Below are 144179 nucleotides of genomic sequence, written 5' to 3'. Positions count from 1 at the left end.
CATACTTTTTCAACATTCTTCAGTTTTTATCTCATTTGACCTCCTACCATAACAAAAGTTTGGTGAATACTTCTGTGTTAGTTTGGGCTGCTGTAACAAGATACTATAGACTAGGAGGTTTAAACAACAATTTATTTCTCACAGCTCTAGAGCCTGGAAAGTCCACGATTAAGGTACTAGAAGATTCCGTATTTGGTGAGGGCCCTCTTCCTGGTTTGCAGACAGCTGTCTTCTTGCTGTACGTTCACACTGCAGAGAAAGGAAGCTGTGGTGTCTTTTTCTCTTCTTATAAGGGGACTCATTTTATCACTAGGCTCTACCCTCATGACCTCATCTAAACTTAATTACCTTTCAAAAGCCCCACTTAATACCATCTCATTCAGGGTTAGGGCTTCAACATATGAATCTAGGAAGGACACAAACATTCAGTCTACAAGGCTCTCCTGATTAAAGTGCTTTCTTTCTATATTTCTTTAATGTCATACATTCTCTCTCTCTCTCTTTTTTTTTTTTACCAAACTTTATGTTGAAATAATTTCAGACTTACAGAAAAGTTGCTAGTATAAAGAATTCCTAATTACCCTTCACTCAGATTCCCCATATGTTAACATTTTACCACATTTGCTATATCATTCTCTCTCTCCATATAGATATGTATGTGTGTGTATATATATACACATATATATGTATGTGTGTGTGTGTGTGTATATATATATATATATATATACACATATATATATCTCTGATATGATGCTTCTTTACTTCTCCCTACTTCAGTATGCATCTCCTAAACATAAGAATATTCTACTGGATAACCACATGGCAATTATCAAATAGGAAATTAACAATGACACAATTCTATCGTTTAATCTACAGAAAGAGGAACTGCAAGGCACCAAACAGGAAAAAAATACTGGCCAAAATCTATATCTGCAAAAGTGTTGCAATGAGAATATAAACAGAACTCTTATAATCCAATTATAAGAAAATAAATGCCCTCTTCCCCATTGGGCCACAGACTGGAACATCTCACAAAAGAAGATTGACAAATGGTCAGTAAGCACATAGGAATGTACTCAATATTTGAAATGGAGGTTAAAACCACAATGAGACACTACTGTATTCAGTAGAATACCTAATATTATAAAGACAACATAACAACCCCCAATATTGGCAACAATGTGGAGCAACTGAAACTCTCACACTTACATAACATTGTTCGACCACTTTGCAAAACTGTTTGAAAGTTTCTTATAAAGATAAAGATACATTTTCCCCATGACCCATAATTCCACTCGTCTTTAATTATCCCCCCAAATGAAAATATATACCTACAGAACGATTGTGCAAGAATATTCATAACATCTTTGTGTATAAAAGCAAATAATTAGAAACCACCCTAATGACCATGAGTAGAAGAGATGAACTGTGGTGTACTCATATAATGCAATAGTACAGTAAAAAGAGACAAACTACTGAAAAAACTATATCATGAATCTTATAGACATGATATTGAGAGCAAGATGCAAGAAACAATAGAATAAAAACTATACAATTCAATTTATAAAAGTTTAAAATCTGCAAACGTAATCTGTGGTGATAGAAACCAGAATAGTGTTTGCCACAGCAGAGAGTGTATTGATTGGAGAGGGGCATGAGAAAAGTTACTGGTAAGATGGAAGTGTTCCATATCTTGATTAGAATGTGCATTTTCCCGGTGCATATATTTGTTAAAGTTGATTGGTTTATATGCATTTCACTATGTCAATTTCACCTTAATAATAAATGTAAAACAAAAGTCGTTCATAGAGTACAACTACACTACAGGGATAATGCAGGAACCCAGGTCTAAAAGCAGTGGAACTGCTAATATCTCTAGACAGAAGGGAATGGGTGGAAGAAGAGATATTCAAAATTCACGAGAGGCAATACTTTTCACTAGGCCACTGAATTGACTTCAATTAGCGATACAAATAATTCTTGATGAATTTGCAAGGATGAAACAAGTAAAATAAATAACTGTAACTCAATTTTTCTCTATTCCTCTTATTTCCTGCCGGGGTTCTCCATTGTTTGAACCATTTGAATGACAGAGGGCATAAGGCTCTGTTGGTGTAATCCTTATAAGATCAGCTTCACAGAACATAGAATGGGGAAAAGAAGGGACATTTGATCATCAGGGGGAAATAAAAGGTATCTGGTATACATCTTGTTTTTATACCACTCTAAAGGGCACCATTTAATCATAATAATGGTGGCTTGGCCAAGGGATTGTACAAATTAAGAGAGGTCTGAGTGAGTTGATAATATATGAAAGAGAGTGATTGCAATGATTGATTATATAATTTAAGCTGTCTAGTAATGAAAATGAGGCTATGATGAGATGAGGGGCAGTGCAATTGTGGTAGAATCAGTGGGATATAGATCGTGATAGAATCAAAGGATTGCTTGAATTGGGGTACTAGAATGGATGTTTGCAAATGAAATTATGGAGGGATTTCAGTTAATGGTAGTGGAAGGTCAAGGGTATGTCTGTGGGAATCAGTGGCTAAGATGACATAGAACACAAAATGATTGTAAGAGGAAATCAAGGAACTAAGCAACTGGGGTAATGGAAGGAGTATCTGCATATATATTGAAATCATCAAGAATCATGGCAGCATAGAGAGAATGACAGAGAGCAGGAAGCTAAAAGCTCCAAAAGAATGAGGAGGAGTAAAGAGGAGAGGACCTGGGATGACTGCAAGGAGAAGTGGGTGGTGTAGTCTGTTAACCTGAGTCATCCTTGATACATTTCTCTCTCAGCCCCCAGAGTCTCAACCAATCATTAAGTCCTGTCAGTCTATTGCTTTTCTCAATATTAGCACCACTCTGGTCGCCAAGTAGGATTTTTAAAAAATCATGTTTCTGTGCTTCAGCACATTTGTCCTCTAATTGGTCTTCCACTAGCCACTTTTGCCAGTCTTTTGTGCGTGTGTGTGTGTGTGCTACAGCCCCAGTGAACTTTTCTCAATAAATCTGACAATGTCACACAAGCCCACTTCTTCTCTAGTCTAGCACTTAATTTTTTCAGTGGGTTTCCAGTGCTTTTAAAATTGAGACCAAAATGCTTCAGGCCTAAAAGAGCTGGGGTGATCTGGCCTCAGGTCTACCTTTCTGGTCTTATTTAGCAACATATTTCACCATAATCTCTATGTGCACGAGGCACACCAGCCCCGCTGCAGGGCCATTGCCCGTACTGCTTGCTGTGTCTGGAATGTGCTCTCCTCTACCCACTGTGTTTCACCAGGTTAAGTCATAGTCATCAGTTAAAAAGGAGTTCAAATGTCACCTGCCTGAGGAAACCATTCCCAGCATTTCCCAGACTGGGTCTATGTCAGCCCCTTTATATACGAAATAGTATGAGTCCTTCTTAAGGGAGTCACTCAAAAGACTACCTCCTGTGGGAGATATTCAAAATATATGTTGACTTCTTTTTTTAGGATTATGCTCAGCTGGTTGCTGGGACAGAAGGGACCAATTGACATGAATAAGACAGTATCCTTAAAGAGGAGTCTGGTTTAATGTGAAATAGGTTCCACTGGATTTAAAACGGCAGAGCACTATAGCATTAAGAAAAGCCCTGTGCCTTCAAGTAGCAGGACAGCGACACCATATGGTAGTGAAAAGCATCAGCAATAATGACCTTGTTTAGTCACCTTAATCTCTCGACTATCATTAGAATCACATGGAGAGTTTTGAAAAGATAACAATACTGGTAATGCTTGCACAGCTGTATAAATTAACTTTAACGTTATTGAATCTTACGCTTAGAGTGAATTTATAGTATGTAAATTACATCTCAACAAAGGGGTACGAATTTAAAAAATAATACTAATGCCCAGCCTTTGTCCAATTATATTGGAATCTCTGGGGTGCAGCTTGGACATTAACAGCTATTAAAAGCCCCTAGAAAAATTTAGCAATAACTAACAAAAGTATACATGCATTTACCTTTTGACCCATTAATCCTATTTCTAGGAAGTTATTCCGAAAGCACAGCTCCAGCAATACAACTAAATACATGTGCACACTGTTATTCACTGAAGCACTGTTTGTAAATGCAAGTTATGGAAAAACACCAGAATGTCCATACTTAGGGGGAATGGTTGAATAAACTATGGCACATCCACACCATAGAGAGTATTATGGTGTTGTAAAAATGAGTGAAGAATCTCTGGACTGATATTATACTGGTATCCAGAATAAATTTTTTTTTTTTTTTAAGACGGGTCTCGCTCTGTCGCCCAGGCTGGAGTGCAGTGGTGCGATCTCGGCTCACTGCAACCTCCGCCTCCTGTGTTCAAGCAATTCTCCTGCCTCAGCCTCCCGAGTAGCTGGGACTACAGGTGCGCACCGCCATGCCCAACTAATTTTTGTATTTTTAGTAGAGATGGGGTTTCACCATGTTGGCCAGGATGGTCTTGATCTCGTGACCTCGTGATCTGCCCGCCTTGGCCTCCCAAAGTGCTGGGGTTACAGGTGTAAGCCACTGCGCCTGGCCTAGGATATACTTTTAAGTGAAAAAAGTAAAGTGCACATATATCTATAGTATGGTACCATTAGATGAGAAAGAAAGAGATATAAGAAAATACACGTATATTTTCTCATCTGCACAAAAAGAAATATAGGAGGGTAAAAGTAGAAACTACTGTGATTGGTTATTTACAGAGATCAGTGGGAATGGGGTGGAAAGAATAGGGGAATGGGAATGGTTAGAAGGAATGAGGTGGGACATTTCTGCAAGTACATCTTCTGGAATGTTTCTAACTTCTTGAACCAAGTAGTGTTTCACATATTTAAAAAACTAATTTATATTAACCAGGATGTGTGGGAAACCAAAATAGAACACAAACAGTAACCAATGCATATAACGCAAAATTAATACCACAACCATAATAAATGGGATAAAAAAGAATGAATCTAAGTAATACTGAAAAACAGCCTTTTAAATATATTCTATAAGGGCAAAGATAAAAAAAACTGCACAAAAATATTGTACCCTTCTCAGGAAATTCATTTTTCACAGGAAAATGTGTTAGTAATTCTAAAACTATATGTATTCTAAGATTGAACAAATAAGTAAACAAATTGTGAATAATGAGAGCCAGTTTCTCCTTATCAGACAAAAGAGTTACAGATGAGGAAACGGGGAAGGTGAGAATTACCCCTATGGATTAGATTCACATATATCAGTTTGAACTACTGTTTCTGTATATACTGGTTCTGAATACACACACACACACACACACACACACACATTCACAGAGAGAGAGAGAGAAAGAGAGTGAGAGAGAGAGAAAGAGAGAGAGATAGTTACAGAAATACTTATAGATGTGCATGTATTTTTGTGTATATACGCTTGTCCCTAGGTATCCACAGGGAACTGGTTCCAGGGCACCCCACAGATGCTCAAGTCCCTTTTATAAAATGGCATAGTATTTGCACATAACCTATGCACATCTTGTATGCTTTAAATCATCTCTAGATATTACAATGCTTAATATAGTATAAATGCTATGAAATAATTGTACTATATTAATTTTTATCTTCTTTGAATTATTTTTGATCTGAGGCTGGAATCTGCAGATATAGAGCGCCAACTGTATATACATATATTTCTTAGCTCTGTTCACTTAGGACTAGAAGCAATGACACCCCAGCAGCAATGAGTATCCTAGTACTCAGAACTTGAATTCTAAGTACCATTTTTCAGTTAAATGGCTAATCTGAAGGCTGGGATGCAGAAAGTAAAAGATATGCCTGAACCTATCTATCTATCTATCTATCTATCTATCTACCTACCTACCTATCTATTTACTTTTGAGAGCGTCTCACTCTGTTGCCTAGGCTGGAGTGCAGTGGTGCCATCACTGCTTACTGTAACCTCAACCTCTTGGCCTCAAGCGATTCTCCTGCCTCAGTCTCCCAAGTAGCCCGAGTAGCTAGGACTACAAGTGCACCCAGCTAATTTTTTTTTTAAGAGATTGGGTCTCACTTTTTTGCCCAGGCTGGTCTCGAACTCCTGGGCTCAAGTGATTCTTCCCCCTCGGCCTCCCAAAGTGCTGGCATTACAGGCCTGAGACACTGCGCTTAGCCTTGAATCATCTTGTGATGCCAGAATGTGAATGCTCAAAAATGATGGGAGCATATTGAAAGGACTGGAAGCCAACCTAAAGGAGCTCTTGAAGGCTAAAACTGGGACAATATGGGCCAAAAAATAAATGAATTATAATCCATTGAATAAAATAAATATCTACTAATTCATACTGATGAAAACAAATAATCAAATAAATAAATAAATGAGGGAGAAAGGAGGTGTCTTCCTTACAGTAGAATTCCAAAGAGTAAATATAGAAGAAGTGGTGGAAATATAAAGTTGCCATTTGGTTAATGGCACAGTAATAATTGTTTTAAGGACAATTCAATTGGTGTTAAAACTAGTGTGCAAAAATATAATTAGAAATAAGATATTTACACAGTTTCAGACTATCTTCACTAGCTAATTACAAGGGGAAATATTATCTTTATTATGGAGAAACTTGGCAGACTAACTTAACTAAGCGATCAAAGTTAACATCATCAAAATGTGACACTTTGACAACATGGACTCCTGATATGATGCACTGAGAAGAGTATGGTATCATTTCTGGGGTATTCTTGCCAAAAATACATGAGTTTTATTTAATCATAAGGAAATATTAGACAAACAGATTGAAGAATATTCTATTAAACAGCTGACCATACTCTTCAAAAGTGTCAAGGTCATGAAAAAGAAAAGACTAAGAAACTGTCCCAGATTGCAGAAGACTGAGTAGACATGACAAATAAATGCAACTTGAGATCCTGGATGACATTCTGCATTGAGGGTGGAGAAAGGCCTAAAGAGAGCCAGGCTGGACTTTATGCAATTGGGACAACTAGTTGTTTGAATAATTAATTAGACATGGCTGAAAGAATAATCTGGGAGGTGGTGCTGAGCATAGAATTTAATAACTCCCTTGTAGAACATTGTACTTCTCCAGTGTAACTTTTCTCAAATGATAATGACATGTCCATATCTTTTACTAGAATGTAAGCTCCATGAACACAGAGAGTTGTCACATCTATCCGGTTCGTCACTCTGTCCAAGCGCTCAATGCCTTGCCAATAAACGTGGTTTAAAACATAACCTTAATCTGTGGCTGGTTAAGTTCATGCAAGCAACTTTGCCCCTCACCTCTGCTCTGGGTGGCTTTACTGGTTGGGTGACTCTTTTTACCTAAGAATGACTAAGGGGTTCATCCCTTTATTTAATGACTCCTTATCTTTCAGGCTCAATATAAGCCTCATCGTTTAGTCAAAAGTGTTAGGCTTTAGAGGCTAGATGGAATTCAAATTCCAGTTCCCTCACTGATCAGCCTACAGCTTAGTTTGGTCTTTCCTCCTCTCCAGGAATGGCTTCCTCAACAGTGAAGAAAGGCCTTTGAATTTTAGACCAGTGATTTTTAAGCTGTTTTTTTTTTAATTTGTTTTGTTGTTGTTATGATTATTGTGGGTGGATTGTTTGCTTACTTGCAGATCCGCTTTCTTTAAAGGAAGTCTTTATGTAGTATCCAGAGGTGTACATAAATAATACAGGTTAAAATGGCATTGTTTTCATCTGGTTGGAGGTGGGGGGAAGTGAGGGTAGGGAAGTGGTTTTGGGGGTGGTACAAAGCCTGTCCAACTACCCATCCCTTCCCCTAATGCCACCTCGCCCTGGGAGCCTTTGAGGTCCTAATGACAAACTTCTAGTCCATAGTTTGAAAAATCTAGAAGTTTGCTACAATTATTCTGCCACCTTCAGAAGCACTGTTCTCTCCTGTGAACTGTGGCATTTATCCTTGCTGTTTTCCATGTTACATTTACCATGCTACTATCTGGACTGGAAGGAATGGGATGTATCTTTTTAGACCCAAGCTCTAGTACAAAACCTTCACCCAATAGTTCGCTTACTGTGAAAGTTAATTACACACATTGATTTATTATTGTCATACTGAACTAAATAAGATTCAAGGGGTAAGGGAGAAAATGACTGGGGGCACATAACACCTACCCCAAGAATTGTCCGCATGCCCAGTTGCTGAAACAACCTGCTGAGACTCTTAAGATTAATTTTACCTACCACCGTCACTCACCAATCAGAGCTTGCCAGTCCCCCAAAACTTTGCTAGTGCCAATGAGTTTTCTTTCAAGATAACATAACATTTCTCTTTCCAATAAAACTTCCAACCTTCTCTTTGTTCTTCAGACATACTGAAGACCACCTGTGTGTGTGTGTATAACTCAAATTGCAATTCTGTGATTCCCAAATGAAACAGTGAGTTTAAAGATTCTTCTTTATATTTCATTTGACTTTGACATTGGCAAATGTTTCTTGATGATGACCACTGGTTCAAGGACCTCCAGCAACTTCCTGGAGGAGGTGGCCCGTAAGTCAGGCTTGGGGAGAAGTTGAATTAGTGGGCAGGAGGTCATTGTTCTTGATTAGTGAGGGTTATGCAGGGATGACAGACAGAGGAGGCCATGCAATGGGTAGCTCTTAAGAGTTGTTAGGGACACAGGGAGATAGAAGGTGTGGGAGTGAGGCATGGAGCCCAATAGTGGAGTAGCTCGGCTATGACCTAAGATGGCCTAAAGCCAGAAACAGAAACTATCATGGTATATCTTAAATTAATTCCATAGTGTAGCATCCTCGGCAAGCTATTCCAGGAAGGTAATTGGAACTGGCTAGTTTCCAGGTATCTTTAGCTCAAACAAAATGTGAGCAGCCTCTAAGGCAAAACTTTTGTGGACATTTCCAAGGGTGCATCCCACATTCCCTATTTTCAGCACAAGCCTGCACTGTATTTCGGATCCAGGTGAGAAGATGATGATTGCTCCAGTGCAGGAACACTGCACCAGGCAACTGCACTGGCTTGGCTAGAGGCACTAGCCAGCTGCTGACTGTTGGTGGGAGTATCCTGCCCTCTGCTGGATTTGGCGGGAAACATGAATTTGCATTGCCTGCTAAAGAATTGAGGCTGAAAGCTTTTAGAACTGAAAATAAATATCTGCTTGTGTGTTGATGAGGTTTAATTAACTTGGGAATGCATTCCTTAAATGACATCGGGATTCTCAGGTAATTTCCAGGTGTCAAGGAAAAAAAATCGTTTTATATCATATACAGACCTCCTGTTCAGTAAATTTGGGTGCATAATATAAAGTGCCAGCATTTTGTTCTGTAAAGAATAAAAGTTGCATCTATAATAATTCTTAAAGTGTTCACATAGTGTTGTAATTTGATGAAAGAATACCAAGAGTGCAGTTAGACCGTTGGGGTTTATATATTAATTCTGCAAGATACTGAATCTCTCTGAGACTCGGTCTCTCTATCTGTAAAAGGATGCCATACTCACCTTGAAGGGTTGCTGTGAGGATCAAGTGAACTAAGAATATTTACAGGAGCACTTTACTATGCCCACTAAAAGCATGTGGTTTTAAATATACATGCTATTCACAGGTTAAATTATTGATTTCCCTGTTATTTTGAGGAAAACTGAAAAACAGACATCAATGTTTCAAATCTCGATAATGACAGGACTCTTCCTAAAATACTGAAAGAGATCAGCAGCCCCTAATTTTTGCAAGAGCCTTTGAAGATGGGACAACTTTTTACTAAGTAGTATTTATCTCCAACTGCTGGTCATTCTGTTCTGTGCAATCAAGAGAAATGTCTCTATTTCTCACTTTCATAAAGAGAAAAATGGCAGAACCTAATTCTAAGGATAATGTTTTCCAGCAGCCATTCCCTTGGTTTCCTCTCCTCCTTTTCTCTTTTTGATCCTTCCCTATCCCTTTATTCTGTTCTCTTCCTATGTAAGTTGAAATCAGAAATAAGCAGTTTCAGCTGGCATTGTCATTGCTGTTGATGTTTAGCTGTTTCTCATCCTCCTGTAGAAGTTCCACAGGCATATAGTTTTCCCTTCAGTGCTATTATATTTGGAGTAGATAGAACATGGCCCAGGCTCTGAAGTTTTTTGCCATCTAAGGTGTGAGAAGCTGAGTAATAATGGTATTATTAATGTAGCACCTCCCTAATAAAAATAATAGATCTGTTTTCAACTTAATAATTTATTTAATTGATTTTATTCTCTTCATTAACAGCTCTGCTTAATAAAAAGATTTTTTAAAATCCAATTTGTGCAACCAGCTGAAGAGTAAACCCAAGTAATTGATCACCTTGCCAGCCTCAGTAAATGCTATATTGATGTGTTTTAGGAAATCCACGTTCAACAAAGATTTATACTAATTGCTGAAGATAAGAAGGAATAAGATGTGATCTCTATACATGATATATTTTGGGAAGAAATTGGCTAAGAAGATATCATGTGCTCTTGAAGAATGAAGTTTTTTAGGTAGAAAAGGTGGGTGTGCGTGTGTGTGTGTGTGTGTGTCTGTGTCTGTCTGTCTGTCTGTCTATTGAAGCTGGGTGGGGGCAGGCTTCAAGACAGAGGGTACCAGGTAAGCATCACATACTGTTATGAAAACCTATGCTGTGGCCAGAGTGATAAGGAGGATGAAGATGAGGCTGAGGCTGGAAAGGTACTTTGGGGCCAAAGGAAGGTGCTACTTAACTGCTAAGATGTGGAGCTTGAATTTCATGGGGTATGTGTGTTAACCAATGCATTTGAATGTTGGATCAATATTATACCTCCATCATATTCTGGTTCGTCAGAGAAGTATTTTTTAGGGAGGAATGTTGGGTTTTAAGTGGCATTATAATTCCCTACAACTTTAAAAATATATGTAAATTTCTGAGTGAGAACCACAACAGCCTCTATGTTCAGTCCAAACTAGGGTGGGTTAGTGACTCCCTGTGTAACCCAGGGTTCCAGGTTTTTGGGTATGCACTGTGAGGAAATCCCCACTTGTGTCTGTTGTATCTTGAGTTCTTATTTCAAAAATCTCTGGGAAGAAGCTCAGCCCTGGAAAAACTAAAACTGGCTGGATCCAGAGATGCCTGAGTTGGAGAGGAACTTTGGTCAACTCTCCTCATTAACCATAGTAACAAACCTTGCTCAGGGAGAAGTTTATTTGCCATTTTCTGTACATGCAATGTATGTAGAAGCATGATCAGCAGGCGACTGCACTGCCTTTATGCCACTTCCACATACAATGACTCAGCTAACCAGCCTAGTACAAGTCCTGCTTTTACTGTTGTTCCTGGAGGCACTGCTTTGGGGAACTATCCCAGATGTCCTCCTTCCTTGTTGCAAATAATAACATCTCCCTCTTAAATATTCCATGGTTGTGCTCATTGGACTGTCTCCTGCCTAGCAGTTTAACCCACCTGTTGTGTGGGTAACACCTGAACAGACTAGAATCCTTAGCTTGCATCTTTAAAAGACAACAGCTTGAGTCCCTTTCAATTCATCAAAAAGCCATGCATTTTTTAAAAGCAGCCACCAGCCTCTTTCGTCCAGTTAGTCTTAGACAACCATATACTCTAAAATATCTGGAGTCCATTGCCTAAAGAATAATTTAGAAACGGCATCAACCACTTTCTATATCTGACCTGCCATTTTGTCACATCAAATAAAAGGGAGATCATAAAAAGACCCATAGATAAAGGCTCTCTGCATCACCAAACATGCTTGCTCATCTAATTAATGATTTAAAAAATACAGATTATTTATATAAACTATTCGGCACCATATTACTGATCTTAACTCCCCTTATTCACTATAGCAATTCCACAAACTTGAAAGAGACAAAGATTGCACACACTAAAGCTTGTTTATGGCACCTTAAAAGACAGCACTTTGAATTGCTATTCCCCAGTTCCTAAAGTGGTAATGAGATTTATAGGTAACTTTAAAAGTTTTTCTTTTGTGTGTTTGCTTAGGACTTAGCACATTATAGGCATTCTGAAGAATGGAGCACATTGCACATTCCATTAAACAATTTGGGCAAAAATAAAGTGTAAATAAACATAATACGTAGTGTAGCCAAGTGCTTAGGGCCCCTGACTGGGTCGGCAAAAGAGCATGGAGTAGTGTGAGAGCCCACAGGAGCTCCTCCACCTCCAGTGCCCAGCACATAGTAGGCATTCAATAAATAGCTGAGGAATAATGAAACAATGAATGCATTCTTTTTTTTCTAGTCACTTTGCTTGCAGTGGTTATCTTAAGGGTGTAATAAAGTAATAATTGCTTCGTGACTATGTGGGCTCATAAGTTAATGTTTGCAAAGTGCTTTGAACTTCTTGGGAAAAGGGATGGTGTTTTTGTTGGCACTGTGTATTGTTTGCAGTGGCACACAAATTCCTCCTCCTCCTCTTCCTCCAGCTGCCAGCACTGTGCCCTCCCCCAGCTCTGTGCAGGGCCAATATCTCCCACAGGGCAGCCTCATGGCCTTTACTGCCTCTCTCCAGCCAGCTCCAGCACTACAGGACAGGTAGGGACAAAGCAAACATGGGAAAGATTTCTTTAAGGCCACCGAGGAGAAATGAAACTTGGGTCGATACTAATGATTCCTACAGGGATTGGTGTTTAGAGGGTTGCAGATTCTTGGCCACCCGTGGAAGTAGCTATTGGACAGACACACTCATCCGTGAGGACACATCAAGCTAGATCCTGAAGGGGAGATAGAAGTGTCATATAGGCAAACGGGGGTATGTGTGGAAGCAGCTGTTTTTTCAGTTTTATGTGGCCCATATACATAATACAAAACCTTGGCTAGTAACTGGCAACAAAATGTTACATAGTTCTGTTAGTAGGAACCCATAAGACAAGCCAGATTTATGAGTACAATTTTCCACTGCTATGATTTCTTTCCTCATTATTTTCTTTATATTTGATGATGGCAAATAACGGAGTTCTGTCTCACATATGGTTAGCCAAGACTGCAATAGTTTCCAATGCATTTGTTACTATTTTTTAAATTGCCATCATTGTTAGGAACTTCATAATTAAACAACTCACATGTGATTTGGAAAGCAAAAGCTATGTTTTCTGTTAAGAATGGATGTCCTTTGTGAACAAATTCAAGCAAAAGAGTTTTTTTTCTTTTGTGTTACACCAGGTTAACTTTCAACTGATCACACATGATAAATATCTCAAAATAAAACAGGGAGAGGCAGTTACAGGTTCAGAATAACTAGAATGACTATGGGAGGCGGATCTTGCCTTAAAGGCAAGAACACCTTCAGTTCTCCACAAGTTGGAAGTGACTTGTTTTCTAGACCACATCATGAGCTTTTCTGTGTGTGTGGAAGGTTTTTCATGTTAATTGCTGTACATGTGGCAAATTTACTCTCTCTACAAATTATTTCTAGAGATTGGAATTAAATGTCATGTGGAAAAAAGCCAACATGGCATTCTGTTAAGAAGATAGACAACCTAAGTGATGTCTATCCTGCTTCAAAGAAAAAACTCAGGTAAGTCTGACTTTAGTTGAACCACATGAAGTTAACCAAGAGCAAGGCTTAGGTTTTGTTTTTAAAAAAATATATAGAAGGAAAACTCCTTCCAACTAAAATACATTCATTATTTACCTGAAAACAAAAGTAGGTGGAGCTGAATTTGTAGTTAGATTATAGTAAGTAGCATTTGAAACTCTGAAAGCTTAGAGTCCACATAAAAGCCACAAGTACAACATTTATTTGGGAGTAACTCCAGATGAGAAATGGTTTCTTTTGTCACTTGATTCAGTATAAGATGAATTTTTTATTTGTACAGAGCTTGAGAATCACATAGGCATCGCTGAATTTTTCTTTTTTTTCCAATCTCTATTTGTGAGTATTTGATACTAGACAGTTTGTCCATGTCCTGAAATAAATGGATGAGAACTCATTTCAGGGAAGATAAGGTGAGCAGTCTGAATTAGGGGGAGGCTGTATTTCCTTTTCATTATGTTAATGACCTGTTGCATTTCAGGAGGCTGTACATTCATTTAGAGCAGAGTAGACGAAACCTCCTATGCTCTGGCTTGGGAACCAGGAGGAATCACTGACTGAGATTTGCCAACCAGACCTCTATGGTAAGTTTGAATTTGAAATGTGTGGGTTGATTTTCATTATTCATTATTTCTTTTGATCTTGGGGAGGGGAAGAAATTAACAAATTTTAATGCAGTGTTATATATTCAAATAAATATCATATTGAGGAAATTATTGCTGGAAATTTTTTATTCAAGTGTTTAATGAGTAAGCTGACTGACTCGTCATCCAAGTATTTTGGACTTCTTGTTGATACTAGGTTTCGCCTATTTTTTCTTATATGATCAGTGGATTTGCTATGGGGATATCTTATGTCAAGGCAGATGTCGAGTTTATGACATTTAGACATCTATTTTTGATAATGGAAGGGTTCAATAAATACAAGAGTGTGACATCAACACAAGGAGAAGGAAAGAGACAAGAGATTGGTCTAGGAAGTTGAAGGTTCTTATTAAGAAAAAAGAAAGGAGGGAGATGGTGAAAAGCCAATTTTACATTGGTTAAGCACTAGAACTCAAACATGATATTCTAATGATGAAGACAGGTTGAGTGGGCTCATGGGAGTGTGTGTGTGAAACAGAAAGAGAGGGAGGGAGGAAGGGAGGGGCAGAGAGAAAAACAGAGAGAGAGAGAGAGAGAGAGAGAATTGATTATTTTCTTATCTGTATCCACTCTAGCCTTTCTCAGGACAGGAACCCTGTCCTTTCACCTCTGTATTATCTGCAAAGAATAGATAATCAACAAACAGTTTGATTGAATAGGGTATCTCTTTTTGTGGCTGCTACAGAAAAGATCAGCAAACTAGTTGCTTTTATGTGCTTTCTGTGACATAGGGCTCAGAGCTCAGCCAGAGGCAGCTGAAACTTCATCAAATAAATAGCCAAAAGGTGAGCTTTGAGTGTTTCCCAAAGTATTCTGTCAAATTCAGATCATATCAGAGTTACGTTTTAGGGCTAGACCACCAGGAGTCAGGGCGTTGTCTCTGGGAAGACTTTGTTCAGTACACTTTAGGTGTCCTGTAAGAAAGACACAGGGCAGAAGATCTCAACTTTTAAGCACGTAACCCCCCCGGACAGTATTCAAGCACTGGTTCCTGGGTCTCGCTTCTTGTGATCTGATTCAGTAAGTATGAGATGGGGGGATGTGTGTCCCTGGGAACCTATATTTTGTAAAGGATGCTGGTGTTGAAGGATCTCAATTTTGAGAAACATTTCTGGGGTTTCTCTAGCTTGTTTATCTCATTAAAGGCTTATGAGCGCAGAACACATCAGGAACCTGGCTCTGAGACAGACTCAGGGCAGCTGGGATGAAAGGCACTGCCTGTGTCTCAGGGACTTGTGTTTGAACACACTGTGGCGTTGGAAAAGGCACCTTTCTCTTTCCAAGGTTCAAGTATTTTCTTTTTGAAAGAGGAGAACAGTATTGTCTACCTCGTGGGATTTGAAGAAATCGTGCATGCAAAGTGGGTTAGCAGAGTGACTGACACGTAATGAATTAGTAATTGTTAGCTCTTGCAGTGGGAAGAGAAGAGGGATGCCAGTAACAGGCCCTCTGTGGCCAGGAAAAATGGTTTGGGGCAGACAGACCCAAGGCATCACAATAGAGGAGGCTAGCTGTGGGATCTTGAGCATGCAGGGCCAGTGTCTAAAGGTAAATTCTAGACCTAACGATGAATAAACATGAGGATAGGAGACACACTTTCTCACTCTAACAAGTTTTTTCCAAGAGTGGTAATGAGCAACCCAGATGGCACAGCTAATTGGAATCATAATTGATCCCACAATGGTATTTAAGTCAATAGTTTAATTGATTTTCCTCAGGACAACCATTATGAGAACTTCTAAAGAGAACAAAGTGAAATGCATCAAATACTGTGACTGGTTCATATTTGCTACCCCCGGGCGGGTGTGGTGGCTCACGCCTGTAATCCCAGCACTTTAGGAGGCCCAGGCAGGCAGATCACCTGAGGTCAGGAGTTCAAGACCAGCCTGGCTAACATGGCAAAACCTCACTTCCACTAAAAATACAAAAAATTAGCCAGGTGTGGTGGCGCGCGCCTGTAATCTCAGCTACTTGGGAGGCGGAGGAAGGAGAATCGCTTGAACCTGGGAGGTGGATGTTGCATTGAGCTGAGACAGCGCCATTGCACTCCAGCTTGGGCAACAAGAGCAAAACTCTGTCTCAAACAACAACAACAACAACAACAACAACAACAACAACAACAACAAAACATATTTGCTACATGCTGTGCGTGGAAGGAAGAATGAATAAAGAGAATAATGGTCAAAGAGGGGAGGGGATACAGGGATCACAAATCAAACAGACTGTCATGAGTCAAATACTTGTCTGGTCATTCAGTGCAATGTTAGGTGGTATTGAACCAGATGGTGAGGCCAAGTACTCCCCCGAAATAAAGTACCAAGAGCAGAGGAACCAATACTGGTATCTTAGGTGCCTTCCTTAAATGGCAAAGATGAAATTTGGTGGCACATAAATGTATGATATGATAGAGACAGCCAGCAAACAAACAGATGGGGCATACGAAGGATGAATGGAGATGAGGTATGATCAGATGTCTCTGAGCATATCATGTAGCCTCCTTTGGCCTAAATGTTCCCTCTGAGTGCCCTTCCAGTCCTGATAAAATGTTATAAGGCATATAGCATGGGAGAAAACCCATCACTTTATGTTTTTCTTACCTGCAGAGTAGTCCGTAAACTAGGGCACCTAAGTTATTGTGAAATGCTAGCTACTTTGAGGAATTTTGTTTACCCTGAATTATGATTTTTTTCCATAAGCCAAAATTTCCACTTAAATATATTTTTACCAGTACCGTTATGACTCTGGATGTAACTGATATCTTTTCAGTAAATAATCACCCTAATAGGTGGTAATTACGAATAAATGATGAAAAAAATGCTAACAACAGTAGCCACTGTTTTTCAAGTGCCTATCATCTGCTAGGTCGTATTTCATCATTAATCCTTTCAGTAACCCTGTTAGAAGGCATTATTGTGGCCATTTCCCATGTGGATTCTCAGAGGTCACAGAGGTAGTAAATACATCAGGACTTTTTTTAGATGGAATAATTTTTTATTACAACACCAATTTATTCCAAGTTAATATTACAGAATGTTAAAAAGTAATGGAATGACAATAAAATTAGGAATCCAAATAATCTGGATTTGACTTTTCATGTAGTGTTTATACTGAGGGATCTAGTAAAAGTCATTATTTATGCCTCAATTAATTTTATTAGTGAAAATAAGATGATGACACTTACTTCATAGTTATGTTTCAGAATAGAATACAATATTTTTGAAAAGATTTTAAAATCTGCTGGGTGATGGCTTTATAGCATCTTTATGCCATGCTATGGGTTCCTATTCCTAATATATTCCTTCCTCTGCCTCTTTGCCCAATATATAAAGTTTCAACCTCTCTAGTTAGCAATATTTTCCTGTCTTGCAAAGCCTAGCTCAAATTCTTCCTGCTCAATTAATATTTCTTGATGACATTAGACATCGTCATGGCTTTTAAAAATTATCTAAACCATACTATCACGTTATTGTACTAGTCTATCATATATGTCCATATAATCTATTTATTGTTTCCATCTTCTCAGATGAGAAAATAATGCCCATGAAAAGTGTCATTGATATGGGGTAAAATGTGTGATATAATATGTTGAAAAAATACAATTTCAAAATTGTTTGAAGAAAATACTTTCAATTATGTTAAAATACAGTTCTGTGCTAGCCTTTCCAGTAATTTATGGCTTCAATCGAATTCATGACAAAACATCAGATAAAACCAAATTGAGGGCCATTCATCAGAATACTTGACTGAATCCAGGTCTTTCTTATTCGTAGCCCATGTTACTACTACTATAATGCGCTGTAAATCGGCTATACTGAGTGCCATCATTATTAATCTTGTATAGTTTGCTCTTTGATTTGAAGTCTCCTAATTATTATTAAAAATACAATATGGAGTGTATGTTTAGTGTCCTACTCCTTAATTTCTCACTTGTGATCACTTTAATGAAGTACTTCTCTTCCTAATGGTAATATCATATTATTTTGTTTACTTTTAGTAATGAGTTTGCTGAATATTCTGAATTTCCCTGGGGCATATATATGAAAGTAACTTTTTTTTTCAATTAAGCTGTGTCAAATTTCTCTTTTACTTGGGCAGATCCCATGATCTTTTGGTTAGGCTTCTATAAAAAAAAACAAAACCATAACAATTCAGTGTTAGAAAAGCTTCAATCTCAATCTAATTTAGAGCTATTGCCTCCAACATCACAGATCAGATATAAGGTGTCGGGAATAGAAGACGTGGGTGTGGTCTGCCTTCGGGATACTATCTCCCCTTCCCTCTTCTAGGGTTCCGCAGTTTGTGGTGATTTGGGAAAGAAAAGAAAGGACAAGTCTCTCACATTTAATAGTGCAGCTGAAGTTTGTCCTCTGTAAAATTTTGACTGTTTATCTGGTTAATGTGGACTGGGAGGCAGAGGTCTATATCTGGGAGTTTTCAGAAGCCCCTTAGGGACCTCACCACTGCACAGTCATTGATATCTCATACATGGAACACTCCCCAGCTCCTGCTGCTGAGGTGTGCTTTCAATGGCCAATCCTTGTGGGTAGAATTTGTCAAGATAACACAAACCTAGCTACTTCCCCCAAGTTCACATGGCCTATGGAGATACACATGTGGGTTGCCCCAGAGCTGTGCTCTCTCCCTTTTCTAAGTCACTTTTTTTCCCCTCAGTTCAGGTAGGTACAGTGGCTTGATTGGCAAGGCCACTGCAGGTGCAGATGTCAAAGCTAGAAATGTAATTCTGGCCTTCTCTTCCTATAGGCACTCCTTCCAGGCTTTAAGAGTGGTTCTCATGGCAGCCCCGAACTTGGTTCAGTGGTGAGAGGCATGTCTTGGTGGAGTAGATAGAAAACTGAAGCATTACTCCCTTCCCACCCCTACCAAGGCCACCTTACACCTCTAATCATTTCCTTCTTCTCTGTTCCCACCTCAGTCTTCCTTTCAGACTTGACTGGAGAGGGAGAAGGTCCAGTTTGGGGTGATGATTTAGAGCAGCAGAGCCTTTACCTGGTTGTGTCTTCGTAAGCCTTAAAGAAGGTGGTTAGCTCCAGTTGTTCTCAGTTCTCCAACTTCTCTATTTTAATATTGTGGCCTTAACTGCCAATTTTGGGATAACAGAAAAACTTGTACTCAGTAGCCTGTTACATTTGTGCACTTTGGGGAACAAAAATTGATATAAAATTGAAAACTTCTCATCTGCAACTGAAGCTGCCAAGAGAATGAAAAGGCAAGTCACAGACAGGGATACAATAATTACAAAAGATGCATCTGATAAAGGACTGTTATCCACAATATGCACAGAAATTGTAAAACTCAACAATAAGAACACAAACAACCTGATTAATAAGCGCGCAAAATATTTGAACACACTTCACCAAAGAAGAACGAAAGATGGCAAATAAGCATATGAAAAGATACACAACATCATATCTCATTAGGAAATGCAAATTATTAAATGCCTAAGGTAGTCTTCTTTGGGTTAAATCTGCTTGGTGTTCTATAATCTTTTTTGGATTTGGATATTCATATCTTCCTCTAGGTTTGGGAAATTCTCTGTTATCCCTTTGAATGAACTTTCTACCTCTGTCTTTCTCTACCTCCTCTTTAAGGCCAGTAACTCTTAGATTTGCCCTTTTAAGGCTATTTTCTAGATCTTGTAGGCATGCTTCATTGTTTTTCATTCTTTTTTCTTTTGTCTCCTTTCACTGTGTATTTACAAATAGCATGTCTTCAAGTTCACTAATTCTTTCTTCTGCTTGGCCAATTCTGTTATTAAAAGACAGATGCATTTTTTAGTATGCCAATTGCATTTTTCAGTTCCGGATTTTCTGTTTGATTCTTTTAAATTATTTCAACCTCTTTGTTAAATTTATCTGATAGAATTCTGAATTCCTTTTCTGTGTTCTCTTGAATTTCTTTGAGTTTCCTCAAAATAGCTATTTTAAATTTTCTGTCTGAAAGGTCACATATCTCTGTTTCTCCAAGACTGGTCCCTGGTGCCTTATTAGGTTCATTTAATGAGGTCATGTTTTCCTGGGTCGTCTCAATATTTGTAGATGTTCATCTGTGTCTGGGTATTTATCGTAGTCTTTGCAGTCTGGTGTTTGTACTGGTCCTTCTTGGGAAGGCTTTCCAGATATTTGATAGGACTTGGATGTTGTGATCTAAGCTGTATCTGCTTCAAGAGGTACCTCAAGCTCAGTAACACTGTGGTTATTGCATACTTGTAGAGGTACTGCCTTGATGGTCTTAGACAAGATCTGGGAAAATTTTTTGTATTATCAGACAGGGACTCTTTTTCTCTTCCCTTAGTTTCTCTTAAACAAATGGAGCCTCTCTTTCTATTCTGAGCCACCCAAAGCTGGGGGTGGAGTGATACAAGCTCCCTTGTGGCAATCACCACTATGACTGTTCTCAGTCAGACCTGAAGCCAGCACAGTACTGGATTTCACCCAAGGCCTGATGCAACCACTCCCTGGCTACTGCCTATGTTCTCTGCAATCAGCAAGTGGCAAAGACAGCCAGGCCCGTGTCCTTTCCTTCAGGGCAGCAAGTTCCCCCAGGCTCCAGGCAGGTCCAGAGGTGCCACCCAGGAGCCTGGGATTAGAGTCAAAACCCTTAGAAGTCTATTATACTGCAGCTGAGCTGGCATTCAAACTACAAGCTACAGTCCATCTCACTCTTCTCTCACCTTTTCAAAGGCAGAGGAGCCTCACCTCTTGGCCACCGTCACCACAGGCCTACAGGGAGTACTACCAGACTACCACCAATGTTCCCTTAAGGCACAAAGTCTCTTCAGTCAGCTTGTGGTGAATGCTGCCTGGGTTGGGACTCACCCTTTAGGGCAGCGTGCTCCCTTCAGGCCCAGGGCAGGTCCAGAAATGCCATCCAAGAGCCAAGTCCTGGAACTGAGGACCCCAAGAGGCCTGCTTTGTGCTTTACACCCCTGTGGCCAAGGTGCATGGCAAAGTCCCCTTTGCTTTTCCTTTCACTTTTTTCAAGCAGAAGTCTCACCCATAGCCATCATGGCTGGGAATGTGCTGAGTCCCCCAAAGCCAGCAAGTTTCAGAGTCTCCCCCAAGACCCTCAATGTAGTACCTGCATATTGCTGCTGGTTTTTCAGGACCTAAGGGCTCTTCACTTAGCAGGTGATGAATGCTGCCAGGAAAGCGTCCTTTCTTTCAAAGCAATGGGTTCCCTTCTGGCCCAGGGTATGTCTGGAAATGTCATCTAGGATCTAGGGCCTGCGAAGGGGGCCTCATGACTCCAATTGGTGTCCTATCCCGCTGTGGCTGAGCTGGTATCTAAGATGCAAGACAAATTCATCCTCACTCTTTCCTCTCCTCTCCTCAAGTGGAAGGAAAAGGTCTCTTGTGGAGCTGTGAGCTATGCAGCCTGGGGTTAGGGAAGTGTTAATAGCAGCCCTGCCTTAGGTGCTGCAGTGTCTCAGTAGGTCACATGTCCCTCCAGTCAACTGTCTCTGAGCCCAGTTTAGCCCTAGGACTCACCGAGGAATTGTAGTCCTTGTGACCTAGAATGCCTTTCGAGTTTATTTAGAGCCCCAGAGCACTTTAGACCATGGTGGTGAGGCTTGTGGGAACTCAAGTTCTTACCACTGGGATTGATGAGAACTTAGCTGATGCTCCTTCCTTGGGTGGGTGATCAGCTAAGTTTGGACTGGTTTTCCTTTCTGTTATAACAACAGCACTGAGTTTAATGCCTCACAATTGCTGCACTCTCCCTCCCCCAGTTCATGGACAAGCTTTCTGTACCATACCACTGCTGCTGGGGTGGGGAGGTGGAGGGGAAGGGTTATGTCTTTTTTTCTACTTTTTCAGTGCCCCTTTCAGCAATACAAAGTTAAAACCAAGTACTACGAGTGCTCACCTGATTATGGGTTCTTATGAAGATGGTTTTTTTGTGGGTAGATAGTTGTTAAATTGGAGTCCTTGGGGTTTGGGAGGGGAGCGATTGGTAGAGTCTTCTATTCTTGATCTACCTACCAGGAAATGTAAATTAAAGTGACAGGATACTACTATAGGCCTATGGGAGTGGCAAAAATCCAAAACACTGACAACACCAAATGCTGATGAGAATGTAGAGCAACAGGAACCCTCATTCATTGTTGGTGGAAATGCAAAATGGTACAGCTGCTTTGGAAGACAGCTTTGCAGTTTAATGTAAAACTAAACATACTCATACCATAGAATCCAGGAATTGGTCTGCTTGGTATTCTCCCAAATAAGTTGAAAATTTAAGCCCACACAAAAACCTATACATGGATGTTTATAGCAGCTTTTTTCATAATTGCCAAAACTTAGAAGCAACTAAGACGTCCTTCAATAGGTAAACAGATAAAGAGACTGTGGTATATTTATATGATGGAATATTATTCAATATTAAAAAGAAATGAGCTATCAAGTCACGAAAAGACATGGAAGAACTTTAAATGTATATTAGTAAGTGAGAAAAGCCAATGTGGAAATGTTACATACTGTATGATTCCCATTATACGACATTCTGGTGAAAACAAACTGTAGAGACAGTAAAAAGCTCAGGGATTAGGTGGGAGGAAGCAATAAATAAGTGGAGCACAAGGCCGGGCGTGGTGGCTCACTCCTGTAGTCCCAGCACTTTGGGAGGCCGACGCGGGCAGATCACGAGGTCAGGAGATCGAGACCATTCTGGCTAACATGGTGAAACCACATCTCTACTAAAAATACAAAAAATTAGCCAGGTGTGGTGGTGGGCGCCTGTAGTCTGGGAGGCTGAGGCAGAAGAATGGCGTGAACCCAGGAGGTGGAGCTTGCAGTGAGCCCAGATCGTGCCACTGCACTCCAGTTCGGGCGACAGAGCAAGACTCCGTCTCAAAAAAAAAAAAAAAAAAAAAGGGGGGGGAGCACACAGGATACTTAGGGCAATGAAACTATTCTGTATGATATCACAATGCTGGATGTATCATTATACATTTGTCAAAACCCATAGAATATACAACACCATGAGTGAACCTAATGTAAACATGGGTTACATTTGGGTAAAAGTGATTGCTTGTATTTGGGTAAAAATGATTGGCTATATAGGTTCATTAAATATCTTCATATCAGTATCATGAAGGAAGTAATATTGGTATGCCCATTTCACAGGTAAGGAAAATGAGTCATAGAGGGGCTGTAACAAATGTCTCACTCTGGTGCCTAATGCTGATAGTGGGGGAGGCTGTGCAAATGTGGAGGCAGGGGATATATGAGAACTCTCTGCACTTTCCACTTAATTTTGTTATGAACCTACAACTGCTCTAAAAATAAAATATATTGAAGATTAATTGATAATAAAAATATTAGAGTCACAGGTAACCAAAGCAGAGAAATTGGCTTTCTAAATAGATGACAGATTTCCTCACCTTTGCATGGGACAGAATAAATTTTTTTAACTTTTATTTGAGGTTTGGGGTACGTGTAAAGATTTGTCACATAGGTAAACACATGTCACAGGGTCTTGTACATATTGTTTCATCACCCAGGTATTAAGCCCTGTACATGTTTTGTTTTATGACTCCATCCCTTGGACAGAAAATGTCTAGTGCATCGTAGATGCAGTTGAGCCTTCTACCTTCTCTCTGCATTTTATTTTCATAGCTACTGATATGGAGCAGCTATTTCATAGCTACTAGGGAGCAGCAAAGGTGGATGAGAAGAGACTGCCTCTTCCTGGAAGGCTTACCCTTGATAGTGAATCTACTTCCAATGTTGCAGAGAACTATGTGTCACTGTTATTGTTCTGAATGATGCAACTCTATGGAGACTCTTTATTACCTAGAAAAACAGCAGTCTCTGAAAGTTGAGATTCTGTTTTCTTAGAATACTGTTTTTGGTGTTCACAGCTTTAGTTAGTCATGAAACCAGGTTATGAGAAATAGGAGCTGGCAAGTTGGACATGGCATAGCTGTAAGAAATGTCTTCAGCAAACTGATATTTGCCTACAATGTTATTCTTTCACATTTAGCTACATACATTCATTCTGTGCCTTGGTTTCTCAGACTTTTCTCTGTAACACGAGAGATTTTGCACAACTAACTCATTTAATCTTCATTGCAACCTCATGAGGAAAGTTAATATTGGTATGCCAATTCCACAGATGAAGAAACTGAGTCACAGAGAGGCCATAACTGGCCTACTGTGAGATAGCTAGTAAGGGGTAGAGTTGAGATCTGAGTAAAAGCATCCTTGCTTCACAGTAGGGTTCTTAATCACTCTACTGGGTTGCAAAAAGCCACAATAATAAAAACAACATGAAACTGGTTAAAAATTAGAACTATTTATGTAACAAAAATAAATAGATTGGAGGTAGAAACTAGGGTATAGTTTCATTATAAAATTATCGAACCCAACAAGGGTTGCTATTTGGAGAAATTGGTTATTTGGATTGAAAAGTCCAGTTTAGGCAATCCCCCCTTAAAGATAATTACCCATTTTATTCCAAGTGGATTAAAGAGTTAAATATAAAGAGTTAAACCAAAATAACTTGGAAGAAATATAGATGAATATTTATCTTATCTCTGGATAGAAAATGATTTTCTAAACATAAAAGCAATTAAGAAAATCACAGAGGAAAGACTGATGAATGAAATGAAATATTTCTGTATATCATAAACAAAATGAAGACAAATAACCAACACATGTAAGAAACTGTGATTTTCATATACATTTGAAGAAAATAACAAAAGAGAAAGCGGAGGTGCTTAAAATATGAGCAAAGTATGAAAAATACTCTTTTTTTGTAAAATATGAAGGGCAAATTTTTAAAAATGGAAAATAAAGCAAAATTAGTAAGCATTTTCCACAGAGCACATTTTATCAAAGACTTTTAACTGGTAATAATTAAAGCTATTGGGAGTTCTGCAAGATCAGTAACTTCATGTACAATCTTTCTGCCAATAATTTAGCAATATCCATCAAGAGACTTAAAAATAGTTATATTTTTCAGACCCCTATTTTTTTAACTTTTAGTTCTGAGGGTACATATGAAGGTTCATTTACATAGATAAACACGTGTCATGGGGGTTTGTTGTACATATTATTTCATCACCCAGGTTTTAAGCCCAGTACTCAATAGTTATCTTGTGTGCTCCTCTCCCTCCTCCCCGTCTCCACCCTCAACTAGACCTAAGTGTCTGTTGTTTCCTTCTTTGCGTTCATAAGTTCTTATCATTTAAAAATGGGAACATGCAGTTTTTGGTTTTCTGTTCCTGCATTAGTTTGCTAAGGATAATAGCCTCTAGCTCCATTCATGTTCCCACAAAAGACGTGATCTTATTCTTTTTTCATGGTTGCATAGTATTCCATGGTGTATATGGACCACATTGCCTTTATCCAGTCTGTCATTGATGTCGTTTGGCCTGATTCCATGTCTTTGCTATCATTAATAGTGCTGCAATGAACATTCGCATACATGTGTCTTTATGGTAGAATGATTTATAGTCATCTGAGTATATACCCAGTAATGGGATTGCCGGGTTGAATGGTGGTTCTGCTTTTAGCTCTTTGAGGAATTGCCATACTGCTTTCCACAATGGTTGAACTAATTTACACTCCCACCAACAGTGTATTAGTGTTCTCTTTTCTCTGCAAACTGGCCAGCATCTGTTACTTTTTTGAATTTTTAACAACAGCCATTCTGACTGGTGCGAGATGGTACCTCATCATGGTTTTGATTTGCATTTTTCCAGTGATCAGTGATATTAAGCTTTTTTTCATATCCTTGTTGGCCACATATATCTCTTCTTTTGAGAAGTGTCTGTTCATGTCCTTTGCCTACTTTTCAATGGGGTTTAAACCACTATTTTTTAATGTAAGGATTTATACTAATAGTTATATGGACAAAGATTTATGTTCAAATTTGATCACATTATTATTTCTAACAGTGAACTATCAGAAATAACAATATTTAATAAAATTAGATTACTATCAAACTAGAAAATTATGGTTCTGCTATAGTATGGACTGTCATATCACTATTAAAATCATGTTGTGATTAGTTATTAGTGATAAAAGAAAATTATAGCGGGTAGTGTTAGTGTTTAAGTGTAACAAAATAGTGTTTTAAGATATACTATTTAAGTGTAATAAGAGAGTATACATAGTTATTTATGCATAATTATCTCATCTGGTTAAAATCAATAATAAAAAAGGACTAGGGAGGTTAAGACAAATGTTCATGATGATTTTTGGTGGTAGTGGGATCCTCTCTACTTTACAAATTATCTACAACAGAGAGATAATCATGGGAAAAATGTATTTAAATAAGGAAAAGAAACAAATACAAAAGGAATTACCGAGACAAATAAAAAAGGGCAGATCATTAGAAATGGTGAGAGGCTCACGGATATGACTACAAATCTGAAGTGAAGGCAGAGTTGGAATGGAGTTTAGAGCAAATAGAAATATTGGAGTAATTCGTGCTCATGGCCAGCTCCTTCAAAGCACTGAAGTGTATAGAACGGCTACAAGGAAAGACCTGAGCTTCTCTGTCTTGTGATGAAAGTGAGTTTTGTTTTTCTAAAACAAACCAGTTCTCTGCCCAAATTTACATTTTTATAGATGCCACATATATTTTCAACCTCTAAAATATTTTGGTTAAGATGTTTTCAAAATAATAAATCTTCAAAATCAGTCTCTATTTTCTCCTTATTTTGTTTAAGTCCATGACCTTTCCAATTTATGCAATATTTTAATTTTGGGGGAGGGGGGCAGCAAAAGTAGATGTAATTTGTCTATTAGCTATTACTTTGATTTTTATAGTCTAAATATGTGGAAGTTTCCAACTTTCTTATCTTTATTGCAGTTAGACTTTCTAAAATGCCTTAGAGGAGTTTGAAGGTCTCATTATTTTCTTCAAACACTTTATTTCCCAGGAAGGTAGATATTTGTATCTCTTGCCTGTAGAATCTGCTCTATGGTTAGGAGAATTTATGTCCCTATTTTTTAGTTCTCACTTGGATTTTTTGATACTGAAAAAAGCCTCCTGAACTCAGGCCTTTACATACTTGTTCTCAGCATAATGGATGCCTGGTCCACACACTCATGTTCATTTCTTCAGTTTCTCCCTCCCTCTTCAAATTACCCTGGGGCCTTGATCGTGTCTTCTCTTGCTATAGCCTGTCTACCACTACCTAATCTCATATTCCAGCAGTGAGTGATCACTTATGTAGGCCGAGAGGAAAAAAATGTTGTTTTCCTGAATTTCTTTTTAGGAAATAGCAGTATATTTTTGTTAAAACATAAACATAATTGCTTATGCCCAATAAACTTTTACAGAAATAAAATATACTTAAAACTGTGTTTTCCATTGAATTGTCACTACAACATTTCTTTCCTCTAGAACATTTCTTTGCATTTAGTCTTAGTAAGATTGCATTGGGTTCTCCATCAGTCCAAGGTATGAGATGCTGGTTGTTGGATCTGCAAAGCATGACTGAGTCCCAGGGCATTAATCATCATGGCATATGCATTATTTTGCTGCTGTGCTCTGCTGAGCCAAGGAGATGATGCATATGTATTCACACTCCTCCACTCTCACTTTCTTCTTCCATCTATACTTTCTCTCTGAAGGCAGTTTTGGCTGCCACCAAGTACTGTACCCCAAATGCCACATTTTCAAATGCAAATGCCTGTTTACAGGAACATCTTGTCCCTTGGCCCAGTTCATCTCTCTGTGGTACATACCTACCGGTAGTACAGCTATAACTTTGGCTGCTGCTTTGTAAGTATAAAGTCACAACCAGAATTGTAACATGCAAATTTAAAACTGGAATGTCTACAAGTAGGCTCAAATACCTTTGGAGTCACTAAGTTTGTTTAGAGGCATGGAGCTATATTAGCCTGGGACTTGACTTCATGTCCCATAAACCCCTCTGTTCCCTCTTGGAATCTGTTGCCATTAACCTGTGATGTATGTACTCTGCCACCATTACCTCTAGCTCTAGCACTCATCCATTCATATGGCAAATATAGAGAGAGCACCAACCATTGCCAGGCACTCTGCTAGGTGCTAGACATGCACAGTGGAAAACAGGAAAGAGCCTGTACCATGTGAGAGCTTACGATCTAGTGGAAATTCAGACAAGAGAGCTAATTAAAATATGCAGTGTTAAGAAAAATCCTCTGTGCTGTAATGGAACCCAGTCCACAGGAAGGACACTCAGATCACCCTTTAAAAGTAGTGATGAAGGAAAGTTTCCCAGAGAAGTAATCCAGAACCCAAAAAAGCAAGGCTTAAAGCTGTGGGTCTCATGCTTCCAGGTCTCCCCCAAAGGATACACTGGGATTCCAGGAGTGCCAGGGTGACAAAGCAGTCAATCATCCAAACCGAGCTTGGACAGGCTATGGCAAGCAATGGGGACATACAAATCTTTAATCTCTGTTTGCTGTTGGTGATGATGGCATCACTGAAATTTTTGAGGTGTATTCTCAGGGTTATTTAACACACATTAAAAAGAAAAATGTATTAAAACTGATTTTTTTTCATGAAGAAAAATCTTGAAGATGTTTCCCTGGATTGAAGAACTCTTCTGGGGTCTGACCACAGGTCTAACTTCTCTGGAGGTTGATTTGAGACCCACTGGAGTGACCTCTGAGAATGGACCCCACTAGTGAATAGCCTCATTAGAGAGGATGTGGGTGGAGAAGGCTGAAGTGATGCTGCCATTTCTCCAGGATGCCTTCTGTAGATTCATCTCTGCTCTCCTGGGAAGCAGACTTCACTGACTCAATTTTTTTTTTTTTTTATATTTTAAATTTTAAGTTAGGGTCTCACTCTGTCACCCAAGCTGTAGTGCAGTAGTGCAAACTTGGCTCCCTGCAGCCTTGACCTCCCAGGCTCAAGCGATCCTCCCTCCTCAGCCTCCTGTGTAGCTGAGACCACAGGCACCCGCCACCATGCCCAGCTAATTTTTTTTTTTTTTTTTTTTTTTAGTTTTTGTAGAGATGGGGTTCTGCCATGTTGCCCAGGCTGGTCTCAAACTCCTGGGCTCAAGTGATCTTCCCACCTTGGCCTCCCAAAGTGCTGGGATTACAAGTGTGAGCCACTGTGCTGGCCTTCAAACTTCTTGAACTTTAGCATTCTCATCTTGCCACAATTGTTCTTCAGAGCTTGATTGGTCAGTGATATGCTGGGTCTCAGCTTGTTTCCCCCTTCTCATCATTGTTCTAATATCATTCCAGATATCTTTATTAATGTTACTGCTACTTCTAACTACTACTACTATTACAACGACTACTACTAAGGGTTTTGTTTTGTTTGTTTTTTTGTTTTTTGTTGTGTTTTTTTTTCTTTTTTTTTTTTGAGATGGATTCTCACTCTGTCACCTAGGTTGGGGTGCAGTGGTGCGATCTTGGCTCATTGCAACCTCCACCTTCTGGGTTCAAGCCATTCTCCCACCTCAGCCTCCCAAGTAGCTGGGAATACAGGTGCACACCACCATGGCTGTCTACTTTTTGTATTTTTAGTAGAGACAGGGTTTCACTATACTGGCCAGGCTGTTCTCGAGCTCTTGACCTCGTGATCCACTGGCCTCGGCCTCCCAAAGTGCTGGAATTACAGGTGTGAGCCACTGTGCCCAGCCAGGATTTTTTTTTTTGAGTGACTATATAGTAGCCAATGTCCTAGGCATTTTTTTTCACATCTTCAGAACAACCCTGCAAAAATAAATATTATTATCTTCATTTTGTGGTTTAGGTGACTGAGGTTCAGAGAGTTTAAGAAACTTCAGTTTATTGAATAGTATTCTCAGCATACGGAACAAATATAAAACTTAATATACCATTGTTAACACCAGAATTCCACTGAGCACAAACAGTGCTCAGTACCCTTGATGCAGGAAACCTGTGCTGCCGTGCTTCCTGTTACGGGGACCACTGGCAGCAATTTGACTGGAACAGCCAGATGGGCCCTGTGGCTTTGACGGTTATTGCAGGTTTCAAGGCAAGAAAAGGGTCTTCTTGAGGGCAAACAGGCCCATTGGAGGGAAGCAAGGGTGTCAGACTCCAGAGTCAGCAAGCAGCAGGGAGGCCTGACCACTCCATCCAAGGGCAGAAGAGTCACTAGGTGCTGACTTTCTGTTTTGTTTCATTTTTGTTTGTACTGACTGCTGGATGTCAGTCATTATGGGCTTAGGGGTGTTAATTCTTGGCAAAAAATGATCTGAAATTCTGTAGTTGAAACCACCCTTCTTGGGGACAGGGAGAGAAATGCTTGGATTATCAAATCAAAATTAACATCAGCAACCCCTTTTTTTTACCCTGCCAATACAACGACCCTTTGGTATGCTGTAGAAGCTTTATTATTTGAAAAAAAAATTATAACAAAAAAGTTTACTTATGTTTTTTTCTCTTTGCTGCAAAATTAGAATTGCTTATTCTAGCTTTCCAGATGTTTAGATCCTGAATAAGCAGGGTTTTCGTGTACTAATAAGCTTCCATTGTGTGGGCAGATACCATTACTGAAGGAAAGTTAGAGACCTCTGAAGTTCTCCACTGCATCCCAGGCTGTAGACACTAAGTTAAATTGACGAGCATACATGGCCCATACAAATGAGCAGGAAATAATGCATAAAAATAGAAGTTTAAATTTTTACCCTCTACCCTAGGTAAGAGGCTGTGAACTGGTGTGTGTGCTTTGGCAGATAGGTAAGAAAGTGTGGAATTCCTTACCTAGAGGGAATGAAGTTAGAGTAGGTGTCCCGTTGTTTCTCATCAGAGCATTGAAGAGATGGTTTCAGTGGTGGAGTAAGAGACGGACCCTGGGAGGCTAAGAATAGAAGCTGTGGTTAGCCCCAGACTATGGGCTAATGGGGCTGTATTTCTTGTTGTTTTGAAGTAATGTGAACCTCAGTGGCCTTTCTGTTGAAGCAGTCTGTGTGCTAATTACTTGTGATAAAAGGGTGCTTACAAGATATCAACAAGAGTCCTTGGCTTGTTATCTGAAGATGGTTTCCTTTTCCAAAATGAGGGGGAAATGGTCTGGAAGACCTGGAGCTGACTATGTTTTATCAACATGAGTTGACTGTGTAAATCCTATGTACAGCTTGTTTGCTGGTGATTTAAACCAGCGTTTAAAAGTCCCAGATAACGGTTGTCACAGAATTCTTGTAGGTGATTTTTTTCCTCTTTCAAGAACTTCATATAGAGTTAATTAGGAACTCTTCATGCCCTTATACAATTCAATTTAACGTATCAATAAGAACTTCAAGTATGCAATTTGTATAGCCCACTCTTCATATTCATTAAAATTCACATACACATTTGTTCATATTCACTGCACAGTGATGGAATCAGAGAGATTTTGTTATTTAGTCACTCTCTTGGTTTATTTAATCTCACCGAGTTTATGCCAAAAGGGATTTAAAGTGGCTAAATTAATAAAATTCAACAAAGTATTCCTGACCACACAGCATTTCTCTATTTTTTGGAAGGTTTTTCCTTCTAAAAAATTGTGGAGGTAAAGAGTTTTCTTATATTTTGAGTAGGTGAAATCATCCTCAAGTTGAAGAAAAGAAAACAAAAATTTTTTCCTGAAATGCCAGAAATTTGCATGGGGCAAAACACCTGGTTCGTAAGAAAAAAAAAAATCAAGCCCAGACTTCCTTACCAAGCTGAAACAATATTTCATGTTTCTAAGATACTTGGGTGAGTTAAACCAAACAGGAAGCAGCAACAGAAGTCCCTGAATCAGAGAGGAACTGATCATTACTCATTTGACTTTGCAAGCAGAATGATGACGCCATTACCCTGAAATCTAAAAAACTTAAAATAACTCCTTGTCAATTATGAAAATACTTATGGTTATGGTCTTCTGTCACGTAATCTCATGGGCAATTTCAACTTCTCCCTATCCCTTAGACTACTCCAACCCTTCATACTTCTAGAACTAGATCATGTTTTTGCAAACTTTTTAGAACGTGGAACACTTTGGGGGAGAAGAAGGCTGAATCACCCCACTCGATCTTTTAAGTGACTTAGCCCACCCTAAATAACTTGAATGCGAAACCTACACAGGAAAACAAATGAAAAAATTGGTAATTCTTTTACATAATTGAGATAATGTCTAGTTTCTTAAAATACAGGGAGAAGCTAAACATTAGATGTCAAACTATCGTAAACACAATTTCCTTGGCCACCTATGGACGACAGTCATCTGTAATACACAGACAACTTGTCACGCCCAGTGAACACCCTGAAGAAGGAGAAGCAGAATGGGGAAGTGGGATGGAGGTTTTAATTTCATGGTCTTTTGTGTTTTGGAAAATGTAAGTCAATGTGGCATTTGCAGAAGTTATCACATTGTTATCAGAGCCAAATTACACCTTCCCTTGCCATTGTATCTAAAATGCTGGCTCCTTTTTATTCTTTGATATAAGGAGAACAAAAGGTATTTCTCCTTAAAGTAACAGTCGAATTTTGCCACTTGGGGCCCTGTGTTCATATGCCATGCCAGTGCTCAGCAGCTCCAGGTTTCTTAGATATTTTTATTAATTTTTATTGAGTGCTTACTATTGTGTCAGGTAGTCCTACAGAACTTTAATTTCCACAAAAATCCTATGAGGTTGGCACTATTTTTTACATAGATGTGAAACTGAGACACAGAGATAAAATGCAGCTTTTCCCAACAACTTGGTTGCCTACTGTTCTCAAGGGGTATCTAACGTGTAGTACTCATGGGGTGCCTATAGGACTTGTTTAGCCTTTTTTCTCTTATTTTACCATTATTTTGAAACTTTAAACTGTTTTTGAAGTTATGAAGTAAGTACGTGTATAAAACCAGGATTAGAACATACGAAGAGACAAATAAAAAGAAGTCTTCCTTCCCTAACAACCCAGGACTACTCCACAGAGGTAACTATTTTTAATTTTATGTATTAGAAATTTTCTATGCCTAAACTAGATATGCATATGCATACACATTCATTTTTATGTATGGATCAATTAAGGTACATGTGTCGTACCTTGACATGGTTGAGGCATCTGTGAACATGCTTGTCTCCCTGAATTCACTGTAAATTCTGAAGTCATACTATGTGTACCATTCTGGTTATCTGCTGTTAAGTAACAAATGATCCCAACACTCAGTGGCTGAAATTAACATTTATTTTGCCCACAGACCTGCAGTTTGAACAGGTCTTTGCTGGAAAACCTCATCTTTGGTACACTCGAGATCAGCTGGGGTGGTGCAGGGATTAAGGGCTGGAATCGTATGAAGGCTCAGTTGCTCACATGTGTGGTGTTTGATGCTGGCTTTCAGTTAAGTCCACAGGTGACCCTGCGGCTAGAACACCTTCATGTGGTCTTTCCATGGAGCTGCTTGGCTTTCTCAGAGTATGGTGGCTGGGTTCCCATCAGACGCCCATCAGAGCAGGGCCTGAACAACTGGTATCATTGATGTTGGCCCTCTGACGTTGAAACTAGGCCTGAGAACACATCTGAGCAAGCATAGCAAAGTAGGCTGTGCATATGAGAGATGTGGAGACAGGGTGGAAGGTCATACTCATGGATTTGTTTTGGAACTCATCCTGGTTATGTCTTATTTTGTCTTTCTTATTCCTCTGTATTCTCCTCTATAATGTCCTTCTTACTGTCACACTCAGTTTCCAAGTCAGCTCTCAGCCTCCTCCATTCCCTGGATATTGATACACGTGTTCTCTCCTGGCATTACATCACTTTAACTGATAGCCTGGAATCAGCCCAACCTGGCCCCTGGCAATACATCAATTCCCAGCATCACACACATGCATTCCCTTGTAGGTCTTCCCTCATGGCGGTCTTCATTTGGCCATTCAAGCTCCAAGGGTTCTACTCTCCTTCCGAGTTTGGCTCCAATAGTGTTAGAGTAAACAATAGGTAATAATGTGTTTACAAGGGCTTAGAATCAGAGACACTATTGAAGAAGACCTTCTTCTGCTCATCTTTAAGTGTATTTGAAAAACAATTATCAGAGGGCCAAGGCCAATATTGTTAGCTAAATATTTCCGGCTACTTATAGGAGATGTCTGCCATGCTACCTACACTATTTTCTTCACTCAAGTGGGTATCCATAGCATTGACTAACTCCATTTTCCTTTTAATATAGTTTATGATTATTTTTATAGCTTAGACTATTCTAAACCATTCCTTTGAACAGATCCTTAAAGGCTCACCTCCAGCTGCCTCACCATTGCCATCCAAGCACTTCTCCTACTCATAAGATTCAGTGGTAGAGTATGACTTCATGGTAACCACGGGGGGGTTGCCCGATAGAGGAAGATGAAGCAATTGAAACGAATTTCGTGACAGCCTTTTGATGTTCAGGCCAGATTCCCTGAGGGGACATTGGTCTGAAGAGATGGTCAGACCTTCCATTTTCTAGTTGAGCTCAAGATGAGTATTTTGCTTCGCTTTCAGAATGATTGTTTTTGGAAAGCTATGAAATGTTGTTATTTATTAACCTTCCATTGCCCATGGCTTCTGTAGTGTGAAATAAAGAAAAAATTAGATTTCCCAATGTGGCAAGGTTTTCATGAGTTAATTTTTGGGCCTCAGAAGTTGAACACTGTTTGGAAGAGCTTGGCTGTAGTGGTAGTAATGAAATTGGGTCACATAACAGAGCAAAATTCTTAGGTTCCCTGCCATCACTGCTTGTGATAGCATCATCCTCCCTGGTACCCAGGATGGTTCAGAGTTGCAAGTCCCTCTCCCATTGCTCCTTATGCCTAGGATTCACAACTTGCTTATCCTTCTGCAGTGTTTCTTTCTTCTACTCTGTCCATTTCTTATCCACGGACACTGCTCTAGCACAAACTTTTTTTTTTTTAGACAGTTTCCCTCTGTCTCCCAGCCTGGAGTACAATAGCACAATCTCGGCTCACTGCAACTTCTGCCTCCCAGGTTCAAGGGATTCTCCTGACTCAGCCTCCGAAGTAGCTGGGATTACAGGCATGTACCACCGCACCCGGCTAATTTTTGTATTTTTAGTAGAGTCGGGGTTTCGCCATGTTGGTCAGGCTGGTCTCCGACTCCTCACCTCAAATGATGCACCGGCCTTGCCCCTCAAAGTGCTGGGATTACAAGCGTAAGCCATCCTGCCTGGCCTCTAGTACAAGCTTTAATTGACTATTTTTAAGATGGTGGCACTAATTGAACTGGTCTTTAGCTTTCTTCCTTCCAATTATCTTATAAGCCACTGTCTTATCAATTTTCCTAAAATCCCCATTTAGTAACATATGCCTTTACTCAGAAAGATTGGCGATTCCTTTTTGATAACTGAATCAAGTTCAGTGTATTCATTACACCAGTGAGGTGCTCGGTAGTTCTGTCTTACGCAGCTGCCCACGTTCCTGCCATACCAGCTTTGTTGCCAATCTCTGATAGCTCTCCCAGTTTTCTCCTCTTGATGACTCTCCTTATCTTCTCATTCACATGTGAAATGCTGGTTCTTCCCTGGTACCATTTCTGACTTGAAATTGTGCTGATTCTCTAAATTTGTCTTTCACCTTCAAAGGCAACCTCGGCTCCCTTCTGAAGAGGAGATGAATTTCTCTGTTGTGTCCTTTGAATGGCTTTGTGCTGTTTTCTGTCTTGTACTCTGTAGAGGTGGGCATGTTGAGTTATTTTGCTAGACTCAAGGCTCGTGCAGGGCAGAAGCTAGGCTTTGCTCACTTCAGCATCACGTTCTCCCACACTTAGAGCCAGACATGTTGTAGGCCTTTGCTAAATGCTGTTGATTTGAACAGAATATTCGCAGATTCTCTCCAGGAAATGGTTGAGTTTAATCTAGACCATCAACTCAAGTTTTTGTGCCTATAAAATGTGTAAAGCAAATATGATAAGAAAGTAGGTATGATTAATTTGATGTCAAGTTACTCTGATCATATTTCCTAAATCAAGACATCAAAACGTGATTTCATAAAGGATGTTTAAAACCTATAATTGACAGAGGACAATAGGACAGTTTCCTCCAAATTGGATATATTAAATTTGATTCCTTTTATATGTTAGCACATAACAACTAATGACTCTTATAGCTGCAAAAATATATAGTAATGCCAATGGTTGTTTACTCAATATGCTGTCATGGGAAGATTTTAAATATTTTGGTATATGTATCTTTTTAGTTTTTTAAAGAAAGCATACTTACATTTGCCTTTATAAAAACTTGTATAAATGTAAGGGGTACAAGTGCAGTTTTGTTACATGGTATATATATCTTATGCCTTTATTTTCCTCATCTCTTTTTAGAAGTGAGCTCTATCACATGGTACGTTTATGAGAAGAGGAACCAGCAATGTTTCCTTCCATCTTCAACTATACTAACAAGATCCATCTGATGTGTAAGCTAGTCTGGGAATTAGGGGCACAGAAAATTGCATATTAAAGTCATACAACGTTGTTTTTTAAGAAAAGCTCTTTCTGTGATTTGTTGCTCCAAATCTTTCTTCTCTTGTATTAAAAACTATAATGTTGAGAAATGATTCTCTTTGCACCTGGTAACAATATTTTAGTAAGCCTCTTTTCAGTTTTGAATAGTTTGTCATTTTTCCATGAGTACCTTCAGGTCATACATACTTGGCTTTTCAATTTTTTTTTGGAATGCTATTGTAATGGGCCTGCTGTTCAGTCCCACCACACACTTAGCTACTTCTTTTGGGTGCTTGGGTACAGATTTTCCTTTGAAGCCAGTGGGAGCTACATGCACAGATGAAACGTGTGGCAGGAAGGGGACATTTCCCACCTTCTCCTCTCTTGGGCCCTTTCATCTCTGTGTGATAATGTTTTCCACTCCTCTGTAGATAAGAATCTTTTTGTAAATTTCCTATATTTAACACCAAGACTAAATGCTGTTAAGCAACATCAGTCATTCTCACCACATCCACTGAGATTAAAAGTGAGTCAGACAATTAGGTTACTCTGGCAGGAACTGTGGCCCCACAAACTGATGATTTTTGATAGTGTCTTCCAGCATGTTCTCTACTGCAAATGCTAGGATTCAGGCTAGGGCAATTTCCATTTTGCCTCCCCCTTTAAAAAAAAAGAGAGAGAGAATAAGATATATATTTTAATCTATTCTGGATACTTTCTCTGCTTTTTTAGGGCCAGATGGATGCTCAATGATACCGCTCAGTTCTTACGTGTGGTCACTGGATTTCATCTAACCCTCTTCCCCAGAGGTCTTGCTTAACACTGAAAAACTAAAAACTTAAGAAGAAGACTATCTTCCCCACCCGCCCCCACACACACACAAAATGGAATCTTGCTCTGTCACCCAGGCCGGAGTGCAGTGGTGCGATCTTGGCTCACTGCAGCCTCCGCCTCCCGGGTTGAAGCAATTCTTCTGCCTCAGCCTCCCAAGTAGCTGGGATTACAGGCATGCACCACCACGCCCAGCTAAATTTTGTATTTTTAGTAGAGACAGGGTTTTGCCATGTTGGCCAGGCTGGTCTTGACCTCGTGATCGGCCTGCCCCGGCCTCCCAAAGTGCTGGGATTACAGGTGTGAGCCACCGTGTCTGGCCCAGAAGAAGACTATCTACAAATTCCCTTGACAATCCATAGCAATAATGAATGGTCTTTCCTTTCAGGAAAGTGCCACCTTAAGTGATTGCTTGAAGAGAAATAACCAGTTGGTTCTTCTCTGAGGGTCTGAAGAGTGCCAGGTCTGCCATGTCCTGCACTCCTTTAGATCATCAGAAGACTTCACAGGCCAGTCCTCGTGCTGACCTGACCATTCCAGACCCTGTAACTGAGGTCTTCGCTTCTTCTTGGTTTCTTTCTCAGAATTATCTTCCAGATCTCTACAACCTAGGAAAGGCTAAAACTGGGGCTTTCTTTACCCTAAAATTATTTCCCACATTTAAGTTTCTCCTACACGAAGTAAACTCAGTGGAGGAAGCTTGCTTTTCACCAACCAGCTCCACTCCAGCTCTTTCAGTTCTGAAATTTAAGGATCTGGAAGGGACAGTCCAGAGATGTTTTAACAAAAGGAAACTAAACTTTTGACTAAAGGACATTATTTGCTTTTAACTAAAGGAAATTCTTAATTTTAACTAAACGAAATTCTTAGTGTTCCAACATGTGTGTTTTCATATATGCTTGGGGTTGAACATTGAGGGCAAGTGAAAAATGTTCTTTAAATATTCAGATATAAACTACATTTACTATTAAACTAATCTAAAGGACTCGCCTGCACCACCAAGAGTAATTTTCTTTTAGAATAAACAAAACAAAATTTTGTTTGGAATAAATTGCCAACCAGTAATTTACGTTTACTAACTTATTTAGGATAATTTTCCACGTGTTCTTCAGCAAACTGAATACTCTGTTACTAGGTAAGTTTCCTTATCTGTAAAATTAAGCAGAGGAAGTAGATTGTCCCAAAGATGTTTTTAACTATAATCATATTTTTTGATTTTGTGATCCTAGAAAAACTTCAGTGTTTATCCTAGATAAACTTCAGTATTTTCAGTGTGGATAGAAAGGTGATTAGAAGGGACAGCTGGGCAGAAAGACATAAAGTACAGAGTTCAAAGTAATTTGGGAGTCAAATTGGATCCTCTGTCTTCCTCTGAGGAAGTGTTTGAATGACTCAGGAAGAGCCTCCAACCTTCTCCCCTCCTGCTACTTTTTCTTCTTTCTCTTCTTCTTTGTCCTCTTGTTTTCCTCTTTGTTCCCCTTATGCTCCTCTATTTTCTTCATTCTTTCCTTTTTTTTTTTTTGAGGCAGGATCTCGCTCTTTCACCCGGGCTGGAGTGCAGTGGCATAATCACGGCTGTCTGCAGCCTCAACCCCTGGGCTCAAGCAATCCTCCCATCTCAGCCTCCTGAGTAGCTGGGACTAAAGGCACAAGCCACCACACCTGGCTAATTTTTAATATTGTGTAGAGATGGGGTCTCAATATGTTGCCCTGGCTGGTCTTGAACTCCTGGAGGCAAGTGATCCTCCTGTCTCAGCCTCCCAAAGTGCTGGGATTACAGGTGTGAGCCACTGTGCCCAGTCAATGCAATGGATTTTTACTGGTTTGATATACGTATTTTATTTTTCAATGAAAGTCCAGTTACCATGATTAAGCCTATATTCTATCTGCTTTGCTACCCCATCCCACACAACTAAGCACCAAAGTTGTCTTAGATTTATTTGATTTCAAAGAACAGGAAAAAGGAAATCAGTAGTTCATTTAGTGATGTTTTCCCTTGGACATTTTCCATGTACCTGAAGAATGATTTTTCCATGTATGTGAAGAGTGATGACCTATTTTTTTTGTTGTTGCTTACCTAGAATTATGTTTTAATATTGATTTTTTTTTGTCAGAGAAGATTTCAAGCAATTTGGAAAAGGTTTTAAAGTCATTCAGTCTTTAGAAAATTTGTCCTGTCAATACTATGAAATACATCTCTATATATTCATTTTTGAATTGATGGACAGATGACAGGAAGTAGGCAGCAGGATTCAGTATTAAACAATTCTTGTGTTAGGCTTCAGAAAGCTTAGCAATCTGATCTGTAGTACGTGAAAATAAGCTGGAAAAGAGCAAAAACAGATATATGCATGAGAATTTGGTCTCAAGTCAGAAAATAGCAAACAAGTACTTCTATTAGAATTTTTTTTTAAAAGTAAAGCTAGAAAGTGGGAATGTTTGATACCATTATGAACAAATGAGCTAATTATTTTATGTTTTATTGAAAAGTTATCTGTTGCCTTATGCCATGTTGAAAATTTTAGAGATTAGTTGAAAGGGAATAAGAATGATTAAAAGTTTGGAAGGCTGAATTTATGAGGAAAAATTTTAAAAAGGCAAAGTTCTAATCATGATCTTCCAGTAAAAGGTAGTGTGGTTTGGTGGGAAGGGCAACAGTTTGGGAAACAGAAGATCAGTGCCTGACCGCAGCTACTCCCAATGGCCCCCTGTGTCAAATTGTCCATATTTGTCAAATGAGGGCACTGTATTGCGTGATTTTTTAAAAGTCCTCCCAGCTCAAACTTTATAATGGCCTTTCCTCTACCAAGAATATAAAACAAAAAGAAATATGCAGAGTGTATTGAGTTAGCCTTGTTAAGGGGGAAGAAAAAAAGATACAGCATTTTTAAAGCTAGGGATGAAACACTCATAGAATTTAGGAAATTTTATTCCATTTATAATCTTGGCATTTGGGTTCAGTGCTTATCTTCTTTTCTTTCCCTTCGCAAAGCCCATTGTGTCTTGCTTATTCTTGGCAGTGTTCAAACACAAGCTCTAGGAAAGAAAAAAAAGAATAAAAATAGAAAAATTAATGCAAGTACAATTTCTTCTGGGGAGTCCACTGGTTTCCTCTCAGCTTGCCCTACTTTTTCTCAAACCTGGCTTGCATACCAATGTGTTGTGTTTCTCTGCAAATCTTGTTAGAGTTTTTGCACAACAACAACAAAAGTTTAAAAAAAGAACGAGAATTACAAAACTAAATCAAACTGACAGGCTACCAGTACTTAAAAGCAGAATAAGAGCAAATTCCCCTCTGCACCCAAGTCCTTCAGGAACTCATGGAAATAAGTAAATAATTAACTACTTTTACTTGAAGTATGATAAAGAGGGCCTCTGGGTTTGTTGAGCAAGCACTAGATGATCTTCAGTGTCCTATGTGGTCCAAAGTTTCCATAACATGATTTCTGCCCTCAGGGAAATCACATTTCAAAAGTGGGGAAAAGGGAAGTTTAGACTAAGCTAGCATGGCTCATTTGAAAAATGACAAAAGCTATTTTACCTCTGAGTGTGTCTCTAAACACCTCTGGCATTCCATACAAATACAATTATTTTCTCCCCTGGGGAGTTCACTGGTTTAGGTGGGTTTTTGTTTTCTAGTTGCTTGGGAGAGTGAGTCATGTTTCAAAAGCTAAACCATTAAGCAAAGAATAGCAAGCCATAAGCAAAGGACACAGTGTAGAGTGAAAAATCTATAATGGTCTATGCGCTTATGAACTATTTTGTATTTAAGAGAAGTTTTACTTTTTGAAAAATTCAAAGGCATAAATATAATATTATCAGTTTTCAGTAGTTGGAAAACAAATCAAAGTTAATTGTAATGAACACTTATTGATCGTGGAATCCTTGCACTTTAGAAAGGATTTCCAAGGCATCAATTATTTAAAAAAAAAAATCTCTAAAATCCAGCTAATAAACTGACTCGCTAATCCAGGGAAAGAGGGGCATCAATACTTGGCAAAAAAAAAAAAAAAAAAAAAAAAAATCACTCTGCTTGTTCTGGGTATAAGGCTTTGGGTCTGTTTTCCAGGGTGAAGAGAGAAGGAAACATTCCCTATGTGATTATGCATTTGTGTGTATTGTATACAGAATTTTTTTGTGAGGTGTTATAAATCAGACAAAAGAGAAAACGCATTTTACCCAGAAATAGCAATTACTTAGGGGGATAAAATACAGCAGCATAAGAAAGACTAGGAACTATTAACAATCTGCTTATCACCGAATAAAAGTGTTGTCCTACACACTGATTGTGGAGTTGAATATCATATCATAGATAGAAGTGACAGATCCATACAATCTGGCTTTTCCTTCATTCAGTTTCTTAACTTGTGGCTAGAAGCCAGTGATATATTTTGCTGTCTTTGTTCCTCCCTCCACACGTGCTCTGGTGAGCAGCTGTTATGTTTTCCTTTCCTTGCTTAGCCATGATCAGTGTACTTTTTTGAGGTCCTAGTAAGAATTTTAATCAGTCCTGGCCAGTAATTACTCTCTTTCCAGATGTAAATCTCTTACGCATACTTCATTTTTATTCTTCTCCAGTGTTACGAAGAAGGGTGAAATTCTGTTACAGAGCTTGTTGTACCATTAGCAGGAAGGGCATAAGTTGCTTCCCTCAGTCCTCCTGTGAAATGGGTGAGGGCGTCGTTTTCTGATACTGCTAATCTAAAACAGAGGTATTTTGGTGATTGCATATGCTTTGGTTTTTCTCCTTCCCTGAACCCAAGAATGTTCAGTGTTTTATTATTTCCACATTGTGCAGGTTCTACCTAGTTTAAAGAAGACAAATTTTTCAGGAACAATAGCTGTTGTATCTCTCAATGCATTCTCAACATGCCCAACATACATCTACAAAACTTTTGAGTGTTTCACCCAGTGAGGGTATGAAATAGTTTAGAATAAGATTTTTAATTTTGGCCATTTTTATCAGCTTTGACTTTCTCCATATTATCTCAGAAACCATTATGTGACATTCAATTAACTGAATTATCTGCTCCAAATATTTTATTTATTTGACTTATATTTATGCAATTTTTACATATCATAGATATATGTAAAATGAGGTTCTTGTCCTAATAGAAGAATGCCTTGCAAACAAATAACTGCGGTATATGCTGATGTGTCAAGATCTATGTGAGTAGGGCAAAAACTAAATCTTATAGGAGTCCAGAAGTGGTAACGAGACATTTCTGGTTGCTTCCATCAGGGAATACTTCAAAGATTAGGTGGCATTTAAACTCAGCTCCTAAGTGAAAAAAATTTTAACAAAGATGGGGTGGAGTATATATTGGTCAAAGGATCCAAAATTTCAGTTACACAGGAGGAATAAGTTCAATAGACCTATTGTACAACACAATGACTATAGTTAATGGCAATGCATTATATACTTGAAAACTGTCAAAATGGTAGATATTAAGTATTCTCACCACAGAATAATATGTGTGATAATGCATGTTAGTTTGATTTAGCTATTCCGCAATGTATATATATTTTAAAACATCATGCTGTACACCATACATATATACAATTTTTATTTGTCAATTTAAAAAATCAAAATCAAGGGGGTAAAAAATAGAAATGGGGAGAATGGGGAGGGGTTTTAGAAAGAGAGCTGTTTAAACAAAGATACAGAGATATGATAATGCTAGATGAATTATCAGGAGGAAGGCTATCATATCTTGCAGCAGGAAGCCAATATATTTAGACTAAAAGCTAAGACTGAAAAATTAGGTACAAATTAGATTGTAGACGATTTTGAATGCAAGGCTAAGAAGTTTAAATCTAAATCAACAGTTATGGGAACTTGGCACTATTAGATAGGAATAGTTTGTTTGGGAAGACCATTTACGGGAGACCAGTTGCCATCTATTGTGTTGTGTTGAGGACTGAACTTTGGGCCTCAACTAGGAAGCTGCTGGTGGTCATGGAAAAGAAGAGAGAGATATCAGACATTCCAGAGGCAGAAGTAACAAAATGAGAAGTCTAACTGAAAAGAAAAAGAGAAGTCTGAGACAAATGAGATGGGAGCTGTGTTCCCTACAGGATTGTCCTGGTGAATCTTGTTCTTTCTCTACTTCAATGTGTGCATATCTTGGAGCATGGAGTGGGCTGTGCAAAGCACACTCTTCATTCTGAATGCTCATCTTCCCCAACTTTACATTTCTGAAATTAGGATACGTCTTACCATCTATGGATGTGTTTAATATGGAAATTTTTCTTGAAAGGCAGTTAGTAAATCAACAGTACATATTTTAATTGATGGTACCTTATCATCAAAGAAATAAAGTGTACATTATTGCTGTGTTTGGGTTTTGCTTTCAAAACAAAGTTATTGTTTTGGGTTTTGTTTTTCAAACAAAATTATTCTATAGTCTTACAATTAAGCCAAACAGCCTAGAATGCATAAATTACATTTAAATATTAAAGACACAGTAAATATTATCCAACAAACACCTACATTGCCCAAAGTAAAGAATCACTGCAAAAATAAGTCTACTGTCAGAGCTTTGGGCAGATTATGAATGTATTCATCAAATGTTTACTGATGAGCTCTTATGAAAAAGCCACTCTTCTAGGTGCTAGAGGGACAGAAAATAAATGAGAAAAGAATTCTGTCTTGGAGGTGGAGCTCCCAAGAAGAAAAAACAGGTATACATAATTTTAACAAGGCAAAATGTGATTTATCATAAGAGAGATCCCCAAGTTGTGCTTTGGATTATTTGAAGAGGGGATGCTCATGTTTGCTTGGGAATATCAGATGAGACTTCAGGGAAGATGTGGCATTTAAGTTGGGCTAGGAGAGTGGGGAGAATTTCTGTAGCTAGAGGTCAGAACCTGGAAAGGACCATGTTTCTTCAGGGAACACAGCAGTCCAGAGTAGTTGGAGTGTAAACCATAAGCAATAACAGTGATAACTGTAGGAAGCATTTGCTGAGAAATTACTATGTACCAGGCACTGTTGTGTTTTACTTTGTGATATGCAGTGTTATTGGTCCCATTTTACAGATGAGGACACAGAAGCACAGTTAAATAACTTGTGCAAGGGGCTAAGAGCCCAAGCATCGCCAGTAGGCTTTACTTCTTTCGTAAGCACGACGCATGTAAGAGCACGCACACAGTGATGTTCAGCTATGAAAGAATGCTGAACACAGGTCAGGGGAGGTGTTGCAAACTTATGTTAAAGAGTTTGGAGTTTATTCTATAGCCAAAGTGACAGCATTATTTAGATTTGGAACACTATGTCACTATCATCATGGTGTGTATAGTAGAATTGAACCATAATGGTCTTTAGTAATATGGTACCAGGGAAGTGTAGAATTGAACCATAATGGTCTTCAGCAATATAGTACCAGGGAAGTGTAAATTGTGTGTCAAATTCTAGCATCTTTCAGGGGACATTTAAACTCCTAAATTTTCATAAGACTTTGCATTCTCAAAGACCTTTTCTATTGCCTATGTCATTTATTTTGATTCTCATAATGATGTGACATTTTTTCCTGTATTGGTTATAAGGGGAAATGTACCCCAAACTGGCACTGATTTTCTCAAAGCTCTATGGCTGACAGGTGGTGGAGCCAGGGAAAGAAACAAGGTATCTGGAGCCTGGATAATTGCTACTGTCTTCTGCTTAGTCCTTGGCACTTTCTTCTTTTTACTGGTTTTGTCTCAACAATCCCCCTTTTTACAATCAGAGGTGTAAATGAGCATGTGTATAAGAACTGATAGGTTTGCTTGACACTGCAAGTCAGTTCTCCTAAGCAGAAGATAGTATTCTTACCAAGCAAGAGAAGTGGACCATTCTCTGGCTGACATTAGCAGAAGCAGGAGGTCAGGTGTTTGCCCTGTAGCTTCTGTACATTTCTGTTGATGAGTAGGGAGCAGTCCTAGCTGGCTACCTCTGGAAACTCAGTGTCTGGCTAACACGGTGAAACCCCAAAATTTATTTTCTTACAGTTCCAAAGGTTAGAAGTTAGAAATGGAGGTGTCACCAGGGCATGCTCCCTCTGAGACTCTGCACAGAAGCCTTGATTCCCTCTTCTCTGCTTCTTGTGGTGGCTGTCAATTCTTGGTGCTTTTTGACTTGCAGCTACAAAGTTTACAATCCCAAATCTGCCTCTATCATCACATGGGGTTCTTCCTGTGTGTCCATCTTCACATGGCATTTTAATCTTCTTATAGGACACCAGTCATATTGGATTAGGGCCTACCCTAATGACTTCACCTTAAAAAGACCCCATTTCTAAATGAGGTTACTCTTACAGGTACCAAAGGTAAGGATGTCAACATATCTTTTTAGGGGGACACAATTCAGTCCATAAAAGATAGAACCAATAATTGACAATCTTCCTTTTATTAAGGTTAGCTATATACTTGTCATATCACTTTCTCAAGATTGTAAACTTCTTAGGCATATGAGCTGAGCTCTAATAGAAGAAATACTTTGATCCTCTTTGGTAAATCCATAGTATTGTTAGAATTATTGTTTTAATTGTAATCACACAAAACCTTTTTTGTCAGTCTCTATCTTTCCTACTTGATTTTTTTCCCCATGAGGGCAGGGATCTGGCTCATTTTTACATTCTCACAGGGTTAGCACAATTAACAGGAGACAGTATTGCAGAGTGGCTAACCTTCTCATGTTTGGAAAATGATGATATGGTTTCTAATTCTGGCTGTTCTGGGTCTTAGCTGTTAACCTTAGGCAAGTATGTTGGCTTCAGAATCCTCATCTGAAAAGAATGATAAATATCATACTCTTCTTACGGTTTGTATGAAATTAGAAACATTTTGCATATTGCCTGTTATTATAATTATATACTCAGTAAGTGCTTGCAGAATTGAATTCAAGGAGGCCAAGCAGTCTAGTCATAGTTCTGCCATTAAATTACTCTATTCCTTTGGGCAAGACTGCCATCTTTTCTGAGCCTTCATTTGTTTACCTGCAAACTAAGGGAGTAGATGAGATGACTCTAAGATCCCTTCCAGTCTGTAAATTCAGCTAGTGTCTTCTTAGGACTTCAATAATACATATACACACTTATATATACATATATGTATATACATATACATATATACACATACATATACAGAAATAAATAAATATATGAGATATATATATATGCAGTCAGTCCTCTGTATCCATGGGTTCCACATCTGTGAATTCAATCAACAATGGATTGAAAATATTAGAAAATAAAAATGGATGGTTGTAGCTGTATTGAACATGTACAGACTTTATTTTCTTGTTATTACTTCCTAAACAATACAACTATTTGCATAGCATTTACATTGTATTAGGTATTATGAGTAATCTAGAGAGGATCTGAAGTATATGGGAGGATATGCATAGATTATATACAAGTACTACATTATTTTATATAAGGGACTTGAGCATGTGTGGATTTTGGTATCTGCAGGGATCTTGGAACCAATCCCCTACAGATATCAAGGGATGACTGGAGATATACAGATGCAGAGAGAGAGAGAGAGAGAGAAAGAAAGAGAAATATATATATGTATTTGATATATATAGCAAACCAATATATACTCGATTCTATTCTTTACTGAGGAGTCTAACAAATAGTATGGATTTATTAGAGGGCTATATTGTTATTGGTTTCTCTCCTGTGCTTACTACCCTGAACTGTATATATTTGACTTATGTCAATTAAATAAAATTTGAGAAATGTTTATGGCTGCCTATTATAAGTCAGGCTCTGTGCTAGGTTATGGGCACCCAAAAATGACTGGTATACTATTCCCTGTGTTACATTTGAATCTCAAAACAATTGAGATTTCATATCTTTTCTTACAAATTGTAAACAGTCAGGAAAAGAAATAAAATAGAGGATTCTGGTTTTCTAAGAAGTTACCTTACTGCTCTTCTGTAGTTCCTTCTGCTGCACACACACACACACACACACACACACACACACACACACACACATAACTTTCTAGACTCTGAAAACAAAAGTGGAGAAGGTGAGGAACATTCCAACTGTTGCTTTCTGTTGGCCTTTCTCTGCCGATCCACTTACCATTCTCAAAGACAAGTCCCCTATAGGGAGCAGAGCGAATCCAGGCAGCTCCAGAAGGTAAGCAGAGTGGAGGAGTGTCTATTTGGGGAACACTAAGGTGAAAGTTCTCCCTAGAGCTCGTCCATCCACATCTGGATGTGACTTATCACCTTTATTCAATGGGTTGAGTTGGGACCTCCCTAGTCGGTAATATTTGAACTGGGATTTGCAGAGAGAGAGAGAGAAGACAAATGAAACAGGCCAAGGGGAGCAGTGTTTTGGGCAGAAGAAGCAGTGAGTGCAAAAGCCCTCAGGAGGAACTGCTTCCTGCTGGAGGAACAGAAGGAAGGCCAGCGTGACCAGGGTGATATGAAGTTGTAGGATCTGCTAGAACATGCAGGACCTTGAAGGATAGGGTAAGGAGTCTGGATTTTATTTGAAGCCCTGGGGAAAATCACCTAGATTTCATGCTGGTGTTTTGTTGTTCCAAGTATTACACAAAATTCCAGTCCCCAAACAGGTTTCTTGCTTTCTAAGAAGTTACTTTCTACAGCCCTGAAGCCCTTGCCGATTCTGTGGGGCTGCCTGTCCACGCCCATTGGGCACGAGTTAAGATTAAGTAAAAGCCAAGCCCTGAGTGTGACGCAGGATGCTAAGTAAGGGAAGAGGAAGGAACTCTGTCACTTGTTTACCTTGAATTTTGACAGAAGATTTGGATTTCGAAATGGAACTGTGTGTGTGGTAGAGAAGGGTGGGGGTAATAAGTGAATTAGACACTAGAAAACTGCCACTTTAGAAACAGTGGATTTCAAAAGAACACACCAATGCCCTTTACCATCACAAAAATTAATGGCTACTCTCTGCTACTACATTATTTTGTGGAGACTTCAGTAGATCTTTTTGAGGAGGAAAAAAAAGACAAAGAAATATGAAAGAATTGCCTAAAAGAATGAAAACAAAATCACATTAAGCAAAATAAAATCTTAGCCTGTAAACCAACACCAAACAGCCATTGGATAAACCAATAATTCTCATTGGCAAGCATAAACAGAGGTACGAGGACCTTTAAAACCATAAGACATTATGAACTAAATGTGATTTGCTTTTTAAAATTCTTTGTGAATTGTTGATATTTTTAAAGTTGACCAAATAATATATGAATGTGTACTTACTATAAAAGATTCAAGCCATATATGGCATACACTTTGAACTTTCCTACCCATCTTCTCCCACAATGGTTCAAGAAGTAACCACTATTCTATTAACAGGCTGGTATATATCTTACTAGTCTTTTTTTTAATGTCTGTACATGTTAGTGTACATATATGTATGTGAACTTTAAGAAAAAAGTATAAATGAGATCACACCATACCTATTATTCTACCGTTTTCTCCACTTTGTCTTAAAACTCTTTATCAGCATATGAATGTTTATTGTATACTTTTCAATAGGTGCACAGTATTCCATTGAATTAAATTACCATAAATTATTTAACCAGTTCCCTATTAATGTAAATTTAAAACTCCGGTTTTTTGCAATCACAAACAATGCCACAAGAATCATTCTTGAATTGTTTTTTGCACATATGGAAGTATTTCCATAGGGTCAATTCTCTCTCTTTTTTTTTTTTCTTGAGACAGGGTCTTGCTCCATCACCCAGGCTGGAGTGCAGTGGCTCCACCATGGCTCACTGCAACCTCTGCCTCCTGGGTCCAAACCATTCTCCAGCCTCAGCCTCCCGAGTAGCTGGGATTACAGGCACCTGCCACCACGCCTGGCTAACTTTTGTATTTTTAGTGGAAATGGGGTTTCACCATGTTGGCAAAGCTGGTCTTGAACTCGTGACCTCAGGTGATCCACCCAACTCGGCCTCCCAAAGTGCTGGGATTACAGGCGTGAGGCCCTGCACCCTGCCCTAAGGGTCAATTCTTAAAAGAAGATTCACTACCATTAACTGTCAAAAGTGTAACACATTACATGTTGTACATTTAAAATTTTGATACTGTCAAATTACCCCACTGTTATTATGTCTTTATTGATTTGTATTCCTACCAGAAGTGTTTAAGTGCTCACTTACTTGCAATTTTGCCAATACTGGATTTCACTAACCTTTATTATTTTTGTTTATTTGGTGAGCAAAAAGTAGTATCTATTTCAGTTTTTGCTTTCCTGATTACTAATTAGGGTGAGTTCCTTTAATAAATCTTTTGACAATTTGTATTTCACCTGTAAATTATCTGTTCCTAGCCTTTGCTATTTAAAAATACTTTGTTGAGAAGTATAATTTTAAGAACTCTATTACAACCATTGAGCAATTTTCTGTCACAAATAATTTCTTGCTATCTTTCACTTAGCTTTCACCTATGAACATTATAGCTTTCATTGAACAGAAGTTTTTCATCTTTACATTGCTAATGCTTTCTGGGCTCTTATGTATTGTTAGGAAAAGCATTCCCAACCTAATTATATTAAATATTCTATATTTTCTGCTATTCTTTTATAGATTTTAAATTATTTTTACTTTTCTAACTCCTTAAGCTGCCTGGAAATTACTATTATATTATCATAAAAAGCTAAGATTTAATTTTTTTCAAATGGGTTCCAGTCTTATTTATTGGAAGATATATTCTTTTCCTAATGCATTGAAATAACTTCTTGGAAATATAAATTTCTACATATGCATGTGTATGTTTGGGGCGTCTCTATTCTTTGGTAATATTGTATTTATAGACATTCTTTTTATTGACCTTTCCTGTTTGACAATACAGTTCTAACCCATATAATATTAAAGATAGATTTCCCAATGCCCATCCTTACCTCCATCTCTTACCTCTTTTATTTTCAGATTTTTCTTGGCTAGTCTTGTGCACTTTCTCTTTCAGATGAGTGTGAGAACGTGTGTCAAACTTTATAAACAAACAAGCAAGCAAACACACAAAACCTACAGAGATTTTGACTTGCAGTGAACTATTTTAGAACATTTGGGGATAATAAACGTATTTACAAGATGGGCTCTTCTCATATGAGAACATGGCATACCTTTCCTTAGTCTGGACTCTAGAATTTTCTTCATAACATCTTAAGAATGCTTGCTAAATTCATTTCTGTTTTATGACTTTTTGGCTATTTTGATGTGTCTTTCTCCCATTCTTATAAGTTCTTTTGTAATAAGATAATATTATAGTATAATATATTAACAAATATATAACATAACTGTTATTGTATAAGAAGCTTGTTTCTTTATATTTGTATGTTGTCTTTTGAATGCTATACTTCAGAAAAATTCTCACCAGGTTTTTGTTCTTCATGAATTGTCCTGGATAATCTAGTTATGAAGCCATATAATCAACAAACTTGACAGTTTCATTGTGTTTCTTTATAAATTCAATATCTTTTGTTTGTGATATACTGTAAAATTGTGAAGAGTGATGATGGTTATGGTCATCGTGGTCTGCCTTTTTACAATAATGAAAACATTTACATTTCAATATTAAGGTTAATGTTGGGTGGGTATTTCTGGTAGATACTCTTCATTATGGTAAGGTATTTTTCCTTCTATCCCCAGCTTACTTGGAATTTTTAAAAGCAAAAATCAATCTTAATAGCTGTGACATCTATTACATTGAATTTAATTTCTTTTTAATGCAGAAATTTAGTGATTTTATTTTATTGCCTAAGGTCATGCTCTTTGCCTCAAATAGATTTGAATGAACTCATTTCAGTAAATTATTCCTGCCAGGCGCGGTGGCTCACACCTGTAATCCCAGCACTTTGGGAGGCCGAGGCGGGTGGATTACAAGGTCAGGAGATCGAGACCATCCTGGCTAACAAGGTGAAATCCCGTCTCTACTAAAAATACAAAAAAATTAGCTGGGCGTGGTGGCGGGCGCCTGTAGTCCCAGCTACTCGGGAGGCTGAGGCAGGAGAATGGCGTGAACCTGGGAGGCGGAGCTTGCAGTGAGCCGAGATCGCACCATTGCCCTCCAGCCTCGGCGACAGAGCAAGACTCCGTCTCAAATAAATAAATAAATAAAATAAAATAAAATAAATTATTCCTATATTCAAATAGAAACAGCCCTCTTCACTGAAGCCAATTTCTATTGGGTGTGGTGAATACAATTCATTTATTTCATGGTTGTTATGGCAGCAAGATAAAGATATATATGCATCAGGTTAAAAATAAAACTAAATGAAAATTATCTATCCATTTCTCTATATAGACAGGTAGATCTCTATATGCCTCTATATCTTGATCTTGACGTTTATACTTGATTGGACATATTCTTAAATATTTTATTAATCAAGTAACTTTAAAATAAAAATAGCTACTTTTTAAAAAATACAATAGTCCTCAAAGAAGGAAAATACTCCGGGTAATAAGTGGTCAACCAATTATATATTTCTCTTAAAGCTTTAATCTTTCTTGGAAAGACATCTTCATATTATAGAACAATTCCCTTAGTACAAAAATGTTGTTCATTCCGGTTGAGTTAAACCCTCTCTACCTTTGTCTTAATGGGTTAATGAACAAAAGTTTGTTTTGAATGAATTTTAAACAAATCCAGAATTAGGGTTCCTTTAACTATTGGTTATCCTGGTTACTTTGTGTTTCTTTTTAAAGGGATTTTTGCTGTTAGGGCTTTATCTCTCCAAAAAGGTGACAGTCTGTAGAAATTGGGGAACTCATTAGAGGGCTGACGCTTTTTTTTTTTTTTTTACAGAGGGATTCAATAGTCTACTGTTCTTCACACTCTATGTGAAGAGTCTTTTCTGTTTTCTATAAGCCTGTATTTTCATTCAGTTTTATTTTTTAACCCGATTAAATTATGTGGTATGAATGGGAACACAATGTAAAGCAAAGCAATTACAACTACAATGGTTGATGTCAGGGCTGAAAGTCTCAGAATCCCCCTCTCATACCTTTCTCTTTTTCTTCTTCTTCCCTTATTTCCCAGGACATTCAAAGGATCTCCTTACATTTTCATGAGTACAGTTTTAAAATCATTGCATAGACTACCTCTTAAGACTCAAAACAACCCGCATTCACAGAGCATTTTGTATAGATATATGGATAAGTCCACAGGAGAAGCTGCCTTTTAAAACCTATGCACATCCTGACTGCTTCCAAGTGGCCCCAATACTACTGTGTACCTTCAGCATGGACCCTTCAACATGAAGCCATCTCTGCCATATGCCCAACATGCTCAAAGTACTCCCCCTAAACCTGAAATAGATAAAGTTGCAAAAGGAATATTTAAAAGTGCAGTTAATGATGTTTCTAGGTGATAAGTGCACCAAATGAATGTGTCTACTTTTATATCTAAAAGAGTGTTGAAATTATCTTACTGAGTTATTTCATGAAACACTGATCTAGATAATCTATTTAAAGCCCCAATTGAATTTAGTGGCTTAATCCCTTGAATGATATTGCAATCTACCCATAGCTTCATGATTTGATTGAATTAAACTTGAATAAATCAGAAAATTGTTTCCTTGCACTTGTATTAAAAACATAGTAGATTTGATGTATTGCTAGCTATTATTTATATTAGGTTTAAAGTTTTTCTTTGTGTTGTTTTAAATATGCATGTCACAACTCTAAGCCAATATTTGGCTTATATCACACTAGGATTTCTAATATAGGGTCTTTATGACCTTTGTTTCTGTTATTTTCCTTTCCTGAGCTGCCTTTTTCAGGGCTTGTCCTAGTTACAAATTTTTAGTTTATCCTTTTCTGAAGAAGGCTATTACTCTCTGGGGAGTAGTGTTCATAATTCCAGTGATCCACACTGAGTTGGATGAGGACATCTGTCTACCCAGCTCCATCACTCAAATAAGGTGATACATAGGACAGAGCAGTTTTCACATTTAGTGGATCCTCATATATGAGAGTAACTTTACTAAATCAAATTTACCTTATATAAATTCAAAGGCACAATATTCAAATATTGTCTATGTGACTTTAACACATCTCCTACATCATTCCAGAGACCCACATAAAAACTTCCCTTCCAAATGAAGGCAAAAGGCCAAAATAAAACAAATTAGCAAACCAAACCACAACAAAACAAAATCCTGTGATGTTCCAGGAAGCCAGATAAAATCTTCTTGTGCAAATAAAGGCAAATAGCAAAAATAAAACAAACAAAAAACTCAACAACTATCTTAAGATCAGAAAGGCATAGAGGAAGTCTCATTTTTTAAGCAACCAGTTACTCTTCTTCTGTGTCTTACAATAATCCAGAAATTTCACACATTGGCTCTGATAGTGGTTTTCAAACACATCTTGATATTCGATGGTAAGGAATTCACATGTATTGTGTAGCCTTTAGACTTCTTCAGGGTGAGCAAGGGCATCCTTGCTGCACATAGAGGCACTTAGTAATGAATAGGGCTATTCATATAGAATTCATGTTATATCCTTTTTTAGCTTTTCCTTTTGAAGGCTTGTTACTTAAAGCAAAATTCAGTAGATATAGCTAACTTTATACCATGTGCTATTCATGGGCTATTCTGTCTATTTTTTCCTGCAAATTTTTGTTTTAGATATGTGAACACTAAAGTTTAGAGAGTGTATTAGTCAGTTCAAGCCACCATAACCAATACCATAGCATAACAAATACCATAGACTGGGTGGCTTTAAACAATAGAAATTTATTTTCTCACAGTTTTAGATGCTGGGAAGTCCAAGATTGAGGTGCTGGCAGATTCAGTTCCTGGTGAGGGCTCTCTTCCTGGCTTGCAGGAGGCTGCCTTCTTGCTGTGTCCTCATATGGTGGAGAGAGAGTCCTCTGCTACCTCTTCCTATGAGGGCACTAATCTTATCAGATCTGAGCCTTACCCTTATGACTTCGTTTAACCTTAAATGATTCATTAACCTCCTTATAGGCCCTATCTCTAAATACAGACACATTGAAGCTCAGGGCTTTAATGTATGAATTTTTGGGGGATACAACTCAGTCCATAGCCTTTAAAGCAGCAGAGCTAGGACTTGAATCTAAGTAGTGTGACACTGGAACCCTGTTGTCAACCCTCTTACAGCTGCCTAAGATTTTCATGGATGATTGTAAGGTTGGCTCAGTTTGTCTTGCAAACCTTTCCACCTTTCTTTCTCTGTTCCGTGCTTTAGGTATATTCCTCTCACCTGACTCTACCAAATCTCCATGTTGTAGGCCCTCAGTGTTCATCTCATTTGTACTAAAGATTAATTCCTTCCAAGGGTATTTGCATATTTATGAACAAAATGTTCCAAATAAGAGCTTTGCCCCACATAACAAATATTAGCTTTTAGAGCATAAGGCAGATGAGACGTATTTTTAAGAGACTCTGTCCTCATCTCTCAGATCACCCCTTAGTGAAAATTGTAGCACTTTGGAATATGGGCTTGTAGTACATACATTTCCTACCAAATTAATTTTTTTCCTTATTAATACCACAGAACACTATTGTTTAATCATTTTGTTTAATACCTACCTTTCTCTTTTTATTAACATTTATTGAACAATTTTTGTATGTAGGACATAAAGTATACATTTAAAGATAAAAGATGTTCCTTGCTTTCAAGGAAATTGGACATTAGCAGAGAAACAGATTTGTATACAATTAACTATTGCCCTAACTAGAATATATTAAGTCTCAAAAGAAGAATCTAAAAAAAATGATATGACATTTCAGAGAATGAAATCAGGCAATATAAAATAATTTTTATTTTATTTTATTTTTTTGTGAACAGTGAGATACTCCTGAAATCTTTTGAGTACCTAGGTAGCTTGATCCAATTCATTTCCAGAATCACCTCTCTAAAATAAACGGGAGGCTGAAGGGGAAGAGAGTCTGGTCTATTATAATTTTCCTAAGGTAAATCCTAAAAGAAAAGAGACGTTCTAAACAGTAGAACACCTTTGTAAGTCAAGGATTTGTTGTTTGGAAGTCACATTCCCCTTAAAAGATTACTGTTTCTCCACCCTTTATCACAAGGGACACTTTTGATCATGATATTAGTGACTGGCATGACACAGGCACTGACAGAACAGGGAAATGACCAATAAAAATAGACTAGGTCAAAAATTTGTAATTAACAGGTGTGACCACATTGATATGGGCTGGCTGGATGTCAGAGGTACTTTTGACCCTATCCAGGTATCCCATTATTTGAAAAATTTTACTTGTTAACACATTTCATAAGTAATAAGTATTTTCCAGTTTCTTAATTGAATGATGATCTATGATTTACATCAGCTTAAGGTCAGTATTACAATGAATTGGTACAATTTTAGTAGTCATTTATAAAAATGGGTGAGTCAGTTGGCCTGAGTGGGTGGCCTTATATTAAGCAAATGTATAATTTCCATTTGGCATTTTAAAATATTAAGAATAAAAATTAAAAATATTTACCTAACTTTATCAGATTCCTAGGGTACAGTGGACTGCTGTCGTCCATTAGTAGTGTTGATTTAATTTATGTGCCTCTTAGCCTGAAAATGTTTTTAAAATCAATCTCTCTCTCTGTCTTCCTAATACACACACACACACACACACACACACACACACACACGCACACCCCACATATACCTGTATACATATCTGTACATATCTATAAATATAGATTTTATGTGAATATCTTTATAATTGGTGTATTCTTTAGTTGCCAAGGTATTTACCACTCCCTTTTGCCTTACACATTTATGTTACTTACCTGGCTTCTGAAAACGTATGTGTTTTTAATTCCTGATTTAGACCGTTATATGTTTGTGGTGATATCACTTTGTCCATGTCAAAATTCAATTCCAGTATAATGAGTCATGCTGTGATAGAGTTTTTAAAATCTATAATTGGCTTCAACTTTTGAAGCACTATTAATTCAGATTTTACTATTTATATTTGGCAATTTCTACTTGAGTTGAATTCATCTTCACTTCCAGTACACACACATTTCATTTTAGTTCAAAGATTTGCTAACTCTTTCAAATGCTAGTATTGGTCTTCAGAGATTTTAAAAAGCACATTTGAGTTTTTGTGCCATATAAAACTTCTCTTTTTGACTTTTGTTTCGATTCTTCCTTTTACTTGCCTCCCCTACTCCTCCACTGAAACCAGTTCTCTCAAAACTACCTGCCCCCAACCTCAGTCAAAGGAAAAAAAAAAAAAGCATCTGATCTTGAGTACTTGGTGATGGTGCCCTTGACCCATATGCACATGCAGGGACCAACAGGCAATGTTCTTGGTGCCACCTTGGTTTGCCTGTTACCTTCCTGCCCACTCCTTTCCTCCCCTGGGACCACTTGCTGATGCTGCCGCAAAGTCTCGTCTAAGAAATGGCAACATTGTGCCCTAAATGTGCTGGCTTTCCCTTCCCATTGTACTTTGTAAAGATCATGGGTAATTTTTGTAAGGACAAAGTAGTAAAAGGACAACCAGAAGAATACTGAATGGTTACAACCTCAGTGGCAGATATAATGTCTTTTTGATGAACATTAATGATCTAGGGTATACTTCAGGGAAAGTACAGTATTACAAGGACTTCGAGAGAGAACATTATGACCGGCACCTGTAATTCTTGCCCATATTCACAAGAACTGAATGTCCTCGTGTGCTGACTTCTGCATTGCATTGCTAATGTTAAGTAAGAGAATGGATGGGAAACAAATGGTAGCACTTGGGGACATTTTTCTTTCTTCTCTAAAGAAAAAAATGGCAAATGGTGGTGTGAATGCAACTTGCCACAGAACATAAAAGCGTAAGAATTCTGGCTGTTTGAGGTGAAAAAATAAGTTGATTTTTCTTTAAATTGTAAAAATTAGCTCCAGGTTCTCTCAGGAGCTTAAAGAAAAAAAGCTTTGAGAAATGGGAGTGAATAGCAAGATAGGGTTTGTGTAACAAGTTCCTCAAACCACAGAGGTCACATGGGCTCTTTCTGCTTTGCTACTTTTGATTACTTGTCAGAGTTGTACTTTTAGCTTCCCCCATCCTGCAAGGCCACTCAACCATGTGCTAGCTGGAGTGATCTTTATTCACAATGTCTTTACAAAGGCTCCTGCAACACAGCAGCAATGGCAATTTGGCGGACTTCTGCGCTGGGCCAGCGTATAGCTCTTACTCCACACTCACAGGCAGCCTTACAATGGACGATAATAGAAGGATTCAAATGCTAGCAGACACGGTGGCTACTCTGCCTCGGGGACGAAAGCAGGTATGATTGCTATTTTGTACCCTTTAGAGTGTTCACATTCTCTTGAGGGCAGAGTGATATGTTTGTCTGACTTCATACTAATGGTGATATTTTAGAGGCTTTGGAATTACTGGCTGATTATTATGAGTGAAGGAGGTGAGATGCTCAGGGAGCTAGGTGAACCAGTCCAAAGATTTGAGACCACAATCAAACTTTTTTTTCAAGGGAAAAATTAAGATTGTTTTTCTTATTTGAAGAAGTGCTCAGGTAAAATAAACATCATTAAGCATTAAAAACTTGAAGATGGTTTATACAGATACAACCAGTATGAGAATTAATGCTCTTTTCCCCATTGTGTCTCCACTGATTCTTTCCCTTCCATCCTTACTTGCAGTCCTTGATGGTCATTTCAGTTCATAATCAAATAAGAAATACTTTTTCTGAGGACAAATTTTGTTGACTAATTATCTTCAGCTCTGGGTTGCTGGCACATACCTCAGGCTATTGGAAAGTAAGATTTTTTTTTTTTGGATAGATGAGTGCCAGATTGAATATCAGCTCACCACTTAGTGTCTGTGGGATCTTGAGCAAGCCACTTGCCTCTCTAAGCTTCAGTTTTGTTTTTTCTAAAATGGAGTTAATAATAGAACCACCCTTATTGGGTTCTTATGTCGGTTAAATAAGGAACTGTGCAGTGCCTAACACAGTGACTGGCATTCAGTGTGTGTTTATTAAATGCTAGATTATGCCATTTTAATATTTTTATTGCAAAGTTTGTCTCTAGGGATGAAAACTCATTTGGAAAAATCTATGTCTAACTGAATTTATTTTGATTTTTTCGTTCTTCAATTTCTAACATGTAAAAATTTTTTTTTTAACCATAATACCTCCTCAGGATTTTTTTTAAACAACTTGCTCTAAATCCCCAGGTACATATTTGAATTTCGATGTAGCATTTCTACAGAAAATATTTAGAATTGCCCTAGAGCAAGAATTTTTGCGCTTAAGTCTTGCATGTACAATCATGTGCTTCTCTTAAGCCTTCTAAATTCAGGATTAGAGAGGTATGGCATAGTGGGAGAGACATGATCTTTTTTCAGTGATGTATATAGCTGATTCCTTGGTATTTTTCAGAGTGAAGATAAGGGCACAATTTTCCATGATTTGGATTATTGATTGTTCTCAATCTAAAGTGCTTTTATGATACAAAGTTTAATGTAATGATGAACATTTTATCAATCTACAACCTGTCTGAAGATAAAGCAACATGAGAAATGCTGACATCTTTTTTCAGTTTTCAGATATAAAGCAGTCAGATTTTCTTTATATTTGCCATGACACTATCACACCAACTATGGTTCACTTGATTAGGCTATGATTTTTTTTTTTTTTTGCTGGAGACTGTGGGTACTTTTTCAATCAGGGTGGGAACTTTCCACCCTCTATGTCCTCCATACCTGCAACCTTACTCATTTGATCTACTCTCTAGCCCATGCAATTCAATGCAACACATGGTTTCTGAGCACCTACAAGGAGACAGACATCATGCTAAGTGTAGGAGGTAAAAAGACGAGAAGGGAATGTTTCCTACCCATATACTGTTTACAATTCAGTAAGCAGAAAGAATGGGTTTTCTGCAAAGTAAAACAACATGAATACTCTCATTGAAGTGAAACATCTGTAAATATAGCCTTGGAAATAGATATTCGAGACATTGAAGGGTATTCCAGATATTGAAGGGTATTCCAGAGCAAGGGAGAAATTGAAGCTGAGGCATAGATCCTTGTGCCTGGAGGACTTTTTTGTGTAACAACACAATATTAAGTGTGTCAGGAGAACCTGGTTAGTGTGTAGGAGGTGAGAGGAGATCTCAGCGCTGGGCTGCTTTACAGAACACTTGGACAACTTCCCCTGAAAAAGCCGGCACGAGGGCCACTGAACGTGTTTGAGAAGTAGAGGATTTCAGGAACCTTATTGTAGAAATGTAGTGGATTAGTGAGTAGAGACTAGTGGTGAGGGAGGAACTTTTGCAGTAGTTGGAGAAAGAGGAAATGGGGGAACAGAAAGGAGACTGAAAGGCTTTAATATGAAAGGGACTGAAGACAGAGGAGTCACATCTGGTTTTAAGCCAGAGTGAAGATAGCGTGAACTGAAAGAAGGCAATCAGTAGGAGAGGCTGATTATCAGAGGAGGATAAAGAGAGGGATTTTGGCATATGAAATACACGTGTGTGTGTGTGTGTGTATGTGCATATGTACATGTACACATAGGCACACAGGCATACACACATCCCCATACTAATTAATTTATGCAGATGTTCTCATCTTTTCTAGGTCTTCTCATTCCCCTTCTCTCAAATTCTTTCATGTGGTAGACTTTCCATATTCAAACAGCTTTTTCTTACTGTTGTGAGAATTGCTTTAAAAAATAGCAAAACAAAACTTCTTGTACATGATAGTTCTGATTCCGTACAATTATCATCAATGAGACTTGATGCAAGTTTATCCCAACATTTCACAATCTTCCAAATGGATGTTCATTTCCTTTAACTGGTTTTTAGAGAATAATCACCCATTTGGCACTGACTAAATTGCAGGCAACAAGATCCTTGTGAGGCAATCACATGAGCAGGTGTTTCTCTGCCTACTGTTATTTTCAACACTTTCAGGGCTGACGTCAACAGCTCATACTTCTTGTTGTTGTTGGCTTTGGTTTCTGCAAAGCTATATCTGGTTAGCTTGTAGTTTCAAATTAGTCTTCAGAATCTATTGGGTGTTTACATTCAGAATTATTTAAAAATAGATTTCTCTGTGTGCATATTATCTCACTACCTGTACTGATAGGAAGTGTCAGACACCCCAGTATGGCTTCTACTTGTGAACATAGTTTTAGGGCAAAAGAAAAAAAATCTTTGCAATGGAAAGCTTGGTAGGAAGGAGACAGGAGGAATTAAGGACAGTCTTTATCAATGATGTCAAAGAAGTAGTGATTGTCTTACCACCCACTCTCATAACTGTAGTACGTTGCTTTTGGAAAGCAGTTTTTACAGAATGCTATAGTGAGAACCAGGGACCTGACAAACAAGTCCACAAACTTCAGTGGTACCACAGACTGACTCTCTTTTCCTAATTTTCTTTTAGTTATCACATTATTGCTAAATAGGCAACTTCTGGCAGGCTGATTTCATCTATAAGTTCAGATAGGGAATGTGTGCTCTGCTCTGGGATGTGTACACTGCTGGGCTGGGCTCTGCCCTGCAGGAGCTTTCACGGTGTGTCCGGCAGCACACCCATCAGGTGCCGTAACTCCCAATTGTCCTGAACTACACCAGAGGATTTTAATCACCTCATGACAATTTTAGGTAGAAAACTGTGCTAATTTCACTACAAAAGACTTTGAAAATTATTCTTTAATCTGTATTGTGGCATGCATGGTCAATATCCAATAATTTTTCTTGAAGAGTCGGTGAGCCCACAATCAGACCTTACTTGGAAATGGCGGTATTGTATTTCGGTTTCTCCGGGCACTTAACGTCAGGAAATTAAGTTCAGCTCCATTATTTTGTTGCATCTTTGAATAGTCTGTGGAGCGTTGATATCCTAATGCTCCTTATTTAAAAGTGGGTGGGAGTTGCATGGAAGAATTGGGGAGTGAGGCAGGGGACTGGAAAGGGAGCAGAGCACATAATTTTGGGGCCTTTGAAACAAGTAACAGTGACAAAAAACCTCACTCTCGAATCAGTAACCTCTCCCCAGCACCCTCCCCAACACTTTCAGGAGATGAGTATATAGAGTGGGGACCAGGAGGAAGTAACCTCTGTAACCCAGAAGTGGCTAAAGTGTTGAACTTTGAGCTTCTCTAAGGAGAGCTGGCTATCTGGCTGAGCTGCCAGTTACTCCTGTCTTTCAGAAATTGACAGCTGAAGTATTTGGTCTTGGTTTCCCACTGAAGAGGAATGTGTGGAATCACTGCAGAGCAGAAGAAATTAAATTTTGAATATTAATGCCTGATCTTTTAAGTCATCTGACTAAAAACAGAAGAGTGATCGTAAGCCCAACCCTAGGTATCAGTGTATTATGGCTAGCAAGGAGTTAAGAAGCTTTGTCTATTCAGCAGTCATAATTGAATGTGTAGTTTGCAAGCCTGCCAAATTGCTAAACCTAGATTTCTCATATTAGATAATGTGTAATAAAAGACAGCTGTTGCCAGCATATGCTGTGAATTGCACACCAGTTCCTCATTCATGATTTTTGGTGCCATCACTACAACCCTTAGAAAAGGCTCTGACTGGAGGGCTGTCTGGGGAACGTAGACCCCACTGGTCAGATCCTTGAATAAGGCTGCTCGCCCTAGGGAAAGGGGGGCAGGAAAGACTTTTTTTTTTTTTCAAAGTGCAAAACCCTTGATAAGACCTTAGACACACTTCATTTCACTTTAGGCAGGTAGTTTGGTGTGTGAGCTAGTTTCGAACCCTGGGAACATTCCTTTCCACGTTGCCTGAGTCTGACAGCCCAGATCAAAAACAAGTAGGCTTTGTGTCAAGACGTGGCACGTGTCAGAGAATTTGACGGTACTTAATTTATTTAAATTGTTTTTTGTTTAAGTGTTAGGTGCTTGAAACAGCCTCTTAGCTAATACCGAATGGAAACTAATTTGTAATTTGACTTAATCTGACTTTTGGTGTTGCTGATAACCCAAATTAGTCAGTCCACAGGAACTGAAAATCTGCTATGCTTCTCATGTTGTGCTAGACAAATATTTTCATCTTTAACTAGTCAATTAGCTAGATAGAAAGGTTAGAAGTAGAGTGGTGGGGGAAATATCTATAGAGGCTTCAGGTCTGTCCTGTGGTTTAAAAGATTTTACATTTGAATCTATCTAGAATGACTTTTGATTCAAAAGACCGATTGGATGAAATCTTGAAGTTCCTAATAGATGCACTGATTTCTGGCATACTAAAAGGGTATTTAAAATTGACAAGGCTCAAAATTTTACTAATAATTTATTAATTCTTGCCACCATTCATCCACTTAGCAGCTATGTACTAAGGCACTACTATCTTTGTTTTCTGTTAGTACTTTTTTTGCATTTCTTGTTTCGGATTGAATTTTTTTTTTTGTTCTTGTCTGTTTTCTTTCATTTAAAATTTTTTGATTTTTAAAATTTGTATTTATTCAGTTGATATATAATCATACATACTCATGGTATACATAGTGATGTTTTGATACATGGAATGTACAGTGATCAGATCAGAGTAATTAACATATCCATCACCTCCCTCACACAATGATCATTTCTTCGTTTTGGGACTGTTGAATATCCTCCTTCTAACTATTTGAAACTAGTACATGATATACTATTGTTAACTATAGTTAGCCTACAGTATAGAGCACTAGAACTTATTCTTCCTATCTAGCTGTAATTTTTTATCCTTTAACAAATGTGTCCCTATCCATTTCTTCCCCCAACCCTTCCCAGCCTCTAGTATCCTCTGTTCTACTTTTTACTTCTATGAGATCAACTTTTTTTAGCTTCCACATATGAGTGAGAACATGTGGTGTTTAACTTTCTATTCCTGGCTTATCTCACTTAACATAATGTCTTCCAGTTCAATCCATGTTGCTGTGAATGACAGGATTTCATTCTTTTTTATGGCTGAATTGTATTCCATGGTGTATATATGCCACATTTTCTTTATCCATTCATCTGTTGTTGGACACCTAGGCTGATGCCATCTCTTGGCTATTGTGAATAGTGCTGTAATAAACATGGGAGTGCAGATGTCTCTTCGATATAATGATTTCCTTTCCTTTGGATGAATTCCCAGTAGTGGGATTGCGGGATCATATGGTAGTTCTATTTGTAGTTGTTTGAGGGACCTCCATACTGTTCTCCATAGTGGCTGTACTAATTTACATTCCCACTAACAGTGTATGAAAGTTCCTTTTTCTCCTTATCCTCACCAGCATTTATTATTTATTGTCATTTTGATAATAGCTATCCTAACTGGTGTGAGATGATACCTCATTGTGGTTTTAATTTCCATTACCCCAATGATGAGTGATATTGAGCATTTTTTCATATATTTGTTAGCCATTTGTATGTCTTCTTTTTCTTTCTTTCTTTTTTCTTTTTTTTTTTTGAGATGGAGTCTCACTCTGTCGCCAGGCTGGAGTGCAATGGCATGATCTCAGCTCACTGCAACCTCCGCCGCCCAGGTTGAAGCGATTCTTCCAACTCAGCTTCCCTAGTATCTGGGATTACAGGCATCTGCCATCATGCCTGGCTAATTTTTGTATTTTTGTAGAGACGGGGTTTCACCATGTTGGCCAGGCTGGTCTTGAACTCCTGAGCTCAGTTGATCCACCCTCCTTGGCTTCCCAAAGTGCTGGGATTACAGGTGTGAGCCACCATACCCAGTCTTGTGTGGCTTCCTTTGAGGAACATCTGTTCAGATCATTTGCCCATTTTTAAATTTTTTTTTTTCTGTTGAGGTATTTTAGTTCATTATATATTCTGGATATATAAATGAGTAGTTTGCAAATATTTCCTTCCATTCCACAGGTAGTCTTTTCACTCTGTTGATTGTTTGCTGTGCAGAATCTTTTTAGTTTAATATAACCCCATTAGTTTATTTTTGCTTTTGTTGCCTGTTTTTTGAAGGTCTTATTCATAAAATTTTTTCCCAATCCAATATGCTGAAGCATTTCCCCTATGTTTTATTCCAGTAGTTTTATTGTCTCAGGTTTTACATGAAGGTTTTGATCCATTTACTTATTCTCAGTTGATTTCTGTATAGAGTGAGAGGTATGGTCTAGTTTCTTTCTTCTGCATATGGATATACAGTTGTCTGTTTTCTTTCATTTTTAAAGCTTGCTACATATTTAAGATTTTTAAATTTTACTTTATGTATTTTAGTGATTATCCTTGAGTTTTTCCTATGATATTGAATTTAATAAAGGACAATGTTGAAGACTATCTTTACATATTTCTCCTGAACGTGAATATTTAATGTGGCTCTTCAACCACGTCAGTTGCTTCCATTTTCGTTTAGTAGTCTATTTATTTTTATCTATTTCTCTATTTTTAAGTTTCCATTCTATTCCAGGCCCTGTGCTGGGCATTGGGGCAGAAAGTAAAACAAATAACATTCCCCAAGAGGTCCAAATCACACAGATGATTATGTACAGATGTGAAGTATTTGATCCAGTATGCATTTCATATAAATACATACATATATGTATACATATATATATAGCTCTCTCTATATGGATATATGAATAATATGATGAATACTGATAGCAAGAGTAATACTTTAAAAATATAAGCCCTTATTTATAGAGGTATAAGAAACTTTTATAAAAAGAATAAAAAAGCCCTAGTTATCATTATGTAATTTGGCTTAAGGGCGGAAAACAAGCAGCTGAAGATAATAAAAATAGATTAAGAAAATATGAGTACAATATAAGGGAGAGACTGAGAATGCTTGGAAATATCAAGTTTGTGGCTCTTTTCTGCAAGGAAGCCCACTAACATAGATGAATAGTCCTTATCCTTGGTAACGGTACATACGAGGTACAAAATCAGGTTACAACAAACCATACCAATCCTTGTAGGCATTCCACAGTTCGTGCTTATAAATTGAAAAGAGATACTTTTTAGCAAGACTAGAGAATCTTTTTGGGTCTGAGCAATTTATTTCAGTCTCCATTGCGATATAAGTGAGTTGAAGCCCAGAACTAACAAAAGAGGAAAATATAATTAATTTACAGCAAATTGGTAAGAAGAGACCACCTCTCCATTACGTTAAGTTTATGGACTGGTGGCTGAATTCTTAACACTGGTCCATTCCAGGAAATTTGTGAAAATGCTGGCATTTAGTACCTGGTAATTCAAAATTCCTACAGTTATGTAGGCTTCACTCCTAATGAATGTCTTAATAAGCATTTCATTTGTGTAACTTGTCACATAAGCATTAATATCTCCTACATATTTTCCCCCTTCTAGTTTTCGTCCTTTACTTATTTTATTTTGCTTTGTCTGGACTGACTATGCATTGATCTCTTGATATTTTATGTGTTCATTTATATATGACAACCATTTCAGGTTGACAATTAAAAACCATGGGTTAGCTAGTAGCTTATGTTTTGGGCCCTTGAAGCAACATTTGAGAATAGGGCTAATAAACATTTCCTGAACAAAGAAACAAACCAACCAAAAAAACACAAAAACCTTCTGCAATTTTCCTAAAAAATAAGTTGTCACCTTTTGTTGATGCTGCTTCTGTTTACAGTGGTAGAATGTGTCCTGAAAGCTTATGTTTATATGATCTTTTCCAAAAGTGCAGAGGAATGAAGGTGATATTATTTATACCATTGACACTATTCTGAGGTTTCTTTCCTTTCTTGGCTGGAAATTTCACGTTAGTCTTCCAAAACTATTACAAAAATAAATCATAAGCAGAAATGAGGTTTTGAGTTCCTGGTTTTACCTGAATTGTGTGTGTGAGTTGGTTGTTTAGAGATTATTTTATCCTACTAAAAACAGTAACGTATTGAATTATTATAGTAAACACAGTCATTTCATCATCATCTCCAAAAACTATAAAGTATTTGGGTTTCATATGCCATTCTAAGTATGCTATTTTTCTTTGGATTTCAGTGTGATTACAAATTGCTATGGTTAATCTTTCAGAGGCTGTTTTAAATACAGACCAGAGAGGAAGTTCTCTTTGGAAGCTTTGGAGTTTTGCCACATTATTTTAACTCTTTTGCCACATTATATTACTGTCTAAACCTCTTTCAATCTTTTAATTGGAATGCCTAGAATCCTGTCTCCCTACTCTCCTCTGCTATCACTAGAGAATGTAGAGAATGGAAATGGCTGCCTTTATGCAACAATTTCCCAGGAGCTGAGCCAAAGAAGGTGGTAAAGAACAGGTTTTGTGTGTGTGTGTGTGTGTGTGTGTGTGTGTGTGTATGTGTGTATGTGTGTGTGTGAGAGAGAGAGAGAGATTTAGAACATTTTACAGTGTATCTTGAAGACCCTGGGATAACTATATGCTTTTTGTGTTTTTCAGCTTGCTTTGACCAGATCAAGTTCTTTAAGTGACTTTTCCTGGTCTCAAAGGTAAAGAGATTGAATTATTTTTTGTCTCTCCCAAAATATTTAGGAACATAGCTCTCCAGACTGTTTTTTCCTCTCTCTCCCTCTCTCTCTCTCTCTCTCTACGCACACACACAGACGCACACATACAGACACACACACAGAATCTTACATACTACAATTTACATAAATGTCAGTTATTTTTAATTGTGACAGTTATTTTTAATGATAGATCTGTGCCAAATGTGATACTTTAATTTTCACGCAGTTTCTTTTTTAAACATTTTTATTACAGAAAGCTTGTTACTGTGGAGAAGCAGGATAATGAAACATTTGGATTTGAAATTCAGGTGGGCAGTTTTCACATTTTCTAGACTTCCAAGGAAGAAAGTGGCATTGGTAGTGTCATGTTATGTGCAAAGAAAAAATGAAGTTAGGATTAGAGAATGATGGAGCCTATGACTTTTATTCAGTGTGTGGCTGTTTGGGGGTAGTTTTTCAGTGTGTTGAGTACTATTAAGGAAAGAAAACATTGAAGATGATAACAAAACCTCTGCGATATGCTCAGCAGTTTGTGCTTAGTTGCTTCAGTCTTCCCTTAAGTCCCAGACTGATCAGAAATGGTTGGTATCAGCTAGGTCTTAGATAAGAGAGTGAAATACATTTTACAGATGTGTACTTGATATATTTGCATGTGTTTTGTATAATCATATTGTTATACTGTGTATCAGATTTTAAGTATTTACTTTGGCATTCAAGAGACACTCGAAAGACTATACATGTGTGTATATAGAATGCATATATGCATGGATAGCTCCTGGTATGTTTTGCTACTAGAGTTCATATTGTACATAATGAGCAATCTGTAGCTTTTTTTCCTAATGACAATGCTTTATAATTGTTATTTGAAACACTTGAGAACATTTGGCTCTACTTGCAGATTGCCTCATGCTGTAGGAAATTTTTAAGTCTTTGTAAGTTTCAGCATAATTGCCTAAGAATTTCATTGCTTATTAGCTGTCTGCTTTTTCATAAACACATTTGTAAAATGGGTGAGGTAGGTCAAATGAAGTCTAACCCAATTAAGTGCAACAGTAGTAGCTTAAGCATTTCTGTTTTTTCTTTCCATAGTACGTTTGCATGTCTTTTGGATGTGTTTTGCATAATCATATTCTTACACTCTATATCAGATTTTAGATCTTAGCTTTACTGCTGCTTTCAGAAAACTTTGGTGTGATATCAGCCCCACAATTGGAAAGTCAGTGTTTATTTTAAGATTAGGAACAGGAAACTGCTAAGAAAAACATGTTTTATGAGTAAAGAAACAAAATGGAACTTTAGCTGCAATGAAGACAGAGAAGGCACTTTGAAAAGAGGATCACTTCTACTTTCCTAACTCTTGTACTTTTAAATTTGGAGAAATCTGTAATTCACCACAGTAATTGGTGAAATCTATAGGTTTTAGAAGCATAGTACTCCCGCTTACTCCCCGGTCATATGAACTACTCCCTATTCTGTTGTAGAGACACTGCTTTTTGTCACTGCTTCTTTTTAAAGGAGAATTATCCTCAAGGATGTGCAGCAGTGGCTACTGAAAACTGGATAAATGACTACTCACCTTTCTTTATTTTTCTTATACTGCCATAATAATGTCACTACTTTCTTAAGTTTTTCTCCCATACCATAAACACTTATTCTCCATGGAGCAAGAGTCAAAACTATGTCAGGCCACAACACCACTGAACTTTTGTAGATCAACATGAACTAATGGCACCTCTAAATGGCAGCATGTAGGTGTTATCTCAGTGATGCAGGAACCCACACTCCTGTAAATTCCCTCTGGTATATGCTCTCCATTGTCAAATACACACCATAATCTATTCCCTAGTACTCATCAGATTTGCAGCAGTTAACAAATAGGAGACATGCTTCTGGGAACTTTTTGAAAATCAGATAGAACCTCATGTACCCATATTGTGCATGCAGTGTGAGTACATGTTTGGGATGTGGCCTACTAGAGGAATGACACTTTGGAAGAGACCAGATCCATGGTTCTCCATGGGAGCTAGTTTTATGCTGCTTATCAGAATCGTGCAGCCCGATAGGCATGCAGACTTTGGACTCATGCACACCTGAATTCATATCCTCCTAATGCCTTATGGGGTCCTTAGGAGTTTTAAATGAAACAATACATGCAATGTACCTAGTGATGTGCCTTACCAATAGAAGATCCACAAATGACTGGTGTTAGAATGAATGTCACTGGGCATGAGAAAGGACAATGAGATCTTCGTGTCTCTAAGAAATGCAGGTGATCATTGTGTCACTGATCCCTTAATGGGAGCTAGAAGACTGGGTAAGAGAAAAAAGCATCCAATTAATACTTTCTGTAGCTTTGGGGTTTCTGTTTTTTTCTATTTCTAACTACCATATTTTACACCCAATGTGAACATATATGGAGGAGCCAGCTACATAAATCAACATGTTTCCACTGCACTGTACTCACTTTGATCTCTGGGAATGGAGGGTAGGGTCTCACTGCTAATGAGAATTGTTAGAACAGTGGTTTCCCAAAGGAGTGTCAGTTATATATTTTATTCATGTACCACATGAACTAGATCAGTCTTTCATCTCCAGAAGGGTCTAGGCTATACTGAGAAGACCCCTGGCAGGAAAGCTGTCAATGAAGTTTCTGACATAGATGGGAACATAGTGCATGATCTTTTAAAGTCCCTTCTACCTTTAAGATATGGGGATTCTAAGTGCCTTATAGATTAGATAGAAGTCCTTTAGAGGTGAACAGACCCAAGTTTCTAGAAGTTGCTTGCACGTGGCTGACTTGTGGTGCCTCAGGGATTATTGAATAAGAAAGAATGAACATCAGACATCAATTTTTTCACACGGAAGTACTACTTTAATGTAGCTTAATTTTAGGAATCAGATGTTTAAAAGATGTACTCTACTCAGAACACTGATTTTGCTTCTAAGTGGAACTAGACTTCATAATTTAAATGTGTGAAAAAAAGAAAATTATATTTGTTATAGGTCATTGGGACACTATATCTAGCAAACATTTATTCAGTGTTTTGGTATAATTAAAAATAAAAAAACCCACCACCACCAAACTACTTGTGCCTAATTGAGGCAAGGGTTGAAGCTTAACTTTTTCTAATTTAGTTGGGTGACTAATGAACCGGTGAGGATTCAGGACAGGCATACCAGAGGGTGCTCAGAAATGAAGGTAATTGAGTCAATTATAGTACTTTTGAATAAATGCAGGGCAGATTGTCATTATGTGCAGAACTCTGATTTAAAATAATCATTGTTGGCATGTCTCCTTGCTGCATGTGTACAATTTCATACTCCTATAATGAGTGTTTTAGCTTGGGAGAACCACTTAGGGATTTTTCTCATTGCACTTGGCCATCGTTGTTTTATCCCATTGGGAAATGAGAAACTCAATTTTTAAAAATAAATCGTGACAGCATCAGGTGATAGATATCTTGGGCTTGAAAATATAAAATCTTGAGCCACTCTCATTTCACTTTCTTTCTCATGACAGATGTCTTTATGAATGGAGTTGGCTACAGATTGTCTGGTAGAATTGCAAAATTGATACCTTGATTTAGTTTATAGTGGAAATCCTTTGTCCTTTGAACTTACCTATTATACTGCTTAATGATAATTGACATCATTTTAAATTTTGGCAAATAGATGTTGAGGTTGTTAAATAGTAACTATATATCATCTTAATTTTTACAGTCTTACAGGCCCCAGAATCAGAATGCCTGCTCCTCGGAAATGTTCACTTTGATATGCAAAATACAGGAGGACAGCCCAGCTCACTGTGCTGGCCTGCAAGCTGGTAACTTAAATTTTTGCTCATGTTAGGAATCATTTAAATGGAAAGAAAATAAAATGTTTTGAGAGTGAAGGTCAGGGTGTATTTGTTGCTTTGAGTTTTCTTGGCTCCTTTATGTTTTTAAGACTTGGAGCTGCTTGTTTCATTTGCATGTCAGGAGGGATTATTTAACTAACCAACATAACACTCATTTTTCTTGGCATCTCCCAGGTGATGTCCTTGCAAATATCAATGGTGTGAGCACAGAAGGTTTTACCTACAAACAAGTCGTTGACCTGATCAGATCGTCCGGAAACCTGCTAACGTAACTATCTGTCTAGTTCCCATGGGGCTTCAAAATGTTATGTTTTCTCATAATGCCTGATGAGTGAATAAATAGGCCTTTTGTTCAGCATTACAAGACGGAGTGAGGCAGTGCACCGGAGCTTTAGAGTGGGGTACAAACATTATCAGTTCCTTTTGTTTCTCAAGATTCCTCACACTTGAACATACTGTCAACATCTGAAGTCAGAGGACATCAATAGCCCAAACGTCTGTGTGGGAAGGATGGCCTTTAAAAATGTATTTTTTTAATGTCAAATTCAATTAAACTGGCACACATTCTCTTTAAACTGGGAAGAACTGATCCAATTTTCATGGTTGATATAATCCTGTAGCTAAAACAAATCAAAGGTCAGAAGGGCTGAGTTTTTCGTCTTATGTGACAAGCCACCTATTTTTCTCTTCTAGTGTTCCATTTGGAAGGAAGAATAGTCTGTTCAACCCTCCCCACCCTGAAACACACATACTCACACCACATGTTCCAAATATTCCAAACTTCTTTTTTTTTTTTTTTTTTTTTTTGAGATGGAGTCTCGCTCTGTCGCCCTGGATGGAGTGCAGTGGCGCGATCTTGGCTCACTGCAAGCTCTGTCTCCCAGGTTCACGCCATTCTCCTGCCTCAGCCTCCCTAGTAGCTGGGACTACAGGCGCCCGCCACCATGCCCGGCTAATTTTTTGTATTTTTAGTAGAGACGGGGTTTCATCGTGTTAGCCAGGATGGTCTCAATCTCCTGACCTCATGATCCACCCGCCTCCACCTCCCAAAGTGCTGGGATTACAGGCGTGAGCCACCGCGCCTGGCCCCAAACTTCTTGATAGAACACTGGCTTTCCCAATTAGAGGTTTGACTGATTTTTCTACCATAACAATACTAGCACCTAATAAAATCTTATTAGGATAGTTAAATGATGAAATTCGCTCATTCATTAAAATCATATTTATTGAGCAAATATTATGTTTCCAGCTCTGTGATAGGCTCAGGAGAGACGAAGATAAAGACTCTCTTAGTACGTTAATAGTTATGGAAGGAAATGGCTCAGAAAAGCCTGAAATTTAAGTAATGTGTATATTTCAGTTATTGATAACTACTATGAGAAAAGTGCAAAACAGCAATGGCCTGTCATGCTAGGTAAGAAGGCTGCTAGTTTGGCTTAGATGTGTAAAGTGGTCTTTTCTAGGGAGGCGATATTTGAGTTGAGATCTAAATGAAGAGAAGGATGGTCAAATGAACTCCTCGTAAGAGCACTTCAGGCAAAGAGAGAGGTCTCTGAGTGCTCACAATGGGCTTGGCATGTACAAGGGAAAGAGAAAAAGACAGTATAATTGGTATTTGATGGATTAGAGAGAGTATAATAAGAAATGAAGCCAGAGAGTTGGCCTGGGGGCAGACCATGGATCTCTTTGGACATGCCAACAAGTTTGGGTTTTATTCTGATTGAGGTGGGTCATATATTGTCTCATTTATTCTTCACAGCCACCCATGAGGTTAATTTTATTCATATTTCTAGATGAAGTGCCTGAAGCCTAGAGGGGGCTTAGTTAAGGTCACGTAACTGGTAAGTGATAGGGCTGGGGTTTGACCACCTGCTCTGGATGCCAGGATCTGTCCTTTTCAGCTACAGCTGCTCCTTGGAAGCTGCCAGTAGAAAATCTGCTGGATGCTCTTCAGTGATTCTGGTCTAAAACTTCAAAGGATGCTTTGGGTGTTTGTGAGAGCAGATTTGAAAGACGGTGGTGGTAACAAATTGATCCAACTCTATAGGTCCTGTGAGTTCAGGGTAAAGGATGAGGTGCTCTTGCTCTAGAGAACCCTGGATCCAAAGGAGAGGAACCGTGCAGAGTCTGAGGGGAACTGCTAGTAGTTAGAGTCAGAAAGCATGTTCCACATGGGTGAAGAGGGTAGACCACAGGTAAATAGGGGTTGTAGATGGAGGTAACTGTTGGAAATCCGGGAAAATGGGAGACAGTCTGTACAAACACTGAGGAAAATGGCCAAATCAATGGTTGCAGTTTTGCCCATACACATCTATTGCTTCAGCAGGTCAAACTGACATTCAATCCCAATGAAACAGATTCATATGGATTCCCACTATTTCTCAGAGAGTCAAGATCACCTTAAGGAGAAAACAGACAGTATATAGCTTGCTACCACCTGATTATTCCTGGCATGATGCTATTAGAAGTAGAAGAAGACTGATCTCCACATTTAATGCTTTTACCATGCCTTGAAAAATTCCTTGCATCTTTATAGAGAGGTACAGCTTAATTACAAGAAGGAACTTGAACCAACACTTTAAAAATTGGTGTGTGATTCACAAATGAAATTTTTAAATCATATTCAGATTGACGGTTTAGTAGTCAAAATAAAAGCCTTTAACTTGAACACACAGAACAAATCAAATCACTCAGAATAGAACAAGTATTTTATTTTTAGAAATGTGTGTGGTGTGGGAAGAACAGAACACTGGTAAGTTGATAATTCTAGGATTAGAGTTTGTAAACTGAATGTTTTGAGATAAAGAATCATATGAAGGTTATTATCTCATAGTAGTTGTACTTCTGTTTCTTCTAGTACCAAAATTATAAGGCGATTTACAGAGGTAAAGCCTCCTAGAATCCTATGGAGGAAAGGATTTCTCCCTCTTTCAAGAAGTAGCATGTTAATTCCATGGTTGTGAAAGCCCCTAGTGCCTATTATTTCTGTTGTTGTGCCCCTTGTGTTCAGCATGGTTTCTAGAATCTGGTACATAGTAGATGCCCAATAAATATTTACCAAATGAGTGAGGTCGTTCAGCCCATCCCCACAAGAACAGATTCTAGTAGAGAGCAGCCATCATTGTCACATAGTGACTTCTATAAAATAAGCTATAGTTTACAAATTAACTAGGATCCTTTCTTTTAGCCACCTTCTCAAGGGGAGTTTTTCCCCATTTTCTTTCTCTGTTATCAGAAGATTTGGCTTTGGTCCAGCTACTCGAAGTGCCATGAGAACTGTAACATTTATATTTCGTTTTTAGTATAGTATGTGCTCAAAGTGTAGTACTCTGTAGTATGGTACTTATTTAAATGAATCACTCATGTTACTCACTCCCCACCTTCCTCTTTTTTTTTTTTTCTTAAAACAGGATAGAGACTCTTAATGGAACAATGATTCTGAAAAGAACGGAGCTTGAAGCAAAGCTGCAGGTTTTAAAGGTAATTTAATTTAATGCAGTGAGGCACATTTTTCATCCTTGAATGTGTGAGTGGTAAAATAAAGATCTATTTGAGGAACTGAGATAGCCCTTGAAAAAGAAATGTCGTGATGAATCTAAACTGCTGAATTATCAAGAGCCGCACAATTACCTTTGGAGGAATATCAAATTCTGCAAACCAGTGTAAATCACTTTCTTTCTTCCTCCTTCTGTGTGTCTGTGAGGCTCAGAAAGGCAACAGGAAGGCACGCCACTTGAAGAACTCTTCATTAGTGCACCTGTGATCTCTATTGATTTACATTTTGTTTGGAATTAAAACGAAAAAGGTCATTATTTTCCCAAGTGTGTTGGAGGGCCTGGGTTTTTCACTTTTTCTGGGTCCTCTTTTGGTGTCCTTCTCTTCTGCCTCATCCTTAAAACAAAAACCTTATCCGTCTAATCCTGTGACTGTCCTTGAATCTGCTTTCATTGGCAAATACACTAGCAAATTCAAAGGAGGAAGAAATTAGCGTCCAAGAGATAGTAAATAATGCAGGAGGTCCAGTGAAAATTCCCTGGGATGGTTTTTTGAGGCTTTTAAAAATCTCAGTTTTCTGGGCTGATGAGGGTCTCCTAAGCCATGAAGTCCAGACCCTCACTCATGCATCTGAGTCATAGTTCTAAAGACCTCTCTGTTTGTCTCAGTGACCTCTGCATCCCAATCTCCCCCTTGCAGAGCAACCAGGTAGCCAATCTGAGCAGAGATTGTAGTTTACTATAAGCAGGTTGCTTACTTCAGCTTTATTTAGAAATAGCTGCCATTTGTTAGTTTTCTTCATGAAATATGAGCTTATTAATTATTGAGCCCAAGAGAGTGGATTTTATTTTGTATCTTTTTCTTCCTCCACATCCAACTCATCAACAAGTCTTGCTTTCTTTGTCAACATTGGTTTGGATACTCTTGCCACTGTGCTTATCTCTGTGCTTTGTTAAATCAATTTATAAAATCCCTTGAAAAAACCTCTGCTCAAATTTTGATAGGAATTGAATTGTATTTATGAAATAAATGAGAGCAATTAAAATCTTTATGGCTTTCACTTTTCTCACTTTGAATTCAGGATCTCAATCTTTTTATTCAGATCTTTTATGGACTTAAAAAATATTTTGTAATTATCTTCCTATATTTTTACATATCATTTATTATATTCATTCTTGTTTACTTCCTCATTGTTCTTGCTATATTAATCTTTTAAATTTTCAGCCACTCATTGCTAATGATTTTGTTTAAATTTTAAAAATCCAGTTTTGTTGAACTCCCTTTATTCTAATAATAATTTTTATAGATTTCCTTATATTTTCTATATAGATTTCTTATCATTTGCAGATAATAAAATTTTTTGCCCCTTTAGCTCAATTATTGAAACTAATTTATTTTTCCTCTCCTATAGCATTGGCTAGGATCATCAATATACTGTAAATAATGGTAATCTTATGGTTGACTTTAAAGAAAACATTTCTAACATTTTTGTTGCTACATTTTTATGAGGGGTAAACAGTGGTTCATATTGTACTTGAATTTAAAGTTAATTTGTTTTTGCAAAAGAAAGATAATCTTAGTGAACATCTTTTTTAAAAAGTTTAACTTTTTCACCTTTTCTTAGAAAAAAGAAATATTGAAAACAAGAATGAAAAATAGGGCTATATTCTATGGAATAAAGTACTAACTTGCACAAATCATTATTTGATGCCTTGAAGCAATTTCTATTCTTTGCATGTTTTTGCCTTAAGTTTTAATGTACATACTTACCAATGTGTGAATTTTTCAGTATCTCCATCCTCTTCCAGAACATCACGAGCACCATACAATGTTTAAAATGCCCATTGAAGACCCTATATTCCTTATTATACTTACTTTAGAGAATTTGTATCAATTTTTTAAAAGCACAAAATACAGATTTTTGTTCTATAGCTGGTAGTGAAGAAATACACCAACTTGTTCGTTTTGATATGTTTGCTGTTGTTTGTTGCATTGTACTCCTTACCTCTAGGTTTACTTTCTTTCTTGCTATAGTCCTTCCTTCTGTGGGGATAAGTAGATTTTTGTGGAAAAATGTTTTTATTTCACTGCTACTATTGGAAGAGAGTTTTGATAGGTAATTGAATTATTCTAAGTAGGTGTTTAGCTCCCTTAGCACTTTGAATATATTACTCCTTTAATATTTTTGTTTATGAGAGAGCTCCTAATTATTTTTGGCAGGTAATCTATATTTTCTGCTAAAGCTTTTTAACATTTTTCCTTTTTCCTTTAAGTCCTTAATTCATCCAGAATAAATTTTTATATATATTATGAGGTATGGGGAAAATTCCAATTTAATTTTTTTCCATATGAATAACCAGTTCTTCCAGTACCATTTATTTTGTAGTCCCCCTTTCCCCTTCAACTGACTTGCAGTAAAACCTCTATTTTTAAGCAAGTTCCACATATGCATGGATTTGCTTATAGGCTTTCTAATATGATCCGTGGGTCAATTTGTTTATCCCAAACTGTTTATAATGAATCTTGATATCACATTGGGCACAGTTATTCTTGGTCCTTTGATCATCTATATAAATTATAAAATCAGATTATATGTAAATAAATGTTGGTGTTTTGATTGACTTCAAATTTTATTTATCTATTTTTGGAGACAGGGTCTCGCTCTATTGCCCTTGCTGGAGTGCAGCAACGTGATCATAGCTTACTATAGTCTCAAACTCTGGGCTCAAGCAGTTCTCCTATCTCAGCCTCCTGAATTCCTGGGATTACAGGCCTGAGCCACCATTCCTGGCTCTGATTGCACATTATATATATATATATATATATCAATTTGAGGAAACAACATCATATGGTATTCTGTTTTTTTATTGATAGATGATCTTACCATTTTTTGTTGTTTTCTTTAAAGTCTTTCTAATAAAGTTATAATTTTATGCATATAGGTCTTATACATCTTCTGTTAGACTTAGTCCTCTGTACCTTATGTTTTTTGTTCTTATTATCGTTTCTTTACGAAAACGAATGCTTTGATTGACGTTAATAGACATGTGAAATAAATTTTTCTGTGCTGTGACTATATTCAAACACTTTGCTAAATTATAGAATAGTAATATCTATTCTAATAACTCTAATGAATTATCTGTAGATTATTTTGGATTTACTGTAGAGATAATAACTATCTGTTATGAATGAGTTTTGGTTCTTTTTCTTACTTTACTTCACAGCTTAGGCGCTACCATACAACAATGAATAGAAATTATGGTTGTAGGCATCCTTGTTTTATTCTTGATTTTAAAGGAAATTCTTCCTAATTTCTTTTCCACTAGGAATGAGCTATCTTTCAGATTAAGGAGACTCCCTTCTATACGAAGTTTGCTGGTAGTGTTTATAGTGCTTGTCCATTAAACTTTATCAAATACTTTTTTATGCATCTGTTAAGCTGGTCTTCTCATTTATTCATTTGAAAAAATTCTGTCAATATGTGAATGAAATTTAAATATATTCTAATATAAAGCTACCATTTCATTTCTATGATAAACCCAACCTGGCTTATTCTTGAAATTTATAATTTGTAAATGTAATTACAGGTTCGATTTGCTAATATTGTATTTAGGATTTTGAAAGAGTTTCATTTTTCAGGTAGACTGGCCTGTAATTTTATTTTCTTAGATTATCTTTTTAAGTTTTGGTATCAAGTTTACTAGACTCTTAGCATGACCTGGGGACTGTTTTCCTCTTCTTATTTTCTGGCAGAATTTTAATAATACCATCTGAATCATTTTGTTTTAGGATTCTTTTTTGATGGGAATACTGTTAATGTACTGTTTCAATTACTTTATTAGTTGTGAGACTACTCAGGATTTCTGGTTTTTTTAAAGACAGTTTTAGCGACTTATGTTTTTGTTAACAAAGTTTTTAAATTTATTAACTGAGTTGACAGTAAAATATTATTCTGATGTTTTAAATTTTTGTCAAAAATTGTTTGAGTGTGCCCCCATTTTTTTCTTGCAGTTTGTACCACTTTTTATGCTTCTTTTTTTTTCTTGATAACTCTTTCTCTACGGGATTTTCTATTTTTGGATCTTCTAGAAAACCAGTATTTGTGGCCATCTTTAATCCTTTTTCGGGTTGCTTTAAGATATTCTTTTGTCCTTATTGATCTATGGTTTTACTACAATGCAATTAGTTCTGGATTCATTTCTAAATTTATACTATGTAGATCTTATAGTGCTCTTTCTGTTTAAAGACTTTCTTTAGCTTTGGAAAACTATCAACTCAATCTTTTTGGAATATACCTTCTACACCACTCTTGTATTATCTTCTGGAATTCATGTTAGGCATAGTTTCTTGATTTATCTTTCATGCTTCCTAATGACTATTTCATAGGTCTTTATTTATATTTTTGTGTTATATTCTTTCTGAATTCTTTAGTAACATCTCCAGAAATGTTATTGCTAGCTGTTCTGTACAGAATGTGTTCTTTCTATTGAGTTATAAAAATTACTTTCTTATTATCTTGTAGTTCTTTTTCATGTCTATCTGTTCTTGTTTTGTCATTTCAAATTTCTTGTTCTTATAAACATTGATCTCTCAGAGGATTATATCTCTCAGAGGATTATAAAAATTCTTATTTTAAAGTCTTTTTTGGACACTTTTCTTTCTTTTTTTTTTTTTTTTTGAGACAGAGTTTCGCCCTTGTCACCCAGGCTGGAGTGCAGTGGCATGATCTCGGCTCACTGCAACCTCCACCTCCCGGGTTCAAGGGATTCTCCTGCCTCAGCTTCCTGAGTAGCTGGGATTACAGGTGCCTGCCACCATGCCTGGCTAATTTTTTGTATTTTTAGTAGAGAGGATTTTCACCATGTTGGGCAGGCTGGTCGCGAACTCCTGCCCTCAGGTGATCTGCTCGCTTAGGCCTCCCAAAGTGCTGGGATTACAGGTGTGAGTCACCGCACCTGGCCTTGAACACTTTTCTATTTTCATTTTGTTTAGAGAGAATCTATGCACAAATTATCAATTTTATTATCTTTTTTATCATTAAACATCTGTGTTTGGAGGTTTAGATTGCCTACTTCTCTTGCATGGCATATAGCCTCTCCCTTCAGCACAATGTGATAATTGGATGCTTGCCTCCACTTGGCACTTCAAGGCTATCAATCCAGAGCCAGGTCTGGGGGCTTCCGTGCCTTTCCTGAAGACTCAGTGAGCTGTTTGGCTCAGGTCATGAGGCTGTGTTTAGGTATTCCTGCCTTTCAACATACAAGCTCTACATGAGCCATAGCCAGCAGCATCAGCTTTTCTCAGCCCCCTTTCCCAGTGATGGAGCTTCAGCCAATGTTTTTTTCTTAAGCAGAAAACCTGTCTCAGACCTGTGTTTCAGATAGGTGTATTTAAACCATATATTGCCATAGAATTTATTTCTGCTTCTCCATATCCAGAAGACTTTAAGTTTCATTCTGTTTTCTATCTTGCATGTCTGTCCTGTTTCTAATCTTGAAATTATGAGATTCCGTTTAACTCTTGAGCCAAAAATGTCTTGGTCTGACCCATAGCCAAGGTCAGGCTGGTTTCCCCTCCAAACAGTGACATTTATTTTGTGCATCCTGTGTAAGTGAGCTTTCTTTCCCTCAAAGACTCTTCATTGCGCCAGGGGCTCTTCTTTAGAAACAGTGGTCCTTTCTGATCCACATTTTCAGGGATTCCCTTTCTTCTGACCTATGATTCAAATGTTCAACATGAAAACAGCACATCCAGTGGGCTAGCTGGGAAAGCTAGTTTGTAATCTACTTCTGCTATTTACTGGGTTTATATTGCTTGGGAAATATTTTGTTACATTGAATATTCATTTTCGAATCTGTAACTTTTTAGGGAAGTTATGAAAATTAAGTATCATGTTATCAGTTAAAACACAATTGAAGTACTAAAGTGCCATGGAAATGTTCAGCTGTATGTCTCCTGTAGATTGAAAGCATTGGAAACTTCTTTGGAAGCAATGTGTGATAGCTGAGAGTTGTTTTAGGAAGCCATTATTTTCACGTATTCATTCAACCATTATTTACTGAGCAGCTGCTATGTAGCTGGCACTGAACTAGGCACAGTGAGGTGATGCTGCCCAGTGGGGTTAGATCTCACTTGTGCTTTAGTTCTCATCTAATGAGAGCTCAGATATGTCTAAATAAACAATTGTGATGTCAGTAACACAGGCAGAAACAGACCCAAAGGAAAATAGGGAAGCTTGGTTACAGTTGAAAAACCCTTAGTCACTTTGACACATCTGCTCTTTACACTGGTATTTTCTTGGTTTAAGTGACGACATACTGAAATGACTGGGTCAAATCAACAAATCAGATATTGCAAAACCAGTATTTTTCCAAAAATTGACTGTATATATAAAGTCAGCCAGTGCTGACTTCGTATTTTTAGATAGTAAGTGCAGAAATATAACTTCCTCTTCTTTCTGTCTCTAGTTTTTACTGTTGACCTATCCCTATGCTCCTCAACTGGACGCTAGTCTCTTGTAGGAAATAAATCTCTTTAAGAAAGATGAAAGAGGTTGGTATGTATGCCAGGCACTTGCTAGCCTTATACTCCCTACGTCCCTAATTTTGACCTTCATATAACCACAGATTTACACAGTTAAAAGCTGGGAATAAGGCAGCATAGCAGTCCTTTTTTTTTTTTGGTGGCAGGGTCTTACCCTATTGCCCATGCTGGAGTGCAGTAGCATGATCATAGCTCACTGTAGCCTCAACCTCCCAGGCTTAAGTGATCCTTCTACATCAGCCTCTTTTTTAAAAAAATTATTTATTTATTTTTGAGACAAAGTTTTGCTGTTGTTGCCCGGGGTGGAGTACAATTGTGCCATCTCAGCTCACCACAACCTCTGCCTCCCAGGTTCAAGCGATTATCCTGCCTCAGCCTCCCGAGTACCTGAGATTACAGATGCCTGCCATCACACCCAGCTAATTTTTGTATTTTTAGTAGAGATGGGGTTTCGCCATGTTGGCCAGTCTGGTCTTGAACTCCTGACCTCAGGCGATCCACCTGCTTCAGCCTCCCAAAGTATTGGGATTACAGGCGTGAGCCACTGTGCCCAGCCTCCTCAGCCTCTTAAGAACTGGTGTGCACCACCATACCCAGCTAATTAGAAAAAAAAAATTGTAGAGATAAGGTCTCACTATGTTGCCCAGGCTTGTTTCAAACTCCTGGTCTCAAGCAATCCTCCCACTTCATCCTCCTAAAGTGCTGAGATTACAGGTATAAGCCACTGCCCTCAGCCCTCAAAGCAGTATTAAAGCTAGTCTAGACTATATTATGGTACAGAAAGAACAAGAAGTTGATTGAGTCAAGCATTTGATTGATTTATTGCTCGATTTTATATTGGCAACCATAAGAGTTGCTGTTAAATGTTAATAGTATCAAAGTTTGGAAAATTCTGCCCAGTTATTGTTCAATCTTTGAAGACTGAGGAACAAGCCATGTTCCTCTTAAGCATTTAATGATGTTCTTGCAATTTTATTATTTTCTTTCCTTTAATCCTTCTCCAAATATACATTTTTTTCCTCTTCCTTTTTAGCCTTCATCTACTCCTTGCAGATTGCTTTGTGGCAAGGATTGCTTGTTTCAACTAGGCTGTCTTTCCTTTGGCCTAAGAGTCCACAGGCAAACCTGAGCTGTGCCCACTTGCTAGGCTTGCTATAGGGACCTGAATTTGCAAAGGAAGGGGAGCAGTAGAGAATAAATAATGGGAGACGGTGAGCCTATGGCTATGTCTTTTCAGATGCCTTCTGCCTGGTTTGTTTTAGATTGCCATTGCCTCAGTCCCCTCTGTGGGATAGGCCAGGACTTGTGTGCTGTCTTGACCCATGTGGCAGCTACTTAATTCCCACTGTGGGTCTCAGCTCTCGTGTGCTGGGGCAGCCAAGAAGGGAGGCAGTTAAGAAGTTAGGGTGCTTAGCAGTGTTCTAAGTTTAGCCCACTAAGGAAGCATTTCAGATAGTTCTGTTCTCCTTTTTTGTGTGGAAAATAAATAGCTGTCCAAGCCAGGCATGGTGCCTCACGCCTATAATCCCTTTGGGAAGCTGAGGTAGGCAGATCACGAGGTCAGGAGTTCGAGATCAGCCTGGCCAGCATGGTGAAACCCCGTCCCTACTAAAAAGACAAAAATTTGGCCGGGCATGGTGGGGCGTGCCTGTAATCCCAGCTACTTGGGAGGCTGAGGCAGAAGAATTGCTTGAACCCGGGAGGTGGAGGTCTTTGGGCTTGTATGTTGATGATGATATTTGTAGAGCATTAACTAAGTTCTAGTCACTGTTCTAAAAATTTTACATCTATGCACTCATCTAATCCTCATAACATTTCTGGGGTTTAGGCTCTATTACTGTCTTCATCCTACAGATGTGGGAATCCTAGAGTATAAATCCTTGCTTAAACAGCAAGTACATTTTCACAAACCCAAATAATCTTTTTAAAATAATTGTTTAAATAAAAATATATTTTATTGTTTTTCTTGTTTTTTAAAAGAAAGCTTGTTGGTACTACTAGATTATTTTTTGAGGGCATAGTATTCTCAATATCCTCCTTTTATACAGCAAAAATATTTTAAATGGATGAGATGGAATGGTAGTACTAGAAAGAAAGGTAAAAAATGTAATGACAAATCTCAACACCTAGAATTAAATTGCTAGCTTCACTGGGGTTTCCTAATAATAAAAACTTTTTTTTTTTTTTAAATCTCACAGCAAACCTTGAAACAAAAATGGGTGGAGTACAGATCTCTGCAGTTACAGGAACATCGTCTGCTTCATGGTAAATGCAATTTCCTGTTCAGAAACCACACTAACATTACTTCTTTCAGTATTTCTGCCTCAAAGTTGGTTTAAGATTATCATCATTATAAGAAAAATTTGTCTAGTGCTGGTCAAAGAAATGGGTCTGTGTTTCTTTGGCATGAGCTTTGGAATGGCTGTATTTGGAGGAGGGGTAAGGCAAGTCAGATCCACTACTGCGTATCATGACGCAGATGCACATGCACACAGATGCACATGCTCAAAAACAGGCATCTGGAGATTTTAGAAAATCATTGGGGAAGATTGCCTAACTTTCCTTCTACTTCAGTGAATGAATTACATTTCTGAATACAATCACGGCTAAGGGGTTGTATAGTTTTTAGAAGCTATTAAAGCTGGAATGGTTGCACACTTATTGGGTAGAGCTCCTGTCTTTTGTTTAAATTGCATAAGTTGCATTTATGCAGAGAAATTCTTTTTCATGGCCCCCAAGACAAAGACATAAATGCGTAAGATGAATACAACAGTAAATGCATAGCTCTTGCCATTGAGTGCATTTTTAAGGGAAGGGTTGAGTTTAAAATGTGTTAATTCGCTATTTGTTGTATGATAGATGTAACCAAAGGAATGAACTTTTGTGTACAAATAATTCACTGAAACCACTACGTGGGTGTGAAATATAGCTTATCTCTTCTTTAAATAGCACCAAGCTTAAGTCTGTAACCTAGAATATCTGTTAAAAGTGATAATCAATTTGTTTACCAAAAAAGATAACAATTTAATCCTTAACTAGTCACTAATTTATGGCTTAGAGTTCTGGTATGAACTTCTGTTTTTTTTTTTTTAAATTGAAGTGTTTGAAACTTATGTACAAGTTACTTCTCTTTTTTATGTCTTCATTTAATATTTTTAAAAAATTCATAATAGTTCTTTTGGGTAGTGAAGTTTGTTAGAGAGGCAGAAATATTTAATACAAAAACTTCTTTATGGCCTTGTAAATTCAGCCACCTCCTTGCTTTCTTTAGACATGAGGGCTTTTTAGCCTCATTTCCACTTCTGGAGCATCCTGAATGGCCCAGTGAATATAAATTCTTGCTGTTCTATAGAAACAGCCTTGTATAGACAACATTGTTAGGTCAGGATCCTCATAAAGTCATTGTTGTACATATTTTTTGAGCAATTGAAGGAGTTCTGCTTTTTCTAGATGTATAGTAAACATCCAGGGCATGTGATTCTATAAGGCAATTGCTCTCCAATCAAAAGAAATTCATCACTTATTGCAAGATGAAATGAAGTAGGTTGTATTAGCAAAAAGGAAAGCATTATGACTAGTCACCATGGGGCTGGCTGTACTCAACCTTGCAAATCATCTGAAAAAAACAGTTTCTTTTTATATTGTCAACCGAGGACAAAAGACAGCAGCAGTGAAGATAATCAGTACAAAATAAAACCATTTTAGAGTGTACCGTATTCTATTATTTTTTCTGAAGCATAGTGACTTACTGATTATGTTTTTCCAAGGCTGGTATTACAAGTTCTCTCTCTCTCTCTCTCTCACACACACACACACACATACACAAGATACCAACCAACTCAGTTAGTGTGGAAGCAGGGAGGGTCATATTGGTATGTGATTAACATTAGAGTTTGAAGAGCCAGATGTACGTTGTTAAGGATCAATGAAAAAAATTTAGCCAAGCAGATAAAATTCAATTTCTTCAAATAAATGATTACTTACTTGAGGACAAGGATGATTTCTGGGTACAGTATCATTCCAGAGAATTTAAGTATTCCAAAACGAAACTGGGAATATTGAGGTTGGAAGATACATTTGATTTCACAAATCCTTTCTCTAAGAAACACTTTTGAATTACCTGTTCCATAACTGTTTTCTATTTACTTCAAATGGTTTTATAATAATTTTAGAATTATTTTTAAAAGACAGTACCTAAGAATCAGAGAAACTAAGTGGAGAAAATCATGATAGTATTTCCCCAAGTGTATTCTATGGAACCCCATTTCTGTGAGAATTTTAATAAAAGGTTTCAGGGTTATTTAAATTTAAGAAATGATCATTTTGGAGGTTCAGATGCCACACTGGTAGACTGTCAGTTGGGCTGAACTGTTCTCATATGAAACATCTTGTTTAAATTTATTCTAATATTATAATTTTTGTGACCATGGAACCTTGGTCTATGAACAATAGTTCAGGAAACCCTACTATAAGGTTTATCAAATGGTCTCATAAACAGTTACTTATTCAAGCACACCAAAGCTCAGTGAAAAGTATTTTTCACCCTTACTCTTTCTCGTGTCATTCAAAGAGAAGTTTTGATGTAGTGTATTTATTTGTAGGGAGTAATGAACAGATCCATTTCACAGTAGACTTTGTGCTCTAGGTGATGCAGCTAATTGCCCCAGTTTGGAAAACATGGACTTGGATGAATTGTCTTTGTTTGGACCCCTGCCTGGGCCAGGCCCAGCCCTTGTGGACCGGAATCGATTATCCAGTGAGAGCAGCTGTAAGAGCTGGCTGAGCTCCATGACGATGGACAGTGAAGATGGCTACCAGACGTGTGTGTCTGAGGACTCCAGCAGGGGTGCCTTCAGTCGGCAGACGAGCACAGATGATGAGTGCTTTATCCCCAAGGAGGGGGATGATTTTCTGAGGAGGTCATCTTCAAGGAGGAACCGGAGCATCAGTAACACCAGCAGCGGATCCATGTCTCCCCTGTGGGAGGGCAACTTATCAAGCATGTTTGGGACCCTGCCCCGGAAGAGCAGAAAGGGAAGTGTCCGAAAGCAACTCTTGAAATTTATCCCTGGCCTTCATCGTGCTGTGGAAGAGGAAGAAAGTCGCTTTTGACGGATTGTGGTGTCCTTTCAAATTAGCTTATTTCACGAATATCTCTAGACTCACCCGGATCCCAGCTTGGTGGGAAAGTGCAGAAGAATTGCAAAACTGACATCCCATTTCACAGCAATAGTGACCTTTATTTAAATTGTTGTGTTATATTTTTTGCTTCTTAAATCATTTTTCAACCTAAACAGCCAATTTCTAAGCAGACAGGAAAACTAAATAATAAGTTAATTAATATAACAAAGATGCAGGTGCCTGCTCATTCCAGTAATGTCTTTGAAAGCAAAACTAATATTTATTTTCTAGATTATCCCTGTGAATAATTGAGAACTTTTTGGAGTCAAGTATGAATAAAGGTGTGGCAGAATATAATAATCTGGACTATTTTCTATAGGATAATTGCTGGGTTATAAAATCTTAGGTTTGCTTATGCCCAGTAGCTCCTGGGGAGGCTTAATAATAGGCAATTTTGAATTTGTTCAAACCTGTAATGGCTTGTAAACAAAGATGACCATCAGCTGTTTCTCACATCTATAGTGACAATAAAGCGGGAAGTATAAGATTTAATAGGAGGGGTTAAGGTTCATGAGAACCATGGAAAGATGTGGTCTGAGATGGGTGCTGCAAAGATCATAATAAAGTCATTTTTATAGACAGTCTAAACAAAATGGGTGGGGATGTCATGTTTTTTGCCCAATTCAACTTTTGTTCTGCCTGAACATTAATGGCAAGTCTAGAACTCTCCGAATCCTACAGCTTTGTAATTTTTTTTCTACAAATGTCTAACATCCAAAACTGAAGGTTGGGAAAAGGACTTTCCTCCTGTAGTTTTTTTCATATTACTTCTCACTTTATATCATATATTCTAAATAGCTATCGCCTCAGCAGTCTTTTGCCTATTGGTTATGTTAGTATCACATTACTTCTAGCCTTTCAATTACTCCATGTTTTATTTAATATCCATTAAAGTCTATGAATTCTCTGTTCTGGTGGCACAGCTATTCATAACCTATATTCTAGAGTAGACAATCTGGACTATGTAATAAATAGTCTGCTGATTTTAAGTTCTCTCTCTCTCTCTCTCTCTCTCTCTGTGCGTGTGTGTGTGTGTTTGGGAGAAATAGAAACACTTCACTTTAAGTAGAGCTGCTAAATTTAATTAAACTTCTGGTTAAGAAATGAGTTATTTTGAGATAAAAGAGGGTAGGGTAAGGAAGCATCTAAGATAAGAAAGAAATGATAAAGTATGAAAAGATTTCTAGTTGGGACTTGCCTTCTATTAACTCTTTGAACTGAGAAACATCCAGTGGCCTGTGCATGACAGTCACTCATATGAAAGGCAGGGTGTCACACCTTTCACAGAAATGATAGCAATACTGTCTACCATTTACTGAGTACCTAGTTGGCTAAAGACACTTTACGTATGATCCCCACAATTACTATATAGTAGGTGTTAGGCATACAGATAACAAGTCAGGAATTTGGAAATGTTCTCAGGGTCACAAGGCTAGTCAGTGGCAGGGCTAAAATTGGAAGCCAGTTCTTCCTTGCTCTAGTCTATTCCAGATATCTTTTACTCTTTTGGTTCTGTTTAGTGATCATCACAGTACTTTTTATTCCACCCAACAGGAATACTTAAAATGTACAATTATAGATGCTGCACAGATAAGTGCATTTCTTTGGGTAAATAGGAAAACAAACATTTCTCTGTTCCTCATACACAAGTTTCAGACATAGGTTCTTTAATAACTACATGATTAGCAGTGCATTTATTTTCAACAAGAGCTTGCAAACCAGTTATGATTCAACTGGTATTGCTTATTTCTCATCATAGTCTAGAATCATCCTGTTAAAGGTCTACTTATATGAATTCAGCATTTCTTGTTATCCTATTTCACAGAGTCCAGGGGAAGGAAACACCACATTTATTTGAGGAAAGATGACTTTGAAATCTTCTACAAGGTGAAAAAATGCTTTGAGAACTACATAGAATGACATAGGTCATACGGGAAAGCAGATCATAGATCATTTGCTTTTCTTGTGACTTTAATACAGAAGTGTAATATTGCTGTATGACAGTAGACCTCAAATGCAAAAAAGGGGCAAGGAAGGGACGGAGCAAGCATCACTTTAGTTTGTGGTAAGAATTAGAGTCGAGGTATGTTCTGAGAATAAAGAAAAAAGTACTGGTTAACCAAAGTACAGGAAGGAAGGGTATGTCATGTTCTATATTTCACAAGCTGTAAGAAAATTAGCTTTTGTTTAGTAGAAATGTGGGTAAATTTCTCACAGTATAACTTTCAGACTAATTTATGACTTCAGTCGGGCTTTAGAAGAAACTTCTGGTGCATAGTGATTCACTCTGATATAATTTACTAGGAAAAAAATTGAAAATGTTTTTTTAACTTGAAAGTTCTCAAATATGTATTACTGGTGAATTCCATTAATTGGCAACCTGTTATGAAAATGCATTTTTCTAGAAGGGCATTTGATAAACCAAATTTGAATCAAGTAGATTGGGAATTACTTTATCATGTGGCTGAAGAACACAACCATGACAAACAGATTAGTAATATATTTTTGGAAGTGAACTTTTATTTATGACTTTCTACCTTGTAATAATTTTATATCTTAAGTGCATGATACAGATAGCATTTAAAATCCCAGTTTGCACTGAAGAGATCAAACTTGGAAATAGTATGTGTGTCTTGATTACCAAAGTACAGACATTTTTGAATGTATACATACTAAAAATAGTAAGTAATACATAACTATATTGAGCCCCTCAGATCATAAAAGTATTGTTATTTTATATCCATTTCCTTACATACCTATGGGCTACAAAATCAAAATTTGATGCCTTTATGAAATAAATAATGCTATTTTTCAGTGTCAGGACTTTCTCTCTCTTTCTCTGTCTCTCTCTCTCTCCCTACATTTCTCTCTACCATAAAGAAATAATTGTCTTAAAAGCAGATTTTTTAAAAAACCTAGGTGATTCTCAACATTTACTTCTTTGAGGACCTTAAAAGACACTACTTACTTAATTGAGACTTTGCACTATTAGCTTTTTTATTGCTATTTAACAAATTACTGCCAGGCACGGTGGTTCACACCTGTAATCCCAGCACTTTGGGAGGCCGAGGTGGGTGGATCACCTGAGGTCAGGAGTTTGAGACCAGCCTGACCAAGATGATGAAACCCCATCTATACTAAAAATACAAAAATTAGCCGGGTGTAGTGGTGCATGCCTGTAATCCCAGCTACTCCGTAGGCTGAGGCAGGAGAATCGCTTGAATCCGGGAGGCGGAGATTGCAGTGAGCCGAGATCACACCATTGCCCTCCAGCCTGGGCAAGAAAAGCGAAACTCCATCTCAAAATAATAATAATAATAATAATGATAAAATAAAAATAAATAAATAAATAATAACCACAAACTTAGAAGCCTAAAATATATTATTATCTCAAAGCTTCTGTGGGCCAGGAGTCTGGGCACAGGTTAGCTGGATCTGCTCAGGATCTCACAAACCTGCAATTTACTGCAATTTTGGTGTTGTTATCTGGAGGCTTGATTGGAGAAGGATCTACCTTTAAGCTCCTTCAGGTTGTTGTCAGAATCATTACCTGGTGGCCATACAATTCATGGCAGCTTGATTCTTAAAAGCTGGTAATGAAGAGGAAAAAGGGAGAGGCTACAAACAAGACAGAGTCTTAAATAATACAATGTTATCGCCTTTGCCATGTAACATAACCTCTTAAGTGACTTCCCGTCACCTCGCCTAATAATGTAACATTAAGATGGGAATAGTATCCTATCAACTGTACCATGTTCTGTTTGTTAGAAACATGTCACAGGCCCACCCACACTCAAGAAGCAGGGATTACACAATCATGAACATTAGGAGGTAGGGATCAGGGGACCACCTTAGTCTGTTTGTAACACCATTCAAGGAGTTCACAGACTTGATAATATAAGGGTATTGAGCTGTCTCTAAATCTCCTTGAGTAAAAATTAGTGACTGTCATAATAATTTCCACATAAAGAAATGGAAGCATTAGTGAATTTTGGAATGAAATAACCTGGTCAAGATTGCATAACTAGCCAAAAAGTTGATTAAGAAACTTTCTGGCCTCCTGACTTTGTCTCCTTGGTGCGTGAAATGATAAAAGAAGATTTAAAAAGAATAAGAAAGAATGAACTAGTTACTTGCTTTCAAATTTTACTTGAATCTGAATGCATTTAAGTGAATAGTGATTGGCATACTGAAGTTTGCCACTTCTAGGCAGGCGCATCTTTATAAGCAGATGATAGTAGGAACTTTTACACAGAAAAGTAAACAAAACACTTACCAAAACTACAAAGCAGAAAAGGAAAGATCAGCCATGAGCAAAAGTTAGAAGATATCACAAAATTATCAGAACTTGAAGGAAAAAAAGAAGTTTGAAAGAACAAAAAATGTATATTTTAGAAATAAAAGATAACTTCCATAGCTTGATAAAGAACATCTACAAAAAGCCTACAGCTAATATTATAATGGTGGCAAACTGGACACTTTCCTTAAGATCAGTTACAAAGCAAATACATTTTCTCTCACTTCTCCTTTCTACATTGTATGAAAAATCTTCGCTAGTGCAATAAGGCAAGGAAAAGCAATAAAAGATACACAAATGAGGAAGGAAGAAAAGAAACTCTTTATGATGATATGTTGTTTATGTGAAAAGTCTCAAAGAATCAACAGTGCAACAAAAAATCCTGGCACTACTAAGTGAGTATAGCAAGGTCATGGGATACAAGGTTAACATACAATAGTCAATTGCTTTCTTACATATCAACAATGAACAACTGGAATTTGAAAAAGGAAAAACAATATGTTGACAGCATGCAAAAATAAAATACTTAGATACAAATCTAACAAAACATTACAGGATCTCAATATGGTAAACTATAACCCTAAATAGAGAGTCAGTGTTCATGGATTGGAAGACTCCATAGTTTTACAATTCAGTTCTTCCCAACTTAATCTGTAGATTCAGTGTAATCCCAATCAAAATTCTAGCAAGCTATTTTGTAGACATCAACAAATTAATTCTAAAGTTTATACGGAACGGCAAAAGACATATAATGGCCAAGAAAATACTGAAGAACAACAAAGTTGGAGGAATTACAATATCCTTTTAAAGACTTAATATAAAGTATAGTCATCATTACAGCATGGTATTGGCAAAAGAATAGACAGATAAATCAGTGGAACAGAACAGAGTGCCTAGAAATAGACACACACAAATATAGTAATTATCTCTGACACAGAAGTAAAGTCAATTAAATGTAGAAAGGATAGTGTTTTCAACAAATGGTTCTGTCAAATATGCAAGCTCTTATATGTTTCACAAAAATTGACTCAAAATGGATCATAGACATAGGTATAAAACACAAAACTATAATACTTCTATAAGATAGCATAGGAGAAATTCTAGATTTCCTTTGGTGTGGTAATGAGCTTTTAGATACATCAAAAGGATGATTTATGAAAGAAAAAGTTGATACATTAGACTTTATAAAAATTAAAACTTCTGCTTTGTGAATGGCACTGTTCAGAGAATCAAAAGACAAGTCAGGCTGTGAGAAAATGTGGATATACAAACGGTTACATCTATAAGATGCAATATTATTCATCCACAAAGAAATAAACTATCAAGTCATTAAAAGACACTACGAATCTTAAATGCATGTTACTAAGTGAAAGAAACTAGTTTGAGAAGACTAATACTGTATGTTTCCATTTACATGACATGATGGAAGAGGCAATACTATAGCAATAGTAAAGATATGAGTGGTTTTAAGGAGTTAGGCGTGGGAGGAAGGCATGGAGATGGTTGAATAGGAGGAAGACTGGTGAGTTTTATATAGTGATGAAACTCTTCTGTGTGATATTGTAATCTTGGATACATGACTCTGCATTTGCCAAAACCCATAGCACTTTACAGAATGAAGAGTTATCCTTAAAGCATGCAAATTATCAAAAAGTCCACTTAAGTGGTTGGGGGATCCCAGGATAGAATGAAGAATGTGACAAAAACAATCTAACTGTATCAAAAATGTATAAAACAACTTAAGAGCGTGGAAAAAAAAGATGCTGAGCTAAGTAGCTCCGGAAATGATTGGAGTTTATAAAATGAAAGACAAAATAAAACACACAAAAACATTCTGCTCTAACAGAAAAACTTAACAGAAAAACTTGCTTTCCACATGAATACAATTAATAACTCTGACAGTGCTACATATGTATACTGCAATTGAAGAGTTAATAAAATCTTATGGCTGATAATGGGAGTCAGATTTCTTACCGTTGGATTCAAAGTTCACAGATAAGTAAGGGAGAATGCTAGATTAGACATCCATATGCACTCAATATTAGCTTAATAAAAGTATGGATGATTACATACATAAATATTTATAGATATCTGTGTATGCATGAATTAGTTTATACACATTTATTTCCTTGCTCTGTCAGCTGAGAGGTCAAGGAAGTAATGACACTTTAGCAGCAATGAACACACATAGCACCAAGATCTTGGCTTCTAATACCATTCCCCAATAAAATAAACCAGAGTTCCTTGGAGAAATGGCTTATTCTAGGTCTGGGGCAGGGAATGAACAAGAAGGGCCTGCAGCATCTTGTAATGTCAGAAAGTAATAAAATATTTTTAAAAAACCTTATAAAGATTGAGATATGTCAAAGGGAAATAGAAGTCAATCAGAAGGGCTCCTAATGGCCAAAGATGAAACACTTGGAGCAACAAATAAAACAGTATTAAATTATAACCCAAAATATAAAATAAGTATACATTCATGTGTCCATAGCGATATAAATAAATGACTGAGTAAATAATAAATGGAGTGAAGAGACAAACCTCCTGTATGGAAAAATTTCCCGTTACTTATGTAGATACTCCACCCTCAAGGAAGAGGAGCAGAACTCCTCATTCCTTAAGTGTGGGCTGAATATGATGACCTTTTTCCAAAGGGTATGGTATGGAAAAAGGGGAAAAGTAATTTAAGAGTAGTGAAACCTGACAAACACTACTCCAGCCAGGTGATCGAGATCAATATCAATTGCCATAGGTTTATGTTGCTAATATGTGTCCTTGATATTATATAGTGAGAATGACACTTTGTCTCAGTGGTCCTCTTGCCCAGTACCCATAGCTTCAGTCTAATCATGAGAAAAACACCAAACAAATTCCAATTAAGAGATACTCTATAAAATATCCGCCAGCACTTCCCAAAACTGTCAAGATCATTAAAAATGAGTAGAGTCAGAGAATCTGTCATAGCCAAGAAAAGCCTAAGGAGACATGATGACTAAATAGAACATGGTATCCTGGAGAACAACCTGGAACAGAAAAGGACACTAGGTAAAAAGGAATTCTGAATAAAGTTTAAACTTTAGTTAATAATGTGCCAATATTGGTTCAGTACTTGTAACACATATACCATAATCACATTAGATGTGAATAATAGGAAACTGGGTACAAAGTATTTTTGCACTCAGTTTCCCCTATTCACATCTAATATTGGGAACCCTGTGCTATCTTCACAGTTTTTCCGTAAATATAAAATTGTTCTAAAAAATAAAGTTTACTAAAAAATAAGCACATTTTAATTAACTAAAAAGAGTAAAACGAATAAATAAAAAACCACAGTGGAATAATAAAATATTTGAATTAATTGAGAAAATTTAAATACTTTTTTAAATTTTATGTAAAATTTAACATAAAATGTAAACAAAATTTTATTTTAAAAACATTGGCAGACTTGGGCCGGGCGCAGTGGCTCACGTCTGTAATCCCAGCACTTTGGGAGGCCGAGGCGGGTGGATCACTAGGTCAGGAGATCGAGACCATCCTGGCTAGCACGGTGAAACCCCGTATCTACTAAAAATATAAAAAATTAGCCGGGCATGGTGGCTGGCACCTGTAGTCCCAGCTACTCGGGAGGCTGAGGCAGGAGAATGGCGTGAACCCGGGAGTTGGAGGTTGCAGTGAGCCGAGATCGCACCACTGCACTCCATCCAGGGCGACAGAGCGAGACTCCGTCTAAAAAAAAAAAAAAAAAAAAAAAATTTGGCAGACTTGTGGCTTCTGGTCGGGCATGTAAGCAAGTTGGAAGTCACAACTCTGTCTTAACAGCAAGTAAAAAACTTAACAGCCGGGCGCAGTGGCTCATGCCTGTAATCCCAGCACTTTGGGAGGCCGATGCTGGTGGATCACGAGGTCAGGAGTTTAAGACCAGCCTGGGCAAGATGGTGAAACCCCGTCTCTACTAAAAATACAAAAATTAGCCAGGCCTGGTGGTGGGCGCCTGTAATCCCAGCTATTTGGGAGGCTGAGGCAGAGAATGGTTTGAACCCGGGAGGGAGAGTTTGCAGTGAGCCGAGATTGCACCACTGCACTCCAGCCTGGGCAACAGACTGAAACTCTGTCTTAAAAAAAAAAAAAAAGGAAAGAAAGAAAGAAAAAAAAACTTAACTGAAAAATCAACAGCTCTTTTTAGATGCATCAAAGAAGTGAGGTCACAGGGCAAATCACTGTCCCATTAATTGCAGACAGGCACATGCAAAGAATCATGATGGACTAGGGCAGGAACCCACAGCAGAAACTTATATATCTCTTTATAGAGAAATAAATATGTTGTGTACATGAAATCCACTTTAAATATAGAATTTAAAAGTATATGATGGAAAAGTACATACCATGTTTTCACTACTTTAAAGAAAGTGGGAGCATCTGTATTAATTTCAAACAGAAGAGACTTCAGAGCAAAGAAAATTATCAGGGATAAAGAGGAACATTGTATAATGATAAAGGGACCAATTCTGCAAGAAGACATAGCAATTTTTAATGCATATGTGCCTAGCAAAGCAGCAAAACACATGAAATGAAAACTAACTGTAGTCTGTTACTTTAATCCACTATTACAGTTGGAGAATTCAACACCCTCTATCAGAAATGGACAAATACAGCAGGCAGAAAATCTGCAAGGACATAGCTGAAATCAATAACATCATCAATCAACTGAATATAGCTGATATCTATCAACTACTTTATTCTAAAACAGAAAAATACACATTCTTCCTCAACTCACATGGATTATTCACCAACATAGACCACATACTGGACCATAAAATATACCTTAACAAATTTAAGAGAACATAAATCTTCCAATGTCTGCTCTCGGATCACAATAGAACTAAAGAAGTAAATTAGCTAGAAAATTCCTCAAATACTTGGAGATTAAACAACACACTTCTAAATAACACAGAGGTCAATGAAGAAATATCAAGAGGAATTAAAAAATATTTTAAAATAAATAAAAATAAAAACAACATATCAAAAATTGTGGTATGCAGCAAAAGCAGTGCTTATTGGGAAATTCAGAACATTTAATGCATGTATTAGAAAGGGGAAAAGATCTAAAATCAATAATATAAGCTTCTACCTTTGGAAATTTAAAAGAAATGCAAATTAAATCCAAAATATATAGAAGAATATAATTAACAACAATTAGAACATAAATCAATAAAATAGAAACTAGAAATTCAGTAGAGAAAATCATGAAACCAAAAGCTAGTTCCCTGAGAACATTAACAAAATTGAAAAGCCTTTAGCAAGGCTAACTTAAAAAAAAAGAGAGAGAGAACCATAAAAACCCTAGAAGAAAACCTAGGCATTACCATTCAGGACATAGGCATGGGCAAGGACTTCATGTCTAAAACACCAAAAGCAATGGCAACAAAAGCCAAAATTGACAAATGGGATCTAATTAAACTAAAGAGCTTCTGCACATCAAAACAAACTACCATCAGAGAGAACAGGCATGGGAGAAAATTTTTGCAATCTACTCATCTGACAAAGGGCTAATATCCAGAATCTGCAAAGAACTCAAACAAATTTACAAGAAAAAAACAAACAACCCCATCAACAAGTGGGTGAAGGATATGAACAGACACTTCTCAAAAGAAGACATTTATGCAGCCAAAAGACACATGAAAAAATGCTCATCATCACTGGCCATCAGAGAAATGCAAATCAAAACCACAATGGGATACCATCTCACACCAGTTAGAATGGTGATCATTAAAAAGTCAGGGAACAACAGGTGCTGGAGAGGATGTGAAGAAATCCTCTTTTACACTAGAAACACTTTTACACTGTTGGTGGGACTGTAAACTAGTTCAGCTATTGTGGAAGTCAGTGTGGTGATTCCTCAAGGATCTAGAACTAGAAATACCATTTGACCCAGCAATCCCATTACTGGGTATATACCCAAAGGATTATAAATCATGCTGCTATAAAGACATATGCACACGTATGTTTACTGTGGCACTATTCACAATAGCAAAGACTTGGAACAAACCTAAATGTCCACCAATGATAGACTGGATTAAGAAAATGTGGCACATATACACCATGGAATACTATGCAGCCTTAAAAAATGATGAGTTCATGTCGTTTGTAGGGACATGGATGAAATTGGAAATCATCATTCTCAGTAAACTATTGCAAGGACAAAAAACCAAACACCTCATGTTCTCACTCATAGGTGGGAATTGAACAATGAGAACACATGGACACAGGAAGGGGAACATCACACACTGGGGCCTGTTGTGGGGTGGGAGGAGTGGGGAGGGATAGCATTAGGAGATATACCTAATGTTAAATGACGAGTTAATGGGTGCAGCACACCAACATGGCACATGTATACATATGTAACAAACCTGCATGTTGTGCACATGTACCCTAAAACTTAAAGTATAATAATAAAAAAAAGAAATGAGTTTGCTAGACAATGCTATTTATTATTATAAAAATTGCTTAATTATAATAACTCTACCATTTTTGGTTATCAATAAATGATGTAAGTAAATTTTAAAAGTATTTATAAACTAAAAATAGGAAAAACATAGAAAATGATAATGAGTAGGGATCTGATCCCAACCAGCTGTATTTGAAGACATCGTTGTTATTTCCTCACCATAATATGTGACATTTTATTCTGAGTTTCAAAACTACAGACAGAACCACTGATTAAAAACAGGATGTGGGTGAATAGTCATGCATGAGACTACCTGGATGAGACATGAGCTAATCTAGCGGTTCTAAAACAGCAGCCTCCCATCAAATGCTGGCTTGCTGCTTCAGAATCACCTGAGCAACTCGTAAAGGTGCAGATTCTCAGGCATTGGGCCCCAGAGATTCTGTTGAATAGGCCTGGGTGGGTTTCAGAAGTCTTTGTATAAACAAGTTCCCTAAAAGATTATTGCATTAATAGCTAGGAACCATGTTTTGAGAAACACTACCCTGGAAGTTTATAATTTCTCTGTTAGCTCTGGTGTTGGTGAACTGTAATCGGGATGGAGTATAAGCAAAATGATAAAAAATGTCAAAAATATTAAAAGTGTCTTAAGAAGAAAGCTACCTCCTAATAACCTCCTCTTAGATTTTCCAACATGAATGTATGAAATTTCCACCCGTTTCAACATCATTTTCTGCATGTAACCATGACTCCTAGCCTGCTGAAGTGGAAGCCATCTAGAAGGAGTTCCCTCAATTCCCTTGCCTCCAATGATTTCTATCTCCTTTTTCTCTTTGCTGCTATTTCTAACTGAAATGAATGCATGTCTTTCCCACTTCTTACATCTTTACTTTCCCACAGACTTCTTTCTTCAGGCCAGCAAATACTTTTTATTTTTACCTATTCTGAGCTTAACCAGTAAAACCTGCATTATCAGCATGAACAGAAGATCATATCTCTTCAATATGTAAATTAATTTCCTAAGCCCCTGATTGCTAGATTCAGCATTGGAAACTAACCTTTATTGATCATGTTTCCATTTTCTGTCCTAAATCTTTTGAAAATGCTGGGATCTTACTTGGTGGTGCTTCCACACTTCTGAAAAGAGAAATGGATAATTGAAAAAGCCACAAGTCGGGGAGGTTACAAGACAGCCGAATAGGAACAGCTCCAGTCTACAGCTTCCAGTGTGAGCGATGCAGAAGATGGGTGATTTCTGCATTTCCAACTGAGGTACCGGGTTCATTTCACTGGGGCTTGTTGGATAGTGGGTGCAGCCCACGGAGTGTGAGCTGAAGCAGGGCGAGGCATCGCCTCACCCGGGAAGTGCAAGGGGTCAGGGAATTCCCTTTCCTAGCCAAGGGAAGCCGTGACAGATGGCACCTGGAAAATCGGGTCACTTCCACCTAATACTGCACTTTTTCAATGGTCTTAGCAAATGGCACACCAGGAGATTAGATCCTGTGCCTGGCTCACTGCTAGCACAGCAGTCTGAGATTGAATTGCAAGGCGGCAGTGAGGCTGGGGGAGAGGCATCTGCCATTGCTGAGGCTTGAGTAGGTAAACAAAGTGGCAGGGAAGCTCGAACTGGGTGGAGCCCTCTGCAGTTCAAGTAGGCTTGCCTGCATCTGTAGACTCCACCTCTGGGGGCAGGGCATAGCTGAACAAAAGGCAGCAGAAACTTCTGCAGACTTAAACATCCCTGTCTGACAGCTTTGAAGAGAGTAGTGGTTCTCCCAGTATGGAGTTCGAGATCTAAGAATGGACAGACTGCCTCCTCAAGTGGGTCCCAGACCTCCGAGTAGCCTAACTGGGTGGCATCCCCCAGTAGGGGTGGATGGACACCTCATATGGCCGGGTGCCCCTCCGAGACGAAGCTTCCAGAGGAAGGATCAGGCAGCAACATTTGCCATTCCACAATATTTGTGGTTCTGCAGCCTCTGCTGGTGATACCCAGGCAAACAGGGTCTGGAGTGGACCTCCAGCAAACTCCAACACACCTGCAGCTGAGGGTCCTGACTGTCAGAAGGAAAACTAACAAACAGAAAGGACAACCACACCAAAACCCCATCTGTACATCACCATCATCAAAAACCAAAGGTAGATAAAACCACAAGGATGGGGAGAATTCAGAGCACAAAAGCTGAAAATTCTAAAAATGAGAGCACCTCTTCTCCTCCAAAGGAACACAGCACCTCATCAGCAACGGAACAAAGCTGGATGGAGAATGACTTTGACGAGTTGAGAGAAGAAGACTTCAGAAGATCAGTAATAACAAACTTCTCTGAGTTAAAGGAGGGTGTTCGAACCCTTTGTAAAGAAGCTAAAAACCTTGAAAAAAGATTGGATGAATGGCGAACTAGAATAAACAGCATGGAGAAGACCATAAATGACCTGATGGAGGTGAAAACCATGGCACAAGAACTACGTGATGCATGCACAAGCTTCAGTAGCCGATTTGATCAGCTGGAAGAAAGGGTATCAGTGATTGAAGATCAAATGAATGAAATGAAGCGAGAAGAGAAGTTTAGAGAAAAAAGAGTAAAAAGAAACGAACAAAGCCTCCAAGAAATATGGGACTATGTGAAAAGACCAAATCTACATCTGATTTGTGTACCTGAAGGTGACAGGGAGAATGGAACCAACTTGGAAAACACTCTTCAGGATACTATTCAGGAGAACTTCTGCAATCTAGCAAGGCAGGCCAACATTCAGATTCAGGAAATACAGAGAACGCCACAAAGATACTCCTTGAGAAGAGCAACTCCAAGACACATAATTTTCAGACTCACCAAAGTTGAAATGATGGAAAAAATGTTAAGGGCAGCCAGAGAGAAAGGTCGGGTTACCCACAAAGGGAAGCCCATCAGACTAACAGCGGATCTCTCAGCAGAAACTCTACAAGCCAGAAGAGAGTGGGGGCCAAAATTCAACATTCTTAAAGAAAAGAATGTTCAACCCAGAATTTCATATCCAGCCAAACTAAGCTTCATAAGTGAGGGAGAAATAAAATCCTTTACAGACAAGCAAATGCTGAGAGATTTTGTCACCACCAGGCCTGCCCTAAAAGAGCTCCTGAAGGAAGCACTAAACATGGAAAGGAACAACCGGTACCAACCACTGCAAAAACATGCCAAATTGTAAGGACCATCAATGCTAGGAAAAAACTGCATCAACTAACGAGCAAAATAACCAGCTAACATCATAATGACAGGATCAAATTCACACATAACAATATTAACCTTAAATGTAAATGGGATGAATGTTTCAATTAAAAGACACAGACTGGCAAATTGGATAAAGAATCAAGACTCATCAGTGTGCTGTATTCAGGAGACTCATCTCACATGCAGAGACACACATAGGCTCAAAATAAAAGGAAGATCTACCAAGCAAATGGAAAACAAAAAAAAGCAGGGGTTACAATCCTAGTCTCTGATAAAACAGACTTTAAACCAACAAAGGTCAGAAGAGACAAAAAAGGCCATTACATAATGGTAAAGGGATCAATTCAACAAGAAGAGCTAACAATCCTAAATATATATGCACCCAATACAGGAGCACCCAGATTCATAAAGCAAGTCCTTAGAGACCTACAAGGAGACTTAGACTCCCACACAATAATAATGGGAGACTTTAACACCACACTGTCAACTTTAGACAGATCCATGAGACAGAAAGTTAACAAAGATATCCAGGAATTGAACTCAGCTCTGCACCAAGTGGACCTAATAGACATCTACAGAACTCTCCATCCTAAGTCAACAGAATATACATTCTTCTCAGCACCACATCACACTTATTCCAAAATTGACCACATAGTTGGAAGCAAAGCACTCCTCAGCAAATGTAAAAGAATGGAAATTATAACAAACTGTCTCTCAGACCACGGTGCACTCAAACTAGAACTCAGGATTAAGAAACTCACTCAAAACTGCTCAACTACATGGAAACTGAACAACCTACTCCTGAATGACTACTGGGTACATAACGAAATGAAGGCAGAAATAAAGATGTTCTTTGAAACCAATGAGAACAAAGACACAACATACCAGAATCTCTGGGACACATTTAAAACAGTATGTAGAGGGAAATTTATAGCACTAAATGCCCACAAGAGAAAGCAGGAAAGATCTAAAATTGACACCCTAACATCACAATTAAAAGAACTAGAGAAGCAAGAGCAAACACATTCAAAAGCTAGCAGAAGGCAAGAAATAACTAAGATCAGAGCAGAACTGAAGGAAATAGAGACACAAATCCCTTCAAAAAATCAGTGAATCCAGGAGCTGGTCTTTTGAAAAGATCAACAAAATTGATAGACCTCTAGCAAGACTAATAAAGAAGAAAAGAGAGAAGAATCAAATGGATGCAATAAAAAATGATAAAGTGGTTATCACCACTGATCCCACAGAGATAAAACTACCATCAGAGAATGTTATAAACACCTCTATGCAAATAAACTAGAAAATCTAGAAGAAATGGATAAATTCCTCGACACATACACCCGCCTAAGAGTAAACCAGGAAGAAGTTGAATCCCTGAATAAACCAATAACAGGCTCTGAAATTGAGGCAATAATTAAGAGCCTACCAACCAAAAAAAGTCCAGGACCAGGTGGATTCACAGCTGAATTCAACCAGAGGTACAAAGAGGAGCTGGTACCATTCCTTCTGAAACTATTCCAATTAATAGAAAAAGAGGGAATCCTCCCTAACTCATTTTATGAGGCCAGCATCATCCTGATACCAAAGCCTGGCAGAGACACAACCAAAAAAGAGAAGTTTAGACCAATATCCCTGATGAACATCGATGCAAAAATCCTCAATAAAATACTGGCAAACTGAATCCAGCAGCACATCAAAAAGCTTATCCACCATGACAAAGTGGGCTTCATCCCTGGGATGCAAGGCTAATTCAGCATATGCAAATCAATAAACATAATCTAGCATATAAACAGAACCAACGACAAAAACCACATGATTATCTCAATAGATGCAGAAAAGGCCTTTGACGAAATTCAACAACCCTTCATGCTAAAAATTCTCAATAAATTAGGTATTGGTGGGATGTATCTCAAAATAATAAGAGCTATTTATGACAAACCCACAGCCAATATCATACTGAATGGGCAAAAACTGGAAGCATTCGCTTTGAAAACTGGCACAAGGCAAGGATGCCCTCTCTCACCACTCCTATTCAATATAGTGTTGGAAGTTCTGGCCAGGGCAATCAGGGAGGAGAAAGAAATAAAGAGCATTCAGTTAGGAAAAGAGGAAGCCAAATTGTCCCTGTTTACAGATGACGTGATTGTATATTTAGAAAGCCCCATTGACTCAGCCCAAAATCTCCTTAAGCTGATAAGCAACTTCAGCAAAGTCTCAGGATACAAAATCAATGTGCAAATATCACAAGCATTCCTATACACCAATAACAGACAAACAGAGAGCCAAATCATGAGTGAACTCCCATTCACAATTGCTTCAAAGAGAATAAAATACCTAGGAATCCAACTTACAAGAGATGTGAAGGACCTCTTCAAGGAGAATTACAAACCACTGCTCAACAAAATTAAGGGCACAAACAAATGGAAGAACATTCCATGCTCATGGATAGGAAGAATCAATATCGTAAAAATGGCCATACTGCCCAAGGTAATTTATATATTCAATGCCATCCCCATCAAGCTACCAATGACTTTCTTCACAGCATTGGGAAAAACTACTTTAAAGTTCATATGGAACCAAAAAAGAGCCCGCATTGCCAAGTCAATCCTCAGCCAAAAGAACAAAGCTGGAGGCATCACGCTACCTGATTTCAAACTATACTACAAGGCTACAGTAACCAAAACAGCATGGTACTGGTACCAAAACAGAGATATAGACCAATGGAACAGAACAGAGCCCTCAGAAATAATACCACACATCTACAACCATCTGATCTTTGACAAACCTGATGAAAACAAGAAATGGGGAAAGGATTCCCTATTTAATAAATGGTGCTGGGAAAACTGGTTAGTCACATGTAGAAAGCTGAAACTGGATACCTTCCTTACACCTTATACTAAAATTAATTCAAGATGGATTAAAGACTTGCATGTCAGACCTAAAACCACAAAAACCCTAGAAGAAAACCTAAGCAATACCACTCAGGACATAGGCATGGGCAAGGACTTCATATCTAAAACACCAAAAGCAATGGCAACAAAAGCCAAAATTGACAAATGGAATCTAATTAAACTAAAGAGCTTCTGCACAGCAAAACAAACTACCATCAGAGTGAACAGGCAACCTACAGAACGGAAGAAAATTTTTGCAATCTACTCCTCTGACAAAGCGCTAATATCTGGAATCTACAATGTACTCCAACAAATTTACAAGAAAAAAAGAAACAACCCCATCAAAAAGTGGGCGAAGGATATGAACAGACACTTCTCAAAAGAAGACATTTATGCAGCCAACAGACAAATGAAAAAATGCTCATCATCACTGGCCATCAGAGAAATGCAAGTCAAAACCACAATGAGATACCATTTCACACCAGTTAGAATGGCAATCATTAAAAAGTCAGGAAACAACAGATGCTGGAGAGGATATGGAGAAATAGAAACACTTTTACACTGTTGGTGGGACTGTAAACTAGTTCAACTACTGTGGAAGTCAGTGTGGTGATTCCTCAAGGATCTAGAACTAGAAATATCATATGACCCAGCCATCCCATTACTGGGTATATACCCAAAGGATTATAAATCATGCTGCTATAAAGACACATGCACACGTATGTTTATTGTGGCACTATTCACAATAGCAAAGACTTGGAACCAACCCAAATGTCCAGCAATGATAAACTGGATTAAGAAAATGTGGCACATATACACCATGGAATACTATGCAGCCATAAAAAATGATGAGTTCATGTCCTTTGTAGGGACATGGATGAAATTGGAAATCATCATTCTCAGTAAACTATCACAAGGACAAAAAACCAAACACCGCATGTTCTCACTCATAGGTGGGAATTGAACAATGAGAACACATGGACACAGGAAGGGGAACATCATACTCTGGGGACTGTTGTGGGGTGGGAGGAGGGGGGAGGGATTGCATTGGGAGATATACCTAATGTTAAATGACGAGTTAATGGGTGCAGCACACCAACATGGCACATGTATACATATGTAACTAACCTGCACATTGTGCACATATACCCTAAAACTTAAAGTGTAATAATAATAAAATAAAAAAAAGAAAAGAATGGAAGAGAAGAGAAACAACAACAACAACAAAAAACTGGATTAAGAAAATGTGGCACATATACACCATGGAATACTATGCAACCATAAAAAATGATGAGTTCATGTCCTTTGTAGGGACATGGATGAAGCTGGAAACCATCATTCTCAGCATACTATCGCAAGGACAGAAAACCAAACACCGCATGTTCTCACTCATAGGTGGGAATTGAATGATGAGTACACTTGCACACAGGGTGGGGAACATCACATACCAGGGCCTGTCATGTGGTGGGGGGAGGGGGGAGGGATAGCATTAGGTGATGTACCTAATGGAAATGGGTATACATATATATACCTAATGTAAATATGAGTTAATGGGTACAGCACACCAACATGGCACATGTATACATATGTAAGAAACCTGCACATTGTGCACATGTACTGTAGAACTTAACGTATGATAATAAAAAAGAAAAGAAAAGAAACAGCCACAAGTGGGCCCAAGTTGCCCTTCTGTTGCTTCTGTTGCTATCACAAAGTGCCATTACTGAGATCCTGCCCTGCAGCATTCAAGGCATTTATAACTTTCATGGTCCAGAGCCTTCCATATCTTTGTATTTCATGGAAAAAAATCAATCTCAGTCATCTGGTATGTGTTCAGTCCTGAGAATATGAGCTCCCAAGATGGCAGTTCTAGTTTTCATTCACATTCTCAGTTTTTTGTCTTCAATCCCCCTTCTATATGGCGTGGCCAAATTGGAAGGCGCTGTGGTCTTAGGAATTCTTCTCTCAATAGCAAAATCATACTCCAAGACAACTTGCTGTCTTTACTTCTACACTTAGAAAAATTTGTCATAATTTTACATGCCTTAAATATAAGTGTATTTCTGCAGATATATACATGTATACATACCCAAACGTTTATGTGTATGTATACATATGTATACATGCATCTTCTCTTGACTAATTTTCCCTTTAATCTGTTTCTGTGTCTTTTTCCTTCTCTTAACAACCAATCTTCTTGGAAAAGTGTTCTACTCATTCACTATCTCCTCTGTCTTTTGACTCAGTTTTTCATTGGCTTATCCTCTGTGATCCAGTTTTTGCCCCATCACTCAATTATAAAACAATCTCGTAATTAGCAACTTTCTAAAGAACAATGCTATGGCTTTTTGTTAAATCTTGTCCTTATCAGGCTCTTTGTAGAATTTTACATTTTTTATTAGCCTCTTTCCTTTATGAAATAGTCTATTCCTGCGTTCTTGATTATTTTCAAATTCCTCTTTCCGTACCTGAATGGAGCCTTCTGCAAGTTCTATCCTCTTATCTCTACTTTTCCCCTCTCTATATATTCTTTTCCTTGTGGTTTTTGTCCTCAGTCACAACTTTAAATATCACTTCTCTATACTTCTTTCATTTTCCCAGACCAGAATTCCTCGCTCCTAATATAACTCTTTGACCCTATTGCTCTCTTTCTCCAGTATAGACCCTGTATTTCAGTTGTATTGAACAAACAATTTTTGCTGTCTCCATGACTACAGAGATAAGAGAAAGTACATAAAGGAGTGACGTGGGCCAGGTAAAGACAAATTATTTTGTAATACACACTCTGCCTCAGTGTTAGGACAACAGGGCGAGGTGGAGACTGTTGTAAACTGAAGAACTCATGCCCAGATGGTAAGCTGTTACTCAGCTCCAGTGAGTTGTTTTTCAGGTTTCTTGATTTTCATAAAAATTAATTTAAAAAAAATTTTTGAGACAGTGTCTCACTCTATTGTTCAGGCTAGAGTGCAGTGGTGTGATCACGGCTAACTTTAGCCTCAACCTTCCAGGCTCAAGCAATTCTCCCATCTCAGCCTCCCCAGTACCTGGGACTACAGGAGAGTACCATCATGCCCCGCAAATTTTTTTTTTAAAGTTATTCTGCAGAGATAGGGGTCTTGCTATGTTTCCTAGGCTGGTCACAAACTACTGGGCTAGAGTGATCCTACCACCTCGGCCTCCCAAAGTGTTGATATTATAGGCATGAGCCACTGTTCCTGGCCTGAAAAATAATTTTTACCTTGTCTCCTGGCTTCTAAATGTTGACAAATAAATTTTAAGGTTTAGATAACACTGTACAAACCAAAGAAAACATATTTATTAGGCATATTTAATCTTATGAACACCAGTTTGCAACTTCTAACTTACACCTAGATTACTGAGGAAACTCCCTACATAATCCATACTGTTACTCTAGGTGCTGCCTCCTCCCTCTCATTCTATGACAATAGCTTGATTAATCTTTTTAAGTCTAAAGTGAACCACAGATCATGCCATTTTCCAAGAAAAATATTTCATTGTTGATTAAATTAAGCACAAAACTTCAGCTGAACTCTAGAGCCTCTTCTCACTGTACTCTGAGCTCTCCTTTGCAGCCTTATCTTTCCCTGCTTCCCTACATGTATTTCATGCCTCTGGGCTGCAGTGGAGACTTAAAAGACCTCTGCTTATCTGCCCCATGAGCCTAAGTCATGCGCCCCATTCCCTTGTTAATTCACATTTGGTGTGCTCAGGCACCTCTGTTCTCTTTGGTTGAATTGTGTGTTACTCAAAGTTTGGTTGATTTTGTTCCCAGCTGTATTTGTGATTTAAAAGTTGCTTCCAAAACCGGGCAGGATAATATGAAAGACAGAAAAGAAATAGCAAAAATCCAAAATTCTGTACTAAGATTGCTTCACAAGGATATTTTAGTTCCTTTTTTACTTTAAAGAAACTGAGACTGGATGTTCTGGATAAAGGTTTGTATAAAGGTGATAATATGGGGATTCCAATTAGTGGACTCATTTTCAAAGGAGAATAGTTGGCCATATGGCAAAATGCTGGTGAATCTCCACCTGTACATTTTAGGTTAAAATAAAACATTTTCAGATATATACACCATTTCTATGATTACTTGCCTTGATAGACTTTGTAGATCGACCAATTATGTGTCAAAATTATCTTAGATTGTATTTGGTATTTTGCGCTCTCATTTCACTCCCAAGCTTCCTTGGCATTAGGGTTTTATTTATGCTGTTCTATCAGTCTACAGATCCCCTTCTCTTCATTTCTAAATTTTTGAAATTCAACCTGTTATGTTCAAATTGGCTCAAATGCCACATTCCCTATCATCCCACACATGTGTAAATGTATATACACATACACATCCATATCCACACTCACAATTTCCCTTTGATTTCTCTGCCTTGATATGAGTTCACCATCCTTACACATCCTAAGTCTTTATGATGTTCTTTCCTAAAAATATTGATTATATTCCTTTTTTATACTTAGTATAGAAATTAGTGTTCTTATGCTTCTGAAAATGCCACATTCTTTGAAGGCAGATTTGTGTACTTATTCATTTCTGTGCCATCCCACAGTACCTGTCATTGAACACATAGGAAATAAGATGAGCTTTATTTCTTGTCCCCCCAAACTCTAATGTCTTCTTTCACTTGAGATCAAATAATGCTGACTGGCGAGCTCAACTAGGCTTCAGACTTGGTGGGTACTCAAAACTGTTGGTAATTAGATGGTTTTTTAATGTATTGTATTTTGATACTCAGGAGACTTAGAATCTGTCTCAGAACTTAACAGGCCATTTGTAATAAGTGAATTTCTCCTTTCTCTCTGTCTTTGGAGATGGCACCTGAAGCAGCCCTTGGCAAAAAGATATACTGAAATTAGGAGTGGTACATTGCTAGACCAGTGCAATGAGATGATGTTTATGTTTATTATCATTGATCTTGGCAAAATTTTTGGATTTAATATGTGATTGTGTTTGCATTATCTATGCTGATTTTATAATTGTAGAGATTATAATAATCAATTTGCTTTATCTTTGTGTAATTAGAGGTTTTTGATTGTTACTATTTTAGGATGAAGAATATCCCAGTCAAAATAGTCCAAAAGATGTTTGACATTTTTGCCCTAGAAACAAAAAAACAAAAAATGTTGTATATGCATCACTAAGAATGAAACAGACAAAAAACTGGCAGTCATTTTAGAAAGCAATAGAAATATGTGTTCCCTTTGGGCTTATTTTGGAAACAAAAAAGAATTTGAAAATGTCAGGTTTATAAGAGCAAAATCTCCTTGTGAAGTGCCAGAACAGGGAACATACTTAACGGGAGTCAAGTATGGATTATTGAACGTCCTCAAATGAGAATGTTCATGAGCATAGTTGCCTGGCAGTGACAAAACAATTTTTATATATTTATTAAATCAAATTTAAAATGTTCTCAGTTGACTCCTACTCATTTCTTCAGAAATACTGTTGTTAACACTTTAGTGAGTTTTCTTATCAGCCTTTGTCTAGGTATTTATATATGCATATAAACCCAATATTTAGCATATATATTTAAATTAAATGATATCAGATATACAGCTGTACAACTTAATATTTTATATTTCATCAGGAGTATATTTTCTAAGTTTTTGATATCTGAAAATGTCTCTGCTTTCCCATGTGAATACTATACTAGTAGAAGAGAGCATTTTAGGATCACAGTCCTTTTCAAGATGGTAATAAATATCATTTGCTCTTTTGACTTCTAGTTTTATGGATGAATAATCCAAAGCCAGTTTATTTCTCTTGTAAAAGTGTTTTTTTTTTTCAGTTTATTCCTGGAATTAAAATTGTTTGCCAATATATCAAACTAAGAGTGTGAGTGGTGTGCATTTTTATTAAAGAAGTCTAGATTTGTCTTTTGATCTGAAAAATAATCTTCCTTTTCATCTAGATAATTTGTTTCTATTTCAAAATGATTACTGCTTTTTCTTCAACTATTTTTTTTCTTAAATTCTTACTTTTTATAGTTTAAAAATCTGAGTATTCAGCTAACAACACAATGCCAGGATCAAATTCACACATATCAATACTAACCTTGAATGTAAACAGGCCCCATACTCCACTTAAAAGTAACAGAGTGCCAACCTGGATGAAAAAACAAGATCCAGTGGTATGCTGTCTTTAAGAGACCCATCTTGCATGAAATGATACTCATAGTAAAGGGGTGGAGAAAAATCTACCAAGAAAAGGGAAAGCAGAAAAAAAAGCAAGGTTGTAATCCTAGTTTCAGACAAACACACTTCAAACCAACAAAGATTTTGAAAAGAAAGAAGGGCATTATATAATGGTAAAGAGTTCAATTCAACAAGAAGGCTTAACTATCCTAAATATATATGCACCCAAAACAGGAGCACTCAGATTCATACAGCAAGTTATTAGAGACCTACAAAGAGACATAGAATCTCACACAATAATAGTGGGAGACTTCAACACTCCACTGACAGTATTAATCAGGTCATCAAGGCAGAAACTTAATAAAGATATTCAGGACCTGAACTCAACAATGAACCAAATGGATCTGATAGACCTCCACAGAATTCTCCATTGCAAAAAGACAGAATATACATTCTTCTCATTGCCACATGGCACATACTCTAGCACTGACTACATAATTGGGCATAAAACAATCCTCAGCAAATGCAAAGGAACCAAAATCATACCAAACACATTCTTGGACCACAGTGCAATAAAAATATAAGTCAAGATTAAGAAAATTTCTCAAAACCAGGAAATTACCTGAAAACTAAACAACATGTTCCTAAATGACTTTTGGGCAAATAATGAAATTAAATAAGAAATCAAGAAGTTCTTTGAAACTAATGAGAACAAAGATACAACATACCAGAATCTCTGGGACACAGCTACAGTGCTGTTAATAGGGAAATTCATAGCATTAAATGCCAACATCAAAAAGTTAGAAAGATCTCAAATTAACAACCTAACATCATAACTGAAAGAATAAGTGAAGCAAGAACAAATCAACCCCAAAGCTAGCAGAAGATAAGAAATAACCAAAATCAGAGCTGAACCGAAGGAAATTGAGACACAAAAAACAATTTAAAAGATCAATGAATATAGGAGTTTGTTTTTTGAAGAAATTAATAAGATAGATAGTGCTAGCTAGAATAATAAAGAAGAACAGAGAGAAGATCCAAATAAACACAATTAGAAATTACAAAGGGAATGTTACCACTGACTGCACAGAAATAAAAATAATCTTCAGAAACTACTACAAACACTTCTATGCACACAAACTAGAAAACCTAGAAAAGATGGATAAGTTCCTAAACACATACAACCACTCAAGATTGAACCAGGAAGGAACTGATTTCATGAACAGAACAATAATGAGCTCTGAAATTGAATCAGTAATAAATAGCCTACCAACGAAAAATAGCCCAGGACCTGATGTATTCACAGCCAAATTCTACCAGATGTACAAAGAAGAGATGGTTCCATTTGTACAGAAAATATTCCAAAAAATTGACAAAGAGAGACTCCTTTTCAATTCATTCTATGGACCAGCATCATCTTGATACTAAAACCTGGAAGACAAACACAAAAAATAAAACTTCAGGCCAATGTCCCTGATGAACATCAGTGTGAAAATCCTCAGCAAAATACTTGCAAACTGAATCCAGCAATACATCAAAAAGCTAATCCACCATGATCAAGTAGCCTTCATTCATGGGATGCAAAGTTGTTTCGACACATGGAAATCAACAAATGTGATTCATCACATAAACAGAACTAAAGACAAAAACCACCTGATTATCTCAATAGACGCAGAAAAGGCTTTCAATGAAATTCAACACCTCTTTATGTTAAAAACTCTCAATAAACTGGGTATTGAAGGAACATACCTCAAAATAATAAGAACCATCTATGACAAACCCACAGCCAATATTATACTGAATGGATAAAAGCTGGAAGCTTTCCACTTGAAAACTGGCACAAGACAAGGATGCCTTCTCTCACCACTCCTATTCGACGTAGTTTTGGAAGTCCTATCCAGAGCAATCAGGCAAGAGAAAAAAATAAAGTTCATCCAAATAGGAAGAGGAGAAGTTAAACTATCTTTGTTTGCAGATGACATGATTCTGTATCTAGAAAACTCCATAGTCTAGGCCCAAAAGCTCCTTCAGCTGATAACTCCAGCAAAGTCTCAGGATACAAAATCAATGTACAAAAATCACTAGCATCAACAACAGTCAAGCCAAGAGCCAACCAGAAAGCCATTCACAGTTGCCACAAAAAGAATAAATTACCTAGGAATACAGCTAATGAGGAAGGTGAAAGATCTCTACAATGAGAATGAGCACTGCTCAAAGAAATCAGAGAGAACACAAACAAATGAAAAAACATCCTATGATCATGGATAGGAAGAATCAATATCATTAAAATGGCCATACTCTCCAAAGCAATTTACAGTTTCAATGTTATTCCTATCAAACTAACAATGACATCCTTCACACAAAGACAAAAGACTATTTTAAAATTTATATGGAACCAAAAAAGAGCCCAAATAGCAAAGGCAATCCTAAGCAAAAAGAAGAAAGATGGAGGCATCATGTTACCTGACTTCAAACTATACTACAGGGCTACAGTAACCAAAACAGCATGATGCTGGTACAATAAAAAATGATGAGTTCATGTCCTTTGTAGAGACATGGATGAAATTGGAAATCATCATTCTCAGTAAACTATCGCAAGAACAAAAAACCAAACACCGCATATTCTCACTCATAGGTGGGAATTGAACAATGAGAACACATGGACACAGGAAGGGGAACATCACACTCTGGGGACTGTTGTGGGGTGGGGGGAGTGGGGAGGGATAGCATTGGGAGATATACCTAATGCCAGATGATGAGTTAGTGGGTGCAGCGCACCAGCATGGCACATGTATACATATGTAACTAACCTGCACATTGTGCACATGTACCCTAAAACTTAAAGTATAATAATAATAATAATAATAAAAACAGGCACATGGAACAGAACCAATAGAACAGAATAGAGAGCGCTGAAATAAGGCCACACACCTACAACCACCTGATCTTCAACAAAGCTGAAAAAACAAGCAATGTAGAAAATACTCCTTATTCAGTAAATGATGCTGGGATAACTGGCTAGCCATATACAGAAGCCTGAAGCTCAACCCTTTTTTTTACACCATATACAAAAATCAACTCAAGATGGATTGAAGACTTAAATATAAAACACAAAACTGTAAAAACCCTGGAAGACAACCTAGGCAATAACATCCTGTACATAGAAACGGGAAAAGATTTCATGACGAAACACCAAAATCAATCACAACAAAAGCAAAAATTGATATATGGGATGTAATTGAACTAATGAGCTTCTGCACAGCAAAAGAAACTATCAACAGAGTAAACAGACAACCTACAGAATGGGAGAAAATATTTACAAATTATGCATCTGACCAAAGTCTAATATCCAGCATCTATAAGAAACTTAACCAATTTACAAGAGAAAAACAAGCAACCCTGTTAAAAAGTGGGCAAAGGATGTGAACTGACACTTTTCAAAGGAAGGCATGCATGTGGCCAACAAGCAAATGAAAAAAAGCTCGGTATCACTGATCATTAGAGAAATGCAAATCAAAACCACAATGAGATACCATCTCACACCAGTCAGAATGGCTACTATGAAAAAGTTAAAAAATAACAGATACTGGCAAGATTGCAGAGAAAAGGCAATACTTATACACTGTTGGTAGGAATGTAAGTTAGTTCAACCATTGTGGAAAGCAGTATGGCAATTCCTCAAAGAGATAAAAGCAGAACCACCATTAGACCCAGCAATCCCATTACTGGATATATACTCAGAGAAATGTAAATCATTCTACCATAAAGAGATACATATGAATGTTCACTGCAGCACTATTCACAATAGCAAAGACATGGAATCAATCTACATGCTCATCAATGACAGATTGGATAAAGAAAATGTGGTACATATACACCATGGAATACTATTCAGCCATAAAAAAGAACAAGATCATGTCCTTTGTGGGAACATGGATGGAACTGAAAGCTACTATGCTCAGCAAACTAATATAGAAACAAAAAACCAAATAATGCAGGTTCTCACTTATAGGTGGGAGCTAAATGATAACTTATGAGCACAAAGAAGGAAACAACAGACACTGTGGTTGGCTTGAGGGTGGAGGGAGGAAGGAGGGAGAGGAGAAGGAAATAGAACTATTGGGTACTGCATTTAATACCTGGGTAATGAAATAATCTGTATAACAAACCCCCATGACATAAGTTTACCTATGTAACAAGCCTTCACATATACTCCTTAACCTAGAATAAAAGTTAAAAAAAACTGGATATTCTGTTCTTCAAGTCTTATCTTTCTTTTCTCTTGATTTCCATTTTTTCTTCATTTTCGCTTTGTTTATAATCTTCACAAATGAATCTCTCTCTTTCTATTCAGTGTATGTTTGTTTTTATAAAATTCAGAATCAAGCTTTTAATATCTAAAATCTTTAAAAATTTACATTAATTATACATATTTGCATAACTCATTCAGCCATTCTATATGTCTTTTAGTTGGACAGATTAGTCCATTTACATTCAATATTATTATTGATAAGTAAGGACTCACTCCTGCCACTTTGTTATGTGTTTGATAGTTGTTTTGTGGTCTTCTCTTCCTTCTTTATTTCCTTTCTGTCTTCCTTTTAGTGAAGGTGATTTTCTCTGGTGTTATGATTTAGTTTCTTGCTTTTTATTTTTGTGTATCTGTTGCAATTTTTGATTTGAGGATACTATGAGGCTTGCAAATACTATCTTATAATCCATAATTTTGAGTTGATAAAAACTTAACACTGTTTGCATAAACAAGTAAAAAGAAAACTAATAAAAATTTACAATTTAACTTTGTCCCTCCGCCTTTTAACTTTTTTTCTTACTATTTACATTGTATTGTACGAAGTCTTGAAAAGTTGCTGTAATTATTATTTTTGATTGGCTCATCCTTTAGTCTTTCTGCTTAAGATAAGAGCAGTTTACCCACCACAGTTACAGCATTATAATATTCTGTGTTTTTCTGTGCACTTACTATTTTTTTTTACCTTCAGATGAGATCTTATTGTTCATTAAAGTCATTTTCTTTCTGATTGAAGTACTCCTTTTAGCGTTTCTTGTAGGATAAGTCTGGTGTTGATGAAATCCCTCAGCTTTTGTTTGTCTGGGAAAGTCTTTATTTCTCCTTCATGTTTGAAGGATATTTTAGCCAGATATACTATTCTAGGATACAAGTTTTTTTCCTTCAGCACTTTAAATATGTCATGCCACTCTCTCCTGGCCTGTAAATTTTCCACTGAAGAGTTTTCTGCAAGATGTATTGGAGCTCCTTTGTATGTGATCTGTTTCTTTTCTCTTGCTGTTTTTAGGATACTTTCTTTATCCTTGACCTTTGGGAGTTTGATTTTTAAATGCCTTGATGTAGTCTTCTTTGGGTTAGATCTGCTTGGTGTTCTATAATCCTTTTGTACTTGAATGCTGATATCTTTTTCTAGGTTTTGGCAGTTCTCTGATATTATCCCTTTGTATAAATTTTCTACCATGGTCTCTTTCTCTACCTCCTTTTTAAGGCCAATAAATCTTCGATTTGCCCTTTTGAGGCTATTTCCTAGATCTTGTAGGTGTGCTTCATTGTATTTTATTCTTTTTTCTTTTATCTCCTCTGACTGTGTATTTACACATAGCCTGTCCTCAAGCTAATTCTTTCTTCTGTTTGATCACTTCTGCTTTTAAAGAACTCTGATGCATGCCTCAGTATGCCAACTGCATTTTTTCAGCTCCAGGATTTCTGCTTGATTCTTTTTAATTATGTCAATCTCTCTTTTTAAAATTTATCTGATAGAATTCTGAATTTCTTCTCTGCATTATCTTGAATTTCTTAGACTTTTCCCAAAACAGCTATTTCAAATTCTCTGTCTGAAAGGTCACATATCTCTGTTTCTCCTTGCTTAGTCCCTGGTGCCTTATTTAGTTCATTTGGTAGGGTCATGTTTTCCCAGATGGTCCTGATACTGGTAAATGTTCATCTGTGTCTGGCCATTGAAAAGTTAGATATTTACTGTAGCTTTTGCTGTCTGGTGTTGTTTGTACCCGTCCTTTTTGGGAAGGCTTTTCAGATATTCAAAAGGACTTGTGTGTTGTGATCTAAGCTATATTTACTTTAGGGGGAACCTTAAGCCCAGTGACATTGTGGTTCTTGCAGACTCATAGAGATACTGCTTTGATGGTCTTAGAAACAGAGTGGCATCTGCAATTCAAGTCTGTCTTTCTTACCTCTTCAGTGTCCCTTTCAGTGATATATAGTTAAAACCAGGTACTGTGAGTGCTCATCTGACCTACTTATTGATTCTTTTTTTTCTTTTTTTAAAATTTTACTTTAAGTTTCAGGATATATGTGCAAAATGTGCAGGTTTGTTACATAGGTGTATATGTGCCAGGGTGGTTTGCTGCACCTATCAACCCATCACCTAGGTATTAAGCCCCACATGTATCAGCCATTTGTGCTGATGCTCTTGCACCCCCCACTCCCACTCAGTGTGTTGTTCCCCTCCCTGTGTCCACATGTTTTCACTGTTCAGCTCCCACTTATGAGTGAGAACATGCAGTGTTTGGTTTTCTGTCCCTGCAAAGGACATGATCTCATTCCTTTTTATGGCTACGTAGTATTCCATGGTGTATATGTACTGCATTTTCTTTATCCAGTCTATCATTGATGGGCATTTTGGTTGGTTCCATGTCTTTGCTATTGTGAATAATGCTGCAATAAACACACATGTGCATGTATGTTTGTATGTATCTTCATAATGGAATGATTTCTATTCCTTTGGGTGTATATCCAGTAGTGGGATTGCTCGGTCAAATGGTATTTCTGGTACTAGATCCATGAGGAATCACCACACTATCTTTCACAATGGTTGAACTAATTTATATTTCCACCAATGGAGTACAAGCATCTGTTGCTTCCTGACTTTTTTTTTTTTTTTTGAGACGGAGTTTCACTCTTGTTGCCCAGGCTGGAGTGCGATGGCATGATCTCGGCTCACTTCAACCTGTCTCCCGGGCTCAAGTGATTCTCCTGGCTCAGCCTCCTGAGTAGCTGGGATTACAGGCACCCATGACCACACCCAGCTAATTTTTTGTATTTTTAATAGAGACAGGGTTTCACCATGTTGGCCAGGCTGGTCTTGAAGTCCTGACCTCAGGTGATCCACCTGTCTTGGCTTCCCAAAATGCTGGGATTACAGGTGTGAGCCACCGTGCCCAGCCACTTCTTGACTTTTTAATAATCACCCTTCTGACTAGCATGAGATGGTATCTCATTGTGTTTTTTATTTGCAATTCTCTAATGATCAGTGATGCTAAACTTTTTTTCATGTATTTGCTGGCTGCATAAATGTTTTATTTTGAGAAATGTCTGTTCATGTCCTTTGCCTAGTTTTTGATGGGGATGTCTGTTTTTTCTTGTAAATTTGTTTAAGTTCCTTATAAATTCATTAACTTAATCCATCTTGAGTTAATTTTTGTATAAGGCATAAGGAAGAGGTCCAGCTTCAGTTTTCTGCATATGGGTAACCAGTTTTCTCAGCACCATTTATTAAATAGGGAGTCTTTTCTGCATTGCTTGTTTTTGTCAGGATTGTCAAAGATCAGATAGATGGTTGTAGATGTATGATCTTATTTCTGAGGTCTGTATTCTGTTCAATTGGTCTATATGTCTGTTTTGGTACCAGTATCATGCTGTTTTGGTTACTGTACCCTTGTAGTATGGTTTGAAGTCAGGTAACATCATGACTCCAGCTTTGTTCTTTTTCTTAGGATTGTCTTGGCTATATGGGCTCTTTTTTAGTTCTATAAGAAATTTAAAGTAGTTTTTCTAATTCTGTGATGAAAGTCAATGGTAGTTTGATTTAAATAGCATTGAATCTATAAATTACTTTCAGCCATATGGCCATTTTAATGATATTGATTCTTCCTATCCATGAGGATGGAATGTTTTTCCATGTGTTTGTGTCCTTTCTTATTTCTTTGAGCCATGGGTTGTAATTCTCCTGGAAGAGGTCCTTCACATCTCTTGTTAGCTGTATTCCTAGGTATTTTATTCTCTTTGTAGCAATTGTGAATGAGAGTTTACTCATGATTTGGTTCTCTGCTTGTCTATTGTGGGTGTATAGGAATGCTTGTGGTTTTTGCACGTTGATTTTGTATCCTGAGACTTTATTGAATTTGCTTATCAGCTTAAGGGGTTTTTGGGCTGAGACAATGGGGTTTTCTAAATACAAAATCATGTCATCTAAAAACAGAGACAATTTGACTTCTTCCCTTCCTATTTGAATATACTTTGTTGTTTTTTCTTGCCTGATTGCCCTGGCCAGAACTTCCAATACTATGTTGAATAGAAGTGGTTAGAGACAGCATCCTTGTCTTGTGCCAGTTTTCAAAGGGAATGGTTCCAGATTTTGCCCATTCAGTGTAATGTTGACTGTGTTTATCAAAGGCATTTGATAAACAATACAAGTATGTGATGTACATAACAATTATTGTTTAAAATTAGCCGAGATTTGTATTTTGCTTGTTACATGGCCACTTTTTACTGTTGCTTCATGTGCATTCAAGCAGATATATATTCTCTCATTTTGGATGCAGAATTATACATAATTTAATTTTTAATGCTTGGTCATTAGATTGAAATAAGTGTTTAGAAGTCTTCCACTTTGAGTTACATTTGTCAATTTCTCACATTTAAGTAAAATTTTGCTATATATATTCTGAAGCATAAAGATGCATAAAAGTTTAGAAATATATCTTTATGATGACTGGAAACTTTCATCACTATGTGATGTGAAAGAGAGGTGTTTATCTCTAATAATACTTGTATTCAAATCTACATTTCTAATATAAATATTATGGGGTTTCTTGTTATTTTCCTGGCATATTATTTTCTATGCTTTCAACATTTTTGGATCTTTATTCTTACATGTGTCTCTTGTAAATAGAATATAGCTGGATTTTGAAAGGTCATCCTCACAATGTCTGTCTTTAATTTGAAATATTAGATTGGTGCAAAAGTAATACTTAGTGCTATTTTATTTATTTTAATTATTCATTTATTAGTAGGTGTCCTAATATATTGTGCTATTTATTTTGCTTTTCTATGCTTGTCACAATTATCCCTTTTAAGATAATGAATTTTATTTTTTGTTTCTCACTCTATTGGGTTTATTTGGAGAGTATATATTCTATTTCTGGTCTTTAACTAGATACCCTAGAACTTGTACCTTGTGCATTTAATTACCTAGCAAATTCTGAAGTTAATAAAAACAATCTCTTCTTTTGAAGGAAGTAAGAATGTTACCCATTACCTCTGATCACTCTTCTCTTGACATACATGATATTGTTTTCTGATATTTCAACTCTGTTTTTCTAGCCATACAAGTTAAATATAATAATAGTTGTTACTTTATAAGGACAATATTTATTACCCTCATCTTTATTAATTTCTTACTGTTTCTTTTTGTATCTCAGACACTACTTCTAAGACCATTTTCTTTCTTCCTCATATTGATACTTTAGAACAAGCTTGTCCAAACTGCAGCCCACAGGCTGCATGTGGCCCAACAATGGCTTTGAATGCAGCCCAACATAAATTTGTAAACTTTCTTAAAACATTATGAGATGCTTTTGCGTTTTTTGTTTTGTTTTTTAGTTCATCAGCTATTATTAGTGATACTTTATTTTATGTGTGGCCCAAAACAATTCTTCTTCTTTCTATGGCCCAGGGAACCCAAAAGATTGGACACCTCTGCTTCAGAAGATCCTTTAGTGAAAATCTAGTGGTGAACCCTTTTTTAATTTTTATTTTCTTTAGTCAGGATCTCACTCTGTCATCTGGGCTGGAGTACAGTGATGTGATCACGGCTCACTGCAGCCTTGAACTCCCAGGCTCAAGCAATCCTCCCTCCTCAGCCTCCCGAGTAGCTGAGACTACAGGGGTGTGACAGCATGTCCAGCTAACTTTTGTGTTTTTTGTAGAGATGGGGTTTCACCAGTTTCCCAGGCTAGTCTTGAATTCCTGAGCTCAAGAGATCCACTTGCCTCTGCCTCCCATGTGTATATTAGGCACACATGGTGCATGGCCTAATATACAAAAATATTTATTTTATGTTTTCTTAAATAAGGATTTTCTGGGTTTATAACTATAGACATGTAGCTTTTTCTCACAACATATTGAAGATTTTATTTCACTATTTCTTTCTTCAGTTTTTGCTTTTTAGAAGTCTGATTTAGTTTATAATTCTTTCAAAGTGTATTTTTTCTGTTTTAAAATTTCCTTTTTTATATTGACAATAATAATTGTACAGATAATGGGGTACTTAGTGATTTTTTGATATATATTATGTATAGTGATCAGATAAGTGTAATTAGCATATCCATCATCTCAAACCTTGATCATTTATTTGTGTTGGGAATGTTCAATATCCTCTTTCTAGCCATTTAAAACTATATAACATGTTATTGCTCTCTATAGTCATCCTACAGTGGTATAGAACACTAAAATTATCTAGCCATTATTTTGTATTGTTCAACAAATCTCTCTCTATTCCTCCCTTCCCCCTGTCCTTCCCAGCCTCTAGTATCCTCTGTTCTACTTTTTACTTCTATGAGATCAACTTTTTTTAGCTTCCACATTCGAGTGAGAATGTGCAATGTTTAACTTTCTATTCCTGGCTTATCTTACTTAACATAATGTCCTACAGTTCAATCTATGTTGCTGCAAATGACAGAATTTTATTTTGTGAGGTATATGCATCACATTTTCTTTATTTGTTCATCTGTTGTTGAACATCTAGGCTGAGTCCATATCTTGGCTACTCTGAATAGTGCTGCAGTAAACATGAGGGTTCAGATGTGTCTCCGATATAATAATTTCCTTTTTTTGGATAAATTCCCAGTAGTAGGATTGCTGGATCATATGGTAGTTCTATTTACAGTTTTTTTTTGAGGAATCTTCATACTGTTCTCCAAAGTGGCTGTAATATTCTCCATTCCCATCAACAGTGGATAAGAGTTCCCTTTTCTCCCCATCCTTGCCAGCATTTGTTGTTTATCATCTTGTTGATGATAGCCATTTTAAATGGAGTAAGATCATACCTCATTGTCGTTTTTATTTGCATTTCCCTGATAATTAGTGACATTGAGCATTTTTTTTCATATACCTGTTGGCCATTTGTATATCTTCTTTTGAGGAATGTCTGTTCAGATCATTTGTCCATTCTTTAATCAGATTGTTTTCTTTATTATCTAGATATTTCAGTTCCTTGTATATTTTAGATACTAAGCTCCTGTCAAATGAGTAGTTTGCAAATACTGTCTCCATTCTGCAGATTCTCTTTTCACTCTGTTGATTGCTTCCTTTGTTTTGCAGAAGCTTTTTAGATATTAATCTCCAGTCAAATGAGTAGTTTGCAAATATTTTCTCCATTCTGCAGGTTCTCTTTTCACTCTGTTGATTGTTTCCTTTGTTGTGCAGAAGGTTTTTAGTTTAATATAATTTCATTTGTCTTCACTTTTGTTGCCTAGGCTTTGGAGGTGTTATTCATAAAAACTTTTCCAAGTCCAATGCCCTAGGCTTTTTGAAATATAAGATAAGATCATGTCATCTGCAAACAGAGACTATTTGACTTGCTCTTTTTCAATATGAATGCCATTTTTTTTTCCTTTTTGCCAGATTGTTCTAGTTAGGACTTCTAGTACTATGCTAAATATGAATGGTTAGTGTGGGTATCCTTATCTTATTCCAGTTCTTAGAGGAAAGCCTTTCAGTTTTTTCTCCGTTCAGTATGATGTTAGCTAAGGGTTTGTCATATATGGACTTTATGATGTTGAGGAACTTTCCTTCTATACCTAATTTATTAAGAGTTTTTATCATGAAGTCAGAATAAATGTTATCAAAATCTTTTTCTGAATCTATTGAATTGAGATGATCATGTGATTTTTGTCCTTCATTCTATTGATGTAATGTATAACGTTTAGTAATTTGCATAATTTGAACTATCTTTGCATTCCTGGGATAAATCCCACTTGACTGTGGTATATTATTGTTTCGATGTGTTGTTGGATTTGGTTTGTTGGCATTTTGTTTAAGATTTTTGCGAGGCAGCAAGAGGACCTGCGGCAGGCCCTCTTCGGCAGTCTCTCCGGCCCGGTTTCCCTCGGCGTGCTACTGTGCGCTCGATCCAGCACCATGGGGAAGCGGGACAATCGGGTGGCCTATATGAACCCAATAGCAATGGCGAGATCAAGGGGTCCAATCCAGTCTTCAGGGCCAACAATACAGGATTATCTGAATCGACCAAGGCCTACCTGGGAAGAAGTAAAAGAGCAACTAGAAAAGTAAAAGAGCAACTAGGAAAGAAAAAGAAAGGCTCCAAGGCTTTGGCTGAATTTGAAGAAATAATGAATGAGAACTGGAAGAAAGAACTGGAAAAACACAGGGAGAAATTGTTAAGTGGAAGTGAGAGCTCATCCAAAAAAAGACAGAGAAAGAAAAAAGAAAAGAAGAAATCTTGTAGGTATTCATCTTCTTCTTCATCAAGCTCTGATTCTTCCAGCAGTTCTTCTGATTCTGAAGATGAGGATAAGAAACAAGGGAAAAGGAGAAAGAAAAAGAAGAACCGTTCACATAAATCTTCTGAAAGCTCCATGTCAGAAACTGAATCAGACAGTAAGGATAGTTTAAAAAAGAAAAAGAAGTCAAAAGATGGAACTGAGAAAGAAAAGCATATTAAAGGACTCAGCAAAAAGAGAAAGATGTATTCTGAGGATAAACCTTTATCATCTGAGTCCTTGTCAAAATCAGAGTATATTGAGGAGGAAAAAACAAAAAAGAAAAAGAAGCATAAGAAACACAGTAAGAAGAAGAAAAAGAAGGCTGCTAGTTCAAGTCCTGACTCACCGTAACATTAAGAAAAATCAGGATTCCCTTATAAAGAAAGTGCAATGTCTGAGGAAATTTCAACTGTGAAAACTACAACATATTTACTAAAATGCATGAATTTTCTTGTTTTTAGAATTATTCCTGGACTATTCAGTAGCCACTCAGATGCCACTGTGTGAAAGGGCCATAAATGTTGCCTGCTGCTTGAACATCTATTTTTTTCTCTTCCAGTGCTTGATAACTCTGGGAGATAATACACTGCAGTTGTACTAGTGGTTAAGATATTTGGGAATAAAATTAATACTTTTGACTAGAAGTGTCTAAGGATAAACCAACAGAAATTGAATCTGGATACATCTTTAAGATGTAATCAGAAATGTCCAGATGACTCTAGTTAGAATTTTTGAAGGAGGGATTACATTAATATTTCAAAACCCTTACTCTGTAGATAAGTGTATTTTAATTTTTTCCCCTCGTATACTTTTATTTACCTGGGGAAGGAGCTTTTAGGGTTGGGGGGTGATTTGCTATCTCTTTAGCTAGCAGAATAGTGTGCCTTTGATCCTCACACATCCTGTATTATGGACACAGTAGCCATGCTTCACGGGGAGGTCAGAGCTGGCTACCAGCAGTCTTGCCCTTTACTGAGCTTAGTGTCATCTTTGGATGCTGTCATATGCTGCTTTGAGTGAACCAGAGAAACAGCCATTTGCAGCATGAGAAAGCCCCAAAAGCTCTGGGATTTACCTCCACTTCAGTAATAATGAATATTTTTTAGCATTAGAATGTGTTATGTCATTTGAATTAATTTTGACTACACTTTGGCTTGGGAGAGGAATTATTTTAAATAGACATTGGTACTTTTTGAACTTGATAGCTAAAGATTCTAAAATGCATGTTTTATACTAAGTTTTAACCAGTCAGGAAAATTTTATGTAACTAGTGATAGTTTATTTTTTTGTATGAATTTTGTTTAGGCTGCAATGTTTAGCTTTTGTTAACTCCTCACTCTTGCTGTCTTAAGTTCATTACTATGTTTAATGGCCTACTTGCCAAGATATTTAGCATGTAAAAAGCAGGGTTTTGATTAAAAAAAAAAAAAACGGCTTCATATTGAAGCTGAGACTTACAATAACAAGTTGAGTGGCAAGCCTGGTATGCTGTGTCTTATTGCCAGAATCTTAGTAAATGTAATGTTTTAAAAGTTTGTTGTCTTTGTATATTAATAACAAATTATGACAAGTTTAAAAAAAAAAAGATTTTTGCATCTGTGTTCATCAGGAATGTTGAACTGTGGTTGCCTTTTCGTTGCTGTGTCTTTTTCTGATTTTGGTACCAGGGTTATGCTGGCTTAATAAAATGAGTTACGAAAAATTCTCTCTGCTTTAAATTTTGGAATAGTTTGAGAAAAATTGGTATTAATTGTTCTTTAAAGGAATGCTACTTTACAACTTCTACTCATCAATTCAACATCGTTATCTGGCACATTTCCTTTCAGCATGATCAGGTGAACTAGTGAGAGTTTACCTTGGGTTTCAGTAGAGTTACTTGGCTTACAAGAGTTTTAGAAGTAATCATTCTGGATTTATTTCTGCTCAGCTGCATTCATTTTTAGCTGCAAATCTGGCCGGTGTTTCTCTTTGATTCTTCTCCTCCTCATATTACCTCCAGATGGTTTCTGAGGTCAAGTTATCCTAGCCTCAGAGGCAGTTTTTCTTATGCTATTTGCAGTGTTGACTTTGACTTATTTAGAGGTATCCCCCGAGTCTTTTGTGGACTTCACATACTCTCATTCCTCCTTATTTTACGTAAAATGTCTTTGGAAGAGTCTTTACAGATCTTTTGTGTTACTTTAAGATGTACTGGTTTGCTGCTTTATCCCTCATTTTGGTCCACATTTTATTGAAATCAGTAGACTGTGTGTATGTTCCCATAATTATTTATTTGTTTTGTCACTCATTTCTGAACTTGTAGATATTACATTATTTAAATTTTAAACTGTTCTTGGTACTTTTGGTAGATTCCAAGGAAGGGTGTAGAATAAATATGTCTTTAATATGATATATTTTCCTTAAAATCAAAACCCAATTTCATAAAGATAGCGCTAAATGTAAGGCCCAGGTTGTTTCTTTTTAAATGTAAACCTGGAGAATAGTCTTTTGATGTTAGTGTGGTATAATACGAGAAGCTAGCTGCAAAGTGGCCAAACCAAATAGCAGAACAAGAAAAAGAGTGCATGCACTATAAACTTCTCCAAAAAAACATCTTTAGAGGAATCCCTTTCCCTCATGTTATTTGTATCATGAAGTAACACCTTGCATTCCAGTTTTTATCCTCCAAAGTCTTATAGACATTTTGAATACAAAAACATTACATGAGCTTTCATTATACCTGACCCTCTCTGTAAAACTCAGACACTAGTTCACATTGAGAGTGGGATTTGAGCTAAAGGACAAACTCAGGCAAGAGTAATCTCCAATAGAAGCATTTTAACAATACGTGATCATGTTGAGGTCTTCTTAAGATGTTTCTCTGTCTTGTCACTATGGCAACTTGATGCTCCATGGGACCCAAGATATTCCTGACTATGTTTGTATAGAGTTGATAATTTCTATTCAAAGAACATTATTGGGTGGAATTAAAATTTTAGTCAGAATTTGTTTAATACTTACTATATATACTCCAGTACTCTTCAACTCTAAGATATATGTTATCTTGGCTGGGCGAGGTGGCTCACCCATGTAATCCTAGCACGTTGGGAGGCTGAGGTGGGTGGATCACGAGGTCAGGAGATCGAGACCATCCTGACTAACACAGTGAAACCCCATCTCTACTGAAAATACAAAAAATTCGCTGGGCATGGTGGCGGGCGCCTGTAGTGCTAGCCACTCAGGAGGCTGAGGCAGGAGAATGGCATAAACCCGGGAGGCGGAGCTTGCAGTGAGCCAAGATCATGCCACTGCACTCCAGCCAGGGTGACAGAGCAAGACTCCGTCTCAAAAAAAAAAAAGTGTGTAGCATATCCCTACTCTCTCTCTCTCCCTCTTGCTCTGGCCATGTGAAGTGCCTTACTTCCCCTTTGGCTCCTGCCATTATTGTAAGTTCTCAGGCCTCCCAAGAAGCAGACGCTGCCATGCTTCCTGTGCAGCCTGAAGAACTGTGAGCCAATTTAACCCTTTTTTTTTAAATAAATTACCCAGTCTCAGGTATTTATAGCAGTGCATGTGAACTGACTAATATAGAAAATTGGTACCAAAGAATGGGGCATTGCTATAAATGTACCTGAAAATGTGGAAGCAGCTTTGGAACTGGGTAACAGGTAGAGGTTGGAAGAGTGTGAAGGGCTAAGAGGATAGGAAGATAAGGAAAAGTTAGGAACTTCCTAGAGACTTGTTAAATTGTTGTGACTGAAATGCTGATAATAATATGGACAGTGAAGGCCAGGCTGATAACGTCTCAGATGGAAATGAGGAACTTATTTGGAATTGGAGCAAAGGTCACTTTTGTTATGCATTAGCAAAGAGGTTTGGATTGTGCTCCTGCTCTAGGGATCTGTGGAACTTTGAACATGAGAGAAATAATTTAAAGTATCCAGAAGAAGAAATTTCTAAGCAGCAGAGTGTTCAAGATGTAGTCTGGCTGCCTCTAACAAGCTAAGATAATATGCATGAGCAAAAAAACGACCTGAAACTGGAACTTATATTTAAAAGGAAAGCAGAGGGCAAAAGTTTGGAAAATGTGCAGCCCAGCCATGTGGTAGAAAAGAAAACCCATTTTCAGAGGAGGAATTCAAGCAGGCTGCACAAATTTGCATAACTAAAAGGAAGGCATTTCAGAGAGGTAGTTCATCCCATCATAGGTCAGAGGCCTAGGAAGGAAGAATGGTTTCATGGGCCAGATTCAGGGCCTCATTGCCCTTTGCAGCCTAGGGACATTGAACATCCCAGTTGCTCCAGCTTCAGCTGTGGCTAAAAGGGGCCCAGGTACAGCTTGGGCCACTGCTTCAGAGAGTGCAAGCCATTAGCCTTGGTGGCTTTCTCATGGTAGTAAGCCTGTGGGTGTACAGAGTGCAAGGATGAGGCTTGATAGCCTCCAACCAGATTTCAGAAGATGTATGGAAAAACCTGGAAGTCCAGGAAGAATCCTACTGGGTAGGTGGAGCCCTCAAGGAGAACCTCTACCAAGGGAAGTGTGGAGGAGAAATGTGGGATTGGATCCCCAAACTGAGTCCCCATGAGGGCACCGCCTAGCAGGGCATGAAACTGCCCAAGACCTTGGGAGCCCACCCTTTGCATCAAAGTGCCCTGGATGTGAGACATAGAGTCAAAAGAGATTATTTTGGAGCTTTAAGATTTAATGACTGCCTGCTTGGTTTCAGATTTGCTTGGGCCCTGTGGCCCCTTTCTTTTGGTTGATTTCTCCCTTTTGGAATGGGCATATTTACCTAATGCCTCTACCCCCATTCTATCTTGGAAGTAACTAATGTGTTTTTTATTTTACAGACTCATAGGTGAAAGGGACTAGCCTTGTCTCTGATGCAACTTTGGATTTTGGAACTTTGAGTTAATGCTGGAATGTGTTAAGCCTTTGGGAACTGTTGGGAAGACATGACTGTATTTCAAAATGTGAGAACATGATATTTGGGAGGGGCCAGGGCAGAATGGTATATGGTTTGGATCTGTGTCTCTGCCCAAATCTCATGTTGAATTGTAATCTTCAATGTTGGTGGTGGGGCCTGGTGGAAGGTGATTAGATGATGAGGGTGAATTTCTCCCTTTAGTTCCTTTCTCATGATAGAATTACAGTGAGATCTGATTGTTTAAAAGTGTGTAGTACATCCCCATTCTCTCTCTCCCTCCTGCTCTGGCCATGTGAACTGCCTTACTTCCACTTTGCCTTCCATCATGATTGTAATTTCCCTGAGGCCTCCCCAGAAGCCAATGTCACCATGCTTCCTGTCCAGCCTATGGAACCATGAGCCAATTAAACCTCTTTTTAAGAAAATCAATTACCCAGTCTCAGGTATGTCTTTATAACAGTGCAAGAACAGACTAATGCATATGTCTTTCCCCGGACTCACATAACTGGTAAAATTTGAAGGTAATGCTATTCTATGATGACTAAGATCTTGAGTTTGTAGTCACATGGCTTTGGAATCAAACCTTGTTCCTACTTTTTACTGTGTTTGTGATATTGGGCATGACATTTCTCTGAGCCTTTGTTTCATGGGCTATAACATGAAGATAATAACAGCAACTACCTGTAGGGATTTGTAAGGATGCAATGGGATAAGTTATTAATATGTATGGCAATTAGCACAATGGCTGGCATATAGTAAGCATTCAATAAGTGCTATCTACAAGGACTGTAAGTAATTTATTTATTTCTCTATTGAATGCAGGAGGTTATATCAGAGGAGGGAATTCTTGCAAATCAGTCTGACAGTCAAAGTTTAGTAAAATTGGTATCTAGTGATAGTGGTGAAAGAAAAATAAAATGGGAATAGTTTTGTTTATAAATTATTTTGAAAAAATACCCCCCAAAATCCCAATATAACTTTCATGTGCTCTTTAAGAAAATAATACCAAATAGTCAGACTATATCTCATGTAATACAGTTCCTTTTAAAGAATTTGATTCTGAAGGGTAAACACCAGGAGGCTGTAACTGGTAAGTGGAAATATTTGAGCAGAAGCTCATGAGATTTACCAGTCTTGGCAAAGAGTGCAGTAAAATAGTTGAGAATGTGGCCTTTGGAATCAGATGCCAGTATTCTCTAATAGTTGTGTGACCTTTGCCTATTTCCTCATCTTTAAAATAGAGGTTAAATTGTTGCATAACTCACAGAGTTGTTGGATGATTAAATAAGGTCATTAGTGGAAGCTCTCAGTACAGTGTCTGGTCCATAAGAAAGTCCAGCCAATGTTAATTACGTTTAGAAACTGCCATACTTTGGCTTTTGTCTTCCAAACTCTTTTAAGAGGATGAAAGTTGAGAAACTCTTTCACTAGTTCTAGAATTTCTGTATATTTATAGATAATCTCACTTGAGTTCCTGTAATGCAGATCATTATTTTCAACTAATAAAATTCACCTTATATAAATACACAGTTGGTGCTCTTCTCTAGAAACTCTGCTAACTTTTCCAGAAATGCCTTAGAGAGAAGAAATTTCCTGATTTTGCGAGCCTCTTACTTGAATATATTCTCTTTCTTTCTCAGCCTATAAACAAGGCAAGTTTCCTATTGTTACCTGAGATTCTAAGGTAGCAGGAAGAAGTGTATTTGTGTAAAGAGGTGGTTAATGCCCTGCCACTAATAAAATGCTCTAGATGTAATTACAGAGGAGGATGCAGTATTTTAAAGAAAAATTAAAACATACTTTTTTTTTCTTTTTGAGACAGCATCTCACTCTGTTGACCAAGCTGGAGTGCAGTGGTGGTCATAGCTCCCTGCAGACTTGAACTCCCAGTCTCAAGTGATTCTCCCACCTCAGCTTCCTGAGTAGCTGGGATTACGAGTGCATGCCACTAAGCCTGGCTAATATTTTTAAGTTTTGTAGATACAGGGTCTCACTATGTTGCCCAGGCTGGTCTCAAACTCATGGCCTCAGGTGAGCTTCCTGCCTCTGTTTCCCAAAGTGCTAGGATATTGGTGTGAGCCACCATACCCAACCAATTCTTGTAGTTTTAAAATTTCTTGAATAGATGTTGGTTTTCTTTGAATACAAATTGATATACCTTTGCTGTCTATATCAGTGAAGACCCTGTGAAGTAGATGTGAAGGTGTTCTACATAATATATACTATGGGTCAGGTACTTATAAGGTGGTATAGACATTTATAAACATCTCTAAGCTAGAGACATTTATTTCTTCTGATAACCCCATAAGATTGATTTTTGAAACTTTATTTTATAGTTAAGGACATTGCAGCTCAGAAAGGTGAAGTAATTGGCCCAAGATCAGTTTCCGGTGAGAGGTAGAGTATGGGTACAAACATGTCTTTCTTATTAGATACTCTGCGCTTTTTTTGCAATACCATATGGCTTTCCAGTCAAGTAGCCTACATACATGGATTAAGCTATAATGCATGGTCTTGCCTTTGATATTATTTTTTTCAGATTCCACTTAACCACTCATATATACTAGTTCTTTTCCCTCCATTGATGGAAAATATTATCTCCAGAGTAGCACACTGATACTTGCTGATGACCACAAAAAGAAACCTTTTTCTTTAGTTTCGTACCACAAAAAATGATGAGCACCATCCCCAGCCCCATTATTGAATTTACCTTGGTTATTTTACCATGAAACATTCTGTATAAATACTTATTTAGTGAAGCAATACCTTCAATTTTAACTGAAGTACCACTTTTATTTATTCATGTTGACAAAACATCTTCTGTAACTGGGTAAAAGAGTTTAGGGCTCTGACCTTTAAATTTCTTCTACCCTTTGTGCTGTGGCTAAATGGAGCTGAATATTTCCTAGATGCCATAGCTGGTAAAACGGGATGTTTACAGTTACATTAAGACATACAGAAGTAAACTTCGTACAGTTTTCTACAACTTAAGTCTACTTTCATGATGTCCTTATGGAAATTTGATTGCATCATTTATAAGGCTATAAAACTAAGTTTACCAAAATACCAAGGGCCATGAAATTCAAGGTAGACATTTTCTATCGGAAGCCTTGTACAATCATATTTGTACTTCAAGGACTTAGTCTGAGATCCCATGCTATTCTTCCACAAAATACAAAGAATCCTGGACATTATCCCTGTGATACAAACACAGATTGCAGACTTTTTCTCTTATTTGTTACTGTTCACCTCCACAAATACAAAGCCTTGACAAACATAATGTGATTATTTCAAATTCTCTTCACAAAGAGTTTAGACCTTTGCATTGCCTGGCAGCCTGGTAAACTGCTCCTAGATTAGCCAACAAAGAAGATAAAAAGAAAGAAAGAAAGGAAAAAAAAAAAGAGAGGAAAGGCCTGAAGTGTAGTGGCTCAGAGCTTCAATTCTCTGCCGTTTTGCTTTCAGTGTTCATAAAGATTGGCTCACTCAACTCATCTTTCACTAAGAGAATTAACTTATTGAACCAAAAGATTAGGTTCGGATTTTTCTTCCACTGAGGAGCTCATTAGAGCTTCTAAGTATGCCTCTCTTGAGAAGACTCAGTTTAAATTTTTCTATTAACAGAGACACTTCATCAGTCTTGGCCACCTTTTGAACTCATTCAGTTCAAAACTTCCGCAGTTCAAAAGTACACAGAAGCTGATAATTAGAAATGCACATTTTTTGCTCTTTTCAGGCATATTTCAGACCTTTATCTTCTATTTTTTTCATCATCTTTGCCTTCACATTTTCTTTTTTACTTTTATTTTGTTTTCTCTGCATGTTTTACATCTCTGCTGACCAAATTTTATTAAGATTAGATAATATGTTGGTGGGGCTTAGTGAAAGAAACACTGTGCAAAATCTATGGTCTTGTGTAAAATGTAAAGACAGAACTAGTCTGTTATAAGAAGGAGATGGAAAATTTTACATACCCTAGGATCCCTGGTCTTCCTACAATGATAACAAAAGCTAGAGACAATATTTACTTTTGTTCCTACAGGGGTCACAATGCAGTGCTTTGTAATTCTTTCATATCTGGTCAATGCTTCCTCATTCTCCTACCTTCTGCTGTGTAGATACTCCTTATTTTTAATGTTACCTTTGAACTCCTACCATGAAATGCAGTGAGCACCATAAGATAGACTGAGAAATAAAGTATGGAAATTGTTGCCTTGATTCCTTTTTTTATTTTGTAAATCACATCAATCAGTGGAGCACATTGGTTTTACCCCTATAGTATATACTAAATCTGACCACCATTTTTGCTACTCATCTGCCTGCAATGGTAATCTAAGTCATCAGCTGTTTTTGCCTATACTACTGAATATTTCAAATACCTAAATGATTTGCCTTATTTCATTCCTATTTCCACCCCCATCTAACCAGAGTAAGCTTTTAAAATATAAATTAAATCATATCACTTCTTTGCTTAAAACTCCCCAATTGCTTCTCTTTGAACTTGGGTTAAATCCATTCACTTCCACAATTATTCTTGAGGGATCTGTCTCTTGCCTACCACAGACCATATTTCTTGTATTCTTGAGGGACCTGTCTCTTGCCTACCACACTGGCCATATTTCCAACCACACTCTGACTTCTGTGCTTCAGCCACACTGGCCTCTTTTCTCTAAACATGACATGCTTACCATTGTGGTTCCCTGTTCTATAATTGTTCTTCCTGCCAGGGTTCGATTGGCAGGCTTCCTCTCATTCAGTTCTTCACTTCTTAGAGAGCTTGTCTTAGTTACCTAATCTAAATAAGCTCTTCCTTGTCCCCATTTTCCTTATTCAGTTATCATTAATTTTCTTTATAACTCTCATCTCCATCTGAAATTATGTATTAATTTATTTCCTTGTTTACTGTTTGCCATCTTAAAACAGAATTGTAGGTTTATTCAAGCATTGTACTCATTTGTCTTGTTGACTGCAGTATCCTGTGTCCTGAAAACAGTGCCTGGTACTTTGTGGATACACAATAAATATTTGTTGAATGAATGAATATCCAAAGAGAGTCATGCATTGAGAAAAAAAAGAAGATATGTGGCATCTCCTACTTAGATCATGAGATCTTTATGAGTTAGCCACAGCAGGAAGATTTGTTTCAACCCAGTCTATGTTATGAACATAAAGATATTTAAATAACTCATCCTCATGTCATTTCAGTAACCAAGAATTTACTGCAGCTTTTCAGCTGCTCAGTGAAATGATTCCCAGAGGCTAAATGTGTAACACATTAAAATAAACATTTTTTTAAAACACCTTGGATGTGTGTATGACAAAAACCACACAGGGCATCTATTTTTAGAGTAATATGTCATGTGATGCTTAATTATTATCTCTGCTTATGCCAGAGAACAAGAAGTGTGTCATGACAGTCTCCTGGGTGTTTCCCCTAGGATTTCTTTTCTAAGCTGTAACTCAATTTGGCTTGCACCGCTTAATATGAAATATAAAATAATTGGTGGTTCTATACTTATGAGTCATTCAGGAAAATCAAATGGTAGAAAAGTTGGGGAGAGAAAGAGGAGAACTGAGGAAGAAGAGCTAAATGGTAATAAGTCAGTCACCTAGGGGGATGCTGAAATTTTTTTGCCTACTTGAAAATTTTAAATGTCTCATTTTCTTCTGTGCACCAAACAGGTACTCTATAGTTGTTTGAAAAAGTCTATTTTGCTAACTGAGGAAGACAAAATCAATGATTTAAACTGCTTCTGGATTATTGGTTAAGAGTATTATAAAGATTTTGCAAGTTAAAAAGAATTAGCATACTGGTAAAATTTAATTTCCACACCTTGAAAGTCAAGTGATAATTTCTCAGTTTTTCAAATGGGGAAACTGAGTCTCAGACAAAGAGATTTGCTTAAATTCAGCATGTAAGAGCTACGGTGGAATATGTAAAACACTTAGTTATGTCTGTATATGTTTATATCTTATTGTCATTTCTCTTTGATCTCACTTATTAATAAAGGGTCTGGATTAGGGGTGTCTGTTGGAAGAAGTAATAGTATTTCAATTAGGCTGTATTAGTTTGTTCTCACAATGCTATAAAGAACTGCCCGAGACTAGGTAATTTATAGAGGAAAGAAGTTTGATTGACTCACAGTTCTGCATGACTGAGAGTGGGGGGTTCAGGAAACTTACAATCATGGTAGAAGGGGAAGCAAATATGTCCTTCTTCACATGATGGTTGGAAGGAGAAGAATGAGAACCAAGCGAAGGGGGAAGCCCCCTTATAAAAACATCAGATATCATGAGAACTTGCTCACTATTATGAGAATAGCATAGAGGAACCGCCCCCATGATTCAATTACTTCCCCCTAGGCCCCTCCCATAACACATGGGGATTATGGGAACTACAATTCAAGATAAGATTTGGGTGGGGGTGCAGCCAAACCATATCATTCTACCATTGGCCCCTCCCAAATCTCATGTCCTCACATTTCAAAGCACAATCATGCCCGTCTAAATGTGCCCCAAAGTCTTAGTTCATTCCAGTATTAACCCAAAAGTCCATGTTCAAAGTCTCATCTGAGACAAGGCAAGTCCCTTTTGCCTGTGAGCCTGTAAAATCAAAATCAAGTTAGTTACTTCCAAGACACAATGGGGGTACAGGCATTGGGTAAATGTTTCCATTCCAAATGGGAGAAATTAGCCAAAACAAAGGGGTTACAGGTTCCATGCAAGTTCAAAATCCAATAAGGCAGTCATTAAATCTTAAACTTCCACAATGATCTCTTTTGACTCCATGTCTTTGACTCCAGGTCATGCTGATGCAAGAAGTGGACTCCCATGACCTTGGGCAGCTCCACCCCTGTGGCTTTGCAGGGTACAGCCCCCTCCTGGCTGCTTTCATGGGTGGCGTTGAGAGTCTGTGGCTTTTCCAGGCACAGAGGGCAAGCTGTTGGTGGATCTACCATTCTAATGTCTGGAGGATGGTGGTCTTCTTCTAACAGCTCTATCAGGCAGTGACCAAGTGGGGACTCTGTGTGTGGGGGTGTCCAATCCCACATTTCCCTTCTGCACTACCCTAGAAGAGGTTTTCCATGAGGGCTCTGCCCCTGCAGCAGACTTCTGTCTGGACATCCAGACATTTCCATACATCCTCTGAAATCTAGGCGGAGGTTCCCAAACCTCAATTCTTGACCTCTGTTCATGCACAGGCTCAACACCAGGTGGAAGCTGCCAGGGCTTGGGGCTTGAACCTTCCAAAGCCACAGCCTGATCTATACCTTTGCCCCTTTTACCCACAGCTGGGGTGGCTGGGATGCAGGGCACCAAGTCCTGAGACTGCACTAAGCAGCAAGGCCCTGGGCCTGGCCCAGGAATCCATTTTTTCCTCCTAGGCCTCTGGGCCTGTAATGGGATGGGCTGCTGTGAAGGTCTCTGATATGCCCTGGAGACTTTTTCCCCGTTGTCTTGCTGATTAACATTCAGCTCCTTCTCTATCACATCACCAGGCTGCACACTTTCCAAACTTTTACACTCTGTTGCCTCTTGAATGCTTTGCTGCTTAGAAATTTCTTCTGCCAGATACCCTAAATTATCTCTCTCAAATTCAAAGTTCCCCAGATCTCCAGGGCAGGGGGAATATGCCACCAGTCTCTTTGCATAGCAAGAGTTACCTTTATTCCAGTTCCCAACAAGTTCCTCATCTCCATCTGAGGTTACCTCAGCCTGGACTTCATTGTTCATATCACTATCAGCATTTTGGTCAAAGCCATTTAACAAGTCTCTAGGAAGTTCCAAACTTTTCCGCATCTTCCTGTCTTCTGAACCCTCCACATCTCTAGGAAGTTTCAAACTTTCCCACATTTTTCTGTCTTCTTCTGAGCCCTCCAAACTGTCCCAGCCTCTGCCTGTTACCCAGTTCCAAAGTTGCTTCCGCACTTTCATGTATCTTTGTATCAGTGCCCCACTCTCTGTGGTACCAATTTACTGTGTTAGTCTGTTCTCACACTGCTATAAAGAACCCCTGAGATTGTATAATTTCTAAAGGAAAGATGTTTAATTGACTCACAGTTCCACGTGACTGGGGAAGCCTCAGGAAACTTACAAGCATAGCAGAAGGAAAAGCAAACATGTCCTTCTTCACATGATGGTTGGAAGGAGAAAAATGATAGCTGAGCAAAGGAGGAGGCCTCTTATAAAACCATCAGATCTCGTGAGAACTTGCTCACTATCATGAGAATAGTATGGGGGAATCCACCCCCAGTGATCAATTACCTCCCACCAGGCCCCTCTCATGACATGTGGGGATAATGGGAACTAAAATTCAAGATGAGATTTGGGTGAGGACACAGCCAAACCATATCATAGGCTTTGTATTAAATATGATGCCAGTAAACCTATGCTTTCCATAAGCCCTAATATTTTTTATCAATATTAAGAAACAATAATGGCTTAGAGCTATACATTCATGTAGTAGAACAGTAGTGTTGGAAGGGACTTTTGAGATTTTATTTAACCTCTAATACAAAACAGAAGCATCTTCTAGAGTATTTCTATGAGATGGTGGTCCTGGATAGTCCATTTATAGTGTCCACCATTTATTACCTCTTAAGGACTTCCTTCATATAGGTTGCAGTGTTTGCTGTCTTGTGACCGTAATGTTCTGGTCACGACTGAGGGGATTATGGCTGGGTAGCTGCTACAAAGGCAACTATTTGGAGAAAGAAATCTGTAAGATGGCCTGGTGAGAGGAACTTAATAGTGATGCACTGTATTCGATGTTGACAGGACAATTCAATAAGATTATCTAGTCTGGGTGTGGTGGCTCATGCCTGTAGTCGCAGCACTTTGGGAGGCTAAGGTGGGTGGATTGCTTGAGCTCAGGAGTTTGAGACCAGCCTGGGTAACATGGGGAAGCCCTGTCTCTACAAAAGTACAATAATTAGCAGGGTGTGGTGACATGCACCTGCGGTCCCAGCTACTCAAGAGGCTGAGGTAGGAGGATCACTTGAACCCAGGATGTCAAAGCTGCAGTGAGCCTGCACTCCAGCCTGGGTGGCAGAGTGAGACCCTGTCTCAAGAAACAAAAAAGATTATATAACAGGACATTTTAAAGTAAGTCATGGAGAAAAATCATCAGATAGCAGAGATGTCAGAAGAAAAAACACCATAGGAAAAAAAAAACTAGTGTGGAAAAGTCATGGGGCAGGAGAAGCCTAGAATAGGAGTAGCCATGAGAAGCAAAGACATCTGTTGCTTGTGGGGCAGTTAAATCATTTACAGCAGAAAAGAGAAGTGAGATCTCAAGCGTAGTTGATGCCATTGAGTCAAGAGAGCAGTTCTTTGATGACCAAAGATGCTATTGAATTACGGACATCCATACATACATTTCCATTTCTTCTTTAAATATGAGATTTCTGAAATTTCCTTTTTTACTAATAAATTTCCAGGGTAAGTAAGGTAAGTTAGGTAACTGGACAATGCCTCTTTTCTGTGGCAAGTTCTAAGAGACTATTTAATTTGATTGGATTTTCTCTAATTTTTGGTCAGTCTATTTTCTTCTGAGACAGCTTGTTGAAACATTTTATTTATGTTAAACCTAAACTGAATTCCTTATCATTTGTTAGTCCTAGTCTGGGACTCTAGAGAAACATGAGTTAAGTCTACATCCTTATTTTAATGATGATCTGTTAATTATAGGAACATAAGTATCACATCTTAGTTACCCTTAACAACCCTAAACCAGTCATATGTTTATGTCAATTAAAATATTATTTCTAGTTTCTCCAGTAATATTATATAACATCATTTCTATAACTTTCAACTTAGTTGTCAAAGTCTGCCACTCCTTTTATTTGTCAACACTCTATTTAAAGGCTTAATTCAGAGCCAGACATATACCTTAATCTCCCTTGATACAGACAGTACACTTCTATTAAATTAGCCTAAGATTTCATTAACCATCAGCTTCATCATCATCTTCTGACTCATGGTAGTCCACCTCCAGGGCATTTAAAAGGCACTCTTGGCCTGAATTTTGTTCTTGAATAATGGGACTTTAAAAATATCAATGCTAGATTTAAATTTGTCTCTATTAAATTTAGCCTTAGTGATTTGGCTCTATTATAGCTTTTTGCTCTCTTTTCCAAATTGTGTTCTGTGGAAGATTCATGTCCACAAAGGTAGTAATTACACACACACATTTATACAACACACGTACACATACACATATTTCCCATCGTTATAAATTTGATAAGTTTTAGGGTAAAGAAGGGTTAAAAAAGTTATCTCTGTACAACCTAGAGCCTAATCTCTAGCAGAGAGAAACAGTGTTGGCTGTTTCTCAAAAATTTTATTATGGAACTCTTTTGTTGAATGCCTACTAATATTTACAGGAACACAAATACCTTTTTGACCTTAAACATGTTATGAATCTTCCTGAATCATAGCCTCCTAATCCATAACATGGGAATAATATTTGTCTCATAAGGTTATTGTGAATGTTAAAGGAGATGATGTATTTGAAGTACCTCTTTTAGTGTTTGAGCCATATAAAGGGTTCAAACAATGTTTATTCTTATTACTATCTTTTAAGATTTTTATTTCACTGTGTGATTTTTCTTGCTATATTTTTATATTTTGTCATCAAAATTCACAAAAAATGCTCGTGTACGTCTTCATTTTTAAATAAAATTACCAGACCTCTTCTCTTCTAAATTATTTCTTTATTCTTCATATTATGTACTTTTATGTAGAATTATCTTAGTCTCTTATTCAAATATCAAACTAAAATTCCACTTTACCAGATAGTTTTGATTAAGTTAAATTCAACAGCTGTTTCTTGAGAATTCTTGTCATTCACACTGACCTTGGCTTTCTTTGCTATGCCTCATAAATCTTTCCTCTTTTCCATCCTTTTTCTCACTTCTCTGAGTGTCATCACATTGGGTCTAAGGGTTTTTAGACTTTTGTTGACTGTCTCAACCCAACCTCTAAATCAGACACACAGCTTTTGCCTGCTGAGCCTGTTGAGATGATAGCTGTTTATAATAAATACTCCAAATGAGAATTCAATCTCAAAATAATTTTTTCTGATATTTTCAAATGTTTTTCAGGTTAAAAAATTTTTGATCTCTTCCTATTTTGCCTGTGGCAGAAATTGAAAGAAGAATTAAATAAATATGTGAAAGTGACACCAGGATTAGGACCATATTTATGACTTCTCTGTTTTGGTGTGCCCTTTCTTCATACAAAATAGTAATGCCTCCCCTGTGTGTCTCACCACTCAGATGTTTGGGGGTAGTCCCAGAGAATACCCCAGCTGCCTGTTTTACCTGTGATGTGAAGTGATCCTGAAATGGAAAAGTCAGGGAAGAAAGAGAGCTGGTGGGGGAAAAGATGGGGCTTAGACAGAACATTTGTTTTAGGCATCTGTGTCAGGAATTGGAGCACATGGGGGACAGAGCTAATACTAAAGATGCTGAACAAATAGAGAGGGTGGGGAGAAAACTATGGCTTTTGCCTTTCTTGCTCTCAGTGTTCCAGCAAACCCCTATCTGTATAATTCAACTGACATAGAAGCCTAGGAAATGCAGCCCCAAGTAATCCAGAACAGGAAAGGTTGAATACATTTGAAGTCAAGTAGGTTCAGGACTTAGCACAGAAGTCATTGGCAGGGTACATAGGCCATGAGTCCTCAGGTTCCTCATCTATGAATTAGGAATAATAAAAGTACTTGCTCATGATTAAGTAATATTATATATAAAAAGGTTCTGAATAGATCATGTAGTCAGTAATGGTGATACAAACAATGTAATGGAGTACCTAGAGCAGACTAAATTTTAATTTTTGTTGTAGCAGGCTATTTGTTATTTGGAGGCTTAACTTTATTAAAATTGGTCACTTGGGAGGTGAAAACGGAATCTCTGAGGCAGAAATTGCATTTATTCTGGGAAGGATTGCCATAGTGAGCCAGGCAGACACGCAAGTCATGCATGCATCTACCCATTGCTTTGGGAAGACTGAACCAGTGAAGTCATCTGAGTGCTGATGTATCACAGAAATGCTGAATCCTATTTAGTAACATAGATTGCATACATTTTAGCTATATACCTAAAGATTTGGAGACACTCCTTTCCTAAGTCTTGACCTCTTCTGCCTTTTGACTAAAATATTTGTTTGTTCTATGGTGATATGTGGGTCTCTTCATTCAAGTGCTCAAGATTTGGTGAGTCTGAGCACCATCTCAAAGACGTGTTGCTTACCATCTCTCTATAAAACAATCAAGCTAGGTATAGCTTGACGTAATACAGCGTGACGTAATACGACTAAATGTTTGGTACATCTCACATGATTGTTTAAGAGTAAGACTGGGAAATGTGCTGTCATATATTATGATTTTCTTTTTGTCTGGCTATGGAGTAAAAAACACACTGTAAATACAGATAGTGTGGTGTGATTTCCTCTAAAGGAAATGGACATTCCCATTGTCAATCATCTTAGAGCAAGAAAGAAAGCAAGTCTGAAATTAGGATGTAGACTAACCTGCTTCTCTGTCTGAGGCTTATAGAATTATGATCAGGACACTAATGTGGAGGGATGTCTGGATATTCTCACTTGTGGGGACAGAGTGGACTCCCTGTGACTTGGAACATGCCAGATCCTAAGCCTGGAGAGGGAAGTTTGGTGAAGATTTGTAGTTCTCTAAGAGTACTTATTTTTTTTCTTAGGATATTAAACTTCAAGCATTTTCAAGCTTTTAATAAATATAGCCCGGGGAATTAAGAACTGAGCCTCATTCCATGTTTTGAAGGCAGGACAGGGCAAATAGCATTTGTTTGAAGACTTCATTTACAAAATAGCAAAGTGAGACCAGTGGGAAAGCTTGCGTTGGGTCTGAACGTGCTAATCAATCATACCACTCTCTGTGTCAATCTGTCCCAACTAAGAAACAGACACAGCAGTAAGACAGGCATGAAAAGATCTACTTCATTGTTATTATATAATGGAGAATGTGGCTTGAATCAAAGGCCAAATAAGCTTCTCACTACCTTCTTTTGAATTGAACTTATGTACCTAGTCAGAAGCAGAACAGCTGGACAGCAGTAAATTTCCTCTAATTACAGGAACAGAGAGAGCAGAGAGAGAGGTGTAAAGGAAGAAGGAGCTGGAAAGGAGAACATATTCAGTCTGCAGGAAGGGAAGGTCCCAAAGTAAGAGAGGAGAAAGGCAAGAAGAGATTGGGCTACACATGCTTAGTTTCATCTCCTCAATATCAACAATAAAGGCATTCCTGCAGAGTGAGTCATGGGGGAGAAGAGAAGGCCATCCTCCCAAACTGCTTTCTCTTAGGAGAGGTGTGGAAATTTGTTCTCGATGGGAACTGAAGAGTGGTGGTAATAAGCTGTCCCACTAAATGATAATGATAGTGGGCTTTCTTTCTCCTTACTATTTTGTTGGTATTTCTGAAAACTGTGTCCTAAGGACTTTTAGAACTTCATGAAAGCATTCTTGGGGTAGAAGAGCCTGTTGTGTTTTCTCCTAACACTTTGTTTGTTGGAAGAACTCAGGAAAGTATGGCACAAATGTAGAAAGAGGGTATGTTTCAGAGAGTAAACAGAAAAAGAATTTTGACTTACAGATACTATGAAGGAAGAAAACTTTGTTCAGAGACATGAAGACAAAAATAATCTGGATATAAAATTAACATACTCTAGACTGCCTCTATCTGCAATAAAGAGATTCCAACATGCATTGCTGGTCAGAAAATTTCAGAATCACTGACCTCCGTATGGAAGCTTTTTGCAGGCAGCCAATTATTCCAAACTTTGTTTTCCTCTAGATGGAATCTTGTCATCTTTGAGCAAGCCAAAAGGATCATAGGATATTTCTCCATGGCCTGATTATACATACATGGGGGAAGTGATATTTGCAGAGTGCTCAGGCTTATTACATTTCCAATTGCTGTTGGTCAGTGGGAAGTGTTGTTAAAGAGCTCCAGGAGGTATGATTTTCTTGAACTGGATAAAAAAGCAACAGTCAAAAGTTAGTGGTAAAAAAGAAACCACAGAAGGTGAATCGAAAAGCAGAATTTAAACAGCAGCTTAGGAGTCTGAATGACAGACCATCATAATTGGAAGCCCATTTATTTTTTGTGGTTTGTGGAGAAGGAAAAAGGCATAGTATCCACATTTCATTCTAATCATATATATATACAAGCATACCTTGGAGATATTGTGGCTTTTGTTCCAGACCACCACAATAAAGCAAATATCACAATAAAGTGAGTAGCACATTTTTTTGTTTCCCAGAGCATATACAAGTTATATTTACACTATCCTGTAGTCTATTAAGTGTACAAGAACATTATGTCTAAAAAATATACTACCTTAATTCAAAAATACTTTATTGCTAAAATGCTAATGTTCACATGCAACTTCAGCCTGAGTTATAATGTTCTTGCTTGTGGAGGGTCTTACCTCAATGTTGATCGCCACTGACTAATCAGGGTGGTGTTGCTGAAGGTTGGTGTGGCAGTGGCAGTTTCTTAAAATAAGGCAACAATGAAGTTTGCCACATCAATTGACTCTTCCACTCATAAAAAATTTATCTTTAGCATGTGATGCTGTCTGACAGCATTTCACCCACAGTAGAATTTCTTTCAAGATTGGAGTCAAGCCTCTCAAATCCTGCCACTGCTTTATCAACTAAATTTGTGGAATATTCTAAACCTTCTGCTGTCATTTCAACAATGTTCACAGCCTCCTCACCAGGAGTAAATTCCATCTCAAGAAACCACTTTCTTCACTTATCTAAAAGAAGCAAGTCCTCATCTGTTAAAGTGTTACCATAAGATTGTAGAAATTCACTCTCAACTTCAGGCTCCACTTCTAATTCTATTTCTTTTTCTATTTCCACCACATCTGCTGTGACTTCCTTCATTGAAATCTTGAATCCATCTGATACGGTTTGGCTGTGTCTCCACCCAAATCTCATCTTCAATTGTAGCTCCCATAATTTCCACATGTTGTGGGAGGGACTCGGTGGGAGATCACTGAATCATGGGGGCAGTTTCCACCGTACTCTTCTCATGGTAGTGAATAAGTCTCACGAGATTTGATGGTTTTATAAGGGGTTTCCCCTTTCACTTGGTTCTCATTCTTTCTTCCCTGCCACCATGTAAGAATGGCTTTTTGCTTTCTGTCATTCTGATTATGAGGCCTCCCCAGTCACATGGAACTGTGAGCCAGTTGAACCTCTTTTTCTTTATAAATTACGCAGTCTTGGGTATGTCTTTATCAGCAGTGTGAAAGTGGACTAATACACCAACTAAGTCATCCATAAGAGTTGAAATCAATTTATTCGTAACTCCTGTTCATGTAGATATTTTGACCTTCTCTCATGAATCACGAATATTCTTAATGACACCTAGAATAGTGACTCCTTTACAGAAGGTTTTCAATTTTCTTTGCCTAGATACATCATCACTATCTATGGTAGCTATAGCCTTATAAAATATATTTCTTAAATAATAAGACTTGACACTTTGGGAGGCCAAGGCAAGAGGATTGCTTCAGCCCAGGAGTTAAAGACCAGCCTGGGAAACATATGATGCCCTGTCTCTAGAAAAAAATTTAAAATAATTAACTGGGTGTGGTGGCACATGCCTATAGTTCCAGTGACTCAGAAGGCTGAGGAGAGAGGACAGCTTGAGCTTGGGAGGTCAAGGCTGCAGGGGGCTGATAATAATAATACTTCCGAGTCAAAATTACTTCTTGATCCATAGGCTGCAGAATGAATGTTATATTAGCCGACGTGGAAAGAACATAAATTTCCTTGTACATTTCCATTAGAGCTCTTGGGTGAGCAGGTACATTTTCAAGCAGCAGTAATATTTTGAAAGGAATCTTTTCTTCTGAGCAGCAGATCTTAACAATGAGCTTAAAATATTCAGTAAATCGCTGGGCATGGTGGCTCACATCTGTAATGCCAGCAGTTTGGGAGGTGGAGGCAGGCAGATCACCTGAGGTTGAGAGTTTGAGACCAGCCCGACCAACATAGTGAAACCCTGTCTCTACTAAAAATACAAAATTAGCTGGACATGGTGGCACATGCCTGTAATCCCAGTTACTTGGGAGGCTGAGGCATGAGAATTGTTTGAACCCAGGAGGCGGAGGTTGTGGTGAGCCAAGCTTCTGCCACTGTACTCCAGCCTGGGCAACAAGAGTGAAACTCCATCTCAAAAAAAAAAAAATTCAGTGAATTATGCTATAAACAAATGTGCTGTCATCCAGGCATTTTTGTTTTATTTATAAAGTACAAAAGGAGTAGATTTAGCAAAATTCTTAAGGGCCCTAGAATTTTTAGAATGGTAAGTGAGCACTGACTTCAACTTAACGTTACCAGCTGTATTAGCTCCAAATAAGAAAGTTGGCCAGTCCTTTGAAGCTTTGAAGCCAGGCATTAACTTCTCCTCTTTAGCTATAAAGTCCTAGATGTCATCTTCTTCCAGTGAAAGGCTGTTTTGCTTCCTTATCATTCATGTTTTGACTGAAGTAGTACTTTTAATTTTCTTCAAGATATTTTCTTTTATATTTACTACTTGGCTAAGTGTTTGGCACAAGATGCCCAGCATTTGTCTATCTTGGCCTTCAACATGTCTTCTTTGCTAAGTTCAATCATTTCCTCCTTTTGATTTAAAGTGAGAGACTATTCCTTTCACTCGGACACTTAGAAGCCAGTGTAGGGTTAATTGGCTGAATTTTGGTACCATTGTGTCTTGGGGAATTGTGGATGCCCAAGGATATGTTGTGGGGAGGGGAGAAATGGCCAGTCAGTGGAGTAGTTAGAATACATACAACATTTATCAATTAACTTCACCGTCTTATACAACATTATCAATTAAGTTCACCGCCTGCTCCTCCGTCAGTGGAGGAGTTAGAATACACACAACATTTATCAATTAAGTTCACTGTCATATACAGGTACAGTTTGTGGCACCCCAAAACAATTACAATAGTAACATCAAAGATCAGTGATTGTCCAAGTGTGGTGGTGCATACCCTGTGGTCCTAGTTACTCTGGAAGCTGAGGCAGGAGGATCATTTGAGCCCAGGCGGTTGAGGCTGCAGTGAGCTGTGATTGTGCAACTGCACTTCAGCCTGGGTGAGAGAGTGAGACCCTGTCTCAAGTTTTCAAAAAAAAAAAAAGCAAACAAACAGTCAAAAAAGATCACTGATCACCATAACGGATATAATAATAATGAAAAACTTTGAAATATTGCAAGAAGTACCAAAGTATGACACAGAGGCAAGATATGAAGTGAGAACAGTTGTTAAAGAGGTGCTGATAGACTCGCTCCATGCAGAATTTTCCCAAACCTTCAATTTCTAAGAAATATCTGCAAAGAGCAATACAATGAGGAACAATAAAACAAAGTACACCTGCATGAAGCAACAGCCGTAGCATTTGAACGTTGCAGTTGTTTTACTATCAAAAGTTGCCAGAGATGATATTTTACAGCTGTTAAGAGTCAAGTATCTGATTGGACAGATGAGGAAGAATAGTGGCTTCCTAAAGCAAGTGATAAGCTAATATTAAAGGCAAGTTAATATTTCTTTACTACTCTAAAGCTTTCTTAAGATTAGCTTTTTGAATAACACCATTGTGGAGCTGGTTGGTATAATAGAAACAAACGGATTTTCTCATCCTACAGAGTTGACTTTTAACCACACTCTGCCCTTCACTAGTTCCATGACCTTGAGCAACTTATTTAACTTTCTAATCTCAGGTTTCCTACTCCATATGATACAGTTAATAAGACCTATCTTATTGGGCTGCTTGGAGGATGATGAGAGAATTCATATATAAAGGGAAAATCAGGTTTTGGCTTTTCCCAGATTCCTTCTTGAGGGCAGATTAGATAGAAGA

The 144179-nt window shown here is 37.7% G+C and overlaps 1 protein-coding gene, 1 long non-coding RNA gene and 1 pseudogene across 2 annotated transcripts; all 3 read left to right on the top strand.

The window, feature by feature from the left end:
* Nucleotides 1–12407: 12407 nt before the first annotated feature.
* On the top strand, nucleotides 12408–14082 carry LOC134808047 (uncharacterized). Its single transcript, XR_010150108.1, has 3 exons — nucleotides 12408–12498; nucleotides 13379–13480; nucleotides 13980–14082. It is a non-coding gene; the product is annotated as an uncharacterized LOC134808047 (long non-coding RNA).
* Nucleotides 14083–56556: 42474 nt separating this feature from the next.
* CYTIP (cytohesin 1 interacting protein) lies at nucleotides 56557–86786 on the top strand. Its single transcript, XM_515844.9, has 8 exons — nucleotides 56557–57596; nucleotides 66655–66704; nucleotides 66976–67030; nucleotides 70443–70545; nucleotides 70753–70846; nucleotides 73989–74058; nucleotides 82815–82881; nucleotides 85262–86786. The coding sequence occupies exons 1-8, from the start codon at nucleotides 57423–57425 to the stop codon at nucleotides 85726–85728; spliced, it is 1080 nt and encodes a 359-aa protein (XP_515844.2). The 5' UTR covers nucleotides 56557–57422; the 3' UTR covers nucleotides 85729–86786.
* A 34049-nt stretch (nucleotides 86787–120835) lies between these two features.
* On the top strand, nucleotides 120836–122888 carry LOC104005223 (protein FAM133B-like; annotated as a pseudogene).
* Nucleotides 122889–144179: the final 21291 nt, after the last annotated feature.

Source organism: Pan troglodytes, chromosome 13 (genome assembly GCF_028858775.2).
Source record: "Pan troglodytes isolate AG18354 chromosome 13, NHGRI_mPanTro3-v2.0_pri, whole genome shotgun sequence".
In the NCBI taxonomy this organism is placed as follows: domain Eukaryota; kingdom Metazoa; phylum Chordata; class Mammalia; order Primates; family Hominidae; genus Pan; species Pan troglodytes.
Note: the sequence above shows the minus strand (reverse complement) of the source record. Positions and strands in the feature narration are given on the sequence as shown.

What these genes read in the sequence shown, in the direction of transcription:
- CYTIP (XM_515844.9), top strand. Translation starts at nt 57,423, where the DNA reads ATGTCTTTACAAAGGCTCCTGCAACACAGCAGCAATGGCAATTTGGCG. An exon ending in GACTTTTCCTGGTCTCAAAG is followed by an intron (nt 66,705 to 66,975) that starts GTAAAGAGATTG and finishes TTTTTATTACAG; the next exon opens with AAAGCTTGTTACTGTGGAGA. An exon ending in CATTTGGATTTGAAATTCAG is followed by an intron (nt 67,031 to 70,442) that starts GTGGGCAGTTTT and finishes TAATTTTTACAG; the next exon opens with TCTTACAGGCCCCAGAATCA.